General features: G+C 49.6%; 1 protein-coding gene across 1 annotated transcript; it reads left to right on the top strand.

The window, feature by feature from the left end:
- Positions 1 to 30,734: 30,734 nt before the first annotated feature.
- Positions 30,735 to 110,828, top strand: LOC143926786 (vomeronasal type-2 receptor 26-like). Its single transcript, XM_077450834.1, has 3 exons — positions 30,735 to 30,833; positions 32,206 to 32,497; positions 109,855 to 110,828. Exons 1-3 carry the CDS (start codon positions 30,735 to 30,737, stop codon positions 110,745 to 110,747), a joined length of 1,284 nt encoding a protein of 427 aa, XP_077306960.1. The 3' UTR covers positions 110,748 to 110,828.
- The last annotated feature ends 33,351 nt before the right edge of the window (positions 110,829 to 144,179 follow it).

Here is a 144,179-nt window from a genome sequence, read left to right as displayed (position 1 = left end):
GCTCTTTATCACGGTGCAGGTTTGGTCTCAGTGCTCTCTATCTCGCTGCTGATGTGGTGTAAGTGCTCTCTATCATGTTGTTGGTGTGGTGTCAGTGCTCTCTATCACAGTGCTGGTGTGGTGTCAGTGCTCTCTATCTCAGTGCTGGTGTGGTTTCAGTGCTCTCTATCACGGTGCTGGTGTCAGTGCTCTCTGTCCATCTTGGTGCTGGTGTCAGTGCTCTCTATCACGGTGCTGGTGTCAGTGCTCTTTCTCTACATCGGTGCTGGTCTGGTGTCAGTGATCTTTATCACGGTGCGCGTGTCAGTGCTCTCTATCACGGTGCTGGTGTCAGTGCTTTCTCTCCATCTTGGTGCTGGTTTGTTCTCATTTCTCTCTATCTCGGTGCTGGTGTGGTGTCAGTGATCTCTATCTCGGGACTGGTGTGGTGTCAGTGATCTCTATCTCGGGGCTGGTGTCAGTGCTCCCTATCAAGGTGCTGGTGTGGTGTCAGTGCTCTCTATCACGGTGCTGTTGTCTGTGCTCTCTATCTCGGTGCTGGTGTCTGTGCTCTCTATCACGGTGCTGGTGTCAGTGCTCTCTATCACGGTGCTGGTGTCAGTGCTCTCCGTCACGGTGCTGGTGTCAGTGCTCTCTGTCACGGTGCTGGTGTCAGTGCTCTCTGTCACGGTGCTGGTGTCAGTGCTCTATCTCAGTGCTGGTGTCAGTGCTCTCTATCATGGTGCTGGTGTCAATGCTCTCTCTCTATCACTGTGCTGGTGTCAGTGCTCTCTATCATGGTGCTGGTGTCAGTGCTCTCTATCACGGTGCTGGTGTCAGTGCTCTCTATCACGGTGCTGGTGTCAGTGCTCTTTCTCCATCTTGGTGCTGGTGTCAGTGCTATCTCTCTCTCTCTCTCTATCTCGGTGCTGGTGTGGTGTCAGTGCTCTCTATATTGGTGCTGGTGTGGTGTCAGTGCTCTCTATCACAGTGCTGGTGTGTTCTCAGTGCTCTCTATCACGGTGCTGGTGTCAGTGCTCCCTATCAAGGTGCTGGTGTGGTGTCCGTGCTCTCTCTCTATCATGGTGCTGATGTTAGTACTCTCTATCTTGGTGCTAGCGTGGTGTCATTGCGCTCTATCACGGTGCTGGTGTGGTTTCAGTGCTCTCTTTCACAGTGCTGGTGTGTTCTCAGTGCTCTCTATCACGTGCTGGTGTCTGTGCTCTCTATCTCGGTGCTGGTGTCTGTGCTCTCTATCACAGTGCTGGTGTCAGTGCTCTCTATCATGGTACTGGTGTCAGTGCTCTCTACCACGGTGCTGGTGTCAGTGCTCTCTATCACGGTGCTGGTGTCAGTGCTCTCTATCACGGTGCTGGTGTCAGTGCTCTCTATCACGGTGCTGGTGCCAGTGCTCTCTCTCCATCTTGTTGCTGGTGTGTTCTCATTTCTCTCTATCTCAGTGCTGGTGTGGTGTCAGTGATCTCTATCTCGGTGCTGGTGTGGTGTCTCTCTCTCTATCAAGGTGCTGGTGTCAGTGCTCTCTCTCTATCTTGGTGCTGGTGTCAGTGCTCTCTCTCTATCTCAGTGCTGGTGTGGTCTTAGTGCTCTCTATCACAGTGCTAGTGTCAGTGCTCTCTCTCTCTAGCAAAGTGCTGATATCAGTACTCTCTCTCTATCACAGTGCTGGTGTCAGTGCTCTCTATCACATTGCTGGTGTGGTGTCAATGCTCTCTATCACAGTGCTGGTGACAGTGCTCTCTATCACGGTGCTGGTGTCAGTGCTCTCTCTCCATCACGGTGCTGGTGTCAGTGCTCTCTATCACGGTGCTGGTGTCAGTGCTCTCTCTCTCCCTCTATATATCGGTGCTGGTGTGGTGTCAGTGCTCTCTATCTCGGTGCTGGTGTGATGTCGGTGCTCTCTATCTCAGTGCTGGTGTGGTGTCAGTGCTCTCTATCACAGTGCTGGTGTCAGTGCTCTATCTCAGTGCTGGTGTCAGTGCTCTCTATCATGGTGCTGGTGTCAATGCTCTCTCTCTATCACTGTGCTGGTGTCAGTGCTCTCTATCATGGTGCTGGTGTCAGTGCTCTCTATCACGGTGCTTGTGTCAGGCTCTCTATCATGGTGCTGGTGTCAGTGCTCTCTATCACGGTGCTGGTGTCAGTACTCTTTCTCCATCTTGGTGCTGGTGTCAGTGCTCTCTCTCTATCTCGGTGCTGGTGTGGTGTCAGTGCTCTCTATCTTGGTGCTGGTGTGGTGTCAGTGCTCTCTATCACGGTGCTGGTGTGGTCAGTGCTCTCTATCATGGTGCTGGTGTCAATGCTCTTTCTCTATCACTGTGCTGGTGTCAGTGCTCTCTATCATGGTGCTGGTGTCAGTGCTCTCTATCACGGTGCTTGTGTCAGTGCTCTCTATCACGGTGCTGGTGTCAGTGCTCTCTATCTCGGTGCTGGTGTGGTGTCAATGCTCTCTATCACAGTGCTGATGTCAGTGCTCTCTCTCCATCACGGTGCTGGTGTCAGTGCTCTCTATCACGGTGCTGGTGTCAGTGCTCTCTCACTCCCTCTATATATCGGTGCTGGTGTGGTGTCAGTGCTCTCTATCTCGGTGCTGGTGTGATGTCAGTGCTCTCTATCTCAGTGCTGGTGTGGTGTCAGTGCTCTCTATCACAGTGCTGGTGTCAGTGCTCTATCTCAGTGCTGGTGTCAGTGCTCTCTATCATGGTGCTGGTGTCAATGCTCTCTCTCTATCACTGTGCTGGTGTCAGTGCTCTCTATCATGGTGCTGGTGTCAGTGCTCTCTTTCACGGTGCTTGTGTCAGGCTCTCTATCATGGTGCTGGTGTCAGTGCTCTCTATCACGGTGCTTGTGTCAGGCTCTCTATCATGGTGCTGGTGTCAGTGCTCTCTATCACGGTGCTGGTGTCAGTACTCTTTCTCCATCTTGGTGCTGGTGTCAGTGCTCTCTCTCTCTCTCTATCAAGGTGCTGGTGTCAGTGCTCTCTCTCTATCTTGGTGCTGGTGTCAATGCTCTCTCTCTATCTCGATGCTGGTGTGGTCTTAGTGCTCTCTATCACAGTGCTAGTGGCAGTGCTCTCTCTCTCTCTAGCAAAGTGCTGATGTCAGCACTCTCTCTCTATCACAGTGCTGGTGTCAGTGCCCTCTATCTCAGTGCTGGTGTCAGTGCTCTCTATCACAGTGCTGGTGTGGTGTCAGTGCTCTCTATCACAGTGCTAGTGTCAGTGCTCTCTCTCTAGCAAAGTGCTGATGTCAGTACTCTCTCTCTCTATCACAGTGCTGGTGTCAGTGCCCTCTATCTCAGTGCTGGTGTCAGTGCTCTCTATCACATTGCTGGTGTGGTGTCAATGCCCTCTATCTCAGTGCTGGTGTCAGTGCTCTCTATCAGGGTGCTGGTGTCAGTGCTCTCTCTCCATAACGGTGCTGGTGTCAGTGCTCTCTATCACGGTGCTGGTGTCAGTGCTCTCTCTCTCCCTCTATATATCGGTGCTGGTGTGGTGTCAGTGCTCTCTATCTCAGTGCTGGTGTGGTGTCAGTGCTCTCTATCACAGTGCTGGTGTCAGTGCTCTATCTCAGTGCTGGTGTCAGTGCTCTCTATCATGGTGCTGGTGTTAATGCTCTCTCTCTCTCTCACTGTGCTGGTGTCAGTGCTCTCTATCATGGTGCTGGTGTCAGTGCTCTCTATCACGGTGCTTGTGTCAGGCTCTCTATCATGGTGCTGGTGTCAGTGCTCTCTATCACGGTGCTGGTGTCAGTGCTCTTTCTCCATCTTGGTGCTGGTGTCAGTGCTCTCTCTCTCTCAATCTCGGTGCTGGTGTGGTGTCAGTGCTCTCTATCACGGTGCTGGTGTGGTGTCAGTGCTCTCTATCACAGTGCTGGTGTGTTCTCAGTGCTCTCTATCATGGTGCTGGTGTCAGTGTTCTCTATGTCAGTACTGGTGTCAGTGCTCTCTCTCCATCTTGGTGCTGGTGTGGTTTCAGTGCTCTCTATTATGGTGCTGGTGTCAGTGCTCTCGGTCCATCTTGGTGCTGGTGTCAGTGCTCTCTATCACTGTACTGGTGTCAGTGCTCTTTCTCTATATCGGTGCTGGTGTGGTGTCAGTGCTCTCTATCACGGTGCTGGTGTCAGTGCTCTCTATCACGGTGCTGGTGTCAGTGCTCTCTATCACGGTGCTGGTGTCAGTGCTCTCTCTCTATCATGGTGCTGATGTCAGTGCTCTCTATCTCAGTGCTGGTTTCAGTGCTCTATCTAAATGCTGGTGTCAGTGCTCTCTATCACGGTGCTGGTGTCAGTGCTCTCTCTCCATCATGGTGCTGGTGTCAGTGCTCTCTATCACGGTACTGGTGTCAGTGCTCTCTATCACGCTGCTGGTGTCAGTGCTCTCTCGCTATATATATATATATATATATATATATATATATATATATATATATATATATATATATATATATATATATATATATATATATTGGTGCTGGTGTGGTCTCAGTGCTCTCTATCTCAGTGCTGGTGTCAGTGCTCTCTATCCCGGTGCTTCGGTCAGTGCTCTCTATCACGGTGCTGGTGTCAGTGCTCTTTCTTCATCTTGGTGCTGGTGTCAGTGCTCTCTCTCACTCTCTATCTCGGTGCTGGTGTGGTCTTAGTGCTCTCTATCACAGTGCTAGTGTCAGTGCTCTCTCTCTCTAGCAAAGTGCTGATGTCAGTACTCTCTCTCTATCACAGTGCTGGTGTCAGTGCTCTATCTCAGTGCTGGTGTCAGTGCTCTCTATCACGGTGCTGGTGTCAGTGCTCTCTCTCCATCACGGTGCTGGTGTCAGTACTCTCTATCACGGTGCTGGTGTCAGTGCTCTCTCCCTCTATATATCGGTGCTGGTGTGGTGTCAGTGCTCTCTATCTCGGTGCTGGTGTGATGTCAGTGCTCTCTATCTCAGTGCTGGTGTGGTGTCAGTGCTCTCTATCACAGTGCTGGTGTCAGTGCTCTCTATCATGGTGCTGGTGTCAATGCTCTCTCTCTATCACTGTGCTGGTGTCAGTGCTCTCTATCATGGTGCTGGTGTCAGTGCTTTCTATCACGGTGCTTGTGTCAGGCTCTCTATCATGGTGCTGGTGTCAGTGCTCTCTATCACGGTGCTGGTGTCAGTGCTCTTTCTCCATCTTGGTGCTGGTGTCAGTGCTCTCTCTCTCTCTTGGTGCTGGTGTGGTGTCAGTGCTCTCTATCACGGTGCTGGTGTGGTGTCAGTGCTCTCTATCACAGTGCTGGTGTGTTCTCAGTGCTCTCTATCACGGTGCTGGTGTCAGTGTTCTCTATGTCAGTACTGGTGTCAGTGCTCTCTCTCCATCTTGGTGCTGGTGTGGTTTCAGTGCTCTCTATCATGAAGCTGGTGTCAGTGCTCTCTGTCCATCTTGGTGCTGGTGTCAGTGCTCTCTATCACGGTGCTGCTGTCAGTGCTCTTTCTCTATATCGGTGCTGGTGTGGTGTCAGTGCTCTCTATCACGGTGCTGGTGTCAGTGCTTTCTCTCCATCTTGTTGCTGGTGTGATATCCTTACTCTCTATTTCGGTGCTGGTGTGGCGTCAGTGATCTCTATCTCGGGGCTGGTGTGGTGTCAGTGATCTCTATCATGGTGCTGGTGTGATGTCAGTGCTCTCTATCACGGTGCTGGTGCCAGTGCTCTCTCTCTATCATGGTGCTGATGTCAGTGCTCTCTATCTCAGTGCTGGTTTCAGTGCTCTCTATCAAGGTGCGGGTGTCAGTGCTCTATCTCAATGCTGGTGTCAGTGCTCTCTATCACGGTGCTGGTGTCAGTGCTCTCTCTCCATCACGGTGCTGGTGTCAGTGCTCTCTATCACGGTGCTGGTGTCAGTGCTCTCTATCACGGTGCTGGTGTCAGTGCTCTCTATCACGGTGCTGGTGTCAGTGCTCTCTACGACGGTGCTGGTGTCAGTGCTCTCTATCACGGTGCTGGTGTCAGTGCTCTCTATCACGGTGCTGGTGTCAGTGCTCTCTATCACGGTGCTTCTGTCAGTGCTCTCTACGACGGTGCTGGTGTCAGTGCTCTTTCTCCATCTTGGTGCTGGTGTCAGTGCTTTCTATCACGGTGCTGGTGTCAGTGATCTCTCTCCATCTTGGTGCTGGTGTGTTCTCATTACTCTCTATCTCGGTGCTGGTGTGGTGTCAGTGATCTCTATCTCGGGGCTGGTGTGGTGTCAGTGATCTCTATCATGGTGCTGGTGTAGTGTCAGTGCTTTCTATCACGGTGCTGGTGTCAGTGCTTTCTCTCCATCTTGGTGCTGGTGTGTTCTCATTACTCTCTATCTCGGTGCTGGTGTGGTGTCAGTGATCTCTATCTCGGGGCTGGTGTGGTGTCAGTGATCTCTATCACGGCGCTGGTGTCAGTGCTCTCTATCTCAGTGCTGGTTTCAGTGCTCTCTATCACGGTGCGGGTGTCAGTGCTCTATCTCAATGCTGGTGTCAGTGCTCTCTCTCCATCACGGTGCTGGTGTCAGTGCTCTCTATCACGGTGATGGTGTCAGTGCTCTCTATGACGGTGCTTGTGTCAGTGCTCTCTATGACGGTGCTGGTGTCAGTGCTCTTTCTCCATCTTGGTGCTGGTGTCAGTGCTCTCTCTCTCTCTATCTCGGTACTGGTGTGGTGTCATTGCTCTCCATCTCGGTGCTGGTGTGGTATAAGTGCTCTCTATCATGTTGCTGGTGTGGTGTCAGTGCTCTCTATCACGGTGCTGGTGTGGTGTCAGTGCTCTCTATCACGGTGCTGGTGTCAGTGTTCTCTATGTCAGTAAGGTGTCAGCTGGTGTCAGTGCTCTCTCTCCATGTTGGTTCTGGTGTGTTCTCGTTGCTCTCTATCTCGGTGCTGGTGTGGTTTCAGTGCTCTCTATCACGGTGCTGGTGTCAGTGCTCTCTGTCCATCTTGGCGTTGGTGTCAGTGCTCTTTCTCTATATCGGTGCTGGTGTAGTGTCAGTGCTCTCTAGCATGGTGCTGGTGTCAGTGCTCTCTATCACGGTGTTCTCATTACTCTCTATCTCGGTGCTGGTGTGGTGTCAGTGATCTCTATCTCGGGGCTGGTGTGGTGTCAGTGATCTCTAACATGGTGCTGGTGTCAGTGCTCCCTATCAAGGTGCTGGTGTGGTGTCAGTGCTCTCTATCACGGTGCTGGTGTCATTGCTCTCTCTCTATCATGGTGCTGATGTCAGCATTTTCTTATCTTGGTGCTAGCGTGGTGTCATTGCGCTCTATCATGGTGCTGGTGTGTTCTCAGTGCTCTCTTTCACGGTGCTGGTGTGTTCTCAGTGCTCTCAATCTTGGTGCTGGTGTCTGTGCTCTCTATCACGGCGCGGGTGTCAGTGCTCTCTATCACGGCGCGGGTGTCAGTGCTCTCTATCTCAGTGCTGGTGTCAGTGCTCTCTATCACGGTGCGGGTGTCAGTGCTCTCTATCACGGTGCTGGTGTCAGTGCTCTCTATCACGGTGCTGGTGTCAGTGCTCTCTATCACGGTGCTGGTGTCAGTGCTCTTTCTCTATCATGGTGCTGATGTCAGTACTCTCTTATCTTGGTGCTAGCGTGGTGTCATTGCGCTCTATCATGGTGCTGGTGTGTTCTCAGTGCTCTCTTTCACGGTGCTGGTGTGTTCTCAGTGCTCTCAATCTTGGTGCTGGTGTCTGTGCTCTCTATCACGGCGCGGGTGTCAGTGCTCTCTATCACGGCGCGGGTGTCAGTGCTCTCTATCACGGCGCGGGTGTCAGTGCTCTCTATCTCAGTGCTGGCGTCAGTGCTCTCTATCACGGCGCGGGTGTCAGTGCTCTCTATCACGGTGCTGGTGTCAGTGCTCTCTATCACGGTGCTGGTGTCAGTGCTCTTTCTCCATCTTGGTGCTGGTGTCAGTGCTCTCTCTCTCTATCTCGGTGCTGGTGTGGTGTCAGTGCTCTCTATCTCGGTGCTGGTATGGTGTCAGTGCTCTCTATCGCGGTGCTGGTGTGGTGTCAGTGCTCTCTATCACAGTTGTGGTGTGGTGTCAGTGCTCTCTATCACAGTGCTGGTGTGTTCTCAGTGCTCTCTATCACGGTGCTGGTGTCAGTGTTCTCTATGTCAGTGCTGGTGTCAGTGCTCTCTATCACGGTGCTGGTGTCAGTGCTCTCTCTCCATCTTGGTGCTGGTGTCAGTGCTCTCTGTCACGGTGCTGGTGTCAGTGCTCTCTCTCTCTATCTCGGTGCTGGTGTGGTTTCAGTGCTCTCTATCATGGTGCTGGTGTCAGTGCTCTCTGTCCATCTTGGTGCTGGTGTCAGTGTTCTCTATCACGGTGCTGGTGTCAGTGCTCTTTCACTATATCAGTGCTGGTGTGGTGTCAGTGCTCTCTATCACGGTGCTGGTGTCAGTGCTTTCTCTCCAACTTGAAGCTGGTGTGTTCTCATTACTCTCTATCTCGGTGCTGGCGTGGTGTCAGTGATCTCTATCTCAGGGCTGGTGTGGTGTCAGTGATCTCTATCATGGTGCTGGTGTCAGTGCTCCCTATCAAGGTGCTGGTGTGGTGTCAGTGCTCTCTATCACGATGCTGGTGTCAGTGCTCTCTCTCTATCATGGTGCTGATGTCAGTACTCTCTATCTTGGTCCTAGCGTGGTGTCATTGCGCTCTATCACGGTGCTGGTGTGTTCTCAGTGCTCTCTATCACGGTGCTGGTGTGTTCTCAGTGCTCTCTATCTCGGTGCTGGTGTCTGTGCTCTCTATCTCGGTGCTGGTGTCTGTGCTCTCTATCTCGGTGCTGGTGTCTGTGCTCTCTATCACGGTGCTGGTGTCTGTGCTCTCTATCACGGTGCTGGTGTCAGTGCTCTCTATCACGGTGCTGGTGTGGTGTCAGTGCTCTCTGCTGATGTAAGTGCTCTCTATCACGGTGCTGGTGTCAGTGCTCTCTATCACGGTGCTGGTGTCAGTGCTCTCTATCACGGTGCTGGTGTCAGTGCTCTCTATCTCGGTGCTGGTGTCAGTGCTCTCTCTCCATTTTGTTGCTGGTGTGTTCTCATTTCTCTCTATCTCAGTGCTGGTGTGGTGTCAGTGATCTCTATCTCGGTGCTGGTGTGGTGTCAGTGCTCTCTATCATGGTGCTGATGTAAGTGCTCTCTATCACGGTGCTGGTGTCATTGCTCTCTATCACAGCGCAGTTGTCAGTGCTCTCTATCTCGGTGCTGGTGTCAGTGCTCTCTCTCCATTTTGTTGCTGGTGTGTTCTCATTTCTCTCTTTCTCAGTGCTGGTGTGGTGTCAGTGATCTCTATCTCGGTGCTGGTGTGGTGTCAGTGCTCTCTATCATGGTGCTGGTGTCAGTGCACTCTATCAAGGTGCTGGTGTGGTGTCAGTGCTCTCTATCACTTTTCTGGTGTCAGTGCGCTCTCTCTATCACGGTGATGATATCAGTACTCTCTTTCTCTGTGCTGGTGTGGTGTCAGTGCTCTCTATCACGTGCTGGTGTCAGTGCTCTCTATCTCAGTGCTGGTGTCAGTGCTCTCTATCACGGTGCTGGTGTAGTGTCATTGCTCTCTATCACAGTGCTGATGTGTTCTCTGTTCTCTCTAGCACGGTGCTGGTGTCAGTGCTCTCTATCACGGCGCGGGTGTCAGTGCTCTCTATCATGGCGCGGGTGTCAGTGCTCTCTATCTCAGTGCTGGTGTCATTGCTCTCTATCTCGGTGCTGGTGTCAGTGCTCTCTATCACGGTGCTGGTGTCATTGCTCTCTATCTCGGTGCTGGTGTCATTGCTCTCTATCTCGGTGCTGGTGTCATTGCTCTCTATCTCGGTGCTGGTGTCAGTGCTCTCTATCACGGTGCTGGTGTCAGTGCTCTCTATCACGGTGCTGGTGTCAGTGCTCTTTCTCCATCTTGATGCTGGTGTCAGTGCTCTTTCTCCATCTTGGTGCTGGTGTCAGTACTCTCTCTCTCTCTCTCACTATCTCGGTGCTGGTGAGGTGTCAGTGCTCTCTATCTCTGTGCTGGTGTGGTGTAAGTGCTCTTTATCACGGTGCTGGTGTGTTGTCAGTGCTCTCTATCACGGTGCTGGTGTGGTGTCAGTGCTCTCTATCACAGTGCTGGTGTGTTCTCAGTGCTCTCTATCACGGTGCTGGTGTCAGTGTTCTCTGTCAGTGCTGGTGTCAGTGCTCTCTATCACGGTGCTGGTGTCAGTGCTCTCTATTATGGCACGGGTGTCAGTGCTCTCTATCATGGTGCTGGTGTCAGTGCTCTTTCTCCATCTTGGTGCTGGTGTCAGTGCTCTCTCTCTCTCTCTCTCTCTCTATCTCGGTGCTGGTTTGGTGTCAGTGCTCTCTATCTCGGTGCTGGTATGGTGTAAGTGCTCTCTATCATGGTGCTGGTGTGGTGTCAGTGCTCTCTATCACAGTGCTAGTGTGTTCTCAGTGCTCTCTATCACGGCGCTGGTGTCAGTGTTCCCTATGTCAGTGCTGGTGTCAGTGCTCTCTATCCATCTTGGTGCTGGTGTCAGTGCTCTCTATCACGGTGCTGGTGTCAGTGCTCTCTCTCTCTCTCTCTCTCTCTCTCTATCTCGGTGCCGGTGTGGTTTCAGTGCTCTCTATCTCGGGTGCTGGTTTGGTTTCAGTGCTCTCTATCTCGGTGCTGGTGTGGTCTCTGTGCTCTCTATAACAGTGCTGGTGTGGTGTCAGTGCTCTCTATCTCATTGCTGGTGTCAGCGCTCTCTATCTCATTGCTGGTGTCAGTGCTCTCTATCAAGGTGCTGGTGTCAGTGCTCTCTCTATCTCGCTGCTGGTGTGGTGTCAGTGCTCTCTATCTCAGTGCTGGTGTCAGTGCTCTACATCATGGTTCTGGTGTGTTGTCAGTGCTCACTATCACGGTGCTGGTGTCAGTGCTCTCTATCATGGTGCTGGTGTCAGTGCTCTCTATCACGGTGCTGGTATCAGTGCTCTTTCTCCATCTTGGTGCTGGTGTGTTCTCATTGCTCTCTATCTCGGTCCTGGTGTGGTGTCAGTGATCTCTATCTCGGTGCTAGTGTGGTGTCATTGCTCTCCATCACGGTGCTGGTGTGGTGTCAGTGCTCTCTATCACGGTGCTGGTGTCTGTGCTCCCTATCAAGGTGCTAGTGTAGTGTGAGTGCTCTCTATCATGGTGCTGATGTCAGTACTCTCTATCTCGGTGCTGGTGTGGTGTCAGTACTCACTATCACGGTGCTGGTGTCAGTGCTCTCTCTCTATCATGGTGCTGATGTCAGTACTCTCTATCTCGGTGCTAGCGTGGTGTCATTGCTCTCTATCACGGTGCTGGTGTGGTGTCAGTGCTCTCTATCACGGTGCTGGTGTCAATGCTCTCTCTCTATCATGGTGCTGGTGTCAGTGCTCTCTATTACGGTGCTGGTGTCAGTGCTCTTTCTCCATCTTGGTGCTGGTGTGTTCTCATTGCTCTCTATCTCGGTCCTGGTGTGGTGTCAGTGCTCTCTATCAAGGTGCTGGTGTGGTGTCAGTGCTCTCTCTCTCTATCACGGTGCTTATGTCAGTGCTCTCTATCTTGGTGTTGGTGTGGTGTCAGTGCTCTCTATCACAGTGCTGGTGTCAGCGCTCTCTATCTCATTGCTGGTGTCAGTGCTCTCTATCAAGGTGCTGGTGTCAGTGCTCTCTATCACGGCGCTGGTGTCAGTGCTCTTTCTCCATCTTGGTGCTGGTGTCAGTGCTCTCTCTATCTCGGTGCTGGTGTTGTGTCAGTGCTCTCTATCTCAGTGCTGGTGTCAGTGCTCTCTATCATGGTTCTGGTGTGTTGTCAGTGCACTCTATCACTGTGCTGGTGTCAGTGCTCTCTATCACTGTGCTGGTGTCATTGCTCACTATCACGGTGCTGGTGTCAGTGCTCTTTCTCCATCTTGGTGCTGGTGTGTTCTCATTGCTCTCTATCTCGGTCCTGGTGTGGTGTCAGTGATCTCTATCTCGGTGCTAGCGTGGTGTCATTGCTCTCTATCACGGTGCTGGTGTGGTGTCAGTGCTCTCTTTCATAGTGCTGCTGTGTTCTCAGTGCTCTCTATCACGGTGCTGGTGTCTGTGCTCCCTATCAAGGTGCTGGTGTAGTGTCAGTGCACTCTATCATGGTGCTGATGTCAGTACTCTCTATCTCGGTGCTGGTGTGATGTCAGTACTCACTATCACGGTGCTGGTGTCAGTGCTCTCTCTCTATCATGGTGCTGATGTCAGTACTCTCTATCTCGGTGCTGGTGTGGTGTCAGTTCTCTCTATCACAGTGCTGGTGTCAGTGCTCTCTATCAAGGTGCTGGTGTCAGTGCTCCCTATCAAGGTGCTGGTGTCAGTGCTCCCTATCAAGGTGCTGGTGTCAGTGCTCTTTCTCCATCTTGGTGCTGGTGTCAGTGCTCTCTCTATCTCGATGCTGGTGGGGTGTCAGTGCTCTCTTTCTCGCTGCTGGTGTGGTGTCAGTGCTCTCTATCTCAGTGCTGGTGTCAGTGCTCTCTATCATGGTTCTGGTGTGGTGTCAGTGCTCACTATCACTGTGCTGGTGTCAGTGCTCTCTATCACTGTGCTGGTGTCAGTGCTCTCTATCGCGGTGCTGGTGTCAGTGCTCTCTATCGCGGTGCTGGTGTCAGTGCTCTCTATCGCGGTGCTGGTGTCAGTGCTCTCTATCGCGGTGCTGGTGTCAGTGCTCTCTATCGCGGTGCTGGTGTCAGTGCTCTCTATCGCGGTGCTGGTGTCAGTGCTCTCTATCGCGGTGCTGGTGTCAGTGCTCTCTATCGCGGTGCTGGTATCAGTGCTCTTTCTCCATCTTGGTGCTGGTGTGTTCTCATTGCTCTCTATCTCGGTGCTGGTCTGGTGTCAGTACTCTCCATCACGGTGCTGGTGTCAGTGCTCTCTCTCTATCACAGTGCTTATGTCAGTACTCTCTATAACTGTGCTGGTGTGGTGTCAGTGCTCTCTATCACAGTGCTGGTGTCAGTACTCTCTATCTTGGTGCTGGTGTCAGTGCTGTCTATCTCGGTGCTAGCGTGGTGACATTGCTCTCTATCACGGTGCCGGTGTGGTGTCAGTGCTCTCTTTCATAGTGCTGGTGTGTTCTCAGTGCTCTCTATCACGGTCCTGGTGTCAGTGCTCTCTGTCACGGTACTGGTGTCAGTGCTCTCTATCACGGTGCTGGTATCAGTGCTCTTTCTCCGTCTTGGTGCTGGTGTGTTCTCATTGCTCTCTATCTCGGTGCTAGTGTGGTGTGATTGCTCTCTATCACGGTGCTGGTGTGGTGTCAGTGCTCTCTTTCATAGTGCTGGTGTCAGTGCTGTCTATCTCGGTGCTAGCGTGGTGTCATTGCTCTCTATCACGGTGCTGGTGTGGTGTCAGTGCTCTCTTTCAAAGTGCTGGGGTGTTCTCAGTGCTCTCTATCATGGTGCTGGTGTCAGTGCTCTCTCTCTATCACAGTGCTGATGTCAGTACTCTCTAACGGTGCTGGTGTGGTGTCAGTGCTCTCTATCACAGTGCTGGTGTCAGTGCTCTTTCACGGTGCTGTTGTCAGTGCTCTCTCTCTATCATGGTGCTGATGTCAGTACTCTCTATCTCGGTGCTGGTGTGGTGTCAGTGCTCTCTATCACAGTGCTGTTGTCAGTGCTCTCTCTCTATCATGGTGCTGATGTCAGTACTCTCTAACGGTGCTGGTGTGGTGTCAGTGCTCTCTATCACAGTGCTGGTGTCAGTGCTCTCTATCATGGTTCTGGTGTGTTGTCAGTGCACTCTATCACTGTGCTGGTGTCAGTGCTCTCTATCACTGTGCTGGTGTCATTGCTCACTATCACGGTGCTGGTGTCAGTGCTCTTTCTCCATCTTGGTGCTGGTGTGTTCTCATTGCTCTCTATCTCGGTCCTGGTGTGGTGTCAGTGATCTCTATCTCGGTGCTAGCGTGGTGTCATTGCTCTCTATCACGGTGCTGGTGTGGTGTCAGTGCTCTCTTTCATAGTGCTGCTGTGTTCTCAGTGCTCTCTATCACGGTGCTGGTGTCTGTGCTCCCTATCAAGGTGCTGGTGTAGTGTCAGTGCACTCTATCATGGTGCTGATGTCAGTACTCTCTATCTCGGTGCTGGTGTGATGTCAGTACTCACTATCACGGTGCTGGTGTCAGTGCTCTCTCTCTATCATGGTGCTGATGTCAGTACTCTCTATCTCGGTGCTGGTGTGGTGTCAGTTCTCTCTATCACAGTGCTGGTGTCAGTGCTCTCTATCAAGGTGCTGGTGTCAGTGCTCCCTATCAAGGTGCTGGTGTCAGTGCTCCCTATCAAGGTGCTGGTGTCAGTGCTCTTTCTCCATCTTGGTGCTGGTGTCAGTGCTCTCTCTATCTCGATGCTGGTGGGGTGTCAGTGCTCTCTTTCTCGCTGCTGGTGTGGTGTCAGTGCTCTCTATCTCAGTGCTGGTGTCAGTGCTCTCTATCATGGTTCTGGTGTGGTGTCAGTGCTCACTATCACTGTGCTGGTGTCAGTGCTCTCTATCACTGTGCTGGTGTCAGTGCTCTCTATCGCGGTGCTGGTGTCAGTGCTCTCTATCGCGGTGCTGGTGTCAGTGCTCTCTATCGCGGTGCTGGTGTCAGTGCTCTCTATCGCGGTGCTGGTGTCAGTGCTCTCTATCGCGGTGCTGGTGTCAGTGCTCTCTATCGCGGTGCTGGTGTCAGTGCTCTCTATCGCGGTGCTGGTGTCAGTGCTCTCTATCGCGGTGCTGGTGTCAGTGCTCTCTATCGCGGTGCTGGTATCAGTGCTCTTTCTCCATCTTGGTGCTGGTGTGTTCTCATTGCTCTCTATCTCGGTGCTGGTCTGGTGTCAGTACTCTCCATCACGGTGCTGGTGTCAGTGCTCTCTCTCTATCACAGTGCTTATGTCAGTACTCTCTATAACTGTGCTGGTGTGGTGTCAGTGCTCTCTATCACAGTGCTGGTGTCAGTACTCTCTATCTTGGTGCTGGTGTCAGTGCTGTCTATCTCGGTGCTAGCGTGGTGACATTGCTCTCTATCACGGTGCCGGTGTGGTGTCAGTGCTCTCTTTCATAGTGCTGGTGTGTTCTCAGTGCTCTCTATCACGGTCCTGGTGTCAGTGCTCTCTGTCACGGTACTGGTGTCAGTGCTCTCTATCACGGTGCTGGTATCAGTGCTCTTTCTCCGTCTTGGTGCTGGTGTGTTCTCATTGCTCTCTATCTCGGTGCTAGTGTGGTGTGATTGCTCTCTATCACGGTGCTGGTGTGGTGTCAGTGCTCTCTTTCATAGTGCTGGTGTCAGTGCTGTCTATCTCGGTGCTAGCGTGGTGTCATTGCTCTCTATCACGGTGCTGGTGTGGTGTCAGTGCTCTCTTTCAAAGTGCTGGGGTGTTCTCAGTGCTCTCTATCATGGTGCTGGTGTCAGTGCTCTCTCTCTATCACAGTGCTGATGTCAGTACTCTCTAACGGTGCTGGTGTGGTGTCAGTGCTCTCTATCACAGTGCTGGTGTCAGTGCTCTTTCACGGTGCTGTTGTCAGTGCTCTCTCTCTATCATGGTGCTGATGTCAGTACTCTCTATCTCGGTGCTGGTGTGGTGTCAGTGCTCTCTATCACAGTGCTGTTGTCAGTGCTCTCTCTCTATCATGGTGCTGATGTCAGTACTCTCTAACGGTGCTGGTGTGGTGTCAGTGCTCTCTATCACAGTGCTGGTGTCAGTGCTCTTTCACGGTGCTGTTGTCAGTGCTCTCTCTCTATCATGGTGCTGATGTCAGTACTCTCTATCTCGGTGCTAGCGTGGTGTCATTGCTCTCTATCACGGTGCTGGTGTGGTGTCAGTGCTCTCTTTCATAGTGCTGGTGTGTTCTCAGTGCTCTCTATCACGGTGCTGGTGTCAGTGCTCTCTGTCACGGTGCTGGTGTCAGTGCTCTCTATCACGGTGCTGGTGTCAGTGCTCTCTATCACGGTGCTGGTGTCAGTGCTCTTTCTCCATCTTGGTGCTGGTGTGTTCTCATTGCTCTCTATCTCGGTCCTGTGTGGTGTCAGTGATCTCTATCTCGGTGCTGGTGTGGTGTCAGTGATCTCTATCTCGGTGCTGGTGTGGTGTCAGTGCTCTCTATCATGGTGCTGGTGTCAGTGCTCCCTATCAAGGTGCTGGTGTGGTGTCAGTGCTCTCTATCACAGTGCTGGTGTCAGCGCACTCTATCTCATTGCTGGTGTCAGTGCTCTCCATCATGGTTCTGGTGTGGTGTCAGTGCTCTCTATCACGGTGCTGGCATCAATGCTCTCTCTATCACAGTGCTGGTGTCAGTGCTCTCTCTCTATCACGGTGCTGGTGTGGTGTCAGTGCTCTCTATCTCGGTGCTGGTGTGGTCTTAGAGCTCTCTATCACAGTGCTCGTGTGGTGTCAGTGCTCTCTATCACGTTGCTGATGTCAGTGCGCTCTATCACGGTGCTGGTGTCAGTGCTCCCTAACACGGTGCTGGTGTCAGTGCTCCCTAACACGGTGCTGGTGTCAGTGCTCCCTAACACGGTGCTGGTGTCAGTGCTCCCTAACACGGTGCTGGGGTCAGTGCTCCCTAACACGGTGCTGGGGTCAGTGCTCCCTAACACGGTGCTGGGGTCAGTGCTCCCTAACACGGTGCTGGGGTCAGTGCTCCCTAACACGGTGCTGGGGTCAGTGCTCCCTAACACGGTGCTGGGGTCAGTGCTCCCTAACACGGTGCTGGGGTCAGTGCTCCCTAACACGGTGCTGGGGTCAGTGCTCCCTAACACGGTGCTGGGGTCAGTGCTCCCTAACACGGTGCTGGGGTCAGTGCTCCCTAACACGGTGCTGGGGTCAGTGCTCCCTAACACGGTGCTGGGGTCAGTGCTCCCTAACACGGTGCTGGGGTCAGTGCTCTCTATCATGGTGCTGGTGTCAGTGCTCTCTATCACAGTGCTGGTGTGGTGTCAGTGCTCTCTATTACGTTGCTGATGTCAGTGCTCTCTATCACGGTGCTGGTGTCAGTGCTCCCTAACACGGTGCTGGTGTCAGTGCTCCCTAACACGGTGCTGGTGTCAGTGCTCCCTAACACGGTGCTGGTGTCAGTGCTCCCTAACACGGTGCTGGTGTCAGTGCTCCCTAACACGGTGCTGGTGTCAGTGCTCCCTAACACGGTGCTGGGGTCAGTGCTCCCTAACACGGTGCTGGGGTCAGTGCTCTCTATCACGGTGCTGGTATGAGTGCTCAGTCTCTATTGCGGTGCTGGTTTCAGACAGTGAGGCAAATAGCAGCGGAGAAGCCAATCAGCAGGCAGTGCCAGCAACATGGTTGAGGATCAGTACTGGACTAGCACCTCCAAACCACCACAGTGGAGCCCTGCATTGGTGGGGGTAAGGGCCGGGCAGAGGGAGGGGCTCAAGCACAGGTTGGCACACTGGGACACTGGCACAGGACTGCGCTGCCCTGAATGTGGCACTGATCATCTCCTGCACCCCCTTCCTAGCCTGCCCTGACCTTGCCTCTCCTCCATGGCCTTCATGCGCTCCTGAATTGTCAAAATTTCGCAGATAAAAAAAGAATGCTTGTCGTTGTCGATCCCAGATTCACTTCATATTTTTGTTATGTCAGTGTCCAGTGTCCATGTTGTGGGATTTTGTGTGCACAGCTAGTATTTCGTGCCTGAAAATGTGACCTGGAGATTTTTAAGGTTCGCCTGCCATTAAAGTCAATGGGGCCCGCAGCGAACTGCAGTTTTGGCCACGTTCGCAGTTCGAGTTTGCGAAACGTCCCGTCGGAAGTTCGTCCATCACTACTCACAAGCATATATCCTCATACCTGAAAAATCACCCTCCCCCATGGGCTAAACTACCACACAAAGTGTGGTCCTTCTGGACATCCACCTCCCCCAAAGCCAAAGGGATCACTCTTATGTATAACTCCTTGCAGAACAAGGACCAGTTTGCTAAAACATCAACATATAAAAGATGAGAAAGATCTACAAACCTCCTTTTCTGACTACCAATGGTCAGAAGCCATTCAATACAACCTGAAAACCTCTAAATGCATTGCATATTGGGAACTTTCACAAAAACTCCACCATAGATGGTACCCCACCCCAGTCCAAATGTATAAATTTGCAAATTTAGATGACGATCTCTGTTGGAGGGGCTGTTCCTCTATTGGATCCCTAATCCACATCCTCTGGGAGTGCCCACAAATGTACCCATTCTGGAAAGCGGATTTCACCTTTATCTCTGACATCATGGGGCACAGAACTGACCCCATCTTTAGCCATTCTTAGCCTAGGAATATACTCTTATCCAAAAGAGTTCAGAACGCTAGTAATGCACACACTATTTGCGGCTAGACTGCTATTTATGCGCAAATGTAGAAGCTCCCTAATGCCAACAATCACAGATGTCAAATTTCAACTTTCTCTAATTAAAGAATTTAAATTTAGCTCTGCTCTACAACATAACACTGTTACGAAATGCATCACTGCATGGAAACCCTGGCTTCTTACTCAAACAACTATCAAATATATAAAATTACAGGGCTGCAGTTGAAAAAAATAAATAAATAAGATCTCCTTGATTGTTCACTTGCAAATGATAGACTATACCTTGGAGTCGATAACGTTCCTTTGAACACTATTGTACCACCATCCAATGTTTGTTCCTTCTTCCATAACTGACACACCAATTACACCATACCTAACGCAAATTAAACTTTGGGCATATTGTCTCCCCCCCCATGTGACACAGTTAGCTCCCAAATGGGGTGTCTAAGGGGGGTAGATGATACATTGCTTTAGGTACTTACCATCACATATTGTTCTTAGCCCAAACTAACCTGATACCGATACCATACATTGTAACCACTATTGTCTTTTACTGTAATATGTTTACTTTATCTGTCAATGTGTCTTGTCTTGTTAATGAAAAACAAAATAAAAAGTGTATTTTTTCTAAAAAAAAGTGAGCTTGTAAGACCGCTGGACAAATATGGTGTGACAGAAAGTATTGAATCAACCGTTATTTTATTCTCTAGGGTGTCTGAAAAAAATATTTCTTGATCATACATCACGGGACACAGGAGCTACATTACATAGTGGGTTATATAGGCACCTCTGGTGATTGGACACTGGTTGACCCAATTAAAGAGAATTCCTCCCCTATATAACCCCTCCCATTTGGGAGGCACCTCAGTTTTTTCGCCAGTGTCTGGTCGATGGTCACGTAAAACTTAGCTCTATGCGGGTCCCGGCGAGGGCCGAAGGGCTACATCAAACCGGATCCATACCTCGGGCCGATATTTGACTCCCAAGATGGTATGGTACCCGGGCCTCGTCTGCCGAAGAAACGAGGTTCTGCCTGTAAGTCCTCTCCATTGGAAGACTGGGCTCTGGGACAACCAGACTTGGGGTACTGTTGACTCAGGGCACCCGTAAGTTTCTGGCAGAGCTTTTTACATGGCCCAGGTAGGAGGATCTTTTCGTAAGAACCCCAGATACGCCTGAAGGTTGGCTAACAATACCCGCCGTGATGGGTGAAGGCTGGAATTGGTCTGAGATCAGCAATTCCTGCGGCGGGGACAGGTAAGGGAAGTCATCCTATATATTTTTAATATATGAATGGATTTCTTCATTGTGAGTAGTTGTATGTCTTACCTGGTTTCCACCACTAGATGGAGTAAGAGCAGCCTGATGCATACTTACATGCCTTTCAATACAAACACGCTCAGTGAATGCCTGGTTCTCTAGCTACTCACGTCTCCCTTACAGTTCCTGCCACAAGTTAAGGTAAAAAGGGGTCCCATGCAGGTCCAGGGGTCCCACGTTGCTCCCTTTGGGTTCTCCTTCCCCCCCCCCGGATCCCGCGGTCCTCGTGCACGCGCGCCGGGCGCGCTCCCGGCCTAATGGAGGAGGGGGGGTGTGGTTGCCAGCTGTGCACGTTTAGTGTGCTCAATGCTGTAGTGCAGGCGCCAAACGGCCGTTTTAAAAAGCCCAGAGCGTCAGGGGACTGTAACTGGACACACAGGAGCTGTGGGCTGTAAGCATCCGTGTGGGATTGGATCCAGGCAAACCTTAAGACACCTACTCAGCATCAGGTTGTGCAGTTAAGCAAATATTGATTTATTGTGAGACTTTAAGCACAACAAGTGATTGCATTTGTACTAGTACCTCTGCTTTGTAGCTTAGGACTATGTCTCCTCGTAAGAGGATTTCAGGGGTAGGTAATAAAAGCACTGGCAAGTCACCGCCTAGGTCCAGGGGTTCCAAAAGTGCCTGTGAATTACCATCCCCCTCTGCAAGACTGGAGCCAGCCTCTCATAACGAGTCAGTGCACCTGTCAGGTTTGCAGCCTCTCCTAATGTCACAGCCCCGGTTTATGTCACTGAGGACTCCCTTAGGGCTACATTGGAGGGTTTTGAAGGGAGGATAATGAATTTTATTTCTGCTTCCCTAAAAGATAGCAGGAAAAGGGGTAGATCCCCTCCCTCTGCTGAAATCCCTCTCTCAGATGATTCTTCTGAAAATGAGGAGGGATCCCTACCTTTGGATAAGGGATCATGAGCAGTCGGATAAGTCAGAGGTAGAGGAGATAGTCTCCTCCTCCCAGGCACTCAGAAAGCAGGTGCAGTATTATACTGAATTGGTGCGTACCACATTCAGAATGCCTGCTGCTGAAATCGCTACCTCCTCTGTCTCTTCCCTGGGAGTCAGGAAAGCCCCACAGACTGCTTGTTCCTTCCCAATTCATCCTTTAACGGATAAATTGATGTATGAGGACTGGGGACATCCCGATAAACTGTTTACTCCTCCCAAGAGGTTTTCTATGCATTATCCTGTGGAGGAAAGTTTCACCAAGAAATGGGGGGTCCCATCTGTCGATGCGGCGGTTTTTTGTGTGAATAAAAACCTAGCTTGTCCTTTGGATAAAGCGCAGGTATTTTAGGATCCAGCTGACAAGGGGCTGGAAACCTTATTAAAAGCCTCCTTTTCCAGGGCCGGCGCTGTGGCGCAACCTACAGTCGCAGCCGTGGGGTTGTGTCAGTTCCTCACGGAACAAGTTAAACAGATGTTTGAACTCCTTCCCAGTGAGGAAGTAGAGAAATATGCAGAATTGCCTCACATCTTGTGTTTCATAACTGATGCGATTTTGGATTCTGTTCAACAAGCATCACGTTTGTCCCTCATGTTGGTTCACATGCGAAGGACCCTATGGCTAAAGAATTGGGCTGCTGAGATGTCATGCAAAAAACATTTGACTGGGTTCCTGTTTAAAGGGGAACGTTTGCTTCTCGTAGAGAATGGGGAGAATTAGATAAATCCGTCCAAATATTTCGGGAGGTAAGTCTACTCTCCTTCCAGTCAAAAAGAGCAAACGTCCTTCATTCAGGCATACTCTTTCTCCCGAAGCATCAAGCTCTAAACAGTGGCGACGGCCTTCCCAGCCCTCCGCTGCTAGAAAGCCTCAGGGCCGAGCCCAGGGACAGAAAAAAGACTTGGGGGCGAAAGCTTGCCAAGCAGACCTCCAAGACCTCCTTGTGAAGGGACGCCCCCGCTCGGCCGAGTGGGGGAAGGCTCCTGCAATTTGCAGGCGCCTGGCGGGAGGAGATTCAGGACAAATGGGTGATCTCTTCAGTATCTCTGGGCTACAAGCTAGAGTTTCAGAAGATTCCACCTTCTTGTTTCTAAGGTTAAGGATCCCCAAGGATCCGATAAAGCAGAAATCGCTATTCCTGGCCTTAGATCAGTTACTATCCCAGGGTGTGATAGTAGAAGTGAGCCCGAAAGATCAGGGTTCAGGTTTACATTCAAATCTCTTCACCGTTCCGAAACCAAACGGAAGTGTCAGACCTATCTTGGATCTGAGAGACTTAAACTGGTTTTTACATATCCAGTCCTTCCGGATGCAGTCAATACGCACTGTGGTCTCCTCCCTGCAAGGAGGAGAATTCATGGCATCAATAGATATCAAAGATGCATATCTCCATGTGCCAATATTTCCTGCACACCAGAAGTTTCTGAAGTTCGCGGTAGAGCAGCGCCATTTTCAATTTGTGGCCCTGCCGTTCGGCCTAGCTACGGCCCCCCGAGTCTTCACGAAGATTCTAGACCCTCTCTTAACAAACCTAAGAGTTCAGGGCATAGCCGTCATGGCTTACCTAGACGACTTGCTTCTCGTAGAGAGAACTACAACGTGCCTGAGTCGCAGCGTCACCAGAACGCTAGAACATCTAGGGCGCCTAGGTTGGATTATAAACCTAGAAAAGTCGTCTTTGCAGCCGACCACCAGGTTGGATTACCTGGGTCTGATTATCAACACCGCTCAGGGCAGGGTGTTCCTTCCAGGGCCAAGGGCCTTGGCCATTGGAGATCTGGTGCGCCTGATTTTGGGCAGAAGATCTTCCTCCATTTGCTTATGTATGAGACTATTGGGAAAGATGGTCGCCTCATTCGAGGCCGTCCCATTCGCCCAGTTCCACTCAAGGCCCCTGCAAAGATGCATCCTTGCGATTTGGAACAGGAAGCCCCAATCCCTGGATCTTCCTATGCGTTTATCCCCTCGGGCACCCAAAAAACTTGTCTGGTGGTTACAAACCAGGAATTTGCTGAAAGGCAAAACTTTTCTTCCCCTCTCATGGAAGATTGTCACAACGGATGCCAGCCTGACAGGCTGGGGAGCCGTGTTGCAGGGAACATGCTCGCAGGAAAAATGGTCTGCGACCGAAAGTCTGCTGTCCATAAATATCTTGGAGATTCGGGCAGTTTACATGGCACTCAGAGAGTGGTCTCACAGACTGCGAGGTTTCCCAGTTCGGATTCAGTCCGACAATGCCACCGCAGTGGCTTATATCAATCACCAGGGCGGTACCAGAAGTCTGGTGGCCCAAAAGGAGGTGAATCGCATACTTGTCTGGGCAGAAGAGCATGTTCCGTGCCTCTCTGCAGTCTTCATCCCAGGAGTGGAGAATTGGCAGGCGGATTATCTCAGCCGCCAGCAGTTGTGCCCAGGAGAATGGGCTCTGCACCCCAATGTGTTTCGAGACATATGTTACAAGTGGGGCACTCCAGACGTGGATCTGTTTGCGTCCAGATTCAACAGGAAACTGGACAACTTTGTGTCAAGGACAAGAGATGCACTTGCTCAGGGGTCAGATGCTCTGACGGTTCCCTGGGATCAGTACAATCTGATCTATGCCTTCCCCCCGAGCCCGCTGCTATCGCAGTTCCTGGGAAGGGTCAAGAGGGAGGCGAAGTCGGTCCTTCTAGTGGCCTCGGCTTGGCCCAGGCGACCATGGTTCGCAGAAATCATGAATTTGGCAGTGGGCAGGCCATGGACCCTCCCTCTCCGGCCAGATCTGCTCTCACAGGGTCCAATTTACCATCCTGCTTACGCAGTCTGAATTTGACGGTCTGGCTGCTGAGACCCACATTTTGAGAGGCCGTGGTCTTTCGGGGCCAGTCCTTTCCACTCTGGTCAATGCCAGAAAGCCGGCCTCCAGGCGTATCTATTACAAGATCTGGAGGACATATGTTTCCTGGTGTGAACCCAGGAGATGGCATCCTAGAAGGTATGTCATTAGCAGAATCTTGGCCTTTCTCCAATCAGGCCTTGAAATGAATTTGGCCATAAGCACCATCAAGGTGCAGATTTCGACCCTATCGGCCTTTTTTCAAAGACCGCTTGCATCACATTCCCTACTACGGGCTTTTATCCAGGGGGCTATGCGGATAAAACCGCCAGTCAAACCTCCGGTATGCCCATGGGATCTGAATTTGGTTCTCTCGGCCTTAGAAGCCCAACCATTTGAACCTCTGCATCTGGCTTCTTTAGCTCTCTTGACAAAGAAGCTGGTTTTTCCTAGTAGCCATATCCACGGCTAGAAGGGTATCAGAATTGGCAGCTCTTTCCTGTAAAGAGTCCTATTTAATTATCCATAAGGACCGAGTGGCTATGCGTCCCAACAGGTCCTTTCTACCTAAGGTGGTTTCAGGTTTGCACCTGAATCAGGATATAATCCTACCATCCTTTTTTCCAAATCCTCAGTCCTCAGAGGAAGAATCCTTACACACTTTAGATGTGGTTAGAGCAATCAGTCTTTATCTTCAAGCTACTGCTCAGATAAGAAAAACTGACTGTTTATTTATTCTGCCAGAAGGCCCTAGAAGGGGTCAGGCAGTGTCAAGGTCCACTCTCTCAAGGTGGATCAGACAGGTTATTTCTCAGGCCTATGACTTAAAGGGGCAGATTCCTCCTTTTCAGGTGAAAGCGCACTCTACTAGGGCTGTAAGTGCTTCTCGGGCAGTGCATCACCAGGCCTCCCTGGCTCAGATCTGTAAGGCTGTGACTTGGTCATCAGTCCACACATTCACCAGATTCTATCAGGTGGATGTCAGAGGGCAAGAGGATATCGCCTTCGGGCGCAGTGTACTGCAAGCTGCAGTTTAGGTCCTCAGGTCCTTGGCGGTCTAGATTTATGATCTGTGTCTCCCTCCCCTCAACCTGAGCATTGCTATGGGACATCCCACTATGTAATGAAGCTCCTGTGTCCCGTGATGTATGATCAAGAAAATGGGATTTTTATATACAGCTTACCTGTAAAATCCTTTTCTTGAGAGTACATCACGGGACACAGGGCTCCCGCCCCTCTTGGGTTTTACGTGGTTTCTTATTGCTTTGCTACAAAACTGAGGTGCCTCCCAAATGAGAGGGGTTATATAGGGGAGGAATTCTCTTTAATTGGGTCAACCAGTGTCCAATCACCAGAGGTGCCTATATAACCCACTATGTAATGAAGCTCTTGTGTCCCGTGATGTACTCTCAAGAAAAGGATTTTACAGGTAAGCTGTATATAAAAATCCCATTATAATGTTTGGGGGTTCTAAGTAATTTTCTAGCAAAAAAAAAATATTTTAACTTGTAAACACTGAGTCTGAAAAATAGGCCCGGTCCTTAAGTGGTTAAATGCCTCATGCAGTAATACCACATGGGTAATACCTGGACCTCGACTTATTTAACTAATGCATTTGTTTATTTATGTATTTCCTTTAGTGAATTGACTTAGCGCTGTTTTATTCGTTATTTACCTCGTGTTTCTGGCTTGTGAGGTATGTAACCCATGATAGGCTTGTGCAATTCGTTTTGTAACGAATCGAAATTCGGCTGAATTTTGTATCTTTCAGACATTCGGATGCAACCGAATGTCTGAATAAAGAAATAACGAATAACAACGAATACGAAAGAAATATAACGAATGAATTCAAATGATTTCGACATGATTCTGTAATACTTTAAAGATCTAATGAAACAAAAGGTCAGCTCAATGTAAATCTTATAGTCCAATCAGCTAATTAATTTTGTGCCAGAGGTTGGATTACTGGCAAAGTGCATTCCTGAGAACTGAGTGAGAAGGGTGTTGTATTGTATTTGAGCCGAGGAGAAGAGTCGTTGTCATTGTGTGTGTTAAAAGATTCAATAAACAAACGACTTTCCAAACTAGAGCGGCTGAATTGGGAGTAGTACAGTAAGAACTCATCCGCCAATCCAGCCACATGGTCAGCACTTGAATAAGCATCTAAATTATCCCACTTTCCCACTCTCCGCACTACTCCCTGCTCCACCCCCTGACTGTATAGGAGCCAGAACTACAGAGGAACCACGGGGTATTAATGGAAGCTGACAATACTGACTGTCAGTGAGCATTAAGAACATACCTGAGAAAATATTGGGCGGTATACATCCACCATAAAATTGATTTGCGGCAGAATCACCGAAACCAGATGGCTTGCACCTGAGGGTACTTGAAGTAATTTGCAGACCATTGTTCCTAATTTTTACTGACAGTCTACTGCCTGGAATGGTACCAGCTGAATGGAGAATTACAGACCACTTAGCCTTACATCAATAGTATGTAAACTCTTGGAAGGGATGATAAGGGAATATATACAAGTAATGAGAATGGTATCATTAGCAGTAATCAGCATGGATTCATGAAGAATTGTTCTTGCCAAACCAATCTACTAACCTTCTATGAGGAGGTGAGTTGCCATCTAGATAAAGGAAGGCCCGCAGACGTGGTGTATCTGGATTTTTCAAAAGCATTTAACACAGTTCCCCATAAACGTTTGCTGTAAAAAATAATGTCAGTTGGCATGGACCATAGGGTGAGTACATTGAATACTGGCTACAAGGGTTCAGAGGGTGGTGATAAATGGGGAGTACTCGGAATGGTCAGGGGTGGGTAGTGGGGCCCCCCAGGGTTCTGTGCTGGGACCAATCCTATTTAATTTGCATGCATTAAAAAGGGGATCAACTCCAGAGATAAAACGATAATTCTCCCGCTCTACAAGACTCTGGTCCAGCCGCACCTGGAGTATGCTGTCCAGTTCTGGGCACCAGTCCTCAGGATGGATGTACTGGAAATGGAGCGACTACAAAGAAGGACAGCACAGCTAATAAAGGGTCTGGAGGATGTTAGTTATGAGGCAAGGTTGTGAGCACTGAACTTATTCTCTCTGGAAAAGAGACGCTTGAGAGGGGATATGATTTCAATATACAAATAACGTACTGGTGACCCCACAATATACAAATAACGTACTGGTGATCCCACAATAGGGAGAAAACTTTTTTGTGGAAGGGATTTTAACAAGACTCGTGGCCACTCATTAAAATTAGAAGAAAAGAGGGGGTGCTTTAGAACGGTGGCTGGGGGAGTGAGGTGGAGGTCAGCTACAGTCATCTATCATCCATGCTTGCTCTCACCTTCTAGTACATGGCTGGACACTCTTAAAGGGGAATACCCTGCCCACTCTGCGCCCTGCTGGACTGTATCTGCTGTCCCCCAAGACCTCTGGCAGCACCTGGACACTGGAGAAACTCTAGAGCTAAACTTTCAGTCAGCCTGGCCGTTTATTGATTATCCTGTGGCTGGGAAAATTTTTAAAGGGGTCCACCTCCCTGCATACGTACAATCCTACGTGCCTTCAGTGTGTCTTCCTACTCCCTCATGTCCTCCAAAGGCAAGTCTGCAGCTAAGAAGGCACCACCGCAGCCTGCACAGTGTCCTGGGGACTTTTTGAATCAATTTAAGGCACTGATGGCAGACATGGAGCAGGCGGCACCGCAAGCGGCTGCTCCACCCGTGCCGCCAACCCCTCAAACCAATGATACCACTGTCATCCTTGCGGCAATTGAGCAAAGCAGAACATCATTGCTGGTCCACATAGACCACCTGGCGGAGGAATGCAATCTCATAAGAGCGGACTTAGACAAATTTAGGGGCAGGCTTTATGAAACCGAATCACGAATCTCGGCAACGGAGGACACCACTAACGATGCAGCCATACATGCTCTACAGGGCACTGTTCAAAATCTGGTGGCTAAAGCAGATGACGCAGAAAATCGCCTTCGGAGGAACAATGTTAGGGTCCTGGGCCTTCCAGAAGGGGCGGAGGGGGACCACCCGGCTGAGTTTGCGGAGGCATTTTTTAAGGCACCGCTCCACTTGACCGAGGTCTCCCCAACCTATGTGGTAGAAAGGTCTCACAGGGTCCCTACTAGCCGGGGTCCTCCTGGGGCCCCGCCCAGGCCTTTCCTAGTGCGATTTCTCAATTATAGGGACAGGGACCGTATACTGCGCGAGGCCCATAAACATCAGACTCTGCCCTTTGAGAACACGGCGGTGCATCTTTATCCTGACTTCTCGGCTGACTTGCAGAGACAACGCAAGACCTTTACGGACATCAGAAGAAGGCTCCATGAACGAGATTTGAAATACTCCATGCTCTACCCTAGTCGGCTACGAGTGCAGCACGGGGGCTCGGTGAAGTTCTTTGATTCCCCTGCTGAAGCAGACGCCTGGTTCCAGTCGCTGTGATAGGCGAGGCCTGGCGTATCTAGTTCTCTCCATGGTGGGTTTGGACTCTCTCCTCCTTTTTTGTCTTCTTCTCTGGCCTCCTCAAAGAGTTTGGCTGGTCTGTTCTCCGGGGGTTGGGCTACCTACTGTGTCAATATTGAGATTACCTGCTGTTAAGGGTTGCTCCCTCAGACTCTGGGTGGGGGGAGAGGTTTATAAAGTGTTACCCCTTCCTCTTATGCACATTTCAGTATATGTATGGTTCTTTGCTGGACACTTTAGATCCTGACTCCTGAGAACTGAGGGGGGGCACACAAGGTCCGGATACTATGGCAAGTACGGGAAGGGTCCCAAAGCGGAGTCGGGAGCTCCGGGAACTCAGGCACCATGTTTAGGACAGTTGACTTTTTGACACATTTTTGTTTTGGGGTGTGTCAAATTTTTCTTTTTGTGTCTCCTGGTCTTTAGTCACCCTTTAAACGGTCATGCCCTCAAGGACTGTTTTAGGACACAGTTCGGGGAAAAGCTGCGTGTACCTGTTTTTTTGGTTTGCTACACAGCAGCAGGGTGTTTATGGGGGTCAAGGGGTAGGGTGTTTAGTATGTGCAGCCCTTCAAGTCAGCCTTTCTACTTTTCATATGCTTAGTCACATGTATGCCTCGCATGGTCAGCTGTATTTCACTCTGGTATTGTATGTATATTGTTTCATATCTGACAGGTTTACTGGGGGATGATGGTGGGACAAATGTTTAATGTGGTCTCCTGGAATGTCCGAGGACTGAATGACAAATTCCGTAGAGCTTTAATGTTTCAATTTTTAAAACCGATTAGTCCCCATGTAGTGTTCCTGCAGGAGACGCATCTGGATGGGAGCAGGGTACTGGCCTTATGCAGAGCCTGGATACAGCGGGCAATCCACGCAACATACTCCACCTACTCCAGGGGGGTGTCCATTCTAATCAGTAAGGCGGTTCCTTGCACCATCCATCGTGTGATCTCGGACCCAGGAGGAAGGTTTTTGATTGTAGTTGCTGATATCAGTACTTGCAAAATGGTCTTGGTAAATGTTTATATTCCGCCTCCCTTCCGGATCCAGATCCTGTATGACCTCTTGGGTAAATTGGCGCCCTACATGCATCTCCCACTCCTTATAGCTGGGGATTTTAATGCCTTACTCTCTACCGCTCTGGACTCCTCCAATGCATCCAGAGTGGCATCGGCTGACCTTTCTGCCTGGGCAGCCACGGCTGCCCTGACAGAATTGTGGCGGTGGAAAAACCCTACTACCAGAGGTTACTCATATCTTTCCAAAACGCACAGATCCTCCTCGAGAATCGACTTAGCGTTCGCAAATGCGTCAATGCTGCAGTTGGTGGGAGGAGCTAAATATCTCGCAGGTGGTCTATCTGATCACACGCCACTGTCGATACATATTAGTCACACCTCGGTTTCTAGGGGGGGGGGGAGGTTGAACCCTGGCTGGTTGGAGGTGGAGGAGGTGTCCACTCAGGTTGCGCCACATTTTAGTAATTATTGGGAAGATAATGCAGGGTCTGCTGACCCAACAACGGTTTGGGATGCGTTTAAGGCTTGCATGCGCGGCCATTATATTTCAGCCATTAAGCAGGCCCGAAGGTCGTATAATAAGAAAGAACAGGAATTACAGGATAGAGAGAGGGTGTGTGCTCTGGCACATTCAGATAATCAATCCAATGTCACGTATAGTGTACTCCTGGAGGCGAGGCGCGTGTTGGCACTCCATTATACTGAATTAGCCCACACATCTAGGACGAAGCTAGCTGAATCCCTTTTTGAGCAAGGGGATAAAAATGGTAAGTTGCTTGCTATGTTAGTAGCAGAACAGAGAGTACAGACAAATATACCTTGCATTAAAAATGATCAGGGGGATATACTTACAAATCCAACAGATATCTTGGACACCTTTGTGGACTACTACAGGGCCTTGTATGCGCCTATTCCCGCCTACAGTCCCCTGGAATAAGATGGGTTGCTGGCGTCTCTGGGTGTCCCAGTGCTGTCTGTGGCGGACAGGGACATTTTGGACGCTGATATAACAGACAGGGAAATTGAGAGGGCCATTAGGTCCTTCCCTCCCCATAAATCCCCTGGTCCTGATGGTTTCTGTGTCGAATGGTATCGGTCACATTTGGAGGACTTGGTGCCTAGGCTAAAATATCTCTTTCGTTACTGTCTTGAACACAAGTGTCTTCCTGACTCCTGGTTAGAGGCACAGGTTATTCTGCTGCCAAAGCCAGGCAAGGATCCCCTGTCATGTTCATCGTACAGGCCAATAGCGCTGCTGAATCAAGATTTAAAAATCTTAACGAAAGTTTTGGCTACTAGACTTTCACAAGTCATTACCACCTTGGTGGACATAGATCAGATGGGTTTTATCCCCCAAAAATCTACGGACACCAACCTGTGCAGACTGTTTGCTCATTTACAGATTGAACATGACAGGACAGGCACGAGAGTAGTGGTATCCCTCGACATGGCTAAGGCCTTTGACTCAGTGGACTGGCAGTATATGCTGGCAGTGCTGAGGCACATGGGCTTTGGAGAGGTTTTCGTGACCTGGATATCTCTACTCTATAGCAATCCCCGGGCGGTTATTAAAATAGGTACCTCAATCTCCTCTCAGTTTAAAGTGGGCAGGGGCACGCGTCAAGGGTGCCCTCTGTTCCCATCCTTATTTGCGCTAGCAATAGAGCCCCTGGCAATAGCTTTGCGGAGGTCCCCTGAGGTTGGAGCATTGGAGGTAGGGTTCATTAAGGAATGCATAGCGCTATATGCAGATGATATGCTTCTCTTTCTGCAGGACGCAGGGTCATCCTTGGAGGCAGTGTTTGAGGTGCTGGACAAATTTGCCACATACTCAGGGCTACGAGTTAACTGAGAGAAGTCCAACGTGATGGCTATTGATGGGGAGGCCCGTGCTCTGGCGACCGTCAAGGTTCCCATTGCATGGGTGCAGGAGTTCAAGTATTTGGGTGTGCGGGTATCACCAAGGGTAGGTGACTATATGTCTCTAAATCTTCTTCCATTACTGGCCAAGGTTAAGGTGCAACTAGATGCATGGAAACACTTGCCGCTGTCCCTGATTGGTAGAGTGAATCTGCTTAAAATGAAAGTCCTGCCGGTGTTCCTATACTTTCTGCGAAACTCACCAATTTGGATTCCTTGTTCTTTTTTTATAAGGGTGAATAGTTTATTTAGTTCATTTTTATGGGCCGCCACACATCCCAGGATAAGTCTCCGTGTTTTTCAGGAACCCTGGGGTCAAGGTGGCTTGGCATTACCAGATCTTTTTAAGTATTTCATAGCTGGACAGATGGTAGTGGCCCGGCGTTGGTTAACAAGGGATGACGGGGACTCGGCTACGGTATTAGAGGCAGCCCTTCTGGGCTCATATGAGAGTTTATCCTACTTTGTATACAGGGATACAAGGGCTTCCCCTTCTCTGACGGCCTCAATGTGAGCAACGGTGAGAGCGTGGGACAGGGCACAGGTTTTGATGAAGAACAGGGTGGGGTGTTGGTCGCCGGACACTCCTCTCTGGTTCAATCCCCGTTTGTTGCATTTTGGTGCGATTCCTGACCCAGTGATCTGGGCCAGGGTTGGCATCAAACAGCTGGGGCACGTAGTGGGGGGGGCGAGGCTATATACGTTTGACCAACTAAAAGCTAAATACAATCTACCTAATTGGTATTTGTTTCGCTACCTCCAGCTGAGGCATGCCTTCCTCACTCAGTTCGATTCCGACGCTGTGGAGCTTGGTGTGACTCCCCTGGAGAGGGTGCTGCGGACGGAGGACTTGCTGAAGCCTCTGTCCGCGGTCTAAAGAGAGTTGTTCGTTGAAAGGCCAAATATGATCCAGAAATGTAGAGACACATGGAGTGCTTTAGTGACAGTTTTTGGAGGGGAAGATTTGGAGGGGAAGATTGGGAAGATGACATGTGGGATTACCCGTTTCAGACCCTGGTATCAGCAAGATATAGACTTATTCAATTTAAAATTCTATACAGGGTGTACTATACTCCTGCACGGCTAGCTGGAATGTATGGTACGGGTTCAGCGGGGTGCTGGCGTTGTACGGCGGACCGTGCTGGCTTTGATCATATATTTTGGCAGTGCCAGCAGATTAAGGACAAAAAAAGAAACTATTAGATAAGCACTTGAACGACCGAAACATACAGGTATATACAATGTAATAATGACATATAATCACACACATAGGTTGGACTTGTGTCTTTTTTCAACCTCACCTACTATGTAACTATATGTAACTATGAACCCCTGAAGGCTTCTCGCAGAACCCCGGATGAGAAACACTGGTCTGTATAATTCCATCCCATTAAAATTGTTCTCAATATCTTATCCAGATCAGTTATCGAGCCACCGACCCTCGCCTGAGTGATGGGAAAATGTATCCAACTTTATTCCGTATGACCCCAGATGATCGGGTCCATTATACAGCCCTTATAAAACTGTTGCAGCATTTTGGGTGGAACTGGGTTGGAATATTAACAGCATGGGATGGCAGCGGTGATGAGGAGGCCCAAGAGCTGAGCAAGATGATGAGCCAACACGGGATCTGTACAGAATATATCCTTAAAATCCAAGACGTTTTTAAAAAAGATAATTTTCAGAATATCATCATCAATTATATTCTTGGTAATTCAACAGCTAAAGTTGCCATAGTGTGTGGAACTGCCACAATGCACTTTTTTACTCCTTATATGTCCTCGATTTTAAATCAGATCACATTGATTTTCCCACCTTCATGGAATAAACTATATACTGCGAATATAAATGACTCTATAGCGATCAACTGCAGCTTCGTATTTGTTTGGCCACAACAAATGCCCATAAATGTCAATATTTATCCCCGTGGATTCAACGTCTCCCACTGCTTACATGACCCGATAATGGAAGATATTTGGCTTTATTTTCTTCATTGTCTTTCCCCAAACAAAAAGAAAAATGATCTTTTTTCTTTAGGGTATTCTTTTTTGCCAGAATTTTGTACCGGTTTAATAGAGTCGTCCTCCATATTTGCTGAAGATACACCAATACCTTCCTTTGCATACACGGCTGTATATGTTCTGGCCAAAGCTCTACATGACATGAAAAAAATATCTGAACACAATGGATTCCAGCACAGAGTAAGTTGGATAATAAGTGTTTGTATTACTCTGACCCTGTCCTATATTATATAATAATTATCAGAATGATTGGCCATCTCTCTCCTCTCTCTCACTGTCTGGGCAATCAGGAAAATTGCAAATGTGATGGGATATTTTTGGTCTTTTATATATATACATACACACACACACACATATACACATATATATATTTTTTATTTTTTATTTTTTACTATTTGCTTTGTATACACCCTGTTAGGAGACACATCAAAGAAGAACTGCAGTCTGCACACATAATAAAAACATCTTTGCCATTCTGAAGCTTCCCTCCAACCACTTTGCATATTATTTTATATATACTGTGATTCTGTGTAGCATAGCAAATATGCTGCAGAAATCTCCCTCCACTGAGTCTGGCTGCATCCATTTTAACTGTGGGCAGCTGAAGCTGCTGCCTGTTCACTTCCTGGATTTACACAGACACACAGAGGCACACCTCAAGCTCTGCAGCTTTCATTGGACTTCTTATGACTCATCCCCCCTTCCTGGCAAACTCTCACGAAAGTGATGCCGCGTACACACGACCATTTCTGAAACGCTGAAACAGTCTTGCCTACACACGATGACACCAAAGTCCTAACGTCTAGAATGCGATGACGTACATCACGTATTACGGGACTAGAAAAAGGAAATTCAATAGCCAGTGGCCAATAGCTGCTGTCTCGTACTTGCTTCAGAGCATGCGTAGTTTTTGCTCTATCGGTTTTCTTTAAAAAATCTGACAATGTGATTGTCTGGATTAGGGATGAGCTTGGTGTTCGAGTTGAACGCATGTTCGACTTGAACACCGGCTGTTCGACTGTTCGGCGAAGCCAGAACTCTGTGGGCCGTTAGCGCCAAATTCACGTGGCACTCACGGCCAACAATGCACTGCGCCATCGCAGTGCATTGCTGGCTCATAATTGGCCATGCATGCACTGTGACCCCGCATGCTTGGCCAATCACAGCGCCGGCAGCGTGGAGAGCCATGATTGGCCACAGGCAGAATGCCTGTGGCCAATTATAGCTCAGGCTGTGTTGTACACGCCCCACACTATATAAGGCCGCCAGCATGGCGGCCTTGTGTAGTGTTCCGGCATCTGCAGGAGTTAGTGGATGTTGTCTGTGTGCCTTCACCACACAATACATCTGTATCTACCCTTCATTGCTGTTCTGAGTATTCTCTAATTGAGCCATCTGCCATCTGCAGGAGTTAGTGGGTGACTGGGTGTTGTCTGTGTGCCAGCCCCGCAGAATACACCTGTATCTACCCTTCATTGCTGTTCTCTAATTGAGCCATCTGCAGGAGTTAGTTGGTGTTGTGTGCCTCCAGAGCAGTATACACCTGTAGCTACCTATATTGCTCTTCTCTAATTGAGCCATCTGCAGGAGTTAGTGGTTGTTGTGTGCCTCCAGCACAGCACAATATACACCTGTATCTACCCTTTATTACTGGTGTTCTATAATAAAGGCATCTTCGGGAGTTAGTGGGTGTTTTGTGCCTCCAGCACAATATACTCTACCCAATTGCTGGTTTTACCATCTCCCTGCAGGCCATTACCATGTCTGGAAGGCCAACAAGGAGAGGCAGACAGGCCAATAAAAGAGGGCAAGCATGCTCTGTGTCTAGAGACAACAGTGTTGGTCGTGGACGCTGTGCATCGTCATCAGCATGTGGCCATGGGACACGCTTGTCCTTATTTTCGGCAGCTGGACGTGTTGAGCCTCATCATGCCGAAGACTTGGTAGAGTGGATAACCAAGCCCTCTTCATCCTCCTCATCCTCTCTCACCCAGGCTCAGGGTACTAGCAAAGCAGCTGCCAACGCATCCTCTTCCCTCGTCTCAATGTCATCATCAGTGACTCCTTCCCTAGACCCACCACGTCCTCCTGAGGAGTCTCCTGAACTCTTTGAGCACAGTGTTGGGTACATGCTAAGTGTCACATGATCTGTCATTACATATACACACACCTTTGTGAAAGGCCCCAGAGGCTGCAACACCTAAGCAAGAGGCACCACTAATCAAACACCGCCATGAAGACCAAGGAGCTCTCCAAACAAGTAAGGGACAATGTTGTTGAGAAGTCAGGGTTAGATCATAAAAAAATATCCAAATCTTTGATGATCCCCTAGGAGCATCATCAAATCTATCATAACCAAATGGAAAAAACATGGCACAACAGCAAACCTGCCAAGAGACGGGCGCACACCAAAACTCACGGAGCAGACAAGGAGGGCATTAATCAGAGAGGAGCACAGAGACCTAAGGTAACCCTGGAGGAGCTGCGGAGTTCCACAGCAGAGACTGGAGTATCTGTACATAGGACGACAATAAGCCGCCAGCTCTATAGAGTTGGGCTTTATGACAGAGTGGCCAGAAGAAAGACATTACTTTCAGCAAAAAAAAAACAAAATGGCATGTTTTGAGTTTGCGAAAAGGCATGTGGGAGACTCCCAAAATATATGGAGGAAGGAGCTCTGGTCTGATGTATGGAGGAAGGTGCTCTGGTCTGATGAGATTAAATTGATCTTTTTTGGCCATCAAAGAAACACTATGTCTGGCGCAAACCCAACACATCACATCACATCACCCAAAGAACACCATCCCCACAGTGAAGCATGGTGGTGGCAGCATCATGCTGTGGGGATGTATTTCCTCAGTCAGGACTGGGAAACTGGTCAGAGTTGAGGGAAAGATGGATGGTGCTAAATACAGGGATATTCTTGAGCAAAACCTGTAGCACTCGGTGTGTGATTTGAGGCTAGGACGGAGGTTCACCTTCCAGTAGGACAATGACCCCAAACACTGCTAAAGCAACACTTGAGTGGTTTAAGGGGAAACATGGAAATGTGTTGGAATGGCCTAGTCAAAGCCCAGACCTCAATCCAATAGAAAATCTGTGGTCAGACTTAAAGATTACTGCTCACAAGCGCAAACATCCAACTTGAAGGAGCTGGAGCAGTTTTACCAGGAGGAATGGGCAAAAATCTCAGTGGTAAGATGTGGCAAGACTTATAGAGACTTATCCAAAGAGACTCGGAGCTGTGATAGCTGCAAAAGGTGGCTCTACAAAGTATTGACTTTAGGGGGGGTGAATAGTTTTGCACATAGATTTTTTTCTGTTATTTTGTCCTATTGTTGTTTGCTTCACAATAAAAAAAAAAAAATTCTTCAAAGTTGTGGGCGTGTTCTGTAAATTAAATGATGCAAATCCTCAAACAATCCATGTTAATTCCAGGATGTGGGGCAACAAAACACGGAAAATGGCAAGAGGGTGAATACTTTTGCAAGACACTTTAGGCTTCCTAAAATTCGATCTATGGTGGAGATAAAGGGTTTATCGACTGTCCCAGACACCCCCTCCCCCCCCTCGTGAGCTAAACTGTCTGGGCTGGCAACAACCCTATCCTCTTTAACCACTTGAGCCCTGGAAGGATTTGCCCCCTAATGACCAGGCCATTTTTTGCGTTTCGGCACTGCGTAATTTTAACTGACAATTGTGCGGCCGTGTGACGTTGTACCCAAACAAAATTGACGTCCTTTTTTTCCCACAAATAGAGCTTTCTTTTGGTGGTATTTGATCACCTCTGCAGTTTTTATTTCTTGGGGAATAAATAAAAAAAGTGTGACAATTTTGAAAAGCAATATTCTTCCTCAGTTTAGGCTGATATGTGTATTTCTACATATTTTTGGTAAAAAAAAATTGCTATAAGCGTATATTGATTGGTTTGCGCAAAAGTTATAGCGTCTACAAAATAGGGAATATATATATGGCATTTTTATTATTATACATATATTTTTTTTTTAACAGAAATGGAGGCAACCTGCGATTTTTAGTGGGACTGTGACATTGCGGTGGACAGAAGGGACACGTTTGATACATTTTTGGAACCATTGACATTTATACAGTGATCAGAGCTATAAAAATGCACTGATTACTGTATAAATATCATTGGGAAAGGGTTGACACTAGACGGCAATCAAGGGGTTAAATGTGTTTCCTGGGAGGTGTTTCTAACTGTAGGAGGATGTGACTGACTAGAGGAGGAGGAGCCAGATCGCTGTTCCTAGCTAGGGAGATGATCCGTCTCTCCTCTCCTGACAGAATGGGGAAGTGTGCGTTTACACGCACACATCCCCCCATTCTGGCTCTCATGGCCCACGATCGCGCATTGGCTGGTGGACATCGCACTTACCGGCCACGTGCATCGTGGGTGCCCCAGCCGCTATAGCTGTTTAAAGGGAAGACGCGCAGCTACAGCGATTTGCGGGAGAGAGCCGACCTGTCGCTGTATAATGACAGGCGGCTGGTCGGCTAGCGGTTAAGTCATTTAGTTCAATGGCGCAAATTGGTGTACATCATAGAGAACCATAGTACGGAAATCAGTAAAGAAGATAACCATTCTGATGCTCGGTTTGAACTTTGACAAGTCGTCTTCACCATTTCTAGATGCCTAAATCCATGTGATTGGCTGATTAGCAATTTGTGTTACCATGACATTGAACAGCTGTACCTAATGAAGTGGCCAGTGAGTGTTGTATGTATGTATGTATGCATGTATGTATGTATGTACGCACACACACACACACACACACATATATATATATATATCAAAGGGTTAGTAAAAATATATAAACGCAGTGCAAATGCTGAGAATAAAATTACTAAAACAGCACTAAAAAAATTAAAAAATCAGAGATTAGTCCAATCATGAAAATCCTCAATAATGTCCCATCCACCTTAAGATCGAATTTGGATGCATAGTGAAGTGATATACAGTTCATATGAAGAGTTGGTAAAGACTGGAAAACACAGGGTTAATAACGAAGGGTGCGCCTGTCACCAGATATACAATTCACCACATGCTTTGCACACTCCCCCTGGGGGGGGGGGGGAACTCACCAGAAAAAACTGGGTAAGGAGACACTCAATCAAAGCTTGCAGACCATTAACTGTGTCTTATTTCCACATCCTCATCATACATCACCAGGTGTGCAGGGAAAAGACTTTCCTCATCAAGTAGATATCCAATATACATGAAAGAAATCTTCCTATTTCCTCCTCGCCATATTTTACAAGGAATGCGGGGGGGTTAACATATAAGGCAAAACAGATTTGCATATAGAGTAAGCCCTTGTACACACGGTCAGACATTCTGATGGACAATGTCCGATCGGACCGTGTTGTCGGATAATCGGAGCGTGTGTGGGCTCCATCAGACTGTTTCCGTCGGAATATCCGACAGACCAAGTTTTCCAGCTGGGCTATAAATTTTTCCGACAACATGATCCGATCGGACTTTGTCGGATCGTGTGTAGAGAATTCCGATCGGACAAAGTGCCACGCATGCTCAGATCAAATTCCTAGACCAAAGCTATTGGCTACTAGCCTGAACGTAGTCCCGTCGTGACGAAAGTACGTCATCACGTTCTGAACGATCGGATTGTCCGACAACTTTGTCCGACCGTGTGTATGCAACAGTTTTGGACAAAATCCGTCAGACAAAATCCAACGGATTTGGTTGTCAGAATGTCCGACCGTGTGTACAAGGGCTAATATACCTTTTATTCAAACAAAGTTCCCCCGTACAAATAAAATCACCCCTTAGGTAAAAGCCACGTACATCACATAAAAGGTAATCAGCATCAATGAATGAACACATGCAGGGGGCGCTCTCGCTATACTCAGCTGTTTCCAGAAGCACTTTGGTCCTGCAGGAAGTATCTCTCACCGCTGGTTGGATCTCGGAGGGCTGTAGAGCGCAGGGCGTCATTTCGCTGTAGTATCCTGTAAGCAACACTCTGACCGGTTTCGTCGCATGGACTTCAACTGAGAGCTCAGCTACACAATTCATAGACAAATATATATATATATATATATCGCCTCCACTCCCGCTGTCAACCAATCAGAGAAACCTAGCGACAGATGACACCATCCATCCCTGCATCTCCCATTGGCCAGAAGCTACATGGATAGTGGGACATTTTTAAATGATATCCAGCACACATCTCCAACTAAGATGCATTAATCTACTAATCAGGCAGACCTCATCACCGCACCCGGAGCGCGTATATACTCAAAAAACCTATTGGGACATATGACACAAAACGAGCACCTTGTATTTATACAGCACGGCCGACTCAGGACCATACAGAGCATAGAAGCTCCCTAGCAACCGATGACACCTAAAAGGTGCCTGTGCCTGATTGGTCCGGTGGCGGCAAGGCTACAGAAATAATGGAAGCGTCACAATAGAAAAACTATTCAGCAATAGTACAAAGTAATAGAAGAATTTCTTTCATTATGAATACAATGGCTCTGCAAACAGTATATACTGTATCCTGCCACCCATAATGTATACTTATATTAAACAGAAAAGGGTGAAGATGTCGCCTATTATTCATTAAACAAGGGGCTAAAGTGAGATGTAAAAAAAAAAGGTGAAATTGGCACAAATACGCCATCTAATTATATCTGTAATATGTAGACCGTAATCGGTCCAACAGATACACCTTCCATCATGTCATTAAATGTCTTCAACTCAATTTTCCAAACACTTCAAAAATATAATATAAAAAAATATAAAACGAAATTCTTCTATAAACAATGAATTCATATAATCAGATAATACATACATCACTGAGTCGATCAATACATGAATACCTAAATACCCCAAAGATATCACAGAACAAGAGAAGGTAACTAAGCATCACCATGCTGTTGAGGAGAGAACAGGCTAAAAATAAAAATAAAAATCAGCATAAAAATAAAAATAAATATGTATAAATAAATGAATAAATAAATAAAAATAAAAATTAAACTAAAAGTCCACTAGTTCTGGATTTCTGGATGCCCAACAAATCTAAGCCCTTGTACACACGGTCGGACATTCTGAAAACCAAATCCGTTGGATTTTGTCCGAAAATGTCTAACGGATTTTGTCCGAAACTGTTGCATAGGGATGGCCGAACAGTTCGCCCGGTGGTCGTTTTGCGGCGAATTTCAGCTGTTCGCGGTCCGCCAGTTCGTCGGACTATTGGCGTCGTTCGCCCGGGGGACTTCCGTGTTTTTACTGTGTAAAGGAACTTTGACCTGATGACACATCCATCATGGGGTACAGGACAGCCAATTGAGACATGACAGCACATGGACCCTTGGACATTCCCGCTAACTTATAAATACACCCGATCCGGCGGCCATTTTACATTCTTTCTTCTGTCACTATAGGGAAAGGTTGCTGTTTGGAGCAGGGACAGATAAAACGCTAGCTATTTGGTACACAAAAGTTCTTTTCAGGACTGGTATAGGTGTTAGGTGTATATAGGTTTGCTGTGCTACTGATTGTTGCAGCAGCCTGAGTGTCTTTTGTCAGTTTAGAGAAAGGGACAGAGCGATGTGTGCTGCTATTTTAGGGACAGCCAGATTAGTCATCATCATCATCATTAGCTGTTACTATCAGGTCCACAAAAGTGCTATTCGAGTAACCAGTTATCGTTCCAGTCTCCTCTGTTTTTCCAGTTTGTATAGGGACAGGAAGGAAGCAGTGTGTCAGGCAGTGAGGGTCAGTTTAAACAGTAGCTGTTACTATTAGTTCCACAAAGGTTCTTTTCAGGACTGGTATCAGTGGTATGGTAATAGGCTTGTACACGTATAATATTCTTTCTTCCAAATATAGAAAGAATATTATACTTGACTGCTGCCCTTCTGCTGCAGTCTGCTAATCATTCACAACTCACTTGTTCCACAAAGCTCTTTATCAGGACTGGTAACTTGGTCTGTGTAGGGTGCTATAGTACATAGGGTTGAGTGAGGTACAGTCTGCCGTTCTGTAAGGACTGGTATCGGTCCACAATACATAGGGTTGAGGTGCACCACTGCTGACCGCTCCCCTATACTGCAGCAGTCCTTCAGCAGTATAGGGACTGACGTACAGTCTGCTAATCAGTCACACACAACCTACTTGGTCCACAAAGGTCCTTAAAAGGACTGGTAACTTGGTGTAGGGTGCTACAGTACATAGGGTTGAGTGAGGTACAGTCTGCTGTTCTGTAAGGACCGGTATCGGTCCACAATAGATAGGGTTTAGGTGCACCACTGCTGACCGCTGCCCTATACTGCAGCAGTCCTTCAGCAGTATAGGGACTGACGTACAGTCTGCTAATCAGTCACACACAACCTAATTGGTCCACAAAGGTCCTTATAAGGACTGGTAACTTGGTGTAGGGTGCTACAGTACATAGGGTTGAGTGAGGTACAGTCTGCTGTTCTGTAAGGACCAGTATCGGTCCACAATAGATAGGGTTGAGGTGCACCACTGCTGACCGCTGCCCTATACTGCAGCAGTCCTTCAGCAGTATAGGGACTGACGTACAGTCTGCTAATCAGTCACACACAACCTAATTGGTCCACAAAGGTCCTTATAAGGACTGGTAACTTAGTGTAGGGTGCTACAGTACATAGGGTTGAGTGAGGTACAGTCTGCTGTTCTGTAAGGACCGGTATCGGTCCACAATACATAGGGTTGAGGTGCACTACTGCTGACCGCTGCCCTATACTGCAGCAGTCCTTCATCGTTATAGGGACTAAGAGTTTTTTCACAGCGTCATTTAAAAAATGACAGGCAGAGGAAGAGGCAGGCCCTTCCGCAGGGGTGGTAGGGGTAGGGCAGGAGCAACAGCCTTGAGCCAAAGTGGGAAGTTGCAGAAGGTGCGTTCAATTACTTTAAAGGACACACCAGACTTGGTTGAGTGGCTCACTCAGCCTTACTCTTCTGCACCCTCCTCATCCTCTCGATCTGCACCCTCTTCTTCACTCTCTGCTATGTGCACCCCCAAAGACACTCTTACCACCGCCACCACATACCTTCCGCTTGAGTCACAGGAATTATTTTCCGATCCATATCAAGAGGACATTTCTGATGTGCAGCCACTCTTGGTATTGGATCAGGAAGAGGAGGTAGCAACAACCGCTACTCAGCAGTCTGACGACAGTACCCAGATCAGCCCAAGGAGGAGGTTGGTCCCCGGTGTTGCTGCCTACTCCGAGATCTCTACTTATAGCGGTGGGGAAGGTGACGTTGATGATGACGTGTCTAGTGATGTCACGTGGGTGCCCACAAGAGAGGAAGAGGAGGGGAGTTCAGAGGGAGATATGGACCAGCAGATAGGGAGGAGAAGCAGGAATAACTTACATTGCACAGGAGGGACAAAGCAGACTGCAAATGTATCAGGAGCGAGTCATCGACCATGTACGGTCACATCTGGCGCTCCCAGGACACCGGCACATGGCTTCGCAGTGTGGGCTTTTTTTAACGTGTCCGCTGCTGACAATAGCGTTGCCATCTGCAATCTTTGCAGTCAACACATTAGTCGCGTTAAGCCCAACACTCACCTAGGGACGACCGCTTTAAGAAGGCACATGGGCAGCCATCACCGAGCCGAGTGGGAGCAACGGAACACACAAAGCCACACTGCAGGCTCTCACCGTCTAGCCTCGTCTTCTACTTCTCCTTCTCCTCTCTCCTCACAATTGTCCTCCACTCCACCTTCCATCACGCCAAGCTCACATTTTTCTGCAAAAAGGCAGGCTTCCGTGGGCCTAATGTTCGAGCGTAAAAAAAAAATGATGACGCCGGATAACCCTCTTGCCCAACGATTGACGGCTGGCTTGTCAGAACTGATAGGCCGCCAACTACTGCCATATAAACTGGTGGACTCGAGGCCTTTCGCAAATTTGTGGCCATTGGAACTCCACAATGGAAGGTCCCAGGAAGGAAGTATTTCTCAGAGAAGGGCATCCCAGAGCTATATGGCCATGTTCAGCGGCAAGTGAATGTATCTCGGGCACACAGTGTTGGTGCCAAGATACATCTGACCACAGACACGTGGTCTAGCAAACACGGGCAGGGAAGGTATATCACTTTTACTGCCCACTGGGTGAACCCTCTGACGGCCGTCAAGCATGTAACCCGTGGCACCCGTGTAGATTTGGTTTTACCGCCACGGATTGCATGCAGGCCTGACTCTTCTTCTCCTCCTCCTCCTACTCCATCCTCCTCCCTCTCCTCCTCAGCTGCCTCCTGCTTTTCCGCTGCTAGCGTCTCTTCTGCTGCACCGCCCAAGCTCCCCAGAACCTATTCCACATGCCAGGTGAGACGTTGCCATGCTGTGCTGCATCTGTTGTGCCTGGAAGCCAAGAGCCACACTGGCCCGGCACTCCTTTCAGCTTTGCGTTCACAGGCAGATCAGTGGCTAACACCGCTCAATTTGACAGTTGGTAAAGTGGTGTGTGACAACGGTAACAATCTGCTTAGCGCATTGAAACAGGGCAAAATCACGCACATGCCATGCATGGCACACGTCTTAAACTTGGTCGTACAGCGATTCGTTGTCAAATACCCTGGGGTCCAGGACATCTTGCGGCAGGCAAGGAAAATCTCGGCCCATTTCAGAATATCTTACACGGCCATGGCTCGCCTTGCTGACATTCAGCGGCGACACAATCTGCCGGTCAGATGTCTTATTTGCGATTGCCCCGACGCAATGGAACTCAAACTTCTATATGCTTGATTGGCTGCTCCAGCAGAAACGTGCAGTTAACATCTACCTGTATGAACTTTGCGGCAGAAACGTTCTGGGGAGCTGGGGTTTTTTTCACCGCTCCAGTGGCTGCTCATGCGCAACGCATGTAGACTTCTGAGGCCATTTGAGGAGATCACCAAAATGGTGAGTCGCAGCCATGGCGCCATCAGTGACATGGTACCTTATCCCTTCTTTATGGAGCGTGCATTGCGTCGTGTCATTGATCAAGCTGTGGAGGAGCAGGAGCGGGAAGATGAGGAAGTCGCAATGCTGGATGAATTCCCAGGGGGGGCTACTCTATCTGAGACAAGTCAACAACAGGAGTCTGAAGAGGAGTCAGAGGAGGATGGTGCCAGGGCGGATGAGGAGGAGCAAGAAGAGCATGCTTTAAACCTTTCTGGGATCCCTGTTGTGCGTGGATGGGGAGAGGAGAATGAAGAGGACGACATTATCCTGGATGATGAGCAAGAGGCAGGCCACCACACCGCTTCCACTTTAGTGCAAATGGGGGCCTTCATGCTCCAGTGTTTTAATAGGGACCCCCATATAAAAAGCATAAGGGTCAAGGACCAGTACTGGGTGGCAACGTACTTAGACCCCCGGTACAAACACAAAATGGCGGAAATGTTACCGCCGTCGCAGAGGGCTGTCAGAATGCAGCACTTCCAGGCCTTGCTTCGAGAAATGCTGCATTCTGCTTTTGCGTGCGCTGGCAGAGGAGCAATTCCCACTCCCAGAGAAGGAGTTGCGGGTACCAATCCAATAGCGCCTGCAAGAAGAGGGCGGTTTGAAGATGTGTTGGTGACTTCGGATATGAGGTCATTCTTTCAGCCGACCCATCGACAGGTGTCATCCGGATCCAGCATCAGGGAACGCCTAGACCATCAGGTGTTCGACTACATTGGGTTAACGGCCGATGTGGACGCTCTGAGGAGTGATGAACCCCTGGACTACTGGGTGGGCAGGCTTGACCTCTGGCCAGAGCTTGCCCAATTTGCAATCGAACTGTTGGCTTGCCCCTCATCCAGTGTCCTGTCCGAAAGGACGTTCAGCGCAGCAGGGGGGATCGTGACCGATAAGCGTACTCGCCTAGCTCACGACAGTGTTAACTACCTCACATTTCTAAAAATGAATGAGGCATGGATCTCGGAGGAATTCAACACATGTGACCAGTAGACCATGTATATGTCTATAAACAATTTTTTTAATCAAGCACACAGACCTTCTTTCTTCATTTGGCTCACTTCCTTGTCCCAAAAAAGCACACCGTACTATATGCCCCTACCCTCCTCTTTGAAGAGGTTGAGCGGTGTCATATTTCTACTGGGGCTGCTTATGAGGGGATCACACCATCCCTGTGCTGTGCTGACTTCCTCCTGGGGGTTCCTATTATGAGGGGATCACACCATCCCTGTGCTGTGCTGATTTTCTCCTGGGCCTGCTTATTATGAGGGGATCACACCATCCCTGTGCTGTGCTGATTTTCTCCTGGGCCTGCTTATTATGAGGGGATCGCACCATCCCTGGCTGTGCTGATTTTCTCCTGGGCCTGCTTATTATGAGGGGATCACACCATCCCTGTGCTGTGCTGACTTCCTCCTGGGGGTTCTTATTATGAGGGGATCACACCATCCCTGTGCTGTGCTGATTTTCTCCTGGGGGTTCTTATTATGAGGGGATCACACCATCCCTGTGCTGTGCTGATTTTCTCCTGGGCTTGCTTATTATGAGGGGATCACACCATCCCTGTGCTGTGCTGACTTACTCCTGGGGGTTCTTATTATGAGGGGATCACACCATCCCTGTGCTGTGCTGAGTTTCTCCTGGGCCTGCTTATTATGAGGGGATCACACCATCCCTGTGCTGTGCTGATTTTCTCCTGGGCCTGCTTATTATGAGGGGATCACACCATCCCTGTGCTGTGCTGACTTACTCCTGGGGGTTCTTATTATGAGGGGATCACACCATCCCTGTGCTGTGCTGACTTCCTCCTGGGGCTGCTTACGGTGCTGCTGTCAGTGCTGTATATCACGTTGCTGGTGTGAGTGCTTAATGTCACGCTGCTGATGTCAGTGCTCTCTATCACGGTGCTGCTGTCAGTGCTGTATATCAAGGTGCGGGTGTGAGTGCTTAATGTCACGCTGTTGATGTCAGTGCTCTCTATCACGGTGCTGCTGTCAGTGCTGTATATCACGGTGCCGATGTCAGTGCTGTATGTCACGCTTCTGATGTCAGTGCTCTCTATCACGGTGCTGCTGTCAGTGCTGTATATCACGGTGCTGATGTCAGTGCTGTATGTCATGCTTCTGATGTCAGTGCTCTCTATCACGGTGCTGCTGTCAGTGCTGTATATCACGGTGCTGGTGTGAGTGATTTATGTCACGCTGCTGATGTCAGTGCTCTCTATCACGGTGCTGCTGTCAGTGCTGTATATCACGGTGTTGGTGTGAGTGATTTATGTCACGCTGCTGATGTCAGTGCTCTCTATCACGGTGTTGCTGTCAATGCTGTATGTCACGGTGCTGGTGTTAATGCTTTATGTCACGCTGCTGATGTTAGTGCTCTCTATCACGGTGCTGTTGTCAGATGACTCTATCACGGTGCAGGTGTCATTGCTGTATGTCACGCTGCTGGTGATCATCTCCTGCACCCTCTTCTTTGCCTACCCTGGTCCCTGACCTTCCCTCTCCTCCATTGCCTTCATGCGCTCCACAGTCCTGAATTGTCAGAACAATTTCCCATATAAAAAAAGAATGCTTGTAGTTATCGATCCCAAATTCACCTCATACATGTGTTATGTCATTGGCCATGTGGTGGGACTATGTTTGCACAGCTAATAATTATTTTGTGGCTGCAAATTTGACCTAAAGGTTTGCGAAGTTCGCCTCCCATTGAAGTCAATGGGGCCCGCCGCGAACGTTCCGTTTTTCGCGAACTATCGGCCGTGGTCCGCGTTCGCGAAACGTCCCGTCGGAAGTTCGTCCATCACTAGTAAAGAGCCTACGTCATAGACTCTTTACCAAAATCAGAAATCCAGTATGTCAGAGCGAAGAAAAAAATAAAGTGCAGCTTTTGTTCAATAAATAATGATTAACCACTTAAGCCCCAGACCATTTTCCAGCTAAAGCACCACGCCCCTTTTTGTGATTCGGCACTGCGCCGCTTTAACTGACAATTGTGCAGTCGTGCGACGTGGCTCCAAAATAAAATTGACGTCCTTTTTTTCCCACAAATAGAGCTTTCTTTTGGTGGTATTTGATCACCTCTGCAGTTTTTTTTTTTTAAACAAAAAAAAGAGCGACAATTTTTTAAAATATTTTGCTATAATAAATATCCCCCAAAAATATATTAAAAAAAACATTTTCTTCCTCAGTTTAGGCCGATACGTATTCTTCTACATATTTTTGGTTAAAAAAAAATCGCAATAAGCGTTCATTGATTGGTTTGCGCAAAAGTTATAGCGTGTACAAAATAGGGGATAGTTTTATGGCATTTTTATTAATATTTTTTTACTAGTAATGGCGGCGATCAGCGATTTTTATTGTGACTGCGTCATTATGGCGGACACGTCGGACAATTTTGACACATTTTTGGGACCATTGGCATTAATACAGCGATCAATGAAATAAAAAATGCACTGATTACTGTAAAAATGTCACTGGCAGTGAAGGGGTTAACCACTAGGGGGCAGTGTAGGGGTTAAGAGTGTGTTTTTTTTTAACTGTAGGGGGGGCGTGGCTTGGCGTCTGACCTCACTGATTGTCTTTCCCTATAACAGGGAACAGACGATCGGTGACAGCCTCAGTAGGAAACACGGGGGAGAGACCTCTCCTCGTTCTTCAGCTCTGTGACCTGATCGCGGGACACCGGCAGTGAACGACCCACGGCTGGGCACTTAAAGGGCAACGTTCCTGTACGTGCTTGTGCCCAGCCGTGCCATTCTGGCGACACACATCGGCGTGAGGCGGTCCTTAAGCGGTTTAATAATTGCAAAAGTGAAACGTGCAAAAATGGTGACAATCCAAATCCAAAATTCAAACCAAATCAATATTAATATGTAAATGTGCAATAAAAAAATTAATAAAAATTAATTCATATGTGAGTCCATAAATAAAAAAGCCAACGGATAGTGTGACTTGATTGAATAAAAATAATATACTTGACCACGTGGGACCCGTCACCTTTAATCACCACTAATAAGATGGGGGCTTACCAGATCACCAGTGACCCCCTGTTTAAGGGAGGTCCGTCAGCGCGTATAATGTCACAAATTCCGGCTCCAGACGCCCAGATGTGAAAAAACGGGCATCTCCTATCTGCAGACTCCGCAGCTCAGGTGATCAGTCACCACAAACTTCCCAAATATTGGCCAGCGCGAAGGCTCGTGCAAAAAAAAAGTGCTCCGAATCGTGTGATATGTTTTAACACCAAAAAAAAGTTTTTTTCTTTATTGCATAAAGTCAGATGCTGTAAAAAGGACTCCTCCGAGTCTCCAATGTACAGATTGCATTTAAAATACAAACAGCATTGAAAACGAAAAATAAAATTGCTAGCAGATAAAAAAAAAACCTGTATGTGGTTTTAAATTGAAATCGCACATGCGCAGGACATGTGGAAACAGCTACCTGATGAACGTTTCGTCACAGGTCTGACGTCATCAGGAGTACGCACCCACACTCCTGCTCTGAGTGCTTATATAGTCCATTGGCAAGGGGAGGAGACCTTTCCATAGGTTGAGCTGACAACGCTCCCTCTAAAGTTACAAATGATATCCCAGACAGGTATATACAAACAAAGGGTGTATCAAATCTAACAGAAATAAAACATGGACAGCCCAATACTTACAAAGGCCTGAGTGGGCAAAGATGACCATATATTTCACCTTTTTGTTTTGTTGGATACAAACAAAAGTGAAAAACCAGCATTCCACGTATAAAAAGAATCACCGCCATCTAGTGGTTGCAAAATCAAATTACAGACACAATGATCCAATTTTTTGAAATAATCATACTAATAATATAGCACCATCTAGTGATGGCAAAGTATAACTGCCAATGCAACAATCAAATTCTAAAAAAGGCATACTGCCTGCCTTTGCCGATGGCCTGCTCATATTATAATAGACCCATAATTCTAACATAAAAGATCAATGTTTAACCAATTAAGCGATCCACATAAATTTTAAATAAAAAATATATTAATAAATTAGAATAAAAATATTAAAAAATTATTTGTTAACCACTTCCCACCCGGCCAATGTACATATACGGCCGGATGGGAGCCGCCTCCTTCTGACTGGACGTTCAGGAACGTCCATCAGAAGGAGGGGATCACGCGCGTGCCCACGCAGCGGCGCGATCCCGATGCGCTCGTGTCACCCGGACACGACGCATCTCGGATCGGCAGGAGGGCTCTGTGATTGGCCCTCCTGATCACATGATGGCCGTGTCTAATCACAGCTGTCCTGTGATCTAAACAAACAGCTGGTTGCTAGGCAATCGGCTCTCCTCTCCTCACATGGAAGTCGTAGCTGAGGAGAGGAGAGCAGATCGCTGCAGCCGGCTGGTGATCAGTGAGTATGAGCTGTTTTTACAGCTTTTTACTCACTGATCACTAGTCTAGTGTAAACACACAGTGTAAACACACATGTCACCACAATACACGTCACCACACATGTCCCCAAAACACATGTCCCCACACATGTCCCCAAAACACACATGTCCCCAAATAATAAAAACACATGTCCCCAAATAATAAAAACACATGTCCCCCACATATTTCCCACTAAAATCACATGTCCCAATGATTATCTGCACACATATGTCCGTGATCACCTGCACACATATGTACATGATCATTTGCGTACATATGTCTGTGATCACACAAACCAATTATTATACACTTAACGGAATTTTTTTTACCAAAAACATGTAGCAGAATAAATTTTGGCTTAAATTTACGACAGAATTTGATTTCATCAGAATATGGCAACCTTGGGTGGACCATTTTCTACCAAAAGATTTTGATACACGTCTTATGGCCCCTTAGCCCACGCTGATTGTTAGTTTGGGCTCTGCGGGTTCTCCAGGCCTTCCGACCATACCTTTTTCTCCTCTTTTCTTTGCTTCCTTTCTCATTTTGTGCCTCTTTTCCTATTCTTCTTCCTCCCTCTCATCCTGTCTTTCCCTCTCTTCTCCTTTCTCTCTCTCTGTTATATGTGTAAAATTCACCCAGCGGAACTTTATTTTACGACATCATCTGTGGTAATAGCTGCCACTACAGCATTGTTTGTTACATGTCTCTCCTCCTATGGAAGTTGTCAGTTTTATTTTTTATTTTTTCTTGACCCCCTTCTTGGATGCTTTTTTGTTCGCTAGCTTTCTTATGCGAGAGGCTCGTGAGCGTGCTTTAACACTGTTTGGACTATCTGTATTTGCAAAATTTTGTAGCAGCTCATTTAACTATAATCTGTTACGGTTACTAATGTAAACTGTTCTGCTTATTTCTATGTGTCTTACTTGACTTTTCAATAAAATATTTGAAACGAAAATTTGATTTCATTGGATTTCTTTTAAAATTGAAAGAAGAAAATGCTGTTTTTTTTTCAAAATTTCCGCTTTTTTTGCGCTTATATCGCAAAAAATAAAAAACAGAGTCATGAATAAATACCACCAAAATAAAGCGCTATTTGTGTGAACAAAATTATAAAAATTTAATTTGGGTACAGTGTAGCATGACCGCGCAATTGTCATTGAAAGTGCGAGAGCGATGAAAGCTGAAAATTGGGCTGGGAAAGAAGGGGGTGAAAGTGTCCGGTATTGTAGTGGTTAAACACCAATCAGTCCTACTTATAAGGCAAAAAAACCCTCCCAATAAGGGAACATCAGCTCTCTCATACTGTCGAGGAGGGGGGCATCAACCATTATTAAAGTGGTGTTGCCACCAAACAAAAAAAAAAAAAATAGCTTAAAATTCATAAAAAAAATAAAAAATAAATAATTGCATGCGCAGTGGGTGCCCGGCCATGAAGCCACAGCCAGGTGCCCACAGTAAGAATGCCGGCGCCATGAGCGGAGCGGGGAACGTGGGGGGGGCTTCATTCCCCCGCATCGCTGGACCCTGGGACAGGTAAGTGTCCGATTATTAAAAGTCAGCAGCTGCAGTATTTGTAGCTGCTGACTTTTACATTTTATTTTTTTTAGGGAGCACCCCGCTTTAATAAAACAATTGATGTCCCACTCCACATTGAGACCACCAGGGACATGCGACCCCAGCTTAAATATCCAATTCGTTTTAGCTCTAAGATGGTGCACTTACCATTACTCCCACGCCAGTGTGGAACATACCTTTCATTAGCCAGGAAGGTAGTTCCCCTGGGATCGCGATTATGTTTCAAATCATAGTGTTTACTGACGTTGTGTTTGTCAAAGCCCTTTGCAGATGTTTGTTATATGTTCACCAAGCCTTATATGCAACATACCGACCGTTCATCTCACATATTCCAAGCCGCATGGGCATCTAAGAAGATACACCATGCACTTAGTTGAGCAAGTAATAAACGTTCTAATGGGGTAAGTGAGCCCTGTTGCAGTAGAAGTCAACTCTGTAAATCTCCTTCCTCTCTGTGCATTTAGCTTACAAGCTCTGCACTTACCACAAGGGTAGAAGCCTTTTAAGTCACCAAAAAAGGCAGGCTTTTTTGGAGGGTCGGGAACATTGGGAGCAATCAAATTCCTGATGTTAGTGGCACCTCTAAAAATAACAGTCGGTCTTTCCGACAAAAGAGGGCCCAAAACACGGTCATTCTTTATTACTGGCCAGTGTCTTCTTATTATCCTTTCAATGGCCCAATGCTGGCTAGAAAAAGTTGTAATGAAAGCCAAACCATAATTTTCAGCCAGTAATGCCTGACGATCTTTATCCCCGACTTCCAATATAACAGAATCAAGGGTTTTATTATCGTATCCCTTAGCCAAAAATCGATTTTTTAAAATCAATGCTTCCTTGTGGTAATCATCCAAATTAGTACAATTACGCCTTAAACGCAAAAATTGGCCCTTGGGTACAGCAGCTAACCAATAATTATGGTGGCAAGAATCCAGAAGGATGAAGCCATTCCTATCATTTTTTTTTTTTTAAAAAAAGGTTGTGGTAACAATATTGTTGTCCACAATTGAGATCCTTAGATCCAAAAAGTGGATTTCAGTGGGGCTTAGTTCATGACTAAGAACTATGCCACGATCATTACTATTCAGATGGGATAGGAATAACTCTACAGATTGAACATCGCCATCCCATATGAACAGAATATCGTCAATAAACCTTTTCCAGGCTATTAGTTCTGGTGGCTTATTGCCCAGACCGGTATCCTCTTCCCATTTTGCCACAAAAATGTTGGCCATACTGGGAGCAAATTTAGCTCCCATCGCCACCCCCTTTATCTGCAAAAAAATAGGCTCCCTTACAACTTGTACCGACAGGACCCTATTATACAAATATGTTTGTTATTTACTAGTTATGTACTGTTATTAATGCAATACTAGACTCTTTTTTGCGTTGTATTATGCCCCGTATTATCTCTGTACTATGCGGGCTGTACCAACCTGTGTTCTTTTTTTTATATATACCTTCATGTATGTTTACTGATATTGTACCCTCTTCTTTATTCAATAAAAATCTTTGGAAAAAAAAAATATATATATATAGGCTCCCTCATGTCAGAAATAGTTGTGCGTCATTGAAAAATCCAATAGCTCAAGAATAAAATTATGTTGGGTCACTGAAATTATATTGTCCTGGGATAACAAAAATTATACCGGCTCATAACCCAATTGGTGGGAAATGGGCGTGTATAAAGAGGCAACATTTGCTGTTACCAGTAGATAAGTTGTTTTCCACTCCAAGGATTGCAAAACATTAATAGCATGTTTCGTATCCTTCAAAAAGGAAGGAGTGCCCATCACCAGAGGCTGTAAATAACAGTCAATATATTTCCCTACACGGGATGTTATCGAATCAAAGACACTGATGATGGGCCGACCCAGGGGGATTAGTCAAGGACTTGTGAATTTTTGGCAGTGAGTAGATGACTGGCAACCGAGGAGCCAAGGGTACCAGAAACTCTCTCTCCTTTTTTATTAGAAATGCCCACGTCAAAATCCTTGAGTTCCCTTTTGAATCTTATTGTTCGGTCCACGATCAATGAGGAATAGGTATCAGGATCTGAAACAATCCTGACCATTTCCTATGCGTACATCTCTCTATCCAGAGCGACATACCGCACCACCACGCTGTGTGCCCTCAGTGGCGTGCGTGAGTGGCTTATTCTGCTGGATGGCATATAACTCCCAGTCAGGATAATGAAACCCCCGCCCAGCCGTCATTGTGCTATAGGCCAGGGAGGATGTGGTTAAGAATGACCCACAGACTCATGCCTTGTACACACGGTCAGAAATTCAGACGGGAAAAGTCAGATCGGATTGTGTTGTCAGAAAATCTGATCATGTGTGGGCTCTAGCGGGCTTTTTCTGTCGGACTTTCCGATGGAAATAATTTGAGAGCAGTACCTAAAATTTTCAGACAAGAAAATCCGATCAGACTTTTTCCAGACGTGTGTAATAGAATTACGACGCACAAAGTGTCACGCATGCTCAGAATAAATTTGGGGACAAAAGCTATTGGCTACTGGCCTCTACGTAGTCCCATCGTATGTTTTGTACGTCACCTCGTTCGGATTTTCCGACAACTTTGTGTGACCGTGTGTATGCAAAACAAGTTTCGGACAAAATCCGTTGGAAAAAAATCAACGGATTTCATGGTCGGGAATGTCCAACCGTGTGTACAAGGCATCAGAGTTGTGAGAATATGAAAGGGTAAAATGGAGAGCCACGGGCTCGTTATGCGGAAGTATGACAATGTGAGGAGACCATGTGCCATATACCATTACAGGGTATAAGCTAACGTGTTTCGGTTTATTAAATGTCATTAGTAATGCACTAGGGGTGCACGTCTTCCATTTTTTTTCTTTCTTCAGTGTGATGGAGTCACTTTGGGCGGGGGGCCGTGGAACCCAGAATCCCTTGGGGTGGTTGGGAAAATCTCGTTTCAGCTCCCCATTCACCTCCTATGTCTAAGTCACCCTGTGTCTCTAATAGGGGCACAGGGTGACCGAGAAATCCAGTCTGATCTGTACTAATCGGACTCACTGTACAGCCACACTGGAATGTTGTGTATGTATATATATATTGTATATTGTATATTTTTTTCATTTTGTTGTGTACTCTTTGCTGTGTCATTTGGGGTGTGGCTGTATTCCAATGTTCTATTGTGTCTGTCTTAGATATTATGGGATGTGTATGTAGCTGAGTTGGGAGATTGGTGGGGGCAAATTCCTCCAACAGCTCTCACTGCTGATTGGACAGTCTACCCCACCCGGAATGCAAAGGGGGGGGGGTTTCCAGAGTATTACCTGTGTACATGTGTTTTTCAATAAAACAGTTCATGTTCAGCAACCAAACGAGTATTGCCTTGTTGTGTGGTTGTTAACGGTTGGAATATCTATATTCAGACTGGGAGGAAGCGGTATATGACGAAAGTACTCAAGCGGAGTGTGGGACGTTTTGTTACATGTATTATCTATCGGATCACCCCGTCTGAGGAAGGCGGCATCCACCCAGTCCTGAGCTACCGATGTCCCTGTTGCCCTTCATTTTAGAAAACCCCTTAGTGCTGGAAGTGACTGTCTTTTTTGTTATCTTATATCTGTATATACCGTGTATAACTGTGTCTTTATGTCTTCCATGGAAAGCTGCACAAATATGTGAGACATTGTTATTACGAGAACCCATACGCTGATGATATCTACTTTAACGAGAGAAGAGAAGTTCCATCCGATCTTATTTTATACAACTGGCATTTATTTAATGCTTCATTTAATTGGTCTAGAACAATCTCCATTATAAAAGGCCCAGATTACATCCCTGAAACATTTATCAATACGAGTGACCCCGTCTACTGGAAGAAAGGCAAAGTAAGGAATCACTGGATTGTTTTCTCTTCATATCATTTGCTGAGGATGTTCATATTTTGGATTCATAAGGAATTTCTAGTCTTATTTTAAGATATATTAGTCAATGGAACAGGTACATCCGAGTTACTACCTCCTGTGTAATGCCTGTTGAGCCTCAAGAACACGGCACACAGCCTGGGAAATCTCTGCAAACCTCCATGTACAATCCGTGCAAAAAAGGGAGGAAGGCTGGTGCCATGGATGTTGGCTAAAACATTGTTTTATTAATGCAGGTGAACAACAGTCAAAAATTCCAACGTGTTTCTGCCATCAGGCCTTAACCACTTTCAGACCGGACCATTTTGCTGGTCAATGACCAGAGGTCTTTTTACAATTTGGCACTGCGCTGCTTTAACTGGTAATTGCGCGGTCATGCAATGTTGTACCCAAACAAAATTTGCGTCCTTTTTTTACCACAAATAGAGCTTTCTTTTAAAGGTATTTGACTGACTCTGCGATTTTTATTTTTTGCGATATAAACGTAAAAAGACCACAAATTTTGAAAAAAAAATATATTTTCTACTTTTTGTTATTGTAAAAATCCAATAAACTCAATTTTAGTCATACATTTAGGCCAAAATGTATTCAGCCACATGTCTTTGGTAAAAAAAAAAAGTAAATAACTGTATATTTATTGGTTTGCGCAAAAGTTGTCACATCTACAAACGAAGGTACGTTTTCTGGAATTTACGCAGCTTTTAGTTTATGACTGCCTATCTCATTTCTTGAGGTGCTAAAATGGCAGGGCAGTACAAAACCCCCCCAAATGACCCCATTTTGGAAAGTAGATACCCTAAGGAAATTGATAAGAGGCATGTTGAGCCCATTGAATATTTTATTTTTTTGCCTCAAGCGATTGAATAATGACAAAAAAAAATTATATTTTTTTTTTTACACAAAGTTGTCACTAAATGATATATTGCTCACACATGCCATGGTTATATGTGGAATTGTACCCCAAAATACATTCTGCTGCTTCTCCTGAGTATGGGGATACCACATGTGGTCGACTTTTTGGAAGCCTAGCTGCGTACGGGGCCCCGAAAGCCAAGCACCGCCTTCAGGATTTCTAAGGGCATACATTTGTAATTTCACTCCTCACTACCTATCACAGTTCTGAAGGCCATAAAATGCCAAGATGGCACAAAACCCCCACAAATGACCCCATTTTAGAAAGTAGACACCCCAAGCTATTTGCTGAGAGGCATGTTGAGTCCATGGAATATTTTATATTTGGCACAAGTTGCGGGAAATTTACAAACTTTTATTTATTTTTTTTATTTTTTTCACAAAGTTGTCACTAAATGATATATTGCTCACACATGCTATGGGCATATGTGAAATGACACCCCAAAATAAGTTCTGCTGCTTCTCCTGAGTACGGGGATACCACATATGTGGGACTTTTTGGGAGCCTAGCCGCGTACGGGGCCCCGAAAACCAAGCACCGCCATCAGGCTTTCTAAGGGTGTACATTTTTGACTTCACTCCTCACTACCTATTACAGTTTTGAAGGCCATAAAATGCCAAGATGGCGCAAAACCCCCACAAATGACCCCATTTTAGAAAGTAGACACCCCAAGCTATTTGCTGAGAGGCATGTTGAGTCCATGGAATATTTTATATTTTGCCACAAGTTGCGGGAAAATTACAAACTTTTATTTTTATTTTATTTTTTCACAAAGTTGTCACTAAATGATATATTGCTCACACATGCTATGGGCATATGTGAAATGATACCCCAAAATAAGTTCTGCTGCTTCTCCTGAGTACGGGGATACCACATATGTGGGACTTTTTGGGAGCCTAGCCGCGTACGGGGCCCCGAAAACCAAGCACCGCCTTCAGGCTTTCTAATGCCCCGTACACACGAGCGGACTTTTCAACATCCAAAGTCCGAAGGACTGAGTCCGTCAGACTATCCGATCGTGTGTGGGCTGCAACGGACTTTTGATTCGCCAAAGTCTGACGGACTTTAGAAATGAAGCATGCTTCAAATTTTCCCGAAGGAACTCCGCCGGACCCGGTCCCCTTCGAAAACTCCGCTCGTGTGTATGCTACTCCGACGGACTAAAACCGACGCTAGGGCAGCTATTGGCTACTGGCTATGAACTTCCTTATTCGAGTCAGGTCGTACGTCATCACGTTCGAATCCGTCAGAGTTTAGTGTGATCGTGTGTGGCCAAGTCCGTTCGGCCGAAAAGTCTGTCAGAACTCCGTCGGAACTCCGGCGGAACTCCTTTGGAAGTCTGTCGGACATAAGTCCTCTCGTGTGTACGGGGCATAAGAGTGTACATTTTTGACTTCACTCCTCACTACCTATTACAGTTTTGAAGGCCATAAAATGCCAAGATGGCACAACCCCCCCCCCCCCCCCAATGACCCCATTTTGGAAAGTAGACACCCCTAAATTTAGGGGTACACTAGTGAGACTCACAGGTAAAAAAGCACCTAGGCTGTCAGCGACTGTATCAAAACGCTACAAGAAAAACTGTTAGCGATCGCAGGGATCAGGCCTGACTCTGCAAACGCTGCAGTTATGTGTGTTGTGTTTTGTAAGTGACAGTGATCGATCGATACTGCACTTGGGTGGGCTGGGCTGGGCTTGGCGGAGGGGCTAAACGCAGGTGCTAGCAGGTATCTGGGCTGATCCCGCTAACAATACGTTTTGGGAAACCTAAACTGCTGGTGACGCTAATATAGATCTGATCAGATACTATATTACTAAGGGAGGTGTATGCTTTGTGCGTGGGTGTTAGCGGTACTGGCACTAACCTGACGCTGACTGGGGCGACGCAGACCTTATCTGATCCTCAAACTTATATCACCCGCCGGGTGATCAGGGGGTTAAACCTTTATTAGGTAATAAATGGCGGGTGCCCTGAAACTATAAAAAAATAACTAACCAACCAGCGTCACCTGTAACAGTTATATGGTGATCACCGGTGAAAGGGTTAACTAGGGGGCAATCAGGGGGCTTTATGCGGTAGTATATGGGGGTCCCTGGCACTATTAAAAGCTGCGGCGAACCTAAATACCTACCTGCCTAACTAGCGTCACCTGTGACACTAATACAGCGATCAGAAAAACGATCGCTTATTAGGCTGGGTTCACACTGGAGCGATGCGGGAACGCCACGAATCCGCGGCGGGTTCCCGCATCGCATGCCTCCCGGCGGCAGTTCACACTGCCCTATGCGAACTGCTGGGAGTGTCAGTGAAATGTTAATGACACCCCCAGATCAGTTCGCATATCACAGTGCGATCTGCAAACTCGGATCGCATGGTGTGAACACCCATGCGATCCGATTCTGCTGCGGACCAAAAAAAGGGTCCTGTGCGAGTTTGCGGCGGGTGAGGCGGGTGCGACGCGAATTCAGCCATACTATCTGTATGGCTGAACTCGAAGCGCACAGAGATCGGATGTGATTTGCACTGCAGTGCGGTGCGAATCACATCCGTTCTCATAAACCGCTGCAATGTGAACCCAGCCTTAGTGACACTGGCGACGGGGGGTGATCACGGGGTTAAACCTTTATTGGGGGGGTTAGGGGGGTACCTTAGAACTAAAGGGGCTAACCCTAACTGCCCTAACAGTTATTACAGTCACAAATGACACCAATGCAAAAAAAAAAATGCAATTGGTGTCACTGTGACTGGGGGGGTAGGGGTGATTGGGGGGGGTGATCGGGGGGTGAAGGGGGGGTGAGAGTGTGCCTGGCATGTTCTACTGTGTAGTGTCGTGTTGGTGCAACTCACCGATCCTCTCTCCTCGCTGCCGGAACGAAAAATACCGACACGGAGGAGAGATTACATCACTTCCTCTGCCTGTGTTTACATTACAGGAGAGGAAGTGATGTCACGCCTCACTTCCATTCGTCAGGAGCGATCGCGAGGGGGTGGCCATGAACGAATGGCCGCCCCCTCATCCCGGATCGCTCCTGAACGGATACCGACCGCCGCTGGCACCGGGGGGGGCTCGATCGGGCCCCCCACCCGCGGGAAGGCAGGGACGTACAGGTACGCCCATATGCCTGCCCATGCCATTCTGTCGACGTATATCGTCGTGCGGCGGTCGGCAAGTGGTTAATCATGATTAAGGCCTGATGGCTGAAATGTGTTGGCTTTTTAAACCTGCATGTTTTATAGACATGTGCATTCGTTTTCGTCCGAATGCATTTTCGTCCGAATTTCAGCTATTTTCGTTTTCGTTTTGACAAACGATAACGAAAGCACAAAATCCGAAAAACGAAAGATCCGACATAAATAAATGCTTTATTTTCGTTTTCATTGTTACAACAGTTCGATATAGAATAGGAGATTCGACATGACTCTGACAACAATCTGTGTCTATAGAACCTGTGGTCGAATGTGCGTAACCTTACCTCTATTAGTCCAAGATTATATAGAGAAAATATTCGACAGAGAAAAAAGATTTGACAGAGAGAAAAGATTCTGAAAGTTACTGTCCTAAAAAGTGTTTGGGGACCCGGGTCCTTCCCCAGGGGACATGTATCAATGCAAAAAAAAGTTTTAAAAACGGCCGTTTTTTCGGGAGCAGTGATTTTAATAATGATTAAAGTGAAACAATAAAATTGTAATATTCCTTTAAATTTCGTAGGGGGGGGTTGTCTATAGTATGCCTGTGAAGGGGCGCATGTTTCCCGTGCTTAGAACTGTCCCTGCACAAAGTGTCATTTATGCAGGAAAAAAAGTCCTTTAAAATCACTCGCAGCTATTATGAATTGTCGGCTCCGTAATACAGAGAACACTCATTGAAAGTCATTGATAAAAAATAAATAAATAAATAAATAAAAAAGCGTGGGGGTCCCCCAAATTCAATTACCAGGCCCTTCAGGTCTGGTATGGATATTAAGGGGAACCCTGCCTCAAATTTAAGAAAAAAATTGACGTGGGGTTCCCCCTAAATATCCATAACCAGACCCTTCAGGTCTGGTATGGATATTAAGGGGAACCCCGCGTCAAATTTAAAAAAAAATTGACGTGGGGTCCCCATAAAAATCCATACCAGACCCTTTATCCGAGCACGCAACCTGGCAGGCCGCAGGAAAAGAGGGGGGACGAGAGAGCGGCCCCCCTCCCTCCTGAACCGTACCAGGCCACATGCCCTCAACATTGGGAGGATGCTTTGGGGGTCCGTGACCCCTCAAAGCACCTTGTCCCCATGTTGATGAGGACAAGGGCCTCATCCCCACAACCCTGGCCGGTGGTTGTGGAGGTCTGCGGGTGGGGGGCTTATCAGAATCTGGAAGCCCCCTTTAACAAGGGGACCCCCAGATCCCGCCCCCCCCCTGTTTGAAATGGTAAGGGGGTACAAAAGTACCCCTACCATTTCACAAAGAAAGTGTAAAAAATGGTTAAATAAAACAAACACACTTTTGAAAAATTCCTTTATTAAAAATAAAAAAATAAAAAAAAGATTCCAGCGGCGGTAATCCACTCTTGCTATCCAGCGACGGACGGTCATCTCTCCAGCGATGTCTCATGTCATCCAGCGCAGCGAATACATCCTTCTTCTGTCTCCTCCACGGAGACACTGCAGGCATTCCGGCGGCTGACGTTTCTTATATACGGAGGGCGGGGCCACCCGTCACCTGACCCCGCCCCCCTCTGACGCAAGGGGAAACCCAGGGTTCCCTGTGACGTAGGGGTGACCCGCACCCCTCTGATGTAACACAGGCAGGTTTCCGATACATCAGAGGGGGGCGGGGTCACCCATACGTCACGGGGAACCCCGGGTTTCCCCTTGAGTCAGAGGGGGGCGGGGTCAGGTGACGGGTGGCCCCGCCCTCCGTATATAAGAAACGTCAGCCGCCGGAATGGCTGCAGTGTCTCCGTGGAGGAGACAGAAGAAGGATGGAGGATCGCTGCGCTGGATGAGATGAGACATCGCTGGAGAGATGACCGTATAACAGGGATCCCCAATTAATTTCAATGGGGAGCAGCGGTGGAGGAGCGGTGAGTTCACCGTTCCTTCACCACTCCAAAGAAGCTGCTGTTAGGACTTTTTGTGACGTCCTGCCAGCGCACCGCTCCAGTATGAAAGTGTGAAAACTGGACTTTCATACTGGAGTGAATGGAGCTGTTTTTCTCAGGCGCTATTTTTAGCTTTGTAGCACCTGAAAAAAACCTGCAGTGTGAAAGGGGTGTTAAGCCCCCCACACACTATCAGATTTTCTGATGATTTTTGTCTTCAGATTTACCAAAACCATCTAGTGCAATGGCCTGCCTGATTGCATACACATTGAAACCCCGAAGGCTTGACCTCATATTATATGTTTTTTGGTAAATCTGAAGGAAAAAATCAGCAGAAAATCTGATAGTGTGTATGGGGCCTTAGGCTGACTAGCTGCCTATAATTGATTTGCATTGTGAGAATGGATGCCTGTGGGTGCAAATGAGTTACATTTTGGAGAGCCCGCTGTCCGCCTCTTCACTATGTAACTCTCACCCCCATCCACAGTCATCCTCATCCATTTCACAATGCAACTCAATCATCTTCATCCGCACCCAGCATCTACTCCATCCCTCTAGTCTCCACAACGCACACATCCCCACCCACGCCGAGCACCATCCATCCCTCCAGTCTCCACAACGCCCGCATCCCCACCCACACCGAGCACCATCCATCCCTCCAGTCTCTACAACGCACGCATCCCCACCCACGCCAAGCACCATCCATCCCTCCAGTATCCACAACGCACGCATCCCCACCCACACCGAGCACCATCCAACCCTCCAGTCTCCACAACGCATGCATCACCACCCACGCCGAGCACCATCCATCCCTCCAATCTCCACAACGCACGCATCCCCACCCACGCCCAGCACCATCCATCCCTCCAGTCTCCACAACGCACGTATCCCCACCCACGCCCAGCACCATCCATCCCTCCAGTCGCCACAACGCTCGCATCCCCACCCATGCCGAGCACCATCCATCCCTCCAGTCGACACAACTCCCCCATCACCACCCACGCCGAGCACCATCCATCACTCCAGTCTCCACAACACACGCATCACCACCCACGCCGAGCACCATCCATCCCTCCAGTCTCCACAACGCACGCATCCCCACCCACGCCGAGCACCATCCATCCCTCCAGTCTCCACAACTCCCCCATCACCCCCCACGCCGAGCACCATCCATCACTCCAGTCTACACAACACACGCATCACCACCCACGCCGAGCACCATCCATCACTCCAGTCTACACAACACACGCATCACCACCCACGCCGAGCACCATCCATCTCTCCAGTCTACACAACACACGCATCCCCACCCACGCCGAGCACCATCCATCACTCCAGTCTCCACAACGCACGCATCCCCACCCACGCCGAGCACCATCCATCACTCCAGTCTCCCCAACGCACGTATCCCAACCCACGCCGAGCACCATCCATCCCTCCAGTCTCCACAACGCATGCATCCCCACCCACGCCAAGCACCATCCATCCCTCCAGTCTCCACAAAGCACGCATCCCCACCCACGCCGAGCACCATCCATCCCTCCCGTCTCCACAACGCACGCATCCCCACCCACGCCGAGCACCATCCATCCCTCCAGTCTCCACAACGCACGCATCACCACCCACGCCAAGCACCATCCATCACTCCAGTCTCCACAACGCCCGCATCACCATCCACACCGAGGACCATCCATCCCTCCGGTCTCCATAACGCATGCATCCCCACCCACGCCGAGCACCATCCATCCCTCCAGTCTCCACAACGCACGCATCCCCACCCACGGCGAGCACCATCCATCCCTCCAGTCTCCACAACGCACGCATCACCACCCACGCCGAGCACCATCCATCACTCCAGTCTCCACAACGCACGCATCACCACCCACGCCGAGCACCATCCATCCCTCCAGTCTCCACAACGCACGCATCCCCACTCACACTAAGCACCATCCATCCCTCCAGTCTTCACAACGCATGCATCACCACCCACGCCGAGCACCATCCATCACTCCAGTCTCCACAACGCCCGCATCACCACCCACAACGAGGACCATCCATCCCTCCAGTCTCCACAATGCCCGCATTACCACCCACACTGAGCACCATACATCCCTCCAGTCTCCACAACGAACGCATCCCCACCCACGCCAAGCACCATCCATCCCTCCAGTATGCACAACGCATGCATCCCCACCCACACCGAGCACCATCCACCCCTCCAATCTCCACAACGCACGCATCCCCACCCACACTAAGCACCATCCATCCCTCCAGTCTCCACAACGCACGCATCACCACCCACGCCGAGCACCATCCATCACTCCAGTCTCCACAACGCCCGCATCACCACCCACACCGAGGACCATCCATCCCTCCAGTCTCCACAACGCACGCATCCCCACCCACGAGGAGCACCATCCATCCCTCCAGTCTCCACAACGAACGCATCCCCACCCACGCCGAGCTCTATCCATCCCTCCAGTCTCTAAAACGCACGCATCCCCACCCACGCCAAGCACCATCCATCCCTCCAGTATCCACAACGCATGCATCCCCACCCACACCGAGCACCATCCACCCCTCCAATCTCCACAACGCACGCATCCCCACCCACGCCCAGCACCATCCATCCCTCCGGTCTCCACAACGCATGCATCCCCACCCACACCGAGCACCATCCATCCCTCCAGTCTCCACAATGCACGCATCACCACCCACGCCGAGCACCATCCATCCCTCCAGTCTCCACAACGCCCGCATCCCCACCCACACCGAGCACCATCTATCCCTCCAGTCTCCACAACGCACGCATCCCCACCCACGCCGAGCACCATCCATCCCTCCAGTCTCCACAACGCACGCATCCCCACCCATGCCGAGCACCATCCATCACTCCAGTCTCCACAACGCACGCATCACCACCCACACCGAGGACCATCCATCCCTCCAGTCTGCACAATGCACGCATCCCCACCCACGCCCAGCACCATCCATCCCTCCAGTCTCCACAACGCACGCATCCCCACCCACGCCAAGCACCATCCATCACTCCAGTCTCCACAACGAACGCATCACCACCCACGCTGAGCACCATCTATCCCTCCAGTGTCCACAATGCACGCATCCCCACCCACGCTGAGCACTATCCATCCCTCTAGTCTCCACAACGCACGCATCCCCACCCACACCGAGCACCATCCATCCCTCCAGTCTCCACAACGCCCGCATCACCACCCACACCGAGGACCATCCATCCCTCCAGTCTCCACAATGCCCGCATTACCACCCACACTGAGCACCATCCATCCCTCCAGTCTCCACAACGCACACATCCCCACCCACACCGAGCACCATCCATCCCTGCAGTCTCCACAACGCACGCATCCCCACCCACGCAGAGCACCATCCATCCCTCCAGTCTCCACAACGCACGCATCCCCACCCACGCCGAGCACCATCCATCCCTCCAGTCTCCACAACGCACGCATCCCCAACCAAGCCCAGCACCATTCATCCCTCCAGTCTCCACAACGCACGCATCACCACCCACGCCGAGCACCATCCATCCCTCCAGTCTCCACAACGCACGCATCCCCACCCACGCCGAGCACCATCCATCCCTCCAGTCTCCACAACGCACGCATCCCCACCCATGCCGAGCACCATCCATCACTTCAGTCTCCACAACGCACGCATCACCACCCACACCGAGGACCATCCATCCCTCCAGTCTGCACAATGCATGCATCCCCACCCACGCCCAGCACCATCCATCCCTCCAGTCTCCACAACGCACGAATCCCCACCCACGCCGACCACTATCCATCACTCCAGTCTCCACAACGCACGCATCCCCACCCACGCCGAGCACCATCCATCACTCCAGTCTCCACAACGCACGCATCCCCACCCACGCAGAGCACCATCCATCCCTCCAGTCTCCACAACGCACGCATCCCCACCCACACCGAGCACCATCCATCCCTCCACTCTCCACAACTCCTGCATCACCACCCACGCCGAGCACCATCCATCCCTCCAGTCTCCACAACGCACGCATCCCCACCCACGCCCAGCACCATCCATCCCTCCAGTCTCCACAACGCACGCATCCCCACCCACGCCGAGCACCATCCATCCCTCCAGTCTCCACAACGCACGCATCCCCACCCACACCCAGCACCATCCATCCCTCCAGTCTCCACAACGCACGCATCCCCACCCACGCCGAGCACCATCCATCCCTCCAGTCTCCACAATGCACGCATCCCCACCCACGCCAAGCACCATCCATCACTCCAGTCTCCACAACGCACACATCACCACCCACGCCGAGCACCATCCATCCCTCCAGTCTCCACAACGCACGCATCCCCACCTACGCCGAGCACCATCCATCCCTCCAGTCTCCACAACGCACGCATCACCACCCACGCCGAGCACCATCCATCCCTCCAGTCTCCACAACGCACGCATCACCACCCACGCCGAGCACCATCCATCCCTCCAGTCTCCACAATGCACGCATCACCACCCACGCCGAGCACCATCCATCCCTCCAGTCTCCACAACGCACACATCCCCACCCACACCGAGCACCATCCATCCCTGCAGTCTCCACAACGCACGCATCCCCACCCACGCAGAGCACCATCCATCCCTCCAGTCTCCACAACGCACGCATCCCCACCCACGCCGAGCACCATCCATCCCTCCAGTCTCCACAACGCACGCATCCCCAACCAAGCCCAGCACCATTCATCCCTCCAGTCTCCACAACGCACGCATCACCACCCACGCCGAGCACCATCCATCCCTCCAGTCTCCACAACGCACGCATCCCCACCCACGCCGAGCACCATCCATCCCTCCAGTCTCCACAACGCACGCATCCCCACCCATGCCGAGCACCATCCATCACTTCAGTCTCCACAACGCACGCATCACCACCCACACCGAGGACCATCCATCCCTCCAGTCTGCACAATGCATGCATCCCCACCCACGCCCAGCACCATCCATCCCTCCAGTCTCCACAACGCACGAATCCCCACCCACGCCGACCACTATCCATCACTCCAGTCTCCACAACGCACGCATCCCCACCCACGCCGAGCACCATCCATCACTCCAGTCTCCACAACGCACGCATCCCCACCCACGCAGAGCACCATCCATCCCTCCAGTCTCCACAACGCACGCATCCCCACCCACACCGAGCACCATCCATCCCTCCACTCTCCACAACTCCTGCATCACCACCCACGCCGAGCACCATCCATCCCTCCAGTCTCCACAACGCACGCATCCCCACCCACGCCCAGCACCATCCATCCCTCCAGTCTCCACAACGCACGCATCCCCACCCACGCCGAGCACCATCCATCCCTCCAGTCTCCACAACGCACGCATCCCCACCCACACCCAGCACCATCCATCCCTCCAGTCTCCACAACGCACGCATCCCCACCCACGCCGAGCACCATCCATCCCTCCAGTCTCCACAATGCACGCATCCCCACCCACGCCAAGCACCATCCATCACTCCAGTCTCCACAACGCACACATCACCACCCACGCCGAGCACCATCCATCCCTCCAGTCTCCACAACGCACGCATCCCCACCTACGCCGAGCACCATCCATCCCTCCAGTCTCCACAACGCACGCATCACCAACCACGCCGAGCACCATCCATCCCTCCAGTCTCCACAACGCACGCATCACCACCCACGCCGAGCACCATCCATCCCTCCAGTCTCCACAATGCACGCATCACCACCCACGCCGAGCACCATCCATCCCTCCAGTCTCCACAACGCACGCATCCCCACCCACACTAAGCACCATCCATCCCTCCAGTCTCCACAACGCACGCATCACCACCCACGCCGAGCACCATCCATCACTCCAGTCTCCACAACGCCCGCATAACCACCCACACCGAGGACCATCCATCCCTCCAGTCTCCACAATGCCCGCATTACCACCCACACTGAGCACCATACATCCCTCCAGTCTCCACAACGCACACATCCCCACCCACACCGAGCACCATCCATCCCTACAGTCTCCACAACACCCGCATCCCCACCCACACCGAGCACCATCCATCCCTCCATTCTCCACAACGCACCCATCACCACCCACGCCGAGCACCATCCATCACTCCAGTCGCCACAACGCACGCATCTCCACCCACACTGAGCACCATCCATCACTCCAGTCTCCACAAAGCCCGCATCCCCATCCACGCTGAGCTCTATCCATCCCTCCAGTCTCCACAACGCACGCATCCCCTCCATCCCCGAGCACCATCCATCCCTCCAGTCTCCACAACGCACGCATCCCCACCCACGCAGAGCACCATACATCACTCCAGTCTCCACAACGTACGCATCACCACCCACGCCGAGCACCATCCATCACTCCAGTCTCCACAACGCACGCATCACCACCCACACCGAGGACCATCCATCCCTCCAGTCTGCACAATGCACGCATCCCCACCTACGCCCAGCACCATCCATCCCTCCAGTCTCCACAACGCACGCATCCCCACCCACGCCAAGCACCAACCATCACTCCAGTCTCCACAACGCACGCATCACCACCCACGCTGAGCACCATCTATCCCTCCAGTCTCCACAACGCACGCATCCCCACCCTCACTAAGCACCATCCATCCCTCCAGTCTCCACAACGTACGCATCACCACCCACGCCGAGCACCATCCATCACTCCAGTCTCCACAACGCACGCATCAACACCCACGCCGAGCACCATCCATCACTCCAGTCTCCACAAAGCACGCATCACCACCCACGCCGAGCACCATCCATCCCTCCAGTCTCCACAACGCATGCATCCCCACCCACGCCCAGCACCATCCATCCCTCCAGTCTCCACAACGCACAAATCCCCACCCACGCCGACCACTATCCATCATTCCAGTCTCCACAACGCACGCATCCCCACCCACACCGAGCACCATCCATCACTGCAGTCTCCACAACGCCCGCATCCCCACCCACGCCGAGCACCATCCATCACTGCAGTCTCCACAACGCACGCATCCCCACCCACGCAGAGCACCATCCATCCCTCCAGTCTCCACAACGCACGCATCACCACCCACGCCGAGCACCATCCATCCCTCCAGTCTCCACAGCGCACGCATCACCACCCACACCGAGGACCATCCATCCCTCCAGTCTGCACAATGCACGCATCCCCACCCACGCCCAGCACCATCCATCCCTCCAATCTCCACAATGCCCGCATCACCACCCACGCCGAGCACCATCCATCCCTCCAGTCTCCACAACGCACGCATCCCCACCCACGCAGAGCACCATCCATCCCTCCAGTCTCCACAACGCACGCACCCCACCCACGCAGAGCACCATCCATCCCTCCAGTCTCCACAACGCACGCATCACCACCCACGCTGAGCACCATCCATCACTCCAGTCTCCACAACGCCCGCATCCCCACCCACACCGAGCACCATCCATCGCTCCATTCTCCACAACGCCCGCATCACCACCCACGCCGAGCACCATCCATCACTCCAGTCTCCACAACGCCTGCATCACCACCCACACCGAGGACCATCCATCCCTCCAGTCTGCACAACACACACATCCCCACCCACACCGAGCACCATCCATCCCTGCAGTCTCCACAACGCCGGCATCCCCACGCACACCGAGCACCATCCATCCCTCCATTCTCCACAACACCCGCATCACCACCCACGCCGAGCACCATCCATCCCTCCAGTCTCCACAAAACACGCATTCCCCACCCACGCCCAGCACCATCCATCCCTCCAGTCTCCAAAACGCACGCATCCCCACCCACACCGAGGACCATCCATCCCTCCAGTCTGCACAATGCACGCATCCCCACCCACGCCCAGCACCATCCCTCCCTCCAGTCTCCACATTGCCCGCATCACCACCCACGCCGAGCACCATCCATCCCTCCAGTCTCCACAACGCACACATCCCCACCCACGCAGAGCACCATCCATCCCTCCAGTCTCCACAACGCCCGCATCACCACCCACGCCGAGCACCATCCATCCCTCCAGTCTCCACAACGCACGCATCCCCACCCACGCAGAGCACCATCCATCCCTCCAGTCTCCACAACGCACGCATCCCCACCCACGCAGAGCACCATACATCCCTCCAGTCTCCACAACGCACGCATCAACACCCACGCTGAGCACCATCCATCACTCCAGTCTCCACAAAGCACGCATCCCCACCCACACTAAGCACCATCCATCCCTCCAGTCTCCACAACGCACGCATCCCCACCCACGCAGAGCACCATACATCCCTCCAGTCTCCACAACGCACGCATCAACACCCACGCTGAGCACCATCCATCCCTCCAGTCTCCACAACGCATGCATCCCCACCCACACTAAGCACCATCCATCCCTCCAGTCTCCACAACGCACGCATCACCACCCACGCCGAGCACCATCCATCACTCCAGTCTCCACAACGCCCGCATCACCACCCACACCGAGGACCATCCATCCCTCCAGTCTGCACAACACACACATCAGCACCCACACCGAGCACCATCCATCCCTGCAGTCTCCACAACGCCCGCATCCCCACCCACACCGAGCACCATCCATCCCTCCATTCTCCACAACGCCCGCATCACCACCCACGCCGAGCACCATCCATCCCTCCAGTCTCCACAACGCACGCATCCCCACCCACGCCCAGCACCATCCATCCCTCCAGTCTCCACAACGCACGCATCCCCACCCACACCGAGGACCATCCATCCCTCCAGTCTGCACAATGCACGCATCCCCACCCACGCCCAGCACCATCCATCCCTCCAGTCTCCACAACGCACAAATCCCCACCCACGCCGACCACTATCCATCATTCCAGTCTCCACAACGCACGCATCCCCACCCACACCGAGCACCATCCATCCCTGCAGTCTCCTCAACGCACGCATCCCCACCCACGCAGAGCACCATCCATCCCTCCAGTCTCCACAACGCACGCATCACCACCCACGCCGAGCACCATCCATCCCTCCAGTCTCCACAGCGCACGCATCACCACCCACACCGAGGACCATCCATCCCTCCAGTCTGCACAATGCACGCATCCCCACCCACGCCCAGCACCATCCATCCCTCCAATCTCCACAATGCCCGCATCACCACCCACGCCGAGCACCATCCATCCCTCCAGTCTCCACAACGCACGCATCCCCACCCACGCAGAGCACCATCCATCCCTCCAGTCTCCACAACGCACGCACCCCACCCACGCAGAGCACCATCCATCCCTCCAGTCTCCACAACGCACGCATCACCACCCACGCTGAGCACCATCCATCACTCCAGTCTCCACAACGCACGCATCACCACCCACGCCAAGTACCATCCATCACTCCAGTCTCCACAACGCCCGCATCCCCACCCACACCGAGCACCATCCATCCCTCCATTCTCCACAACGCCCGCATCACCACCCACGCCGAGCACCATCCATCACTCCAGTCTCCACAACGCATGCATCACCACCCACACCGAGGACCATCCATCCCTCCAGTCTGCACAATGCACGCATCCCCACCCACGCCCAGCAACATCCATCCCTCCAGTCTCCACAATGCACAAATCCCCACCCACGCCGACCACTATCCATCACTCCAGTCTCCACAACGCACGCATCACCACCCACGCCGAGCACCATCCATCCCTCCAGTCTCCACAGCGCACGCATCACCACCCACACCGAGGACCATCCATCCCTCCAGTCTGCACAATGCACGCATCCCCACCCACGCCCAGCAACATCCATCCCTCCAGTCTCCACAATGCACAAATCCCCACCCACGCCGACCACTATCCATCACTCCAGTCTCCACAACGCACGCATCCCCACCCACGCCGAGCACCATCCATCACTCCAGTCTCCACAACGCACGCATCCCCACCCACGCAGAGCACCATCCATCCCTCCAGTCTCCACAACGCACGCATCGCCACCCACGCCGAGCACCATCCATCCCTCCAGTCTCCACAATGCACGCATCACCACCCACACCGAGGACCATCCATCCCTCCAGTCTGCACAATGCACGCATCCCCACCCACGCCCAGCACCATCCCTCCCTCCAGTCTCCACATTGCCCGCATCACCACCCACGCCGAGCACCATCCATCCCTCAAGTCTCCACAACGCACGCATCCCCACCCACGCAGAGCACCATCCATCCCTCCAGTCTCCACAACTCACGCATCCCCACCCATGCAGAGCACCATCCATCCCTCCAGTCTCCACAACGCACGCATCACCACCCACGCCAAGCACCATCCATCCCTCCAGTCTCCACAACGCACGCATCCCCACCCACACTAAGCACCATCCATCCCTCCAGTCTCCACAACGCACGCATCACCACCCACGCCGAGCACCATCCATCACTCCAGTCTCCACAACGCCCGCATTACCACCCACACCGAGCACCATCCATCCCTCCAGTCTCCACAATGCCTGCATTACCACCCACACTGAGCACCATCCATCCCTCCAGTCTCCACAACGCATGCATCCCCACCCACGCCGAGCACCATCCATCCCTCCAGTCTCCACAACGCACGCATCCCCACCCACGCCGAGCACCATCCATTCCTCCAGTCTCCACAACGCACGCATCCCCACCCACGCCGAGCACCATCCATCACTCCAGTCTACACAACGCACGCATTACCACCCACGCCAAGCACCATCCATCACTCCAGTCTCCACAACGCCCGCATCACCATCCACACCGAGGACCATCAATCCCTCCAGTCTCCACAACGCACACATCCCCACCCACACCGAGCACCATCCATCCCCCCAGTCTCCACAACGCCCGCATCCCCACCCAAACCGAGCACCATCTATCCCTCCAGTCTCCACAACGCCCGCATCACCACCCACGCCGAGCACCATCCATCCCTCCAGTCTCCACAACGCACGCATCACCACCCACGCCGAGCACCATCCATCACTCCAGTCTCCACAAAGCACGCATCACCACCCACGCCGAGCACCATCCATCCCTCCAGTCTCCACAACGCACGCATCCCCACCCATGTCGAGCACCATCCATCCCTCCAGTCTGCACAACGCACGCATCACCACCCACACCGAGGACCATCCACCCCTCCAGTCTGCACAATGCACGCATCCCCACCTACGCCCAGCACCATCCATCCCTCCAGTCTCCACAACGCACGCATCCCCACCCACGCCAAGCACCATCCATCACTCCAGTCTCCACAACGCACGCATCACCACCCACGCTGAGCACCATCTATCCCTCCAGTCTCCACAACGCACGCATCCCCACCCACGCCGAGCACCATCCATCCCTCCAGTCTCCACAACGCACGCATCCCCACCCACACAGAGCACCGTCCATCCCTCCAGTCTCCACAACGCACGCATCCCCACCCACGCCAAGCACCATCCATCACTCCAGTCTCCACAACGCACGCATCACCACCCACGCTGAGCACCATCTATCCCTCCAGTCTCCACAACGCACGCATCACCACCCACGCCGAGCACCATCCATCACTCCAGTCTCCACAACGCCCCTGCATCACCACCCACACCGAGGACCATCCATCCCTCCAGTCTCCACAATGCCCGCATTACCACCCACACTGAGCACCATACATCCCTCCAGTCTCCAGAACGCACACATCCCCACCCACACCGAGCACCATCCATCCCTGCAGTCTCCCCTACGCCCACATCCCCACCCACACCGAGCACCATCCATCCCTCCATTCTCCACAACGCCCGCATCACCACCCACGCCGAGCACCATCCATCCCTCCAGTCTCCACAACGCGCGCATCCCCACCCACGCCCAGCACCATCCATCCCTCCAGTCTCCACAACGCACGCATCCCCACCCACGCCGAGCACCATCCTTCTCTCCAGTCTCCACAACGCACGCATCCCCACGCCAAGCACCATCCATCACTCCAGTCTCCACAACGCACACATCACCACCCACACCGAGCACCATCCATCCCTCCAGTCTCCACAACGCCCGCATCTCCACCCACACCGAGCACCATCTATCCCTCCAGTCTCCACAACGCCCGCATTACCACCCACACCGAGCACCATCCATCCCTCCAGTCTCCACAATGCCTGCATTACCACCCACACTGAGCACCATCCATCCCTCCAGTCTCCACAACGCATGCATCCCCACCCACGCCGAGCACCATCCATCCCTCCAGTCTCCACAACGCACGCATCCCCACCCACGCCGAGCACCATCCATTCCTCCAGTCTCCACAACGCACGCATCCCCACCCACGCCGAGCACCATCCATCACTCCAGTCTACACAACGCACGCATTACCACCCACGCCAAGCACCATCCATCACTCCAGTCTCCACAACGCCCGCATCACCATCCACACCGAGGACCATCCATCCCTCCAGTCTCCACAACGCACACATCCCCACCCACACCGAGCACCATCCATCCCCCCAGTCTCCACAACGCCCGCATCCCCACCCAAACCGAGCACCATCTATCCCTCCAGTCTCCACAACGCCCGCATCACCACCCACGCCGAGCACCATCCATCCCTCCAGTCTCCACAACGCACGCATCACCACCCACGCCGAGCACCATCCATCACTCCAGTCTCCACAAAGCACGCATCACCACCCACGCCGAGCACCATCCATCCCTCCAGTCTCCACAACGCACGCATCCCCACCCATGTCGAGCACCATCCATCCCTCCAGTCTGCACAACGCACGCATCACCACCCACACCGAGGACCATCCACCCCTCCAGTCTGCACAATGCACGCATCCCCACCTACGCCCAGCACCATCCATCCCTCCAGTCTCCACAACGCACGCATCCCCACCCACGCCAAGCACCATCCATCACTCCAGTCTCCACAACGCACGCATCACCACCCACGCTGAGCACCATCTATCCCTCCAGTCTCCACAACGCACGCATCCCCACCCACGCCGAGCACCATCCATCCCTCCAGTCTCCACAACGCACGCATCCCCACCCACACAGAGCACCGTCCATCCCTCCAGTCTCCACAACGCACGCATCCCCACCCACGCCAAGCACCATCCATCACTCCAGTCTCCACAACGCACGCATCACCACCCACGCTGAGCACCATCTATCCCTCCAGTCTCCACAACGCACGCATCACCACCCACGCCGAGCACCATCCATCACTCCAGTCTCCACAACGCCCCTGCATCACCACCCACACCGAGGACCATCCATCCCTCCAGTCTCCACAATGCCCGCATTACCACCCACACTGAGCACCATACATCCCTCCAGTCTCCAGAACGCACACATCCCCACCCACACCGAGCACCATCCATCCCTGCAGTCTCCCCTACGCCCACATCCCCACCCACACCGAGCACCATCCATCCCTCCATTCTCCACAACGCCCGCATCACCACCCACGCCGAGCACCATCCATCCCTCCAGTCTCCACAACGCGCGCATCCCCACCCACGCCCAGCACCATCCATCCCTCCAGTCTCCACAACGCACGCATCCCCACCCACGCCGAGCACCATCCTTCTCTCCAGTCTCCACAACGCACGCATCCCCACCCACGCCAAGCACCATCCATCACTCCAGTCTCCACAACGCACACATCACCACCCACACCGAGCACCATCCATCCCTCCAGTCTCCACAACGCCCGCATCTCCACCCACACCGAGCACCATCTATCCCTCCAGTCTCCACAACGCCCGCATTACCACCCACACCGAGCACCATCCATCCCTCCAGTCTCCACAATGCCTGCATTACCACCCACACTGAGCACCATCCATCCCTCCAGTCTCCACAACGCATGCATCCCCACCCACGCCGAGCACCATCCATCCCTCCAGTCTCCACAACGCACGCATCCCCACCCACGCCGAGCACCATCCATTCCTCCAGTCTCCACAACGCACGCATCCCCACCCACGCCGAGCACCATCCATCACTCCAGTCTACACAACGCACGCATTACCACCCACGCCAAGCACCATCCATCACTCCAGTCTCCACAACGCCCGCATCACCATCCACACCGAGGACCATCCATCCCTCCAGTCTCCACAACGCACACATCCCCACCCACACCGAGCACCATCCATCCCCCCAGTCTCCACAACGCCCGCATCCCCACCCAAACCGAGCACCATCTATCCCTCCAGTCTCCACAACGCCCGCATCACCACCCACGCCGAGCACCATCCATCCCTCCAGTCTCCACAACGCACGCATCACCACCCACGCCGAGCACCATCCATCACTCCAGTCTCCACAAAGCACGCATCACCACCCACGCCGAGCACCATCCATCCCTCCAGTCTCCACAACGCACGCATCCCCACCCATGTCGAGCACCATCCATCCCTCCAGTCTGCACAACGCACGCATCACCACCCACACCGAGGACCATCCACCCCTCCAGTCTGCACAATGCACGCATCCCCACCTACGCCCAGCACCATCCATCCCTCCAGTCTCCACAACGCACGCATCCCCACCCACGCCAAGCACCATCCATCACTCCAGTCTCCACAACGCACGCATCACCACCCACGCTGAGCACCATCTATCCCTCCAGTCTCCACAACGCACGCATCCCCACCCACGCCGAGCACCATCCATCCCTCCAGTCTCCACAACGCACGCATCCCCACCCACACAGAGCACCGTCCATCCCTCCAGTCTCCACAACGCACGCATCCCCACCCACGCCAAGCACCATCCATCACTCCAGTCTCCACAACGCACGCATCACCACCCACGCTGAGCACCATCTATCCCTCCAGTCTCCACAACGCACGCATCACCACCCACGCCGAGCACCATCCATCACTCCAGTCTCCACAACGCCCCTGCATCACCACCCACACCGAGGACCATCCATCCCTCCAGTCTCCACAATGCCCGCATTACCACCCACACTGAGCACCATACATCCCTCCAGTCTCCAGAACGCACACATCCCCACCCACACCGAGCACCATCCATCCCTGCAGTCTCCCCTACGCCCTCATCCCCACCCACACCGAGCACCATCCATCCCTCCATTCTCCACAACGCCCGCATCACCACCCACGCCGAGCACCATCCATCCCTCCAGTCTCCACAACGCGCGCATCCCCACCCACGCCCAGCACCATCCATCCCTCCAGTCTCCACAACGCACGCATCCCCACCCACGCCGAGCACCATCCTTCTCTCCAGTCTCCACAACGCACGCATCCCCACCCACGCCAAGCACCATCCATCACTCCAGTCTCCACAACGCACACATCACCACCCACACCGAGCACCATCCATCCCTCCAGTTTCCACAACGCACGCATCCCCACCTACGCCGAGCACCATCCATCCCTCCAGTCTCCACAACGCACGCATCACCACCCATGCCAAGCACCATCCATCACTCCAGTCTCCACAACGCCCGCATCACCATCCACGCCGAGGACCATCCATCCCTCCAGTCTCCACAACGCACACATCCCCACCCACACCGAGCACCATCCATCCCTCCAGTCTCCACAACGCCCGCATCTCCACCCACACCGAGCACCATCTATCCCTCCAGTCTCCACAACGCCCGCATCACCACCCACGCCGAGCACCATCCATCCCTCCAGTCTCCACAACGGACGTATCCCCACCCATGCCGAGCACCATCCATCACTCCAGTCTCCACAACGCACGCATCACCACCCACACCGAGGACCATCCATCCCTCCAGTCTGCACAATGCACGCATCCCCACCCTCGCCAAGCACCATCCATCACTCCAGTCTCCACAACGCACACATCACCACCCACACCGAGCACCATCTATCCCTCCAGTCTCCACAACGCCCGCATCACCACCCACGCCGAGCACCATCCATCCCTCCAGTCTCCACAACGCACGTATCCCCACCCATGCTGAGCACCATCCATCCCTCCAGTCTCCACAACGCACGCATCCCCACCCACGCAGAGCACCACCCATCCCTCCAGTCTCCACAACGGATGCATCACCACCCACGCCGAGCACCATCCATCACTCCAGTCTCCACAACGCCCGCATCACCACCCACACCGAGGACCATCCATCCCTCCAGTCTCCACAATGCCTGCATTACCACCCACACTGAGCACCATACATCCCTCCAGTCTCCACAACGCACACATCCCCACCCACACCGAGCACCATCCATCCCTGCAGTCTCCACAACGCCCGCATCCCCACCCACACCGAGCACCATCCATCCCTCCATTCTCCACAACGCCCGCATCACCACCCACGCCGAGCACCATCCATCCCTCCAGTCTCCACAACGCACGCATCCCCACCCACGCCCAGCACCATCCATCCCTCCAGTCTCCACAACGCACGCATCCCCACCCACGCCGAGCACCATCCATCTCTCCAGTCTCCACAACGCACGCATCCCCACCCACGCCAAGCACCATCCATCACTCCAGACTCCACAATGCACACATCACCCACACCGAGCACCATCCATCCCTCCAGTCTCCACAACGCACGCATCACCACCCACGCTGAGCACCATCTATCCCTCCAGTCTCCAGAACGCATGCATCCCCACCCACGCCGAGCACCATCCATCCCTCCAGTCTCCACAACGCACGCATCCCCACCCACACAGAGCACCATCCATCCCTCCAGTCTCCACAACGCACGCATCCCCACCCACGCAGAGCACCATCCATCCCTCCAGTCTCCACAACGCACGCATCACCACCCACGCCGAGCACCATCCATCACTCCAGTCTCCACAAAGCACGCATCACCACCCACGCCAAGCACCATCCATCCCTCCAGTCTCCACAACGCACGCATCCCCACCCACACTAAGCACCATCCATCCCTCCAGTCTCCACAACGCACGCATCCCCACCCACACTAAGCACCATCCATCCCTCCAGTCTCCACAACGCACGCATCACCACCCACGCCGAGCACCATCCATCACTCCAGTCTCCACAACGCCCGCATCACCACCCACACCGAGGACCATCCATCCCTCCAGTCTCCACAATGCCCGCATTACCACCCACACTGAGCACCATACATCCCTCCAGTCTCCACAACGCACACATCCCCACCCACACCGAGCACCATCCATCCCTGCAGTCTCCACAACGCCCGCATCCCCACCCACACCGAGCACCATCCATCCCTCCATTCTCCACAAGGCCCGCATCACCACCCACGCCGAGCACCATCCATCCCTCCAGTCTCCACAACGCACGCATCCCCACCCACGCCCAGCACCATCCATCCCTCCAGTCTCCACAACGCACGCATCCCCACCCACGCCGAGCACCATCCATCTCTCCAGTCTCCACAACGCACGCATCCCCACCCACGCCAAGCACCATCCATCACTCCAGTCTCCACAACGCACACATCACCCACACCGAGCACCATCCATCCCTCCAGTCTCCACAACGCACGCATCCCCACCTATGCCGAGCACCATCCATCCCTCCAGTCTCCACAACGCACGCATCCCCACCCACGCCGAGCACCATCCATCCCTCCAGTCTCCACAACGCACGCATCACCACCCATGCCAAGCACCATCCATCACTCCAGTCTCCACAACGCCCGCATCACCATCCACGCCGAGGACCATCCATCCCTCCAGTCTCCACAACGCACACATCCCCACCCACACCGAGCACCATCCATCCCTCCAGTCTCCACAACACCCGCATCCCCTCCCACACCGAGCACCATCTATCCCTCCAGTCTCCACAACGCCCGCATCACCACCCACGCCGAGCACCATCCATCCCTCCAGTCTCCACAACGCACGTATCCCCACCCATGCCGAGCACCATCCATCACTCCAGTCTCCACAACGCACGCATCACCACCCACACCGAGGACCATCCATCCCTCCAGTCTGCACAATGCACGCATCCCCACCCTTGCCAAGCACCATCCATCACTCCAGTCTCCACAACGCACACATCACCACCCACACCAAGCACCATCCATCCCTCCAGTCTCCACAACGCACGCATCCCCACCTACGCCGAGCACCATCCATCCCTCCAGTCTCTACAACGCACGCATTCCCACCCACGTCGAGCACCATCCATCCCTCCAGTCTCCACAACGCACGCATCACCACCCATGCCAAGCACCATCCATCACTCCAGTCTCCACAACGCCCGCATCACCATCCACACCGAGGACCATCCATCCCTCCAGTCTCCACAACGCCCGCATCACCACCCACGCCGAGCACCATCCATCCCTCCAGTCTCCACAACGCACGCATCCCCACCCACGCCGAGCACCATCCATCCCTCCAGTCTCCACAACGCACGTATCCCCACCCTTGCCGAGGACCATCCATCCCTCCAGTCTCCACAACGCACGCATCCCCACCCACGCAGAGCACCATCCATCCCTCCAGTCTCCACAACGCACGCATCACCACCCACGCCGAGCACCATCCATCACTCCAGTCTCCACAAAGCACGCATCACCACCCACGCCAAGCACCATCCATCCCTCCAGTCTCCACAACGCACGCATCCCCACCCACACTAAGCACCATCCATCCCTCCAGTCTCCACAACGCACGCATCCCCACCCACACTAAGCACCATCCATCCCTCCAGTCTCCACAACGCACGCATCACCACCCACGCCGAGCACCATCCATCACTCCAGTCTCCACAACGCCCGCATCACCACCCACACCGAGGACCATCCATCCCTCCAGTCTCCACAATGCCCGCATTACCACCCACACTGAGCACCATACATCCCTCCAGTCTCCACAACGCACACATCCCCACCCACACCGAGCACCATCCATCCCTGCAGTCTCCACAACGCCCGCATCCCCACCCACACCGAGCACCATCCATCCCTCCATTCTCCACAAGGCCCGCATCACCACCCACGCCGAGCACCATCCATCCCTCCAGTCTCCACAACGCACGCATCCCCACCCACGCCCAGCACCATCCATCCCTCCAGTCTCCACAACGCACGCATCCCCACCCACGCCGAGCACCATCCATCTCTCCAGTCTCCACAACGCACGCATCCCCACCCACGCCAAGCACCATCCATCACTCCAGTCTCCACAACGCACACATCACCCACACCGAGCACCATCCATCCCTCCAGTCTCCACAACGCACGCATCCCCACCTATGCCGAGCACCATCCATCCCTCCAGTCTCCACAACGCACGCATCCCCACCCACGCCGAGCACCATCCATCCCTCCAGTCTCCACAACGCACGCATCACCACCCATGCCAAGCACCATCCATCACTCCAGTCTCCACAACGCCCGCATCACCATCCACGCCGAGGACCATCCATCCCTCCAGTCTCCACAACGCACACATCCCCACCCACACCGAGCACCATCCATCCCTCCAGTCTCCACAACACCCGCATCCCCTCCCACACCGAGCACCATCTATCCCTCCAGTCTCCACAACGCCCGCATCACCACCCACGCCGAGCACCATCCATCCCTCCAGTCTCCACAACGCACGTATCCCCACCCATGCCGAGCACCATCCATCACTCCAGTCTCCACAACGCACGCATCACCACCCACACCGAGGACCATCCATCCCTCCAGTCTGCACAATGCACGCATCCCCACCCTTGCCAAGCACCATCCATCACTCCAGTCTCCACAACGCACACATCACCACCCACACCAAGCACCATCCATCCCTCCAGTCTCCACAACGCACGCATCCCCACCTACGCCGAGCACCATCCATCCCTCCAGTCTCTACAACGCACGCATTCCCACCCACGTCGAGCACCATCCATCCCTCCAGTCTCCACAACGCACGCATCACCACCCATGCCAAGCACCATCCATCACTCCAGTCTCCACAACGCCCGCATCACCATCCACGCCGAGCACCATCCATCCCTCCAGTCTCCACAACGCACGCATCCCCACCCACGCCGAGCACCATCCATCCCTCCAGTCTCCACAACGCACGTATCCCCACCCTTGCCGAGGACCATCCATCAGTCCAGTCTCCACAACGCACGCATCACCACCCACACCGAGGACCATCCATCCCTCCAGTATGCACAATGCACGCATCCCCACCCACGCCCAGCACCATCCATCCCTCCAGTCTCCACAGCGCACGAATCCCCACCCACGCCGACCACTATCCATCACTCCAGTCTCCACAACGCACGCATCCCCACCCACGCCGAGCACCATCCATCACTCCAGTCTCCACAACGCACGCATCCCCACCCACGCAGAGCACCATCCATCCCTCCAGTCTCTACAACGCACGCATCACCACCCACGCCGAGCACCATCCATCCCTCCAGTCTCCACAACGCACGCATCCCCACCCATACTAAGCACCATCTATCCCTCCAGTCTCCACAACACACGCATCACCACCCACGCCGAGCACCATCCATCACTCCAGTCTCCACAACGCCCGCATCACCACCCACACCGAGGATCATCCATCCCTCCAGTCTCCACAATGCTCGCATTACCACCCACACTGAGCACTATACATCCCTCCAGTCTCCACAACGCACACATCCCCACCCACACCGAGAACCATCTATCCCTGCAGTCTCCACAACGCCCGCATCCCCACCCACACCGAGCACCATCCATCCCTCCATTCTCCACAACGCCTGCATCACCACCCACGCCGAGCACCATCCATCCCTCCAGTCTCCACAACGCACGCATCCCCACCCACGCCCAGCACCATCCATCCCTCCAGTCTCCACAATGCACGCATCCCCACCCACGCCAAGCACCATCCATCACTCCAGTCTCCACAACGCACACATCACCACCCACGCCGAGCACCATCCATCCCTCCAGTCTCCACAACGCACGCATCCCCACCCACGCCGAGCACCATCCATCCCTCCAGTCTCCACAATGCACGCATCCCCACCCACGCCAAGCACCATCCATCACTCCAGTCTCCACAACGCACACATCACCACCCACGCCGAGCACCATCCATCCCTCCAGTCTCCACAACGCACGCATCCCCACCTACGCCGAGCACCATCCATCCCTCCAGTCTCCACAACGCACGCATCACCACCCACGCCGAGCACCATCCATCCCTCCAGTCTCCACAACGCACGCATCACCACCCACGCCGAGCACCATCCATCCCTCCAATCTCCACAACGCATGCATCACTCAGGTGTAGGCGTCACTTCCCGTATCCCGAGTGACACGCTCGTTGGTCTGTTTGCTGTGTGCTCTGTCCTTCCCTATTTTTTATCCACGGAGGAATTTGATGGATGACGGTGACGTTAGAGAAGTGTGAAGTTCCTCTTGTCCATCTCCTGAATCCAAGTGTTCCCCATTAAAGGCTATTTGCTGTATACCTTACAGCAGTAAGGTAATTACCTGGTGTGGCCAGCACTAACACGTGGAAATCACCTAACGGAGAGAGTTGGCTTGGCACTGTGAACACACAACTACACTATGTTTACTTGGTTGTGATATTTCACCACATTTTTCACGATTGGACTATCTATGGGTCACCTTGATTAAGCCCAATCGGTCTTGAAGTTTTCTGTTATATGCACTTCATCACTTGATATTATACATTTTATCACAGCACTATTGCCGTAAATATTTAAATATTTAAATACTTGTATATCACCTTCAAGTTTTAATATTTTGATATGCTATGCACATATGCACTTTGTTATATTTTTATTTTTTTCCTAACATCATTATTTTAGATATATTAAGCACGTCTGTACTGTGTTTTTTAGTTTTTATTATTTACATTATTATATTTTTGATACCTTTTTTAAGATACAGATTGAGTATTTAGTAGCTGCTGAGTTCTATTTAGGAGCGCAACACCATTTTTTACTTATCTGTATCAAAACTCCTGCATTCAGAAAGTGCAGCAAACCCACAGGATATAATACCCTGTTTCCCCTAAAATAAGACCTAGTGTGATTGTCGGTGATAGCTGCAATAAAAGCCCTACCCCCCAAATAAGCCCTAGTTAAAGTCCTTGTAGGTCTTCTTTTCAGGGTAGGGCTTATTTTTGAGGAAACAGAGTAGGCCTTATTTGGGTGGTAGGGCTTATATTGCAGCCAACACCGACAATCAGGCTAGGTCTTATTTTAGGGGAAACAGGGTAGAAGTCTATGGATGAGTGCAGCAAACCCACAGGATATAATAGAAGTCTATGGATGAGTGCAGCAAACCCACAGGATATAATAGAAGTCTACGGCTAAGTGCAGCAAACCCACAGGATATAATAGAAGTCTATGGCTAAGTGCAGCAAACCCGCAGGATATAATAGAAGTCTATGGATGAGTGCAGCAAACCCACAGGATATAATAGAAGTCTATGGATGAGTGCAGCAAACCCACAGGATATAATAGAAGTCTATGGATGAGTGCAGCAAACCCACAGGCAAGCTGCAGGCACACTGCATTGCACCCACGGTGTTGATAAACTGCAGCACATCACTCGGTGTATTGCTTCACATTGACATGAAGATCTCTTCCTTTCTGCTGCTGGCACCACTCTGGAGACCACAAGCCGGGATAAGAGGTGGAGTGCAGTTGGTGTCACTCGGCATGGGACAGGAGCCAGCACTACAGAGGAGACATCGGATTATGCGGCTCTTGGTCCTTATTACACCTCCAACTTTACAAAGAGTCACTCTGCACTGCACTCTGTGATGTTCTGGAATGGCGGATAAGCAAGCCCAGACCATCATCTACCAGTCACTTGTCTGTGATCAACAGGTTGCTGTCTATGGTTGCCACCTGTTCGGGTTTTGAATCATGTGTCCGGGTTTCAGTCCGCCTGAAACCCGGACACAATATTTAAATAGAAATGTGGCTCAGAACTGGGCCTGATAGGAGGATGAGGAGGCTCTATGCACGACACATTACTATTCTCTCCAAAGGTGTCCCAGGTCTGTTACAATCCTGTAGGGTGTGCTAAAAAAAATGCTTTTGTTGTCCACCTCTTGGCTTGAAGAAAAAGTGGTAACCCTATTGCTGACCCCCCACCTGATTGGATATCAAACCTGAAGAATTCAACTTAAACCCATGGTGAAGGCAAAGCCAAACCTCATTTGTAATGCCCCGTACACACGAGAGGGATTAAGTCTGACAGACTTCCGACGGAGTTCTAGCGGAGTTCCGCCGGAGTTCTGGCGGACTTTTCGACCGAACGGACTTGACCACACACCATCACACCAAACTCCGACGGAGTCGAACGTGATGACGTACGACTGGATTCGACGTAGGAAGTTCCTAGACAGTAGCCAATAGCTGCCCTAGCGTCGGTTTTAGTCCGTCGGAGTAGCACACACACGAGCGGATTTTTCGAAGGGGACCGGGTCCGGCGGAGTTCCGTCGGGAAAATTTAAAGCATGCTTCATTTCTAAAGTCCATCAGACTTTAGCTTTGCTAAAGTCCGTTGCAGCCCACACACGATCGGATAGTCTGACGGACTCAGCCCGTCGGACTTTGGATGTCGAAAAGTCCGCTCGTGTGTACGGGGCATAACACTTTTGAAAAGCCTCATGAAATATGATGGATCTTTAAAATATAATAATAATAATGAAGCGGCCATAACCCGTTGCAGGGCGGCCTTGACTGAATGGGCTTACCGATTACCTTCTCCTGGCCTGCTCCTCCGTGTCTAGGGGTTCCCAGGGTTGATACCCAATGACTTGTACACTGACACAGATAAAGCCCTTTCAAAGGTTTTATTTTGCAGTAGAACTTTCACAGAACACAGTCTCTTAGGGAACAGAGGGCACGGGGTGAAGAACTCAGGTACCTTGAACTGCAGGTTTAACAAAGTCTCTATTTCCAACCAGAGAGTAGCCACTCGCTGCTGGGTACTTCAAGGCTGAACAGACCTCTAGCCAGAGGTCATGGCAGTCAGCATGTTGACTCAAAACCTAAACAATCAACTGAAGATGAACAGGAACCTTTTTCCAACTTTACCTGCAACGTTTCCCGCTTCCTTTATGGTACTGGAAAAGTGTGGACTCATCAATGTCCTTCCCAACTGTGTAACCAGGCACTTCTCAGGATGCCACTTGCCGGCCCTCCTCCTAAGAGTCCTCCCCCGGTCACTTGCACGAGCTGTGGTGCCCCACCAAGCCAAGAGCACACCCGGACACTTTGAATCCTCCCTCAGTTACTGCGCCTCGGACCAGCAGGTTCCGAGACTCGGGAACAGACGGATCCCTACCCCAGACCAGATGGGTCTATCAGGGGCCACTGACAGGAACATGCTGTGGGATGTCAAACACCCCATGACCAGGACCCCTCACGGGGCTACCCCGGTCCTGGAACCAGAACAGACCACACGGGTCTCACAAACAATTCCCGAACCTCGAACACGTTACCCACACCTGCTTAAGTACACCCTACCAGACTCCTCAGCGGGCCCGGAACTCCCTCTGATTGGTTCAGAGAGGGCCGATACCAAAACATCCAACCAGACCTGGTTCTAGCCTGTCATGTGCACCTCACCGTCCACATGACCAGGCAGAACATCAATCATGGCCCGGCCAGACTGGTGTTAAGGCCTACCTACACAATTAACCCTTAGTACTGAGCAAAAACTAAATTTACAATGCGTGTGACATCTGAACCCAAATGTCATCCGCTACAATAATAATAATAATAATAATAATAATATCTGATTTTCAGGTCACAGTATCTCGATGTTCGGATCCCTGTATTCCCGGCACCAGAAAAAAGTTTGGATCTTCAATTCATAAATGTTGCTATGAGTGTGTCTCATGTCCAGAAGGAGAGATCTCCAACATTTCTGGTAAGGTTTGTATTTGTCTTTATGAAGTACTGTACATCTCTGTCATCCCCGTGTTTTATCCTTTTATAGACCCATTCCGGCACTCCTCTCCTACATGGAAAAATCATCTAATTACTCAAAACTCCCAAACATTTTATATGGGTTTGTTTTTTAGCAGAGACCTTAGGGAATAAAATGGCAGTCATTGGAACTTTTTATGTCACACGGTATTTGCGCAGCAATTTTTCAAACACTTTTTAGGTCTCATGAATTAAAAAAAGCAATTATCCCAATTTTTTGTATAATGTGAAAGATGATGGAATGGCGCCAAAGTTCGGGGCTTAAAAATCTCCATAGGCAAAGTTTTCATTGTTTTTTTTTACAGATTCCCCATTTAGAGTTAAAGAGGAGATCTGGTGCTAGAATTATTGCTCTCGCTCTGACGTTTGCGGTGATACCTCACATGTGTGGTTGAATGTCGTCTACATATGGGGGTGCCACTTACGTATGCGCTTGCTTCTGTGTGTGAGCACGTGGGGACAGGGGGGCACTTTGAATTTAGTTTTTTTATTGTTTATTTTATTTTTATATTTTGACACTTTCCCTTTATTTATTTTTTTGATCACTTTTATTCCTATTAGAAGGAATGTAAACATTGTTTGTAATAGGAATAGGGCATGCCAGTAGGGTTGCCACATCTCTGGGATTAATGACATTATTCAGACAGCATACTTGCCAGTGAGGTGTCCCCAGTGTCACCCAAGTGTCTTCTCATCTCTGTCCCCATTCCAGTGACCACACACTCTTCTCTATTTACTTCTGCTGGTTTCTGCCCCCCTCACTGACATTCAGAGTTTACACCTCAAGGCTTTAAGTGGCCAAAACCAGCAGGTACCCCCTCAGGACAGACCACCAGCAGCTAAATGACCCCTCTTCTCCCTGTCTGTGTGTCTCATTGATGACAGGACCGTCCAGCTTCACAGGAGCCCAATAGAAGGAACAGCGGGTGCAGCCGATCGCTCACTGCTTGTAACACATTGGAGCTCCTCACAGCCTACAGAAGGGGACAGCAGGAGACACTTATGGAGTCCACCACTGTTGCCTCGCTGTACACCCCACTGTCCACCTGACTACTGCCCCCTGTCCATCCAGCTGCCCAACCCCCAGTTCACCCCACTGCCCCCCTCAAGTTTACCCCGCTGCCCCTCTATCCAGCCCCCTACCCCTCTGTCCACCCCGCTGCCTCCTGTCCAACCCAATGCTCCCCTGTGCACCCCGATGCCTCCCTGTCCGTCCCTCTGCCCCCTTGTCCATTCTGCTGCCCCCTGTCCCTCCCTCTGCCTCCCTGTCCACCTCACTGCCCCCTTGTCCATTCTGCTGCCCCATCCACTCCTCTGTCCCTTTGTCTATTCTGCTGCCCCCTGTCCCTCCCTCTGCCTCCCTGTCCACCCCACTGCCCCCTTGTCCCTTCCGCTGCCTACCTGTCCATCCCTCTGCCCCTTGTCCATTCTGCTGCCCCCTGTCCATCCCGCTGGCTCCATGTCCATCTCGCTGCCCCCTGTCCATCCCGCTACCTCCATTTCCATCCCGCTGCCCCCTTATCCATTCTGCTGCCCCCATGTCCACCCCTCTGCCCCCTTGTCCATTCTGCTGCTCCCCCTTTGCCCCTTGTTCATTCTGCTTCTCCCTGTCCATCCCGCTGCCTACCTGTCCACCCCTCTGCCCCTTGACCATTCTGCTGCCCTCCTGTCCAACCTGCTGCCTCCCTGTCCATTCCTCTGCCTGCTTGTCCATCCTGCTGCCCTCCTGTCCACACTGCTGCCTCCCTGTCCACACCTCTGCCCTCTTGTCCATTCTGCTGCCCCCTTGTCCATCCTGCTACCTCCCTGTCAACCCCTCTGCCCCTTTGTCCATTCTGCTGCCCCCCTGTTCATCCTGCTACCTCCCTGTCTACCCCTCTGCCCCTTGTACATTCTGCTGCCCCTCTGTCCCTCCCATTGCTCCTTTGTCCATTTGGCTGGCCCCCTGTTCATTCTGCTGCCCCCTTGTTCATTTTGCTGCCCCCTGTCCATTCTGCTGCTCATTGTCATCTGCATGTGTAGGATCGCTGTCTCCTATGGCAACGGTCTTATAACAGTTTCTAACACAAGTTGTAACAAGCTTCTGTACTTCCCCTACAACCTCCTCTTGTAGATCTTCACTCAACTGAGCTCCCAGTCTTTCACTAGACTTGCTAATCCACTGCCACTGGATCTCCTAAGCTCTTTCAACCTTCTCACTCAGTATCTTCCTCAATCGTCACCCCCGTGTCCCAGCTGGGTCCCTAGCTTGGCACTCACAGACTAGGGATGAGCTTCGTGTTCGAGTCGAACGTATGTTCGACTCGAACATCGGCTGTTCACCCGTTCGGCGAATACCGAACTTTATGGGCCATTTGCACCAAATTCATGTGGCGCTCATGGCCCACAATGCACTGCATCATCGCAGTGGATTGCTGGCTCATGATTGGCCAAGCATGCACTGTGACCCCGCATGCTTGGCCACTCACAGCGCCGGCAGTGAGGAGAGCCATGATTGGCCACAGGCTCAGGCTGTGTAGTACACGCCCCACACTATATAAGGCCGCCAGCGCGGCGGCCTTGTGTAGTGTGTTGGCGTCTGTAGGAGTTAGTGGGTGTTCTGTGTACCTTCACAGTATACACGTTCATTATTGGCTGATTTTGCGTTCTTGCTCTTCTGTAGTGGTTGTTGTCTGCGTGCCCTGACCGCAGTATACACCGTTATATCCACCTATATAGCTAGCTATCTTGCTCTTTTTAAATAGAGCTTGCAGTCAGTTGTAGGAGATTGTGCGTGCTGTCTGCGTGCCCTGACCGCAGAATACACTGTTATATCCACCTATAGGGATGAGCCGAACACCCCCCCGGTTCGGTTCGCACCAGAACTTTCAAACGGACCCCAAATTCGTACGAACATTAGAACCCCATTGAAGTCTATGGGACTCGAACGTTCGAAATTAAAAGTGCTAATTTTAACGGCTAATATGCAAGATACTGTCCTAAAAAGGGTTTGGGGACCTGGCTCCTGCCCCAGGGGACATGGGTCAAAGCAAAAAAAGTTTTAAAAACTGCCATTTTGGCGGGAGCACTGATTTTAATGACGATTAAAGTGAAAAAAAAAGTGACATATTCCTTTAAATATCGTGCCTGGGGAGTGTCTATAGTATGCCTGTGAAGTGGCACGTGTTTCCCGTGTTTAGAACAGTCCCTGCACAAAATGACATTTAACGGAAATAACGTCATTTAAAACTGCTTGCGGTTTTAATGTTATATCTGGTTCCTGCAATATGGTTGAAAATCATTCAGAAAAAATGGCATGGGTAGCCCTCCCTGCCCATTACCAGCCCCTTTGGGTCTTGTACAGATATTAAGGGGAACCCCCGTACCCATATTAAAAAAAGGAAATACGTGTGGCCCCCAGGCCCTATATACTCAGAACAGCAGTATACAGGCGGTACAAACAAGACAGGGAATGTGTAGATTTGTTGTGTTAAGTAGAATCTGTTTGTAATTTTCAACTGGTACACTTTTAAAGTGTAGCTCCAGACAAAAAAACTATTTTTAAGCTTTTTGGAAAACATAGGGAAGGGTTATCACCCCTGTATAATTAGTTTTGCCGTCCGTCTTTTTTCATCTTACTTGCTGTTGTCTCCTTCCGTTTGCAAGTAGGAGATGTTTGTAAGTTGGATGTTTGAAAGTAGGGGCCTGCCCTATATGCTCTGCAGAAATGGCGGAACAAGGTGTTGGTGTTGCCACAACATTGTAAGCCCTCAAAGTGACTCTTGGTGGGCGCTGGAGCGCCCTGCTGTGAACGATTATATCAAGAATTGTAATTACATGCCATTGTTGAACAGTGGTAGAAAAATTGACCTTTGGTGTTTGTGGTGCTGGTGCCACAACACTATAAGTCCTCACATTTACTCTGGGTGGGCACAGGAACGGGCCCTCCTGTGAAATATTATATCAAGAATTGTAATTACATGTCCCTGTTAAACAGGGGCTGAAAAATTGGGCTGCTGGCACTGGTGCTGGTGCCACCACACTGCAACCTCTCCCATATACTCTAGTTGTAGTGCAGGAATGAGCCCTGCTGCAAAGCATTGCATCAAAAATTTTAATTAAACACCCCTGTTAAACAGGGGCAGAAAAATTGGGCCTTAGGCACTGGTGCTGGTGCCACGACACTGCAACCTCTCCCATATACTCTAGTTTTAGTGCAGGAATTAGCCCTGCTGCAAAGCATTGCATCAAAAATTTTAATTAAACGCCCCTGTTAAACAGGGGCAGAAGAATTGGGCCTTAGGCACTGGTGCTGGTGCCACCACACTGCAACCTCTCCCATATATTCTAGTTTTAGTGCAGGAATTAGCCCTGCTGCAAAGCATTGCATCAAAAATTGTAATTAAACGCCCCTGTTAAACAGGTGCAGAAAAATTGGGCTGATGGCATCACCCAGAACCAAAAAAGTTCTTCCAACATATCAGCGGAGGAGGAAGAGGATAGGCAATCAACATAAAAGGACAGTCACTCAGCATCAGCATAGACAGCCCTGAAGGGATGTGATATTTAAAAAAAAATGATTCAGTTACATCAGCTTCAGGTGCTTGGTAGCTGTGGGTGATCCAGGACTGATTTATCTTGGTGAAGGTCAGTCGATCAACTGATTCGGTGGACAGGCGCACCCTGTGATCGGTAACAAAGCCACCAGCAGCACTGAAGGTGCGTTCCAAAAGAACGCTGGATGCAGGACAGGCCAGTAGCTCAATTGCATACTGTGCAAGCTCTGGCCAGTGACCCATCCTCAAGACCCAGTAAGCCAGAGGATTTTCAGTGGGAAAGGTGTCCAACTCTGACCTTGCCCCTAGGTGTTCCTGCACCATGTAAATTAGACGCTGGCGATGGTTGCTGGAACCGATCATACCTTGGGGCTGCGGACTAAAAAATTTTCTGAAAGCATCGGTCAGACGGCCACCTTCTCCACCGCTCCTTCTGACCGATGCCTCAGCAACACATTGTCCAGGACCAGGAGTTTGTAACCTCCCAGTCTCTGGGAACGCATTGCACAGACCTTTCTACAAGGCCTCCCAGAGATGTCTCATCCTCTGCTCCCTCTGCGACGGCAAGATAAGGTCGGCAACCTTACCGTTGTACCGTGGATCAAGGAGAGTGGCCAGCCAGTAATGGTCCCTCTCCTTGATCCGAAGAATACAAGGATCCTTCCGCAGGCTTTGCAGGATCAGGGAGGCCATGCAGCGTAGGTTAGCTGAGGCATTTGGTCCGGAGTCCTCTGGGTCACTAAGGACAACATGATCCGCAGCTACCTCCTCCCAGCCGCGTACAAGTCCACGGGTTTCTTGGGACTGTAAATCATCCCTACAAGACTGCTGCTGCTGCTGCTGATGCTGAGTGCCAGCCTCCACCTCCATGCTAACACAATCATCCTCCTCCTCCTCCCCTCATCCTCTTCCTGTGTGAAGGGTGGCACAGCAGGAACACTGTCTGGATAAAGTGGGCCTTGACAGGCAAGGAAGTCCTCCTCTTCCTGCCTCTGTTCTGCCTCAAGTGCCCTGTCCATTATTCCACGCAGCGTATGCTCCAAGAGGTGGACAAGAGGTACAGTGTCAATGATGCATGCACTGTCACTGCTCACCATCCTTGTGGCCTCCTCAAACGGTGACAGGACAGTGCATGCATCCCTGATCATGCCCCACTGGCGTGGTGAGAAAAAAACGAGCTCCCCTGACCCTGTCCTGGTGCCATAGTCGCACAGGTACTCATTGATGGCCCTCTGCTGCGTGTGCAGCCACTGCAGCATGGCCAACGTTGAGTTCCACCTGGTGGGCATGTCACATATAAGGCGGTTCTTGGGCAAGTTCAACTCCTTTTGGAGCTCAGCCAGCCGAGCACAGGCATTAAATGATCGGCGGAAATGCACACAGACTTTCCTGGCCTGCTTCAGGACATCCTGTAAGCCCGGGTACCTGCCCAAGAACCACTGAACCACCAGGTTAAGGACGTGTGCCACACAGGGCACATGGGTCAGTTGTCCCTGTCGGAGGGCAGAGAGGAGGTTGGTGCCATTGTCGCAAACCACCATTCCTGGCTTAAGCTGGCGTGGCGTCAACCACCTCTCGGCCTGCCCCTGCAGAGCTGACAAAACATCCGCCCCATTGTGGCTCCTGTCCCCCAAAAAAACCAGCGCAAGCACGGCATGGCATCGTTTTGCCTGCATATTTGCGTAGCCCCTGGAACACCTACGGAGCACCGCTGGTTCTGAGGACAGAGCACTGGAAGAGGCCATGGAGGAAGAAGAAGAGGAGGGGGTGGAGGAGAGAGGTATGTCACAACCAATAGTAGCATTTTGGAGGCATGGTGGCGGAACAACCTCCAACACTACTGCACCTTGTCCTGCATCCTTCCCAGCTGCCAGAAGAGTGACCCAATGGGCGGTGAAAGACAGGTAACATCCCTGTCCATGCCTGCTGGACCATGAGTCAGCGGTAATATGCACCTTAGCGCTGACCGCCCTGTCCAGCGAGGGAAGGACATTGCCTTCCACATGCCGGTAGAGAGCCGGAATCGCCTTCCGTGAAACAAAGTGGCGTTTGGGGACCTGCCACTGAGGAACCGCACATTGTACAAACTCACGGAAGGGGGCCGAGTCTACCAACTGAAAAGACAGCAGTTGAAGTGCTAGCAATTTAGCCAAGCTAGCATTCAACTGCTGGGCGTGTGGATGGCTGGGAGTGAACATCTTTCGCCAGTCCAGCAGCTGGGGCAGGGAGATTTGCCTGCTATAATCGGACGTGGGTGTACTGCTAGCAGAGTGCCCGGAAGCACTTGGCTGTGACACACCTAATTCTACACCTTCATTCCTCTCAGAGCAGGTTTCAGAGAGGACTGAAGGTCTAGTGGGGTTGGAGATCCCAGCTGACAAGGAGCAAGGAGAGGTCCGCTTTGTTCTTTGGTGTGGGTCTTTGAGGTACGCTTGCCAACCAGCTGCATTGCAGGTCAACATATGTCTGGTCAAGCATGTGGTGCCCAAGCGGCTGATGTTTTGGCCACGCGAGATACGCTTGAGACATATGTTGCAAATAGCAGCGGTGCGATCTGATGCACTCGTCTCAAAAAAGGCCCACACCAAAGAACTTTTAGAATAACGTGCAGAGGCAGCGCCCTGCACAGGCGGAGCTCTGCGGTGTGATTCAGTCGGTGTGCTGCCCCTAAGCTGGCCCCCGGAGGGCATCCTGCCTTGTTGGACATGTGCCTCCTCCTCCTCCTCTCTCCTACCAGGCACCCAGGTGGAGTCAGTGCCCTCATCATCCCCTCCCTCTTCATCACTGGAGCAAACCTGGCAGTATGCTGCAGCTTGTGGAACATGACTGCCAGATTGCTGTCCTTCTTGAGCATCCCCTCTCTCTGCATTCACGCTACTGCCTTCCTCTAGCTGAGTATCATCATTAGAGCTTACAAAACACTGGGCATTCTCCTGGAGCATATACCCAACACTGTGCTCAAAGAGTTCAGGAGACTCCTCAGGAGGACGTGGTGGGTCTAGGGAAGGAGTCACTGATGATGATATTGAGAGGAGGGAAGATGATGCGTTGGCAGCTACTTTGCTTTGCTAGTACCCTGAGCCTGGGTGAGAGAGGATGAGGCGGATGAAGAGGGCTTGGTCATCCACTCTACCAAGTCGTTGGTAGACATGTGCATTCGTTTTCGTCCGAATGCATTTTCGTCCAAATTTCAGCTATTTTCGTTTTCGTTTTGACAAACGATAACGAAAGCACAAAATCCGAAAAACGAAATATCCGACATAAATAAATGCTTTATTTTCGTTTTCATTGTTACAACAGTTTGATATAGAATAGGAGATTCGATGTGACTCTGACAATAACAATCTGTCTGTAGAACCTGTGGTCGAATGTGCCTAACCTTACCTCTATTAGTCCAAGATTATATACAGAAAATATTCGACAGAGAAAAAAGATTTGACAGAGAGAAAAGATTCTGCAAGTTACTGTCCTAAAAAGTGTTTGGGGACCCGGGTCCTGCCCCAGGGGACATGTATCAATGCAAAAAAAAGTTTTAAAAACTGCAGTTTTTTCGGGAGCAGTTATTTTAATAATGATTAAAGTGAAACAATAAAAGTGTAAGGCCGCGTACACACGCGCGGACTGTTTGCCCAACCTTGTTCGTCAAACAGTTTCGGCAAACAGTCCGCTCAAAATTTGCATGAGCGGACTTGCCCACACACGAGCGGACTGTTTCAGCGAACTGTTTGCCAAACAGTCCGCTCAACTTTTGAAATGAACGGACTCGCCCACGTAAGGCGGAGGCAAATCCGCCCATTTCGAGCGCGTGTACAGGTAGGCGGGGCCCGCGAAGGAGACGTCGCGGGCTCCGCCGCCTGGAATGGGCTTAAAGGGGAACCCCAACGCCGAAAAAAATCGGCGTGGGGGTTCCCCCAAAGTCCACACCAGACCCTTGTCCGAGCACGCTACCCGGCCGGCCAGGAAAGGGGGGCGAGCGAGCGCGCCCCCCCTCCTGAGCCGTACCAGGCCGCGTGCCCTCAACATGGGGGGTGCCTTGGGGAAGGGGGGGCCGCGCGGCCCCCCCACCCCAAAGCACCTTGTCCCCATGTTGATGAGGACAAGGGCCTCTTCCCGACAACCCTGGCCGTTGGTTGTCGGGGTCTGCGGGCGGGGGGCTTATCGGAATCCGGGAGCCCCCTTTAAGAAGGGGGCCCCCGGATACCGGCCCCCCACCCTATGTGAATGAGTATGGGGTACAATGTACCCCTACCCATTCACCTGTGAAATAAAGTACAAAAAAAACCACAACACAGGGAAAAAATATTTTATTGCACAGCTCCGGGGGTCTTCCGTCTTCGGGGGTCTTCTCGCCGGACTCCTCCGCTATCTGTGTGTAGCTCTTTTACTAGCGGAGGAGTCCGGCTTTCTTCCTCCCCGCCGCCGGCCTCTTCTCCCGACTTCGGGGGTCTTGTCCCCCTCTTCGGTTCTTCTGCTGGGCCACCGCGCCTTCTTGTAGCTCTTTTACAGGCGGTGGCCCGGTCTTCTGTCGCCGCTGCCTTCCGTTCTTCTGTCGCTGCCTTCGGTTCTTCTGCCGGGCCACCGCGCCTTCTTGTAGCTCTTTTACAGGCGGTGGCCCGGTCTTCTGTCGCCGCTGTCGCTGTCGCCGTCGCCGCCTTCCGTTCTTGTTCTTCTTCTTGTTCTTCTTGTTCTTCTCCAGGAGATGTTGACACGTCGCTCTCTCCGGCCGGAATGCCAGAGCCGTGCTGTGCGGTCACTTATATAGTGACAATGGGGCGGTGTCACATGGTATATGTCACATGGGTTGGTCACATGGGTTGATGTCACATGGGGACTATGACATCGTAAGGGGGCGGGGTCACCATGTGACCAACCCATGTGACATATACCATGTGACACCGCCCCATTGTCACTATATAAGTGGCAGCGGAGCGTGTCCCTGGCATTCCGGCCGGAGAGCTCGTCGAGTCAACATCTCCAGGAGAAGAAGAAGAAGAAGAAGAAGAAGAACAAGAAGAAGAACAAGAACGGAAGGCGGCGGCGGCGGCGGCGACGACGACAGCGGCGACAGAAGACCGGGCCACCGCCTGTAAAAGAGCTACAAGAAGGCGCGGTGGCCCGGCAGAAGAACCGAAGGCGGCGACAGAAGAACGGAAGGCAGCGGCGACAGAAGACCGGGCCACCGCCTGTAAAAGAGCTACAAGAAGGCGCGGTGGCCCGGCAGAAGAACCGAAGAGGGGGACAAGACCCCCGAAGTCGGGAGAAGAGGCCGGCGGCGGGGAGGAAGAAAGCCGGACTCCTCCGCTAGTAAAAGAGCTACACACAGATAGCGGAGGAGTCCGGCGAGAAGACCCCCGAAGACGGAAGACCCCCGGAGCTGTGCAATAAAATATTTTTTCCCTGTGTTGTGGTTTTTTTTGTACTTTATTTCACAGGTGAATGGGTAGGGGTACATTGTACCCCATACTCATTCACATAGGGTGGGGGGCCGGTATCCGGGGGCCCCCTTCTTAAAGGGGGCTCCCGGATTCCGATAAGCCCCCCGCCTGCAGACCCCGACAACCAACGGCCAGGGTTGTCGGGAAGAGGCCCTTGTCCTCATCAACATGGGGACAAGGTGCTTTGGGGTGGGGGGGCCGCGCGGCCCCCCCTTCCCCAAGGCACCCCCCATGTTGAGGGCACGCGGCCTGGTACGGCTCAGGAGGGGGGGCGCGCTCGCTCGCCCCCCTTTCCTGGCCGGCCGGGTAGCGGGCTCGGACAAGGGTCTGGTGTGGACTTTGGGGGAACCCCCACGCCGATTTTTTTCGGCGTTGGGGTTCCCCTTTAAGCCCATTCCAGGCGGCGGAGCCCGCGACGTCTCCTTCGCGGGCCCCGCCTACATGTACACGCGCTCGAAATGGGCGGACTTTCCGAGCGGGAACAGTTTGCTCATTTCGAAAGTAGCCTACACACGGGCGGACTGTTCGCTCAAACACAGTTTCAGCGGACAGTTTTTCGGAATTTCCGAAAGACTTTGTCCGTCCAACTGTCCGCTGAAACTGTCCGCTGAAAGCCCACACACGGGCGGACTGTCCGCCCAAACACTGTTCAGCGGACAAGGTTGGGCGAACAGTCCGCCCGTGTGTACGCGGCCTTATATTCCTTTAAATTTCGTAGTGGGGGGGGGGGTTGTCTATAGTATGCCTGTGAAGGGGCGCATGTTTCCCGTGCTTAGAACTGTCCCTGCACAAAGTGTCATTTATGCAGGAAAAAAAGTCCTTTAAAATCACTCGCAGCTATTATGAATTGTCGGCTCCGTAATACAGAGAACACTCATTGAAAGTCATTGATAAAAAAATAAATAAATAAATAAATAAAAAAGCGTGGGGGTCCCCCAAATTCAATTACCAGGCCCTTCAGGTCTGGTATGGATTTTAAGGGGAACCCTGCCTCAAATTTAAGAAAAAATTTGACGTGGGGTTCCCCCTAAATATCCATAACCAGACCCTTCAGGTCTGGTATGGATATTAAGGGGAACCCCGCGTCAAATTTTAAAAAAAATTGACGTGGGGTGATGATGATGCACCGCGTCCATGACCAGCACTGTTGTCTCTAGACACAGAGCCTGCTTGTCCTCTTTTATCGGCTCACGCCTGTCTGCCTCTGTCTGCTGGCCTTCCAGACATGGTAATGGCCTGAAGGCAGGGGTCAAGTCCTGGGAAAAAAAGTGTGGGAACTCCCACCCAAGATACATTCCCCCACCAAAAAAAAAAAAAAAAGGTGCGCTCATATGCATATATGCTTCACAGAAAATACAGTACAACATTTATTGTAAAGTGCCAGTTTACAAAAACAAAATAACGTGTCAAACAAAACAATCAACACAATGGGTGATGATCTTTCCCTCGCAGGGAATTTCTAATACAAATACACCCTGTTCCAAATTCTGTTACACAGCCCATTAGAAAATATCCCACAAACAGGAATAAGTATTGGCAGAGTATTGAAGAGTATTGGCAGGGTATTGCAGAGTATTGATAGGATATTGCAGAGTATTGGCAGGGTATGTATTGAAGAGTATTGGCAGAGTATTGCAGAGCATCGGCAGGGTATGTATTGTCAGGGTATTGCAGAGTATTGATAGGGTATTGCAGAGTATTGGCAGGGTATTGCAGAGTATTGATAGGGTATGTATTGTAGAGTATTGATAGGGTATTGCAGAGTATTGGCAGGGTATTGCAGAGTATTGGCAGGGTATGTATTGGCAGGGTATTGCAGAGTATTGATAGGGTATTGCAGAGTATTGGCAGGGTATTGCAGAGTATTGGCACAGTATTGCAGAGTATTGATAGGTTATTGCAGAGTATTGGCAGGGTATGTATTGTAGAGTATTGGCAGAGTATTGTAGAGTATTGGCAGGGTATGTATTGGCAGGGTATTGCAGAGTATTGGCAGGGTATGTATTGCAGAGTATTGATAGGGTGTGTATTGTAGAGTATTGATAGGGTATTGCATAGTATTGGCAGGGTATTGCAGACTATTGGCAGGGTATTGCAGAGTATTGGCAGGGTATGTATTGCAGAGTATTGGCAGGGTATGTATTGCAGAGTATTGGCAGGGTATGTATTGCAGAGTATTGGCAGGGTATTGCAGAGTATTGGCGGGGTATGTATTGCAGAGTATTGGCAGGATATTGAAGAGTATTGGAAGAATATTGAAGAGTATTGATAGGGTATTGCAGGGTGTGTATTGGCAGAGTATTGGCAGGGTATTGCAGAGTATTGGCAGGGTATGTATTGCAGAGTATTGGCAGAGCATTGCAGAGTATTGACAGGGTATTGCAGAGTATTGGCAGGGTATTTATTGGCAGAGTATTGGCAGGGTATTGCAGAGTATTGATAGGGTATTGCAGGGTGTGTATTGGCAGAGTATTGGCAGGGTATTGCAGAGTATTGGCACAGTATTTCAGAGTATTGATGGGGTATTGCAGAGTATTGGCAGGGTATTGCAGAGTATTGGCAGGGTATTGAAGAGTATTGGCAGAGTATTGGCAGAGTATTGGCAGGGTATGTATTGCAGAGTATTGGCAGAGTATTGCAGAGTATTGACAGGGTATTGCAGAGTATTGGCAGGGTATTTATTGGCAGAGTATTGGCAGGGTATTGCAGAGTATTGCAGAGTATTGGCACAGTATTGCAGAGTATTGATAGGGTATTGCAGAGTATTGGCAGGGTGTTGCAGAGTATTGGCAGGGTATGTATTGCAGAGTATTGGCAGGATATTGAAGAGTATTGGCAGAGTATTGAAGAGTATTGGCAGGGTATTGCAGAGTATTGGCAGAGTATTGAAGAGTATTGGCAGGGTATTGCAGAGTATTGGCAGGGTATGTATTGGCAGGGTATTGCAGAGTATTGGCAGGGTATTGCAGAGTATTGCAGAGTATTGATAGGGTACTGCAGAGTATTGGCAGGGTATTGCAGAGTATTGGCAGGGTATGTATTGCAGAGTATTGGCAGGGTATGTATTGCAGAGTATTGGCGGGGTATTGCAGAGTATTGGCGGGGTATTGCAGAGTATTGATAGGGTAGTGCAGAGTATTGATAGGGTATTGCAGAGTATTGGCAGGGTATTGCAGAGTATTGATACTGATAGGGTATTGCAGAGTATTGATAGGGTATTGCAGAGTATTGGCAGGGTATTGCAGAGTATTGATAGGGTACTGCAGAGTATTGGCAGGGTATTGCAGAGTATTGGCAGGGTATGTATTGCAGAGTATTGGCGGGGTATTGCAGAGTATTGGCGGGGTATTGCAGAGTATTGATAGGGTAGTGCAGAGTATTGATAGGGTAGTGCAGAGTATTGATAGGGTATTGCAGAGTATTGGCAGGGTATTGCAGAGTATTGATACTGATAGGGTATTGCAGAGTATTGATAGGGCATTGCAGAGTATTGGCAGGGTATTGCAGAGTATTGATAGGGTATTGCAGAGTATTGGCAGGGTATTGCAGAGTATTGATACTGATAGGGTATTGCAGAGTATTGATGAGTATTGGCAGGGTATTGCAGAGTATTGATGAGTATTGGCAGGGTATTGCAGAGTATTGATGAGTATTGGAAGGGTATTGCAGAGTATGGATGAGTATTGGCAGGGTATTGCAGAGTATGGATGAGTATTGGCAATTTGGCAGGGTATTGCAGAATGCAACTTACTTACACACTAGTGACTGACCTCCTGGTATTTATTCTCTTCCCTTCTGTTCTGGGGGGAGAAGAAGGAAACTTGAAAAGTGCAGCGGCTGTGGCAACAGGAGGCACTGGGTAGAGGGGAGCGGGAGGACAGTCCGGCGCGCAGCGTGTGTCACACTGACTGATGGTCTCGCGCCAGTGCGTGCCCACGTGCACGGCCGAAGTCATGTGACCGGTTGCTAGATGCGGAGCGGCCCCTGCCTAGCAACCAGTCACTCGGCGGCTGAGGAGCGGCGCGGACTACGCGCTGCATAGCCTCAGCCCGGCTCAGACAGCTAATGGGAACGGCGTTCCCGCTGTGGAAATAGTACGGGAACGCCGTTCCCATGCGTTCCCGCAGCACTCGAGCCCTGCCTGAAGGGAGTTGGGAAAACCAGCAATTGGGTAGTGTATATTGTGCTGGAGGCACACACAACATCCACTAACTCCTGCAGATGGCAGATGGCTCAAATAGAGAAGAGCTATGTAGGTGGATATAGCGGCGTATACTGGGTTCAGAGCACGCTCAATCTCCTACCACTGACTGCAAGCTCTATTTAAAACAAGCAAGATAGCTAGCTATATAGGTGGATATAGCGGTGTATACTGGGTTCAGAGCACGCAGACAGCACGCACAATCTCCTACCACTGACTGCAAGCTCTATTTAAAACGAGCAAGATAGCTAGCTATATAGGTGAATATAGCGGTGTATACTGCGGTCAGGGCACGCAGACAACAACCACTACAGAAGAGCAAGAACGAAAAATCGTCCGATAACGATCGGTGTATACTGTGTTGAAGGTACACAGAACACCCACTAACTCCTACAGACGCCAACACACTACACAAGGCCGCCGCGTTTGCGGCCTTATATAGTGTGGGGCGTGTACTACACAGCCTGAGCTATGATTGGCCACAGGCATCCTGCCTGTGGCCAATCATGGCTCTCCTCGCTGCCGGTGCTGTGATTGGCCAAGCATGCGGGGTCACAGTGCATGCTTGGCCAATCATGAGCCAGCAATGCACTGCGATGACGCAGTGCATTGTGGGCCGTGAGCGACACACGAATTTGGAGCGAACGGCCCACAACATTGAGAATTCGCCGAACGGGCAAACGATGTTCGAGTCGAACGTATGTTCGACTCGAACACGAAGCTCATCCCTATCCACCTATATAGCTAGCTATCTTGTTCTTTTTAAATAGAGCTTGCAGTCAGTTGTAGGAGATTGTGCGTGCTATCTGTGTGCCCTGACCGCAGAATACACCGTTATATCCACCTATATAGCTAGCTATCTTGCTCTTTTTAAATAGAGCTTGCAGTCAGTTGTAGGAGATTGTGCGTGCTGTCTGCGTGCCCTGACCGCAGTATACACCGTTATATCCACCTACATAGCTAGCTATCTTGCTCTTTTCAAATAGAACCTGCAGTCACTTGTAGGAGATTGTGCGTGCTGTCTGCGTGCCCTGACCACAGTATACACCGTTATATCCACCTACATAGCTCTTCTCTAATTGAGCCATCTGCAAAAGTAAGTGGATGTTGTGTGTGCCTCCAGCACAATATACACTACCCAATTGCTGGTTTTCCCATCTCCCTTCAGGCCATTACCATGTCTGGAAGGCCAGCAAGGAGAGGCAGACAGGCTCAGGCAGGGTATTGCAGAGTATTGATAGGGTATTGCAGGGTGTGTATTGGCAGAGTATTGGCAGGGTATTGCAGAGTATTGGCACAGTATTTCAGAGTATTGATGGGGTATTGCAGAGTATTGGCAGGGTATTGCAGAGTATTGGCAGGGTATTGAAGAGTATTGGCAGAGTATTGGCAGAGTATTGGCAGGGTATGTATTGCAGAGTATTGGCAGAGTATTGCAGAGTATTGACAGGGTATTGCAGAGTATTGGCAGGGTATTTATTGGCAGAGTATTGGCAGGGTATTGCAGAGTATTGCAGAGTATTGGCACAGTATTGCAGAGTATTGATAGGGTATTGCAGAGTATTGGCAGGGTGTTGCAGAGTATTGGCAGGGTATGTATTGCAGAGTATTGGCAGGATATTGAAGAGTATTGGCAGAGTATTGAAGAGTATTGGCAGGGTATTGCAGAGTATTGGCAGAGTATTGAAGAGTATTGGCAGGGTATTGCAGAGTATTGGCAGGGTATGTATTGGCAGGGTATTGCAGAGTATTGGCAGGGTATTGCAGAGTATTGCAGAGTATTGATAGGGTACTGCAGAGTATTGGCAGGGTATTGCAGAGTATTGGCAGGGTATGTATTGCAGAGTATTGGCAGGGTATGTATTGCAGAGTATTGGCGGGGTATTGCAGAGTATTGGCGGGGTATTGCAGAGTATTGATAGGGTAGTGCAGAGTATTGATAGGGTATTGCAGAGTATTGGCAGGGTATTGCAGAGTATTGATACTGATAGGGTATTGCAGAGTATTGATAGGGTATTGCAGAGTATTGGCAGGGTATTGCAGAGTATTGATAGGGTACTGCAGAGTATTGGCAGGGTATTGCAGAGTATTGGCAGGGTATGTATTGCAGAGTATTGGCGGGGTATTGCAGAGTATTGGCGGGGTATTGCAGAGTATTGATAGGGTAGTGCAGAGTATTGATAGGGTAGTGCAGAGTATTGATAGGGTATTGCAGAGTATTGGCAGGGTATTGCAGAGTATTGATACTGATAGGGTATTGCAGAGTATTGATAGGGCATTGCAGAGTATTGGCAGGGTATTGCAGAGTATTGATAGGGTATTGCAGAGTATTGGCAGGGTATTGCAGAGTATTGATACTGATAGGGTATTGCAGAGTATTGATGAGTATTGGCAGGGTATTGCAGAGTATTGATGAGTATTGGCAGGGTATTGCAGAGTATTGATGAGTATTGGAAGGGTATTGCAGAGTATGGATGAGTATTGGCAGGGTATTGCAGAGTATGGATGAGTATTGGCAATTTGGCAGGGTATTGCAGAATGCAACTTACTTACACACTAGTGACTGACCTCCTGGTATTTATTCTCTTCCCTTCTGTTCTGGGGGGAGAAGAAGGAAACTTGAAAAGTGCAGCGGCTGTGGCAACAGGAGGCACTGGGTAGAGGGGAGCGGGAGGACAGTCCGGCGCGCAGCGTGTGTCACACTGACTGATGGTCTCGCGCCAGTGCGTGCCCACGTGCACGGCCGAAGTCATGTGACCGGTTGCTAGATGCGGAGCGGCCCCTGCCTAGCAACCAGTCACTCGGCGGCTGAGGAGCGGCGCGGACTACGCGCTGCATAGCCTCAGCCCGGCTCAGACAGCTAATGGGAACGGCGTTCCCGCTGTGGAAATAGTACGGGAACGCCGTTCCCATGCGTTCCCGCAGCACTCGAGCCCTGCCTGAAGGGAGTTGGGAAAACCAGCAATTGGGTAGTGTATATTGTGCTGGAGGCACACACAACATCCACTAACTCCTGCAGATGGCAGATGGCTCAAATAGAGAAGAGCTATGTAGGTGGATATAGCGGCGTATACTGGGTTCAGAGCACGCTCAATCTCCTACCACTGACTGCAAGCTCTATTTAAAACAAGCAAGATAGCTAGCTATATAGGTGGATATAGCGGTGTATACTGGGTTCAGAGCACGCAGACAGCACGCACAATCTCCTACCACTGACTGCAAGCTCTATTTAAAACGAGCAAGATAGCTAGCTATATAGGTGAATATAGCGGTGTATACTGCGGTCAGGGCACGCAGACAACAACCACTACAGAAGAGCAAGAACGAAAAATCGTCCGATAACGATCGGTGTATACTGTGTTGAAGGTACACAGAACACCCACTAACTCCTACAGACGCCAACACACTACACAAGGCCGCCGCGTTTGCGGCCTTATATAGTGTGGGGCGTGTACTACACAGCCTGAGCTATGATTGGCCACAGGCATCCTGCCTGTGGCCAATCATGGCTCTCCTCGCTGCCGGTGCTGTGATTGGCCAAGCATGCGGGGTCACAGTGCATGCTTGGCCAATCATGAGCCAGCAATGCACTGCGATGACGCAGTGCATTGTGGGCCGTGAGCGACACACGAATTTGGAGCGAACGGCCCACAACATTGAGAATTCGCCGAACGGGCAAACGATGTTCGAGTCGAACGTATGTTCGACTCGAACACGAAGCTCATCCCTATCCACCTATATAGCTAGCTATCTTGTTCTTTTTAAATAGAGCTTGCAGTCAGTTGTAGGAGATTGTGCGTGCTATCTGTGTGCCCTGACCGCAGAATACACCGTTATATCCACCTATATAGCTAGCTATCTTGCTCTTTTTAAATAGAGCTTGCAGTCAGTTGTAGGAGATTGTGCGTGCTGTCTGCGTGCCCTGACCGCAGTATACACCGTTATATCCACCTACATAGCTAGCTATCTTGCTCTTTTCAAATAGAACCTGCAGTCACTTGTAGGAGATTGTGCGTGCTGTCTGCGTGCCCTGACCACAGTATACACCGTTATATCCACCTACATAGCTCTTCTCTAATTGAGCCATCTGCAAAAGTAAGTGGATGTTGTGTGTGCCTCCAGCACAATATACACTACCCAATTGCTGGTTTTCCCATCTCCCTTCAGGCCATTACCATGTCTGGAAGGCCAGCAAGGAGAGGCAGACAGGCTCAGGCCGATAAAAGAGGGCAAGCAGGCTCTGTGTCTAGAGACAACAGTGCTGGTCGTGGACGCGGTGCATCGTCATCATCTGTACGTGGCCATGGGACACGCTTGTCCTTCTTTTCGGAAGCTGGACATGTTGAGCCGCAACATGCCGAAGACTTGGTAGAGTGGATGACCAAGCCCTCTTCATCCTCCTCATCCTCTCTCACCCAGGCTCAGGGTACTAGCAAAGCAGCTGCCAATGCATCGTCTTCCCTCGTCTCAATGTCATCATCAGTAACTCCTTCACTAGACCCATCACGTCCTCCTGAGGAGTCTCCTGAACTCTTTGAGCACAGTGTTGGGTATATGCTCCAGGAAAATGCCCAGTGTTTTGTAGGCTCTGATGATGATACTAGAGTAAGGCAGTAGCGTGAGCACAGAGAGAGGGGATGCTCCCAGCCATCCACATGCCCAGCGGTTGAATGCTAGCTTGACTAAATTGCTAGCACTTCAGTCCTCTCTGAAACCTGCTCTGAGAGGAATGAAGGTGTAGAATTAGGTGTGTCACAGCCAAGTGCTTCCTCTAGCAGTACACCCATGTGCGATTATAGCAGGCAAATGTCCCTGCCCCAGCTGCTGGATCGCCGAAAGAAGTTCACTCCCAGCCATCCACATGCCCAGCGGTTGAATGCTAGCTTGGCTAAATTGCTAGCACTTCAACTGCTGCCTTTTCAGTTGGTAGACTCAACCCCCTTCCGTGAGTTTGTACAATGTGCGGTTCCTCAGTGGCAGGTCCCCAAACTTCACTTTTCCTCACTGAAGGCAATTCCGGGTCTCTCTACCAGCATGTGGAAGGCAATGTCCTTGCCTTGCTGGACAGGGCGGTCAGCGGTAAGGTGCATATTACCGCTGACTCATGGTTCAGCAGGCATGGACAGGGACGATACCTGTCTTTCACGGCCCATTGGGTCACACTTCTGGCAGCTGGGAAGGATGCAGGACAAGGTGCAGTAGTGTTGGAGGTTGTTCCGCCACCACGCCTCCAAAATGCTACTATTGGTTGTGACACACCTCTCTCCTCCACCCCCTCCTCTTCTTCTTCCTCCATGGCCTCTTCCAGTGCTCTGTCCTCAGAACCAGCGGTGCTCCGTAGGCGTTCCAGGGGCTACGCAAGTATGCAAGTACGCAGGCAAAACGATGCCATGCCGTGCTTGCACTGGTTTGTTTGGGGGACAGGAGCCACACTGGGGCAGATGTTTTGTCAGCTCTGCAGGGGCAGGCCGAGAGGTGGTTGACACCACACCAGCTTAAGCCAGGAATGGTGGTTTGCGACAATGGCACCAACCTCCTCTCTGCCCTCCGACAGGGACAACTGACCCATGTGCCCTGTGTGGCACACGTCCTTAACCTGGTGGTGCAGCGGTTCTTGGGAAGGTACCCGGGCTTACAGGATGTCCTGAAGCAGGCCAGGAAAGTCTGTGTGCATTTCCGCCGATCATTTAATGCCTGTGTTCGGCTGGCTGAGCTCCAAAAGGAGCTGAACCTGCCCAATTATATGTGATATGCCCACCAGGTAGAACTCAACGTTGGCCATCCTGCAGCAGCTGCACACGCAGCAGATGGCCATCAATGAGTACATGTGTGACTATTGCACCAGGACAGGGTCAGGGGAGCTCGGTTTTTTTCTCACCACGCCAGTGGGGCATGATCAGGGATGCATGCACTGTCTTGTCACCATTTGAGGAGGCCACAAAGATGGTGAGCAGTGACAGTGCATGCATCAGTGACACTGTACCTCTTGTCCACCTCTTGGAGCATACGCTGCATGGAATAATGGACAGGGCACTTGAGGCAGAACAGAGGCAGGAAGAGGAGGACTTCCTTGCCTCTCAAGGCCTCCTATATCCAGACAGTGTTCCTGCTGTGCCACCCATCACACAGGAAGAGGATGAGGAGGAGGAGGAGGATGATTGTGTCAGCATGGAGATGGAGGCTGGCACTCAGCATCAGCAGCAGTCTTGTAGGGATGATTTACAGTCCCAAGAAACCCGTGTACTTGTACGTGGCTGGGATGAGGTAGCTGCGGATCATGTTGTCCTTAGTGACCCAGAGGACTCCGGACCGAATGCCTCAGCTAACCTATGCTGCATGGCCTCCCTGATCCTGCAAAGCCTGCGGAAGGATCCTCGTATTCTTCGGATCAAGGAGAGGGACCATTACTGGCTGGCCACTCTCCTTGATCCACGGTACAAGGGTAAGGTTGCCGACCTTATCTTGCCATCGCAGAGGGAGCAGAGGATGAGACATCTCTGGGAGGCCTTGCAGAAAGGTCTGTGCAACGTATTCCCAGAGACTGGGAGGTTACAAACTCCTGGTCCTGGACAACGTGTTGCTGAGGCATCGGTCAGAAGGAGCGGTGGAGAAGTTGGCCGTCTGACCAATGCGTTCAGACAATTTTTTTAGTCCGCAGCACCAAGGTATGATCAGTTCCAGCAACCATCGCCAGCGTCTGATTTACATGGTGCAGGAATACCTAGGGGCAAGGTCAGACTTGGACACCTTTCCCACCGAAAATCCTCTGGCTTACTCGGTCTTGAGGATGGATCACTGGCCAGAGCTTGCACAGTATGCAATTGAGCTACTGGCCTGTCCTGCATCCAGCGTTCTTTCGGAACGCACCTTCACTGCTGCTGGTGGCTTTGTTACCGATCACAGGGTGCGCCTGTTCACCGACTCAATTGATCGACTGACCTTCATCAAGATGAATCAGTCTTGGATCACCCACAGCTACCAAGCACCTGAAGCTGATGTAACCGAATAATTTTTTTTGAAATACCACATCCCTTCAAGACTGCCTATGCTGATGCTGAGTGACTGTCCTGTTATGTTGATTGTCTATCCTCTTCCTCCCCCGCTGATATGTTGGAAGAACATTTTTGGTTCTGGGTGATGCCACCAGCCCAATTTTTCTGCCCCTGTTTAACAGGGGCGTTTAATTACAATTTTTGATTCAATGCTTTGCAGCAGGGCTCATTCTTGCACCACAACTAGAGTATATGGGAGAGTTTGTAGTGTCGTGGCACCAGCACCAGTGCCTAAGGCCCAAATTTTCAGCCCCTGTTTAACAGGGGCATGTAATTACAATTCTTGATATAATATTTCACAGGAGGGCCCGTTCCTGTGCCCACCCAGAGTAACTGTGAGGACTTATAGTGTTGTGGCACCAGCACCACAACCACCAAAGGTAAATTTTTCTACCACTGTTCAACAATGGCATGTAATTACAATTCTTGATATAACCGTTCACAGCAGGGCGCTCCAACGCCCACCAAGAGTCACTTTGAGGGCTTACAATGTTGTGGCAACACCAACACCTTGCTCCGCCATTTCTGCAGAGAATATAGGGCAGGCCCCTACTTTCAAACATCCAACTTACAAACGTCTCCTACTTGCAACGGAAGGAGACAACAGGAAGTGAGATGAAAAAAGACGGACGACAAAACAAATTATACAGGGGTGATAACCCTTCCCTATGTTTTCCAAAAAGCTTAAAAATAGATTTTTTGACTGGAGCTACACTTTAAAAATGTACCAGTTGAAAATCACAAACAGATTCTACTTAACACAACAAACCTACACAGTCCCTGTCTTGTTTGCACCGCCTGTATACTGCTGTTCTGAGTATATAGGGCCTGGGTATGGGGTTCCCCTTAATATCCGTACAAGACCCAAAGGGGTTGGTAATGGGCAGGGGGGCTACCCATGCCATTTTTCTCAATGATTTTCATCCATATTGCCGGAACCAGATATTACATTAAAATCGCAAGCAGTTTTAAATGACGTTATTTCCGTTAAATGTTATTTTGTGCAGGGACTGTTCTAAACACGGGAAACACGTGGCACTTCACAGGCATACTATAGACACCCCCCAGGCACGATATTTAAAGGAATTTTTTCACTTTAATCATCATTAAAAATCAGTGCTCCCGCCAAAACGGCCATTTTTAAAAACATTTTAGGCATTGACCCATGTCCCCTGGGGCAGGAGCCAGGTCCCCAAAACCTTTTTAGGACAGTATCTTGCATATTAGCCATTAAAATTAGCACTTTTTATTTCGAACGTTCGAGTCCAATAGACTTCAATGGGGTTCTAAAGTTCGTACGAATTTTAGGTCCGTTTGAAAGTTTTGGTGCGAACCGAACCGGGGGCTGTTCAGCTCATCCCTATCACAGACAGTCCTCAAGCGTCACCCCACTGGCCTGCTCGGTCCCTGGCTTGACACACAAGACTGCTCTGCAAGTGTCACCTCCGCTGGCTGGGTCCCTGGCTTGAGACCTTGCTGAAGTTTCCCAATTGTTCACCATCCCCGGTTGGTGAGAATACTGCTCTGGTACTTGCTTCAGCTACTCACTGTGATCTCCTGTAACAAGGCGGTTGGTCCCTTAGTGGCGACAGCTTCTCCTCTACCTCCGTCAATGACAGGTTCTTCGGACGGCAGAACCGTCACTTCTGGTTGAACTGCAAGCCGCAGTCCCAACCCTACTCTGCTCTCTTGCTTCTGGATAGACCCTTAGACAGCCTCGCAGCCAGATGTCCCCAGGATAGGTACATTTAAGAGCAACCCTGGCTAAACAGACCTAAATTTGAATAGTTTTCCAATTTCCAAAGAAAATAAAATAGAAAATAAAGGTGTAGCGGATGACATTTGGGATCAAATGTCACACGCCTGTAAATTTAGTTTTTGGCCTCAGAACAGTAAAGGTTCTGAGGGTTAATTGTGTAGGTAGGCCTTAACACCAGTCTGGCCAGGCTGTGTTTGTAAGTTCTGCCTGATCATGTGGACGGTGAGTTGCACACGACAAGCTAGAAGCAAGTCTGGTTGGATGTTTGGGTATCGGCCTTCTCTGAGCCAATCAGTGAGAGTGCCGGGCCCGCTGAGGAGTCTGGGAGGGGGTAGTTAAACGGGTGTGAGTCATGTGTTCGGGGTTCCGGAGTTGTTCGAGAGACTGTGTGGTCTGGTCTGGTTCCAGGACCGGGGTAGCCCCGTGAGGGGTCTCGGTCATGGGGTGTCCGACACCCCGCAACAGTGGCCACTGATAGACCTGCCTGGTCTGGGGTATGGATCCGTCTGTTCCTGAGTTTCGGAACCTGCTGGTCCAAGGCGCAGTAACTGAGGGAGGATTCGTCAGGTCTGTCTGCCAATCCCCCCCCTACTGATGGAGCATTGTGGATGACAATAGAACAAAAAGAAAACTTCACCTCTCCCAAAACAGCTGAAATGTAAAGACTGATCAGATCCATTAGAGATACCCTTTATTACCAAAAGTATTGGAACGCCTGCCTTTACCTTGACCTTGCTTTGTGCATAGGTCCAAATCATTTGGTGGAGGGGGGATTATGGTGTGGGGTTGTTTTTCAAGGGTTGGGCTTGGTTTGGGGTGAAGAAACTTGACTGGACTGCACAGAGTCCTGACCTTTCCCGCCCTTCCTGTCCAGGCCCCTTTTCAGCGCTCTCACATTTTGAATGACAATTACTCAGACACATTTCTCTTTGTTTCTGTTATAACATTTTCAAAATAAATAATCTTTCTTCATATTTTTAGGTAAAAATGTATTCTGTTCCATTTCTCTGGTGAAAATTCCCCAAATCGGTGTATATTATTTGTGTGAAAGTTATAGTCTACAGACTATGGGATATATTGTATATGTGAAGATTGATAAATCCTGATGTAGTGACGGCCAATCTAATTTCCTGAGGCCCTAAAATGCACTGATTGAAGCTCTGACCCCGATGTTCATTGTGTTTGTATTGTTCTTCTTGCAGACAGTGAAAACTGCATGAAATGTCCTGATGAAGAATGGCCAAATAAGAAGAAGGATCGGTGTGTTACAAAATTGGTGGAATTTCTCTCCTACACTGATGACACCATTGTTATAGTATTTTCGGCTGTCTCCATCCTCTGTTGTCTTCTGACTGGTTTAATATTGGGGATATTTATACATTACCAGGACACCCCCATTGTTAAAGCTAATAACCGGAACCTGAGCTATCTTCTCCTGGTCTCCATCATGCTGAGCTTCCTCTGTGTCTTCTTGTTCCTCGGCCATCCAGTAGATGTGACCTGCATGCTCCGTGTCTCCTCTTTTGGTGTCATCTTCTCAGTTGCCGTCTCTTCTCTTCTTGCCAAAAGTATCATGGTGTGTATTGCTTTTAAAGCCACCAAACCTGGGAGTCCCTGGAGGAAATGGATGGGAGCCAAACTACCCAATTTTATCATTTGTGTCTTATCACTGGTTCAAGTCTTAATCTGTGTCACTTGGTTGTCTATTTCTCCTCCCTTCCAGGATCGGGACACTCACTCTTATCAGGGGAAGGTCATCATTCAGTGTAATGAGGGTTCAGTTATCGGCTTCTACTCTGTCCTGGGATATATGGGGCTTCTGGCAGCTGTGAGTTTCATTATCGCTTTTTTAGCCAGGACATTACCGGACAGTTTTAATGAAGCCAAGTTCATCACCTTCAGCATGCTGGTGTTCTGCAGTGTCTGGATTGCCATGATCCCGGCCTATCTGAGCACCAGAGGGAAATACATGGTGGCTGTGGAGGTTTTTGCTCTAATAGCCTCAAGTTCTGGACTTCTTGGTTGTATATTTTTCCCAAAATGTTACATAATTCTGTTCAGACCTGACCTGAATACAAAAACATGTATCCACTAATAAGTATGGAGCAACGCTGGGTTACCAGTAGTTATAGCATTATCTCTATTATTGGTAATTGTAGTATTTTGCTAATGTATTGAGAATGAACATTATTAAAGTGGATGTAAACCCAAATTTTTTTTTTGTTTGATGTCATAATGTAGAGAATAAGATTTCCTATCATTTGAGCCCAGTCTTGCCACACAGAGTCCCCTCCTCTCCTCCCCCATCCTCTCCTCTCCCCTCCCCTCTCCTCTTCCCTCCCCTCCTCTCCCCACCTCTCCCCTCCCCTCACCTCCCTTCCCCTCCCCTCCCTTCCCCTCCCCTTCCCTCCCCTCCCTTCCCCTCCCCTTCCCTCCCTTCCCCTCCCCTTCCCTCCCCTCCAACTCTCCCAGGATTGGCTGCCTTTACTGTGTTTTGACTGGATGTTTCTCATCATGGGGTGGGATCTACAGATCAGGGTGAGAGGAAACGTATGCTGCAGTTCGCACCAGAACTTTCCAACAGACCAAAAATTTGTGCGAACTTTAGAACCCCATTGAAGTCTATGGGACTCGAACATTTGAAATAAAAAGTGCTAATTTTAATGGCTAATATGCAAGATGTTGTCCTAAAAAGGGTTTGGGGACCCGGCTCCTCCCCCAGGGGACATGGGTCAATGCCTAAATTTTTTTTTAAACTGCTTTTTTTCCTGGAGCACTGATTTTAATGATGATTAAAGTGAAAAAAGTGAAATATTCCTTTAAATATCGTGCCTGGGGGGTGTCTATAGTATGCCTGTGAAGTGCCACATGTTTCCCGTGTTTAGAACAGTCCCTGCACAAAATGACATTTAACAGAAAAAAAGTCATTTAAAACTGCTTGCGGTTTTAATATAATATCTGGTTCAGGCAATACGGATGAAAATCATTGAGAAAAATGGCATGGGTAGCCCCCCATGCCCATTACCAGCCCTTTTAGGTCCAGTCCAAAAATCTATTTTTAAGCTTTTTGGAAAACATAGGGAAGGGTTATCACCCCTGTATAATTTTTTTTGCCGTCCATCTTTTTTCATCTCACTTCCTGTTGTCTCCTTCCATTTGCAAGTAGGAGACGTTTGTAAGTTGGATGATTGAAAGTAGGGGCCTGCCCTATATGCTCTGCAGAAATGGGGGCCTAAGGTGTTGGTGTTGCCACAACACTGTAAGCCCTCAAAGTGACTCTTGGTGGGCTCTGGAGCTCCCTACTGTGAACGATTATATCAAGAATTGTAATTACATGCCATTGTTGAACAGTGGTAGAAAAATTGGGCCTTGGTGGTTGTGGTGGAGGTGCTGGTGCCACAACACTATAAGTCCTCACAGTTACTCTTGGTGGGCGCTGGAACGGGCCCTCCTGTGAAATATTATATCAAGAATTGTAATTACATGCCCTTGTTAAACAGGGGCTGAAAAATTGGGCCTTAGGCACTGGTGCTGGTGCCACGACACTGCAACCTCTCCCAGATACTTTAGTTGGAGTGCAGGAATGAGCCCTGCTGCAAAGCATTGCATCAAAAATTGTAATTACACTTGGGGGCGTGGCGACCGCCGAGCGAGATGGCCGCATGGAGAGGAACTCCGCTCCACACTGGGGTAATTAACAAATCCACAGTGGGCGTAACAGTGCACAGAGCACAGCGGAATCACCGGAGCATAGCGGAGAGACTCAGCGACACAATGTCAACAAGGAGGAGGCAGTCACAAGCACTTAAACTGCCGGATTTCTATCTGGCAGTCAGCAGAGGACTACAGCAAGATGGCGATGGGGGACACGGACCTTCGCAGATGCACAGCGCTCAGCCATCCATCCCGCCAGAGCAAGGTGAAAAAATGCAGAGATAGGAGGGTGAGCGCAGCACAGCAGAAGATTCTGACTCCAGTGACACCCACTCCACTTGTGTCTCACCTTCGTCCAGGAGTCCTGCCAAATCTAAACCTAGGCTGGCCTGACACCGTACCTGACCTCACCGTTGTGGGCGTCTTTTTCGTCTGTCCTTTGGACCCTTGTTCTTAAGTTGTTTGGTTCACAAAGTAGGATGTTCCCCGTTGATCTCAACGGTTCTAACAAAAAAATGGAGCGGCAAAGATATCGGAAACTTTTCCTTTGTTTAGGATACAGTGGTCAAGAACTCTTAGGTTCACACCCTTTTCGCTTGGATAATCCATCTCGGACACTGTCTGCATCGGTATGCGTGTTTGAAGAATTTCTACTATTCTCTTACCACCCTTTAAGCAGAACTTCAATCAACACTTCGACACAACTACCACACCATCCAAATCTCCAATCAACTTTCCGTCACGAATACCAACAATTACAGATGAACAATTATGGGTATTAGAATATTATCTATCAATGCAAGTGGTTTAAATCACCCTGCCAAACGCAGATCCCTATGGAGGGAGGCCAATCTTCACAGCGCGGACATACTGACAATACAGGAAACTCACTTTCACAAGCAAGCAACTCCAAAATGCTACCATCCGAACTTTCCTCATGTCATTCAAGCTTCATTCACTTAAAAAAAAAGAGGTGTGATGGTAGCCATCAGAGATACAGTATCTTTTGAACTCAAAAAGTCTATAATTGACCCTGAAGGTTGATTTATAATATTGGTTTGTACAATAGATAATCTGCAGGTAACATTGGCTAATGTCTATGCTCCCAACTCGCAGCAACTTAAGTTTGTTAATAAGGTCATAAGGAAAATTTCTCAGGTGCGGGAGAGGAGCATACTTTTGTGTGGGGATTTTAACTGTGTCATAGATGAATAATTGGATACCACCTCCTCGGGGAAGAGACATCCCTCTCATTTTTGGGATCTTCTTCTTCGGGAGGAGCTATTTGACGTATGGAGGTGTTTGAATGCAAGTGAAAAATCGTTTACATTCCATTCGTCAAGACACAATTCCTATTCCAGAATAGACCTATTTTTAGCAGGCAAGATGTTGCGCCAGAGAATATCCCACTCAGACATTAAAGATATAACATGGTCAGATCACGCTCCAATCTTAGTCTAAATCGAGAGTGGGAGATCCTTTGCTACAAACACATGTGTGGAGATGCAATGAAGCGGTCCTAAATGACCCTGATTCATATAAAGCGATTCTGTGTAACTTAGAAGAATATTTTAAGTTCAATGTGCCTGGAGACACTGGTATATTTAATAATTGGAATTGTCACAAAGCGTTTGCAAGGGGAATTCTGATAAAAGTGCACGCCAAAATGAAGAAATTAAGAAACGCGAAACTCACGGAAACTTTAAACATAATACGTGATCTAGAATTACGAAACCAAACCAACCCCTCCCCTAGATTAGCATCTCAACTTTCGGATTATCGACACACACTTAGCCCTTGTACACACGGTCGGAGATTCCGACAACCAAATCCGTCGGATTTTGTCCGTCGGATCTTCTCCGAAACTGTTGCATACACACGGTCGGACAAAGTTGTCGATCTGATCTTTCAGAACGTGATGACGTAATTTCGTTACGATGGGACTACGTTCAGGCTAGTAGCCAATAGCTTTGATGTAGGAATTTGATCTGAGCATGCGTGGCACTTGGTCCAATCGGAATTCTCTACACATGATCGGAGTATGTCCTATCGGACCAGTTTGTCGGAAAATATTTCCAGCAAGTTGGAAAATTTGGTCCGACGGATATTCCGACGGAAACAGTCCGATGCAGACCACACACAGTCGGATTATCCGACAACACAGTCCGATAGGACACATTCCGACGGATTCTCCAACCGTGTGTACAAGGGCTTAGAGAAATGCTGTGCTCTCATGAAAACTACATGAGAAAACTGAAATTAAACTATTACTCAAATAATAATAAAGCAGGTAGGACTTCTGGCTAATCCCCTTAAAGTTCAGAGATCCAAAGCCCAAAGCCCGGTATAAATCCAAGGGGGATCGGAGATTCGCTGTCCAAGGGCCTCGGCTATGGAATGCTCTACCAATCAACATCTGCCTGGAAGAAAATCACCTGGCTTTTAGGAAAAAACTCAAGACCTTCCTCTTTTAGCAGATGATCAAGCTCGCCACAGCGCCTAGAGGCGATTCAGTTCGTATTGTGCGCTATACAAGTATTTTATTCATTCATTCATTCAAAGCCAAAATATCACACATATGTCACCCTAAGAGCTCTTCAAAGCTGATAAATCCCCAGGAGATAGCAGACACTTTTGCGGATTACTATTCGTCCTTATATAATATAGCAGATGACCCAGACACTGCCCAACCAGCTATTAAAGATATAGAGGAATTCTTGGCTATACTCAATCTCCCCACGCTCTCAGAAGATCACAGCCACTTATTAAATACCCCTTTTGCAGCAATAGAAATAGAAAAGATCATAATGTCCCTACCCTCTGGAATAGCCCCAGGCCCAGATGGACTGACAAATTTAAACAAATTCTAATACCCAATTTATTGACACGATTTAATGAAGCCCTAAACAAAGGTACATTTCCAGAAGAGATGTTAAAGGCGTATATTGTTACTATCCCCAAATCCGGTAAAATCCGCGATACACCAGCAAATTTCTGTCCAATATATCTGTTGAACACGGATGTCAAAATTTATGCCAAAATGCTCGCCTTGAGACTGTATGATATTTTACCTATGTTAGTCAAACAAGATCAGTCAGGATTTACCAAAAATCGACAAGCATCTGATGCCACTAGACGTTTAGTAAACATTATACACCTAGCAGAATCACGGAAAACGCCTTCTATGCTTCTCTCGATAGATGCACAGAAGGCGTTTGATAGAATCCATTGGGGCTATATGAAAAGAGTCCTATGTAAATTCGGCTTTCAGGGAAATTTTCTCTCTGTGACGTTAGCCCTATATGCAAACCCATCCACGCAAGTCCTTACATCTGGACTCGTCTCTAAGAAATTTAAAATAACAAACGGAACGCACCAAGGTTGCCCGCTTTCTCCATCCATATTCAACTTAATGATGGAACCTTTGGCAGAAGCGATAAGAACTCAACCCCATATTACAGGTTTTAAAATACAACAAGATACACATGTAATAAATTCATTTGCGGATGATGTTATCTTAATTCTCACAAAGCCTATCATATCACTGCAGTTTGCGCATGACACTCTTACTTACTTTAGTAAACGTTCCTATTATAAAGTCAATTCAATGGACTTAGGCATAAACCACCACACTTGATCGCATCTACAGCGTCACTTCCCGTACGCATGGGCGGAAAAGCAGATACCCTACCTAGGAATTCTTCTGACACCAAAGGTAGCACAACTAGCAGAAGCCAACATTAAGCTTTTAACAGGGAACATACGAGAATTGCTAAAACGTATCACAAAAGTAGAAATGTCCTGGGTAGGAAAAATCTCGGCCTTCAAGATGTTAGCTCTCCCCAAAATACTGTACATATTTCGTACACTCCCAATCCCATTTAAAAACACTCATATATCAGGTCTTCAAAATGCACTCAAACATTTTCTGTGGCAGGGGAAAAGGGCAAGATGCTCCCACAAACATCTTATTCAACATCGCAGAGTAGGGGGAATAGGTATGCCTGACATTAAGGACTATTATTGGTCCAATCTTCTTAACCAAATTGGGCACTGGTTTATCTCCGGTGAGACGCAACATTGGGTAATGATAGAGTCTGCTATGCTCAAAATTCTGCATCTATTACATCTTTTATTAGCAGATATATGGAAGCCAAGACCATTAAGACTTCTCTCTCCCCCACTCTACAGGCTTCGCTCATGGCCTGGAGACACTTGCAAACATGCAAAGATAGTGACGTTCCGTGCACTGCTGTCAGGGTCCCTTTGGAAACGCTAGAAATACTCCTCCCGTACAGTTCATTTACTCCCTGGAAGGATAAAGGTATATTATGGATAGATGAACTGATGAGTCAGGGGACGGTTCACTCATTCGAATACTTACGGAGGAAGTATGAACTATCGCAATCAAGTATATACCTATATAGACAAGTTGTCTCATTTGTACATAAATATCCACCTCCCTTAATTAATGTACAGTCTAAGATTTGGAAGCTTTATATGATACCGGAACGTACAAACATAGGAATAGGTCTCTTTTATAACACATTGCAACTAAAACAAGAGTTTACTAAAACCCCACCTATGGTAGCATGGGAGGAAGATTTAGGTCATAACTTTGAACAAAAAAAGTGGTTAGCGATGCTAAAATACAACTATACTGCCTCTCACTGTATAAATCATTGGGAACTAACCCAAAAAGTATTGGCGAGATGGTATAGGACCCCGCACCAACTGGCTAAAATGTACCCATCCCAGTCCTCGCTTTGTTGGAGGGACTGTGGAAACACAGGTTACATCTTTCATATATTATGGAACTGCAAAAACCTAACCAGCTACTGGACAAAGATTTTTGGTATGGTAGCAGAAATCACAGGTATCATAAGACCTCCTGCACCTGCATTTGCAATTCTTCATTTGGGCATTGAAGAATATCCACCAAATTACCGTACTGTAGTCTTCCACATAATGACCACATCAAAACTAGTTATTGCTAGACATTGGCGTAACATTTTTGTTCCTAACCCTTCAGAAGTTGTCACCCAAGTAAACTTAAATTATCATTATGAAAGACTTTTAGCCATTAGGAAGAACTCTTGCATAGCTTTTGACAAACAATGGAAAATGCTGGAAAGATTGGTATACAAAACAAAGAGGATAAAGCAAGCAGGCTTTAGAGAATGATTACAATGAAAACCATAGTAAAATATTAGACAGTGCACTGCCTCACTAGCACAGCAAGATCCCGTGCGGGGTGCTGGTGTAGGCAGGGTGCTGTCGCGAACTACTTTAGATGGACAAAGAAAGCCCACGAATCTTCATTGATATTATGGACCATTGTATCCTGGTTAGTATGTTTAGTATGCCTAAAACATTTAAGATCTTTAACATGATTACACAATGTATACTGGTGATTTTACTAACATGTCATTTGTAACCTGCTCCATAAATTGTACTAATTGGAAAATCTTAATAAAAAACTATTTTGGAAAAAAAACAGGGGCTGAAAAATTGGGCCTTAGGCACTGGTGCTGGTGCCACTACACTGCAACCTCTACCATATACTCTAGTTGGAGTGCAGGAATGAGCCCTGCTGCAAAGCATTGTATCCAAAAATGTGAACAAAAGCGTCACCGCGGCAAGGAGCAGCGGTGGTGCAAAAAAGAAGAAAGTGGGACTTTAAATGAAGCTCAGGATGACACTGATGCTCTGGGGTGGCCCGAGGTCCTTGGCGCCCTGCCTTCCAGTGCACACATATTTGTAAGCCATCTTGTTTTATATGGTTTTGGGGGGCTTTATTCATCCTCCCCTACCCTGACTTAGTATACTTACCTAGCCAAATATTTTCTTATTGCAGATATCTTACATGTCTGCTCCTGAAGAGCGTTTTAAAGCCGTGAAACACATCGAGCTACTGGTGTACGAGCTACACAACCACCATGATATGTGTTTATACCTCTTCTAACATATTTGGGTTCTTAAGCCTACTGACAGTGCAGATGTTATTATCTCAACTAGGGATGGCCGAACGGTTCACCTGGCGGTCGTTTCGCAGTGAATTTCGGCTGTTCGCCGTCTGCCCGATCGGCAGACTATTGCCGCTATTCGCCCGGCAGACTTCCGTGTTTACTGTGTAAAAGAACTTTGACCTATGATGACACATCCATCATGGGGTACAGGACAGCCAATTGAGACATTACAGCACATGGACACTTGGACATTCCCCCTAACTTATAAATAGACCCGATCCGGCGGACATTTTACATTCTTTCTTCTGTCACTATAGGGAGAGGTTGCTGTGTGGAGCAGGGAGAGATTGCAGTGACCCAAATCGCTAGCTATTTGGTCCACAAAAGTTCTTTTCAGGACTGGTATAGGTGTTAGGTGTAGTTCAGGATATAGGTTTGAGGCACTGCTGTGCTACTGATTTTTGCAGCAGCCTGTCTTGTCAGTGTAGAGAGAGGGACAGGATGCTGTGTGCTGCAGGGACAGTCAGTTTAATCATTAGCTGTTACTATTAGGTCCACAAAAGTTCTTTTCAGGACTGGTATGGTAATAGGCTTGTACACGTATAATATTCTTTCTTCCAAATATAGAAAGAATATTATACTTGACTGCTGCCCTACTGCTGCAGTATTCCTTTATCAGTATAGGGACTGAGGTACAGTCTGCTAATCATTCACAACCTACTTGTTCCACAAAGGTCCTTATAAGGACTGGTAAGGTATAGGGTACTACAGTATATAGGGTTGAGTGAGGTACAGTCTGCTATTCCTTACGGACTGGTATCGGTCCACAATAGATAGGGTTGAGGTGCACTACTGCTGACTGCTGCCCTTCTGCTGCAGTAGTCCTTTATCAGTATAGGGACTGAGGTACAGTCTGCTAATCATTCACAACCTACTTGTTCCACAAAGGTCCTTATAAGGACTGGTAAGGTATAGGGTACTACAGTACATAGGGTTGAGTGAGGTACAGTCTGCTATTCCTTAACCACTTTAGCCCCGGACCAATTTTCAGCCTAAGGACCAGAGGTCTTTTTACAATTTCGCACTGCACTGCTTTAACTGGTAATTGCGTGGTCATGCAATGTTATACCCAAACACAATTTGCGTCCTTTTCTTCCCACAAATAGAGCTTTATTTTGATGGTATTTGATTGTCTCTGCAATTTTTATTTTTTGCGATATAAATGGAAAAAGACCGAAAATTTTGAGAAAAAAATATATTTTCTACTTTTTGTTATAAGAAAAATCGAATAAACTCAATTTTAGTCATACATTTAGGGAAAAATGTATTCAGCCACATGTCTTTAGTAAAGAAAAATGTCAATAAGCGTATATTTATTGGTTTGCGCAAAAGTTATAGCGTCTACAAACTAGAGTACATTTTCTGGAATTTACACAGCTTTTAATTTACGACTGCCTATCTAATTTCTTGAGGTGCTAAAATGGCAGGGCAGTACAAACCCCCCCCCCAAATGACCCCATTTTGGAAAGTAGACACCCCAAGGAAATTGCTTAAGGGCATGTTGAGACCATTGAATATTTTTTTTTTGTCCTAAGTGATTGAATAATGACACAAAAAAAAAAAAAAAAAAAAAAGTTTACAAAAAGTTGTCACTAAATGATATATTGCTCACACATGCCATAGTTATACATGGAATTGCACCCCAAAATACATTCTGCTGCTTCTACTGAGTAGGAAGCTATTTACTGAGAGGCATGTTGAGTCCATGAAATATTTTATATTTTGCCACAAGTTGCAGGAATATTACATTTTTTTTTTTTTTTTGCACAAAGTTGTCACTAAATGATATATTGCTCACACATGCTATAGGCATAAGTCAAATTACACCCCAAAATAAATTCTGCTGCTTCTCCCGAGTACGGGGATACCACATGTGGGGGACTTTTTGGGAGCCTAGCCACGTACGGGACCCAGAAAAGCACTGCCTTCCTGATTTAAATATAAAATGCTACCAAAAAAAACTGTTAGCAATCGCAGGGATCAGGCCTGACTCTGCGATCGCTGCAGTTATGTGTTTAGTGTTTTGTAAGTGACAGTGATCGATCGATACTGCACTTGGGTGGGCTGGGCGGAGGGGCAAAACTCAGGTGCTAGCAGGTATCTGGGATGATCCTGCTAACAATGCGTTTTTTTGGAACCCTAAACTGCTGGGGATGCTAGTATAGATCTGATCAGATCAGATATTGATCTGTTCAGATTCTATACCACTACGGGAGGTTTATGCTTTGCGCGTGGGTGTTAGCGGTACTGGCACTAACCTAGCGCTGCCTGGGGCGACTCAGACCCTGACCCTAAAACCTAATTGATATCACCGCCGGGTGATCAGGGGGTTAAACCTTTATTGGGTAATAAATGGCGGTTGCCCTGATGCTATAAAAAGCAAACTAACTAACCAGAGTCATCCGTAACACTTATACGGTGATCACTGGTGAAAGGGTTAACTAGGGGCAATCAGGGGGTTCAAATTTTTATTAGGTAGTATATGGGGGTCCCTGGCGCTATATAAAAACCTGACGGGGAACCTAAATAACTAACTGGCTAACCAGCGTCACCAGTGACACTTATACTGTGATCGCTGGTGAAAGGGTTAACTAGGGGCAATTAGGGGGTTAAAACCATTATTGGGTAGTATATGGGGGTACCTAGTGCTATAAAAACCTGGCGGTGAACATAAAAAAATAACTAGCTACCTAGCGACATCAGTGACACTAATGCAGCGATCAGAAAAATGATTGCTTAGTGACACAGGCAAAAGGGGGTGAAAGGGTTAACTAGGGGCAATCAGGGGGTTAAAACCATTATTGGGTAGTATATCGGGGTACCTAGCGCTATAAAAACCTGGCGGTGAACCTAAAAAAATAACTAGCTAACTAGTGGCATCAGTGACACTAATGCAGCGATCAGAAAAACGATCGCTTAGTGATACTGGCAAAAGGGGGTGAAAGGGTTAACTAGGGGCAATCAGGGGGTTAAAACCATTATTGGGTAGTATATGGGGGTACCTAGCGCTATAAAAACCTGGTGGTGAACCTAAAAAAATAACTAGCTACCTAGCCACACTAGTGACACTAATGCAGAGATCAGAAAAATGATCGCTTAGTGACACTGGCAAAAGGGGGTGAAAGGGTTAACTAGGGGCAATCAGGGGGTTAAAACCATTATTGGGTAGTATATGGGGGTACCTAGCGCTATAAAAACCTGGCGGTGAACCTAAAAAAAAAACTAGCTACCTAGCGACACTAATGCAGCGATCAGAAAAATGATCGCTTAGTGACACTGGCAAAAGGGGGTGAAAGGGTTAACTAGGGGCAATCAGGGGGTTAAAACCATTATTGGGTAGTATATCGGGGTACCTAGCGCTATAAAAACCTGGCGGTGAACCTAAAAAAATAACTAGCTAACTAGCGGCATCAGTGACACTAATGCAGCGATCAGAAAAACGATTGCTTAGTGATACTGGCAAAAGGGGGTGAAAGGGTTAACTAGGGGCAATCAGGGGGTTAAAAACTTAATTGGGTAGTATATGGGGGTACCTAGCGCTATAAAAACCTGGCGGTGAACCTAAAAAAAATAACTAGCTACCTAGCGACACTAATGCAGCGATCAGAAAAATGATCGCTTAGTGACACTGGCAAAAGGGGGTGGAAGGGTTAACTAGGGGCAATCAGGGGGTTAAAATCATTATTGGGTAGTATATCGGGGTACCTAGCACTATAAAAACCTGGCGGTGAACCTAAAAAAATAACTAGCTACCTAGCGACACTAGCGACACTAATGCAGCGATCAGAAAAATGATCGCTTAGTGACACTGGCAAAAGGGGGTGAAAGGGTTAACTCTAGGAGCAATCAGGGGGTTAAACCTTTATTGGGGGGTGGTAGGGGGATACCCTGGACCTAACACTAACTGCCCTGACAGTTTTTACTGTCACAACTGACACTGAATGCAGTGATCAGTAAATAAATGATCACTGCAATCAGTGACACTGTGACTGGGGGGGGGCGGGGGGATAGGGGGGTGATCGGGAGGGTGATCGGGGGGGTGATCGATAGGGTTGTGTACCTGTGTGTGCCTATGTGTTAGTGTAGTGTTTGGTGCAGACTTAGGCCGCGTACACACGCACGGACTGTTTGCCCAACCTTGTTCGTCAAACAGTTTCGGCAAACAGTCCGCTCAAAATTTGCATGAGCGGACTTGCCCACACACGAGCGGACTGTTTGACGAACAAGGTTGGGCAAACAGTTCGCTCAACTTTTGAAATGAACGGACTCGCCCACGTAAGGAGGAGGCAAATCCGCCCATTTCGAGCGCGTGTACAGGTAGGCGGGGCCCGCGAAGGAGACGTCGCGGGCTCCGCCGCCTGGAATGGGCTTAAAGGGGAACCCCAACGCCGAAAAAAATCGGCGTGGGGGTTCCCCCAAAGTCCACACCAGACCCTTGTTCGAGCACGCTACCCGGCCGGCCAGGAAAGGGGGGCGAGCGAGCGCGCCCCCCCTCCTGAGCCGTACCAGGCCGTGTGCCCTCAACATGGGGGGGTGCCTTGGGGAAGGGGGGGCCGCGCGGCCCCCCCACCCCAAAGCACCTTGTCCCCATGTTGATGAGGACAAGGGCCTCTTCCCGACAACCCTGGCCGTTGGTTGTCGGGGTCTGCGGGCGGGGGGCTTATCGGAATCCGGGAGCCCCCTTTAAGAAGGGGGCCCCCGGATACCGGCCCCCCACCCTATGTGAATGAGTATGGGGTACAATGTACCCCTACCCATTCACCTGTGAAATAAAGTACAAAAAAAAACACAACACAGGGGAAAAAATATTTTATTGCACAGCTCCGGGGGTCTTCCGTCTTCGGGGGTCTTCTCGCCGGACTCCTCCGCTATGTGTGTGTAGCTCTTTTACTAGCGGAGGAGTCCGGCTTTCTTCCTCCCCGCCGCCGGCCTCTTCTCCCGACTTCGGGGGTCTTGTCCCCCTCTTCGGTTCTTCTGCCGGGCCACCGCGCCTTCTTGTAGCTCTTTTACAGGCGGTGGCCCAGTCTTCTGTCGCCGCTGCCTTCCGTTCTTCTGTCGCCGCCTTCGGTTCTTCTGCCGGGCCACCGCGCCTTCTTGTAGCTCTTTTACAGGCGGTGGCCCGGTCTTCTGTCGCCGCTGTCGTCGTCGCCGCCGCCGCCTTCCGTTCTTGTTCTTCTTCTTGTTCTTCTTCTTCTTCTCCTGGAGATGTTGACTCGACGAGCTCTCCGGCCGGAATGCCAGAGCCGCGCTGTGCGGTCACTTATATAGTGACAATGGGGGCGGTGTCACATGGTATATGTCACATGGGTTGGTCACATGGGTTGATGTCACATGGGGACTATGACATCGTAAGGGGGCGGGGTCACCATGTGACCAACCCATGTGACATATACCATGTGACACCGCCCCATTGTCACTATATAAGTGGCAGCGGAGCGTGTCCCTGGCATTCCGGCCGGAGAGCTCGTCGAGTCAACATCTCCAGGAGAAGAAGAAGAAGAACAAGAAGAAGAACAAGAACGGAAGGCGGCGGCGGCGACGACGACAGCGGCGACAGAAGACCGGGCCACCGCCTGTAAAAGAGCTACAAGAAGGCGCGGTGGCCCGGCAGAAGAACCGAAGAGGGGGACAAGACCCCCGAAGTCGGGAGAAGAGGCCGGCGGCGGGGAGGAAGAAAGCCGGACTCCTCCGCTAGTAAAAGAGCTACACACACATAGCGGAGGAGTCCGGCGAGAAGACCCCCGAAGACGGAAGACCCCCGGAGCTGTGCAATAAAATATTTTTTCCCCTGTGTTGTGTTTTTTTTTGTACTTTATTTCACAGGTGAATGGGTAGGGGTACATTGTACCCCATACTCATTCACATAGGGTGGGGGGCCGGTATCCGGGGGCCCCCTTCTTAAAGGGGGCTCCCGGATTCCGATAAGCCCTCCGCCCGCAGACCCCGACAACCAACGGCCAGGGTTGTCGGGAAGAGGCCCTTGTCCTCATCAACATGGGGACAAGGTGCTTTGGGGTGGGGGGGCCGCGCGGCCCCCCCTTCCCCAAGGCACCCCCCATGTTGAGGGCACGCGGCCTGGTACGGCTCAGGAGGGGGGGCGCGCTCGCTCGCCCCCCTTTCCTGGCCGGCCGGGTAGCGTGCTCGGACAAGGGTCTGGTGTGGACTTTGGGGGAACCCCCACGCCGATTTTTTTCGGTGTTGGGGTTCCCCTTTAAGCCCATTCCAGGCGGCGGAGCCCGCGACGTCTCCTTCGCGGGCCCCGCCTACCTGTACACGCGCTCGAAATGGGCGGACTTTCCGAGCGGGAACAGTCCGCTCATTTCGAAAGTACAGCGGACAGGCCCACACACGGGCGGACTGTTCGCTCAAACACAGTTTCAGCGGACAGTTTTTCGGAATTTCCGAAAGACTTTGTCCGTCCAACTGTCCGCTGAAACTGTCCGCTGAAAGCCCACACACGGGCGGACTGTCCGCCCAAACACTGTTCAGCGGACAAGGTTGTGCGAACAGTCCGCCCGTGTGTACGCGGCCTTACAGTGTCCTCTCCTCGTAGTCCGGTCAATAAGACCGCACCGAGGAGAATGACATCACTTCCTCCCTGCCTGTGTTTACTATACACAGTGGGAGGAAGCTTCTCATTTGCCAGTAGCGATTGAGAGGGGATGGCCAGAAACCAACGGCCATCCCCTCATCCCGGATCGCTCCTGCAGCGAAATGGACCGCCGCATCCAGCAAGAGGGGGTTCAATCAGACCCCCACCCGCTGGAAGGCGAGCACGTACATGTACGTGCTTGTGCCTGTCGGTGCCATTGCACTGACGTACATTGCCATGCGGCGGTCCTTAAGTGGTTAAGGACTGGTATAGGTCCACAATACATAGGGTTGAGGTGCACTACTGCTGACTGCTGCCCTTCTGCTGCAGTAGTTCTTTATCAGTATAAGGACTGAGGTACAGTCTGCTAATCATTCACAACCTACTTGTTCCACAAAGGTCCTTATAAGGACTGGTAAGGTATAGGGTACTACAGTACATAGGGTTGAGTGAGGTACAGTCTGCTATTCCTTAAGGACTGGTATAGGTCCACAATACATAGGGTTGAGGTGCACTACTGCTGAATCCTGCCCTTCTGCTGCAGTAGTCCTTTATCAGTATAGGGACTGAGGTACAGTCTGCTAATCATTCACAACCTACTTGTTCCACAAAGGTCCTTATAAGGACTGGTAAGGTCTAGGGTACTACAGTACATAGGGTTGAGTGAGGTACAGTCTGCTATTCCTTAAGGACTGGTATAGGTCCACAATACATAGGGTTGAGGTGTACTACTGCTGACTGCTGCCCTTCTGCTGCAGTAGTCCATTATCAGTATAGGGACTGAGAGTTTTGTCACAGGGTCATTTAAAAAATGACAGGCAGAGGAAGAGGCAGGCCCTTCCGCAGGGGTGGTAGGGGTAGGGCAGGAGCAACAGGCTTGAGCCAAAGTGGGAAGTTGCAGAAGGTGCGTTCAATTACTTTAAAGGATGCACCAGACTTGTTTGAGTGGCTCACTCAGCCTTACTCTTCTGCACCCTCCCCATCCTCTCGATCTGCACCCTCTTCTTCACTCTCTGCTATGTGCACCCCCAAAGACACTACCACCACCACCACCACATACCTTCCGCTTGAGTCACAGGAATTATTTTCCGATCCATATCAAGACATTTCTGATGCGCAGCCACTCTTGGTATTGGATCAGGAAGAGGAGGTAGCAACAACCGCCATTCAGCAGTCTGACGACAGTACCCAGATCAGCCCAAGGAGGAGGTTGGTCCCCGCTGTTGCTGCCTACTCTGAGATCTCTAATTATAGCGGGGGGAAGGTGACGTCGATGATGATGTGTCTAGTGATGTCACGTGGGTGCCCACAAGAGAGGAAGAGGAGGGGAGTTCAGAGGGAGATATCGACCAGCAGATAGGGAGGAGAAGCAGGAATAACTTACATTGCACAGGAGGGATAAAGCAGACTGCAAATGTATCAGGAGCGAGTCATCGACCATGTATGGTCACATCTGGCGGTCCCAGGACGCCGGCACATGGCTCCGCAGTGTGGGCTTTTTTAACGTGTCCGCTGCTGACAATAGCGTTGCCATCTGCAATCTTTACAGTCAACGCATTAGTCGCTGTAAGCCCAACACTCACCTAGGGACGACCGCCTCAAGAAGTCACATGAGAAGCCATCACCGAGCCGAGTGGGAGCAACGGAACACACAAAGCCACACTCCAGGCTCTCACCGTCTAGCCTCGTCTTCTACTTCTCCTTCTCCTCTCTCCTCACAATTGTCCTCCACCTTCCATCACGCCAAGCTCACGTTTTTCTGCAAAAAGGCAGGCTTCCATGGGCCTAATGTTGGAGCGTAAAAAAATGATGACGCCGGATAACCCTCTTGCCCAACGGTTGACGGCTGGCTTGTCAGAACTCATAGCCCGCCAACTACTGCCATATAAACTGGTGGACTCGGAGGCCTTTTGCAAATTTGTGGCCATTGGAACACCACAATGGAAGGTCCCAGGAAGGAAGTATTGCTCACAGAAGGGCACCCTAGAGCTTTATGGCCATGCTCAGCGGCGAGTGAATGTATCTCTGGCTCACATTGTCGGTGCCAAGATACATCTGACCACAGACACGTGGTCTAGAAAACACGGGCAGGGAAGGTATATCATTTTTACTGCCCACTGGGTGTACCTTCTGACGGCCGTCAAGCATGTAACCCGTGGCACCCGTGTAGATTTGTTTTTACCGCCACGGATTGCATGCAGGCCTGACTCTTCTTCTTCTCCTCCTCCAACTCCATCCTCCTCCATCTCCTCCTCGGCTGACTCCTCCTTTTCCGCTGCTAGCGTCTCTTCTGCTGCGCCGCCCAAGCTCCCCAGAACCTATTCGACATGCCAGGTGAGACATTGCCATGCCGTGCTGTGTCTGTTGTGCCTGGAAGCCAAGAGCCACACTGTCCCGGCACTCCTTTCAGCTTTGCGTTCACAGGCAGATCAGTGGCTAACACCGCTCAATTTGACAGTTGGTAAAGTGGTGTGTGACAACGGTGCCAATCTGCTTAGCGCATTGAAACAGGGAAAAATCACGCACGTGCCATGCATGGCACACGTCTTAGACTTGGTCGTGCAGCGATTCGCTGTCAAATACCCTGGGGTCCTGAAAATCTTGCGGCAGGCAAGGAAAATCTCGGCCCATTTCAGAAGATCTTACACGGCCATGGTTTGCCTTGCTGACATTCAGCGGCGACACAATCTGCTGGTCAGACGTCTTATTTGCGATTGCCCGACGCGATGGAACTTAACCTTCTATATGCTTGATAGGCTGCTCCAGCAGAAACGTGCAGTTAACGTCTACCTGTATGAACTCTGCGGCAGAACAGGTTCTGGGGAGCTGGATTTTTTTTTACCGCGCCAGTGGCTGCTCATTCGTGACACATGCAGACTTCTGCGGCCATTTGAGGAGATCACCAAACTGTTCAGTCGCAGCCATGGCACCATCAGGACATGGTACCTTATGCCTTCTTTATGGAGCGTGCATTGCGTCGTGTCATTGATCAAGCTGTGGAGGAGCAGGAGCGAGAAGATGAGGAAGTCGCAATGCTGGATGAATTCCCAGGGGGGGCTACTCTATCTGAGACAAGTCAACAACAGGAGTCTGAAGAGGAGTCAGAGGAGGATGGTGCCGGGCGGATAAGGAGGAGCAAGAAGTGCATGCTTTAAACCTTTCTGGGATCCCTATTGTTGTGCGTGGATGGGGAGAGGAGAATGAAGAGGACGACATTATCCTGGATGATGAGCAGGAGCCAGGCCACCACACCGCTTCCACTTTAGTGCAAATGGGGGGATTTATGCTCCAGTGTTTTAATAGGGACCCCCGTATAAAAAGCATACAGGTCAAGGACCAGTACTGGGTGGCAACGTACTTAGACCCCCAGTACAAACACAAAATGGCGGAAATGTGACCGCCGTCACAGAGGGATGTCAGAATGCAGCACTTCCAGGCCTTGCTTCGAGAAATGCTGCATTCTGCTTTTGCGTGCGCTGGCAGAGGAGGAATTCCCACTCCCAGAGAAGGAGTTGCGGGTACCAATCCAACAGCGCCTGCAAGAAGAGGACGGTTTGAAGATGTGTTGGTGACTTCGGATATGAGGTCATTCTTTCAGCTAACCCATCGACAGGTGTCATCTGGGTCCAGCATCAGGGAACGCCTAGACCGCCAGGTGTCCGACTACATCGGGTTAACGGCCGATGTGGATGCTCTAAATAGTGATGAACCCCTGGACTACTGGGTGGGCAGGCTTGACCTCTGGCCAGAGCTTGCCCAATTTGAAATCGAATTGTTAGCTAGCCCCTCGTCCAGTGTCCTGTCCGAAAGGACATTCAGCGCAGCAGGGGGGATCGTGACCGATAAGCGTACTCGCCTAGCTCACGACAGTGTTAACTACCTCACATTTCTAAAAATGAATGAGGCATGGATCTTGGAGGAATTCAACACATGTGACCAGTAGACCATGTATATGTCTAGAAACTATTTTTTTAATCGAGCACACAGACCTTCTTTCTTCATTTGGCTCACTTCCTTGTCCAAAAAAAGCACACCGTACTATATGCCCGTACCCTCCTGTTTGAAGAAGTTGAGCGGTGTCATATTTCTACTGGGGCTGCTTATTATGAGGGGCTCCCACGATCCCTTTGCTCTGCTGATTTCCTCCTGGGGCTGCTTATTATGAGGGGCTCCCACCATACCTGTGCTGTGCTGACTTCCTCCTGGGGCTGCTTATTATAAGGGGCTCCCACCATCCCTGTGCTATGCTGACATCCTCCTGGTTCTGCTTATTGTGAGGGGCTCCTACCATCCCTGTGCTGTGCTGACTTCCTCCTGGGGCTGCTTATTATGAGGGGCTCCCACCATCCCTGTGCTATGCTCATTATGAGGGGCTCCCACCATCCCTGTGCTATGCTCATTATCTCATTATGAGGGGCTTCCACCATCCCTGTGCTATGCTGACTTTCTCCTGGGGCTGCTTATGGTGCAGGTGTCAGTGCTCTCTATCATGGTGCTGGTGTCAGATCACTCTATCACGGTGCAGGTGTCATTGCTATATGTCACGCTGCTGATGTCAGTGCTCTCTATCACGGTGCTGCTGTCAGTGCTGTATATCACGGTGCTGGTCTCAGTGCTTTATGTCACGCTGCTAATGTCAGTGCTCTCTATCACGGTGCTGGTGTCAGATCACTCTATCACGGTGCAGGTGTCATTGCTGTATGTCACGCTGCTGATGTCAGTGCTCTCTATCACGGTGCTGTTGTCAGATCACTCTATCACGGTGCTGGTGTCAGTGCTGTATGTCACGCTGCTGGTGATCATCTCCTGCACCCTCTTCTTTGCCTACCCTGACCTTACCTCTCCTCCATTGCCTTCATGCGCTCCACAGTCCTGAATTGTCACAACAATTTCCCATATAAAAAAAGAATGCTTGTAGTTGTCGATCCCAGATTCACCTCATACATGTGTTATGTCATTGGCCATGTGGTGGGACTATGTTTGCAAAGCTAGTAATTATTTTGTGGCTGCAAATTTGACCTGTAGGTTTGCAAAGTTCACCTCCCATTGAAGTCAATGGGGCCCGCCGCGAACGTTACGGTTCGCGAATTATCGGCCACGTTCGCGGTCCGCGTTCGCGAAACGTCCCGTCGGAAGTTTGTCCATCACTAATCTTGGATGTATACAGGCTTTTGAATCGGACCGTGTCTTCCGGGTGTCATTGTGGATGGTGGACAGGACAGGAACACCGATCGGTCTCCTTCCCCAGTCAGTCCCATCCCCCCCACAGTTGGAACACACAGCGAGGGAACACATTTAACCCCTTAACTGCCCCCTAGTGATAACCCCTTCCCTGTCAGTGACATTTATACAGTAATCAGTGGCTATTTATAGCTCTGATCGCTGTATAAATGTCAGTGGTCCCAAAATAGTGTCAAAAGTGACTGATGTGTCCGCCATAATGTCGCAGTCATGATAAAAATCGCAGATCGCCGCCATTACTAATAAAAAAAAAATAATAATAAAAATGCCATAAAACGATCCCCTATTTTGTAGATGCTATAACTTTTGCGCAAACCAATCAATATACGCTTAATGCGTTTTTTTTTTATACCAGAAATATGTATCGGCCTAAACTGAGGGGGAAAAAAAACAGTCTTTGTTTTTAAAATTTGGATATTTATTATAGAAAATAGTAAAAAATATTGTGTTTTTTTTTGTTTTTTAATTTACGCTCTTTTTTATTTTATAGCGCAAAAAATAAAAACCGCAGAGGTGATCAAATACCACCAAAAGAAAGCTCTATTTGTGGGGAAAAAGAACGTCAATTTTATTTGGGTACAGCATCGCATGACCGCGCAATTGTCAGTTAAAGTGACGCAGTGCTGAATCGCAAAAAATGGCCTGGTCAGGAAGGGGGTAAATCTTTCCGGGGCTGAAGTGGTTAAGACTCTCCCACTGGCCATGTCCATTGTTCACCATGCTGCACTATGTATGGTGCAGGTCATCATCTCCCTGGTAGTGATCCCAGTGCTGGACAGTGGAACCTTGGATTATGAGCCTAATCCGTTCCAGGAGAATGTTTATAATCCAAAGCACTCGCATATCAAAGCAAATTTCCTCATAGAAGTCATTGGAAACAAAGATAATTCATTCTGCATTGATGCATATTACATGCAATACCTCATGTGGCCAGAGGTTGGGGGGCACCGGAGAGCCTCTTAAATACTCGGGGACAGCTCGGCTGAACTCGGAAAGTCTCGGAAAGGCCTGGAAACACTCGGGAACTGAGTATTTATGAGTGTTTCAGAGTATTTCCGAGTATTTCCAAACGGCTCTGAACCGTTCCGAGTGTCCCCGACGCCCCCGCACCTCTGGCCGAATGTGGTACTGCACCACCCATTAGCTTGAATTCTGCTCGTTTTACGAGACAACACTCGCAAACAGAGTCAAAAAAGTTGCTCGTCTTTCAAAACGCTCGTTAACCGTGTTACTCGTAAACCAAGGTTCCACTGTATTTTGCCCAGGTGCCCCATGATGCTGTTAAGGTGGCACTGCCCATGAAAGACTCCTGATGCCTTTACTGGGTCACCAGCTCTAAGTTTCCTGACACTCTGCATGTCGCTGCGCTTGGTGTCCCTCCCCTTCGCATGGGTATGTCCACATTTATGTCACATAAAAAAAGATGGCTGCCTGGGGGCCCTAATATCTTCTATTGCCCGGGGGCCCCCATGAGTTGTCAGTCCGCCCCTGATCCGTAGGGTTCAATATTGAGTTGGCCCACCCTTTGCAGCTATAACAGATTCAACTGTTCTGGGAAGGCCGTCCACAAGGTTTAGCAGGGTGTCTATGGGAATGTTTGACCATTCTTCCAAAAGAGCATTTGTGAGGTCAGGCACTGATGTTGGATGAGAAGGCCTGGCTCACAGTCTACACTCTAATTCAGGGATCTGTTATTAGTGGACCTCCAGCAGTTGCAAAACTACAAATCCCATCATGCCTCTGCCTCTGGGTGTCGTGCTTGTGGCTGTCAAAGTCATGGAAATTGTAGTTCTGCAACAGCTGGAGGTCCGCTAATTGCAAATCCCTGCTCTAATTCATCCCAAAGGTGTTCTATCATGTGAGGTCAGGACTCTGTGCAGGCCAGTCAAGTTCCTCCACCCCAAACTCGCTCATCCATGTCTTTATGGACCTTGCTTTGTGCACTGGTGCTCAGTCATGTTGGAAGAGGAAGGGGCCGTCCCCAAACTGTTCCCACAAAGTTGGGAGCATGAAATTGTCCAGAATGTCTTGGTATGCTGACGCCTTAAGAGTTCCCTTCACTGGAACTAAGGGGCCAAGACCAGCCCCTGAAAAACAACCCCCCCACCATAATCCCCCTTCCACCAAATGATTTGGACCAGTGCACAAAGCAAGGTCCATAAAGACATGGATGAGCGAGTTTGGGGTGGAAGAACTTGACTGGCCTGCACAGAGTCCTGACCTCAACCCCATAGAACAAATTTGGAATGAATTAGAGTGGAGACTGCGAGCCAGGCCTTCTCTTCCTCAAAAATGCTCTTATGAAAGAATGGTCAGACATTCCCATAGACACATCTCCTAAACCTTGTGGACAGCCTTCCCAGAAGAGTTGAAGCTGTTATAGCTGCAAAGGGCGGAGCCAACTCAATATTGAACCCTCCGGACTAAGACTGGGATGCCATTAAAGATCATGTGCGTGTAAAGGCAGGCGTCCCAATACTTTTGGTAAGATAGTAATATCCCTTGCCTGTTATATAGAAGTGATATTTCTATTACCTCTGTAAATTTATCCTGGAGTTGGGCTTTAAGTTTGGCTACTTTTTTTTTTAATGAATTGAAATAAAATAAAATAATTTTGAAGGGCAATATCAACAACAAAAAAACAAGTATATATATATATATTATGTCCTATGAAATAATTATTTGTATTACTTTTATTACAAAGTTATTTCTGAATGAAAAGGTTGATAGAGAAATGTGAGCATTGCTCGGGGCCATAGGAGGTGTACAGGGGGGGGGGGGGGGGACTGCAGAGGATAAGAAGATAATAGCAACAAAACTTCCATATATATTACATCACATATCACACATCAGAAGTCCGTTATTTACTTCATGTATTGTATTTATTATCATTATTATTATTATTATTATTATTATTATTATTATTTTATTATTTTTATTTTCATTATTATTATTATTATTATTATTATTATTATTATTATTATTATTATTTTAACAGAACATTTTATCTTTAATTATCATATATATTTTATTAATATTTGACATACTAATAACAATGATATTATTTTGTAATTTTTGTATCTACAATATATTCAGAATATATAAAAAAACAAACGACTAAACTTTATAGCGATTATTTCTCTGGGCATTGCTGATACTGGAAAGCGGTTCTTTAGTAAATGATTATTCTTCATGTTCTTCAGGGAAGAGTCGGAGTTTGTTCTATTGGATGGAAGTTTCTGTAGATCTCTCAGGAGACGGAATGTGAATTTATTATTCTTCATCTGATGACTGAAGTCAGTTTAGAGACACATTTAGAAGTTTGTATTTCTTGTGTCTTATACAGTAATATCTTTATTCTCGGTGTTGTGTTGGATTCCCCTGATAGGTGATATTCCGGAGGCCGGTCACCATATGCTGCTGATATTTCTAACATTGCAGAGAATAGTAAATCCGGAGACATCGATCTCCATTATTAGAGCGATTGTAAACCTTCTGTGTGCCGTTCTCCCAGGACTACCGACACCTGAGCTGAGCGCCCCCTAGAGACCCCACAAGACCCCCACATAATTACAGTGGTGGGACCGCTCCATTCACAATACAACAAAACAAGAACTAAGTCACCAAAGAACAAAATGTGATATTTTACTGGATGAAAGTTTCTGCCGGATTCCCCAGGAAACAGACGCCGAATTTACTCCTCACTATTCCAATACAAACTCCCATCATACAAGTCTTACTATGTCTCCTTCACTTCACCTATTCATTCACCACCTAGTTTATGTGACTAGGAATTAGATACAAATAAAATAATAATAATAATAATAATAATAATAATAAAATATAATAATAATAATAATAATAATAATAATAATAATAATAATAATATTAACAATAATAATAATAAAAACATTAATAATAATATTTTTATTATTAATATTTGTATTATTATTATTATTATTATTAATAATAATAATAATAATAATAATATTAACATTAATAATAATAATAATAATAATAATAATAATAAAAACATTATTATTATTATTATTAATAATAATAATAATAATAATAATAATAATAATAATAATAATAATAATAATATTAACATTATATTTTTTAAAACTAGAATATTAAAATAATTATAAAGTGATGTTCAATGTGTACATTGTGCTCCTAGTTTGCTGTTGGTGTTGAACATACAAATATTGCTGCTTTTGTATCTTTTGCCCCTATAAGGTGCAGTACATAATGCAGATTTGAGGAGTATGGGGGGGAGGGGCACTCCCGCTGTGCTATTGTGTTTTATGAGGGGAACCCTTCCCTGCCATCAGACCACATTGATCACTATTGATTAGTGTCTCCTCCATCCAACATAACAGGTTCAACACATTCAATACTTTCCTCCTTCAATCCTCTTACCCGGAGGAAGTTGCCAAACTCCTTCCTGAAGCTCATCTCTCTACCAGTGGTGGTGCGTCCATAAAGGGTGCAGGAGCGCCACCCCCCCCCCCCATCCTGCACAGCTATAATCACCATAGATAGATTCATGCATTGCATGAATCTATCTATGGTCGCTGCTGACACCCCCTTTTCAGGTGCCTGGCCCATTTTTGGGCACCGGGCATCTAAATTACACCGGCGGGGTGTTTTTTTGGAAGCACCTGATTAGAGCCATAGGCCATAGGCTCTAATAGGCGCCCAAAAATGTGAGAAGCGGCGCCACGCTGTGCGTTCTCTTCTCACTCAGCTGTATGTTAGCAAAGTGAAGGAATTTGATTTTCTAACATTAAACTGTCGCTCAGCCATTCAGGATGTCGAGGTCTGTGTTACCTGACTGGCTGAAATGACAGGCGCTGTGATTGGGCGCCTATCAGGCATCCAATCATAGCAGAGGACGAGAGGAGGAGCGGGCGGGGGAAGACATCGGGGTCGGGGAAGAAATGGAGGACTCTGGACACCGCTATCACCCGCTGCCCACCTGAGACAAAGTAAGTGCCAGGCAGACGGCGGGCACAGTGACAGCACTTCGAGCACAGTGGCAACATTTGGGACACAGTGGTGCTTGATGGGCAAAATGGCTGTGTTTGATGGGCACAGTGGCTGCATTTGATGGGTGTTTGATGGGCACAGTGGCTGCATTTGATGGGCACAGTGTTGATGTGTTTTTTTTTCAGAATTTTTCAGTTTGTTTGTGCCCCCCCCCCACAAATTTTGAGCACCAGCCATCACTGCTCTCTACCTGTCTCCTGGACTCTCAACCCTCACAACTACGACATCCACTTTCATGTTCTACTCTTTGTAATTCACATCTTCAATCTCTCCACCTTTCTTACCTCGCTCATACATGTACTGGTAACCCCCCATACATGAGAAAACCCTCACTGAACCCCACCTGTTTGAATAACTTACGACCCCCCTCTCTGCTCCTGGGGACTCCAAGCTTCTCGAATGCCTTGTCCACAACTAGGGATGAGCTTCGTGTCCGAACGTTATGGGCCATTCGCGCAAAATCCGTGCGGCGCTCACGGCCCACAATGCACTGTGTCATCGCAGTGCATTGCTGGCTCATGATTGGCCAAGCATGCACTGTGACCCCGCATGCTTGGCCAATCACAGCACCAGCAGCGAGGAGAGCCATGATTGGCCACAGGCAGCATGCCTGTGGCCAATCATAGCTCAGGCTGTGCAGTACACGCCCCACACTATATAAGGCCGCCAGCGCGGCGGCCTTGTGTAGTGTGTTGGCGTCTGAAGCAGTTAGTGGGTGTTCTGTGTACCTTCAACACAGTATACACCGATCGTTTTAGCCCGATATTCGATCTTGCTGTTGTGTAGTGGTTTTTGTCTGTGTGCCCTGACCGCAGTATACACCACTATATTCACCTATATAGCTAGTGATCTATCTTTTATAATAGAGCTTGCAGTCAGTAGTGTTAGGAGCTTGTGCGTGCTGTCTGTGTGCTCTGTACCCAGTACATACCGCTATATCCACCTACATAGCTCTTCTCTATTTGAGCCCACTTGCCATCTGCAGGAGTTATTGGAAGTTGTGTGTGCCTCCAGCACAGCACAGTATACATCTGTATATACCCCTTTATCTCTGCTGTTCTATAAAAAAGGCATCTGCAGGAGTTAGTGGGTTTTTTGTGCCTCCAGCACAATATACACCTGTATCTACCCTTTATTGCTGTTCTCTAATAGAGCCATCTGCAGGGCTTAGTGGGTGTTGTGTGACTCAATTACAGTATACCGCTTTATCTCTGGTGTTCTATAATAAAGGCATCAGCAGGAGTTAGTGGGTGTTGTGTGACTCCAGCACAATATACAACTGTATCTACCGTTTATTGATGTTCTCTAATAGAGCCATCTGCAGGGCTTAGTGGGTGTTGTGTGACTCCATTACACTGCTGTTTTACCCAACTCCCTTCAGGCCATTACCATGTCTGGAAGGCCAGCAAGGAGAGGCAGACAGGCGCGAGACGATAAAAGAGGGCAAGCAGGCTCTGTGTCTAGAGACAACAGTGCTGATCGTGGACGCGGTGCATTGTCATCAGCACGTGGCCATGGGACACGCTTGTCCTTCTTTTCGGCAGCTGGACATGTTGAACCGCAACATGCCAATGACTTGGTAGAGTGGATGACCAAGCCCTCTTCAGCCTCCTTATCCTCTCTCACCCAGTCTCAGGGTACTAGCAAAGCAGCTGCCAACGCATTGTCTTCCCTCCTCTCAATGTCATCATCAGTGACTCCTTCCCTAGACCCACCACGTCCTCCTGAGGAGTCTCCTGAACTCTTTGAGCACAGTGTTGGGTACATGCTCCAGGAGGATGCCCAGTGTTTTGTGGGCTCTGATGATGACACTCAGCTAGAGGAAGGCAGTAGCGTGAGCGCAGAGAGAGGGGATGCTCAAGAAGGACAGCAATCTGGCAGTCATGTTCCACAAGCTGCAGCATACTGCCAGGTTTGCTACAGCGATGAAGAGGGAGGGGATGATGAGGGCACTGACTCCACGTGGGTGCCTGGAAGGAGAGAGGAGGAGGAGGAGGAGGCACATGTCCAACGAGGCAGGATGCCCTCCGGGGGCCAGCTTAGGGGCAGCACACCGACTGAATCACACCGCAGAGCTCCGCCTGTGCAGGGCGCTGCCTCTGCGCGTTATTCTAAAAGTTCTTTGGTGTGGGCCTTTTTTGAGACAAGTGCATCAGATCGCACCGCTGCTATTTGCAACATATGTCTCAAGCGTATCTCGCGTGGCCAAAACATCAGCCGCTTAAGCACCACATGCTTGACCAGACATATGTTGACCTACCATGCAGCTCGTTGGCAAGCGTACCTCAAAGACCCACACCAAAGAACAAAGCGGACCTCTCCTCAGTAATTTTAGCTAGATTATCTCCCCTGCTGGAACAGGGTCTTGACAAACCCCCTACACCTAGTGGTTCAACAAGGGCCTATATAGGGGACATCATTTTATTAAGGGGATTGGGCTAGTGGGTGCTACTTACCTATTGAATACATTTATACATGGCTCAGACAGAATTGTTTCGCTGGACCATATCTTACACAACCTACATGGATTATTGAAGAGGACCACAGGTGTGTGTGTTATGACAGCTTTTGAATACTGGTGTGTGTTTCTGGGGCAACCTTGGCACCCCAGATGTTTTGGAACTACATTTCCCATTAAGCTCAACTACACTGCAGGAGAGCGCATGAGCATCATGGGAAATGTAGTTCCAAAACATCTGGGGTGCCAAGGTTCGCCATCGCTGCTCTAGGGGAACCGTTTTTGCATCATATACCCAAATAATAAATTATCCTAATAGGCTATCACAATGTTAAATGGTGGAGCAGGACTTTGATTCTGTTGTAGAACCTGAGGACTGGTCCAAATGGATAGCTAGAACTGTCTTAAAACTGTCTCTGGTGGAAGCAAAATGTTTTCTCTAGATGATGATACCTATCAAAAATATTACCCAACTCTTCCCTCAATTGCTCTGGACAGTGTGGCCAAAATCAGACCCCTGGTGTATTTCTGTAATGTTTATGTTTCATTTTGTTTTCTTTATAAATGTTCTATGTTTTAGTTACTACAGATTTATAATTCACCATTAGGGATGAGCTTCGTGTTCGAGTAGAATGTATGTTCGACTCGAACATTGGCCGTTCGTCCGTTCGGCGAAATCCGAACTCTTGGTCCGTTCGCGTCAAAATTCGTGTGGCGCGCACGGCCCACAATGCACTGCGATGGCGCAGTGCATTGCTGGCTCATGATTGGCCAAGCATGCACTGTGACCCTGCATGCTTGGCCAATCGCAGCGCCAGCAGCGAGGAGAGCCATGATTGGCCACAGGCATCCTGCCTGTGGCCAATCATAGCTCAGGCTGTGTAGTGCACGCCCCACACTATATAAGGCCACCATAGCGGCGGCCTCGTGTAGTGTGTTGGCGTCTGAAGCAGTGGGTGTTCTGTGTACCTTCAACACAGTACACACCGATCGTTTTTGGCTGATTTCCTATCTTGCTGTTGTGTAGTGGTTATTGTCTGTGCCCTGACCGCAGTATACACCACTATATTCAATATTCACTTCACTATATTTATATATCTTTAATAATAGAGCTTGCATTCAGTAGTGTTAGGAGATGCGTGAGTGCGTGCTGTCTGCGTGCTCTGTACCCAGTACATACCACTATAATCCACCTACATAGCTGTTCTCTATTTGAGCCCAATTGCCATCTGCAGGAGTTATTGGAAGTTGTGTGTGCCTCCAGCACAGCACAGTATACATCTGTATATATCCCTTTATCTCTGCTGTTTTCTGGTTATTGTCTGCGTGCCCTGACCTCAGTATACACCGTGATATTCACCTCACCTATATAGCTAGTGGTCCATCTTTAATAATAGAGCTTGCAGTCAGTAGTGTTAGGAGATAGTGCGTGCTGTCTGCGTGCTCTGTACCCAGTACTTACCGCTATAATCCACCTACATAGCTGTTCTCTATTTGAGCCCAATTGCCATCTGCAGGAGTTATTGGAAGTTGTTTGTGCCTCCAGCACAGCACAGTATACATCTGTATATACCCCTTTATCTCTGCTGTTCTATAAAAAAGGCATCTGCAGGAGTTAGTGGGTGTTGTGTGCCTCCAGCACAATATAAACTACCCAACTACTGTTTCACCCAACTCCCTTCAGGCCATTACCATGTCTGGAAGGCCAGCAAGGAGAGGCAGACAGGCGCAAGCCGATAAAAGAGGGCAAGCAGGCTCTGTGTCTAGAGACAACAGTGCTGGTCGTGGATGCGGTGCATTGTCATCAGCACGTGGCCATGGGACATGCTTGTCCTTCTTTTCTGCAGCTGGACATGTTGAACCGCAACATGCCAACGACTTGGTAGAGTGGATGACCAAGCCCTCTTCATCCTCCTCATCCTCTCTCACCCAGTCTCAGGGTAGTAGCAAAGCAGCTGCCAACGCATCGTCTTCCCTCCTCTCAATGTCATCATCAGTGACTCCTTCCCTAGACCCACCACGTCCTCCTGAGGAGTCTCCTGAACTCTTTGAGCACAGTGTTGGGTACATGCTCCAGGAGGATGCCCAGTGTTTGGTGGGCTCTGATGATGACACTCAGCTAGAGGAAGGCAGTAGCGTGAGCGCAGAGAGAGGGGATGCTCAAGAAGGACAGCAATCTGGCAGTCATGTTCCACAAGCTCCAGCATACTGCCAGGTTTGCTACAGCGATGAAGAGGGAGGGGATGATGAGGGCACTGACTCCACGTGGGTGCCTGGAAGGAGGGAGGAGGAGGAGGAGGAGGAGGCACATGTCCAACGAGGCAGGATGCCCTCCGGGGGCCAGCTTAGGGGCAGCACACCGACTGAATCACACCGCAGAGCTCCGCCTGCGCAGAGCGCTTCCTCTGCGCGTTATTCTAAAAGTTCTTTGGTGTAGGCCTTTTTTGAGACGAGTGCATCAGATCGCACCGCTGCTATTTGCAACATATGTCTCAAGCATATCTCACGTGGCCAAAACATCAGCCGCTTGGGCACCACATGCTTGACCAGACATATGTTGACCTGCCATGCAGCTCGTTGGCAAGCGTACCTCAAAGACCCACACCAAAGAACAAAGCGGACCTCTCCTTGCTCCTCATCAGCTGGCATCTCCAACCCCACTAGACCTTCAGTCCTCTCTGAAACCTGCTCTGAGAGGAATGAAGGTGTAGAATTAGGTGTGTCACAGCCAAGTGCTTCCGGGAACTCTGCTAGTGATACACCCACGTCCGATTATAGCAGGCAAATGTCCCTGCCCCAGCTGCTGGACTGGCGGAAGAAATTTACTCCCAGCCATCCACATGCCCAGCGGTTGAATGCTAGCTTGGCTAAATTGCTAGCACTTCAACTGCTGCCTTTTCAGTTGGTAGACTCGGCCCCCTTCCGTGAGTTTGTACAATGTGCGGTTCCTCAGTGGCAGGTCCCCAAACGCCACTTTTTCTCACGGAAGGCGATTCTGGCTCTCTACCGGCATGTGGAAGGCAATGTCCTTGCCTCGCTGGACAGGGCGGTTAGCGGTAAGGTGCATATTACCGCTGACTCATGGTCCAGCAGGCATGGACAGGGACGTTACCTGTCTTTCACGGCCCATTGGGTCACTCTTCTGGCTGCTGGGAAGGATGCAGGACAAGGTGCAGTAGTGTTGGAGGTTGTTCCGCTACGTTAAAGACGTTATGTTGAATGCAGCCTAAGAGAAAAAAAAAGAAAACAAACTCAGACAAATGCATAAAATTATGAAAAGGGCTCCTGGTTTGCTCGGGGATTACCTTTAGAGAAAATTTTACTTGTTTGGAGGTTTGCTCAAACTAAATGGGTGTTCAGTCAAAACTCGGGATGCAGCAGACAGTAAAACATTTAGCAGCCATATTGCTGCTGCTTCTCCCCCAGGCCCATCAGTCAGGTATGAGCTGAACCGTACCGGGGTTTGGTTCAGCGTAGGTTCAGAGAACATTATCAAGGTTTGGATCCTAAATCCCAACCCCGCTGAAATCTATGGGAGCCAAATCTTAGAAATGAGTAATGGCCAGTTTATAAGCTGATAGGTAAGGTATTGTCAGACAATGTGTAAGGGGGGGCTGGGCAGTGGTCTGTGCCAATGCAAAAACAATTTTTATAAATGATCAATCAATGAGGAGAGAGCATTTTTCAGGTGACTTTAGAAATAAAAAAAAATCTTAAATGCATGCTTGGGGGATGCCTTAAGGCTGTACGTGGTTTTATAGACCAAAAAGAGTGATTTTAGTTAGGTATTTTTTTTAAACAGACAATGCTTTTTTTGTGTGTAGCAGTGATAGACTATAATTGAGCTCTGGAAAAAGTAGCGACAATATAGATATAATCTATTCCAAAGTATATTAGACATGCGTAATATGTTTTGGTATGAATCGAAAAATTCAGGCAAAATTTTCATGATTTCGGAGATTCAGAACTTTACGAATTTGCGAATCACAAAAGTAATTAAATTCACAAATTGGAAAAAAAAATTATAACGAAAAAAAGGATTATCTGAATTTGAAAATAAATTTGAATTTGACTTAAAAATGAATTGGAATTCAAAAATGAGTTAAAATGCAAACTGGAAACGTATTGCAATCAATACAGTAAGGTATAAATGTGAAATACGATGATGATTCCTACTTAGGCTGCTTCATCTAGTTATATAGTTAATCTGGTTGAATAGAAGACACAAAAGTCCATCCAATTCAATCAACTGAGAAAAAAAAAAGAAGAAAATCAACATACTTGAATAGAAAACCTCCATATACACCATCCAATACCCATAGTTGATCCAAAGGAAGGCAAAAAAAAAAAAAAAAAATAGAATAAAACACAATAAACATGATCTAACAGAATAAAACCGAAGAAATTATAGTAGAATAGAAAGAAATAGAATAGAAAAGAGCAGAATGGAATAGATGAAATAGAATATAAAATAAAAGAATAGAAAAAAGTAGAATAGATAAAACAGAATAGAATATAAAATAAAATAATATAATATAAAGGAATAGAAAAGAGTAGATAGAATAGATAAAACAGAACAAGAATATAAAATAAAAGAATAGAGTAGAATAGAAGAGAACAGAAAAAAATATAATAGAATAAAACTGAAACATTTAAAGCCATCTTCTGCAATTCAAATTTAAAAATTTGCATTTTAAAATTAAAATTGTAAATTGATTTGAAAATGACAAACATACAAAACAAATCTGGATATATGAAATAAATTCCAAAAACTAGCTATTCTAACATAACAAATATAGTGAAACAAAATTATTAACTTAACAGTCAAATACAAAACAAAATACATTTTTACGTCATGCACATCTCTGTGTATACATTGAACAAAAATAAATAAAGCTAATACAATACATTTCATACAAACTGCCATACTCTGTGTTTTGTGCAAAGTTTAACACATGTAAACCCAGAGTGCACCAAATCACCTTCGAAGAACAAACCAAAAATTCCAGAGATGAGGCGGTTGTTTTACCAAACCAGAACAAAAATGAGCTAAAATAAGCCATGTTTCAGAGACAACAGCCAAACACATTGCACAGTGGCTGGAGATTATGATAGCAAATTATCTGGGCCTGGAGCCGGAATCTAAGTTCAAGAGGTTATTCAAGTTTTGTTTCTGAAATAACATCTATAGTGTGACGACATCCATACATATTGTGTAGACTCACTGCACATTCTTGTCCCTGTATTAAAGAAAGAGACGAGTCATATGTTATTGTGGAAAAAAAATATCAGCTTGTTATCTCACAGTCAAGAACCAAAAATATTTGATGGACACGCTGCACGCTGTGAAAGTGTTTTCACAAGTCTTCAATCAAAACTCATTTTTTAATCCTTCTTCAAAGTTTGCTGTTTCAGAGGGAGACAGAAGGCAGATTTCATGCCCAAAAAATGCTTATTTCCTAAGATTGACAACCGAAAAACAGTCAAGATTTGAAGCACACATTTTAACCACTTGAAGACCCGGCCTTTTCTGAAATGTTTTTATTTAAAGTTTAACCACTTGCCGACCGCCGCACGACGATATACGTCGACAGAATGGCACGGGCAGGCATAGGGGCGTACCTGTACGTCCCTGCCTTCCCGCGGGTGGGGGGCCCGATAGGACCCTTTTTTTGGTCCGCAGCAGAATCGGATCGCATGGGTGTTCACACCATGCGATCCGAGTTTGCAGATCGCACTGCGATATGCGAACTGATCTGGGGGTGTCATTAACATTTCACTGACACTCCCAGCAGTTCGCATAGGGCAGTGTGAACTGCCGCCGGGAGGCATGCGATGCGGGAACCCGCCGCGGATTCGTGGCGTTCCCGCATCGCTCCAGTGTGAACCCAGCCTAATAAGCGATTTTCTGATCGCTGTATTAGTGTCACAGGTGACGCTAGTTAGGCAGGTAGGTATTTAGGTTCGCCGCAGCTTTTTATAGCGCCAGGGACCCCAATATACTACCGCATAAAGCCCCCTGATTGCCCCCTAGTTAACCCTTTCACCAGTGATCACCATATAACTGTTACAGGTGACGCTGGTTGGTTGGTTATTTTTTTATAGTTTCAGGGCACCCGCCATTTATTACCTAGTCTCACTAGTGTACCCCTAAATTTAGGGGCGTCTACTTTCCAAAATGGGGTCATTTGGGGGGGGGGGTTGTGCCATCTTGGCATTTTATGGCCTTCAAAACTGTAACGCCCTTAGAAAGCCTGAAGGCGGTGCTTGGTTTTCGGGGCCCCGTACGCGGCTAGGCTCCCAAAAAGTCCCACATATGTGGTATCCCCGTACTCAGGAGAAGCAGCAGAATTTATTTTGGGGTGTCATTTCACATATGCCCATGGCATGTGTGAGCAATATATCATTTAGTGACAACTTTGTGAAAAAAAAAAAAAAAAAAAAAAGTTTGTAATTTTCCCGCAACTTGTGGCAAAATATAAAATATTCCATGGACTCAAC

The sequence above is a fragment of the Lithobates pipiens genome, unplaced genomic scaffold (genome assembly GCF_037356315.1).
Source record: "Lithobates pipiens isolate NorthernLeopardFrog02 unplaced genomic scaffold, aLitPip1_a1.2 Scaffold_23, whole genome shotgun sequence".
NCBI classification, from domain to species: Eukaryota; Metazoa; Chordata; class Amphibia; order Anura; family Ranidae; genus Lithobates; species Lithobates pipiens.
The sequence above is the reverse complement of the archived record's forward strand: the minus strand, read 5'-3'. Positions and strand labels throughout refer to the sequence as shown.

Bases quoted from the DNA above. Each gene is read 5' to 3' on its own strand.
- LOC143926786 (XM_077450834.1), top strand. From the start codon at position 30,735: ATGGCTATTGATGGGGAGGCCCGTGCTCTGGCGACCGTCAAGGTTCCC. The intron at 30,834-32,205 runs GTAGGTGACTAT...TATCTTATCCAG, and splicing joins GTGTGCGGGTATCACCAAGG to ATCAGTTATCGAGCCACCGA. The intron at 32,498-109,854 runs GTAATTCAACAG...TTCTTCTTGCAG, and splicing joins CATCATCAATTATATTCTTG to ACAGTGAAAACTGCATGAAA.